The 120,661-nt window shown below is 32.5% G+C and overlaps 7 protein-coding genes and 1 non-coding gene across 19 annotated transcripts; 3 read left to right on the forward strand and 5 right to left on the reverse strand.

The window, feature by feature from the left end:
- The first annotated feature begins 332 nt into the window (after nucleotides 1-332).
- LOC130441996 (arrestin domain-containing protein 3-like) lies at nucleotides 333-8,879 on the forward strand. The gene is made up of 10 exons (XM_056775942.1): nucleotides 333-426; nucleotides 663-794; nucleotides 848-918; nucleotides 2,386-2,495; nucleotides 3,003-3,171; nucleotides 3,586-3,839; nucleotides 3,895-4,018; nucleotides 5,006-5,120; nucleotides 6,084-6,174; nucleotides 6,260-8,879. The coding sequence occupies exons 2-10, from the start codon at nucleotides 683-685 to the stop codon at nucleotides 6,315-6,317; spliced, it is 1,104 nt and encodes a 367-aa protein (XP_056631920.1). The 5' UTR covers nucleotides 333-426; nucleotides 663-682; the 3' UTR covers nucleotides 6,318-8,879.
- On the reverse strand, nucleotides 2,761-2,832 carry Trnat-ugu (transfer RNA threonine (anticodon UGU)). Its single transcript has one exon. It is a non-coding gene; the product is annotated as a tRNA-Thr (tRNA).
- Nucleotides 8,880-8,987: 108 nt separating the features above from the next.
- On the forward strand, nucleotides 8,988-17,935 carry LOC130441973 (TRAF-type zinc finger domain-containing protein 1-like). Of its 3 annotated transcripts, XM_056775914.1 has the most exons (6): nucleotides 8,994-9,344; nucleotides 9,416-9,726; nucleotides 10,724-11,400; nucleotides 11,454-11,660; nucleotides 13,335-13,442; nucleotides 17,525-17,935. In XM_056775914.1, the coding sequence occupies exons 2-6, from the start codon at nucleotides 9,689-9,691 to the stop codon at nucleotides 17,821-17,823; spliced, it is 1,329 nt and encodes a 442-aa protein (XP_056631892.1). In that variant the 5' UTR covers nucleotides 8,994-9,344; nucleotides 9,416-9,688; the 3' UTR covers nucleotides 17,824-17,935. The 3 variants fall into 3 exon arrangements, with proteins under 3 accessions (XP_056631909.1, XP_056631892.1, XP_056631901.1); XM_056775931.1 differs by lacking the exons at nucleotides 13,335-13,442; nucleotides 17,525-17,935 and adding an exon at nucleotides 13,949-14,199 and having other exon boundaries at nucleotides 8,988-9,344; XM_056775923.1 differs by lacking the exon at nucleotides 13,335-13,442 and having other exon boundaries at nucleotides 8,995-9,344.
- A 63-nt stretch (nucleotides 17,936-17,998) lies between these two features.
- LOC130442006 (tudor domain-containing protein 6-like) lies at nucleotides 17,999-20,595 on the reverse strand. The gene is made up of 3 exons (XM_056775954.1): nucleotides 19,866-20,595; nucleotides 19,483-19,758; nucleotides 17,999-18,136 (listed from the first exon to the last, which is right to left on the reverse strand). Exons 1-2 carry the CDS (start codon nucleotides 20,484-20,486, stop codon nucleotides 19,504-19,506), a joined length of 876 nt encoding a protein of 291 aa, XP_056631932.1. The 5' UTR covers nucleotides 20,487-20,595; the 3' UTR covers nucleotides 17,999-18,136; nucleotides 19,483-19,503.
- A 449-nt stretch (nucleotides 20,596-21,044) lies between these two features.
- On the forward strand, nucleotides 21,045-22,384 carry LOC130440830 (ATP synthase subunit C lysine N-methyltransferase). The gene is made up of 4 exons (XM_056774190.1): nucleotides 21,045-21,227; nucleotides 21,279-21,458; nucleotides 21,506-21,687; nucleotides 22,016-22,384. The coding sequence occupies exons 1-4, from the start codon at nucleotides 21,143-21,145 to the stop codon at nucleotides 22,190-22,192; spliced, it is 624 nt and encodes a 207-aa protein (XP_056630168.1). The 5' UTR covers nucleotides 21,045-21,142; the 3' UTR covers nucleotides 22,193-22,384.
- Nucleotides 22,385-24,753: 2,369 nt separating this feature from the next.
- On the reverse strand, nucleotides 24,754-111,293 carry LOC130440776 (mitogen-activated protein kinase-binding protein 1). 10 transcript variants are annotated; one of them, XM_056774130.1, is made up of 26 exons: nucleotides 111,066-111,293; nucleotides 91,974-92,226; nucleotides 61,989-62,201; nucleotides 50,874-50,962; nucleotides 47,442-47,557; nucleotides 45,854-45,987; nucleotides 45,530-45,742; nucleotides 45,249-45,431; nucleotides 45,027-45,187; nucleotides 44,098-44,233; nucleotides 43,831-44,022; nucleotides 42,610-42,778; nucleotides 42,263-42,542; nucleotides 39,986-40,196; nucleotides 39,592-39,932; nucleotides 39,327-39,505; nucleotides 37,614-37,875; nucleotides 37,408-37,549; nucleotides 36,971-37,115; nucleotides 35,907-36,067; nucleotides 34,716-34,800; nucleotides 30,300-30,401; nucleotides 28,614-28,835; nucleotides 28,278-28,430; nucleotides 28,088-28,168; nucleotides 24,754-26,411 (listed from the first exon to the last, which is right to left on the reverse strand). In XM_056774130.1, the coding sequence occupies exons 3-26, from the start codon at nucleotides 62,043-62,045 to the stop codon at nucleotides 26,056-26,058; spliced, it is 4,170 nt and encodes a 1,389-aa protein (XP_056630108.1). In that variant the 5' UTR covers nucleotides 62,046-62,201; nucleotides 91,974-92,226; nucleotides 111,066-111,293; the 3' UTR covers nucleotides 24,754-26,055. The 10 variants fall into 10 exon arrangements, with proteins under 10 accessions (XP_056630108.1, XP_056630083.1, XP_056630091.1 ...); XM_056774105.1 differs by lacking the exon at nucleotides 61,989-62,201 and having other exon boundaries at nucleotides 111,066-111,292; XM_056774113.1 differs by lacking the exons at nucleotides 91,974-92,226; nucleotides 111,066-111,293 and adding an exon at nucleotides 87,216-87,426.
- Nucleotides 111,294-111,986: 693 nt separating this feature from the next.
- Nucleotides 111,987-114,643, reverse strand: LOC130445144 (uncharacterized). Its single transcript, XM_056780670.1, has 4 exons — nucleotides 114,455-114,643; nucleotides 112,914-112,994; nucleotides 112,339-112,589; nucleotides 111,987-112,217 (listed from the first exon to the last, which is right to left on the reverse strand). The coding sequence occupies exons 1-4, from the start codon at nucleotides 114,498-114,500 to the stop codon at nucleotides 112,005-112,007; spliced, it is 591 nt and encodes a 196-aa protein (XP_056636648.1). The 5' UTR covers nucleotides 114,501-114,643; the 3' UTR covers nucleotides 111,987-112,004.
- A 2,030-nt stretch (nucleotides 114,644-116,673) lies between these two features.
- Nucleotides 116,674-118,117, reverse strand: LOC130451779 (uncharacterized). Its single transcript, XM_056791026.1, has 4 exons — nucleotides 118,042-118,117; nucleotides 117,674-117,760; nucleotides 116,763-116,974; nucleotides 116,674-116,682 (listed from the first exon to the last, which is right to left on the reverse strand). The coding sequence occupies exons 1-4, from the start codon at nucleotides 118,088-118,090 to the stop codon at nucleotides 116,674-116,676; spliced, it is 357 nt and encodes a 118-aa protein (XP_056647004.1). The 5' UTR covers nucleotides 118,091-118,117.
- Between the last annotated feature and the right edge of the window lie 2,544 nt (nucleotides 118,118-120,661).

Below are 120,661 nucleotides of genomic sequence, written 5' to 3' on the forward strand. Positions count from 1 at the left end.
TCGAGGAGTCAACGAAGCGATCAGATCACACCGAGATCTCAGCGAAGCTTACGCCGTTTCCAGAGATGCAGCTCGCGCGACGTAGTTTAATCTTTTGTTGTATGTTGTTTTGTATATTTAGTAATTTTAAATTATCGGATTTTGTTTATTGTACTACCTCTTCGCTATCCTCGATACTAAGACTTATGTTATGATCATAAATATTTCTTTTCACGATCCCACACCCTGTACATCCTTCAACTAAAGCTGCGTATCCGATATCGGCGTGCGTCTGTTCCTTCAATATTGATCCGTAAAACAGCTGAGAGAATCAGTTTTAATTCCAGATCTTCCCTAAACGTGACAATTCTATTTTCTACCAAATGTTCAAATTTTACTGGCACAGTTTATATCGATAATTTTCTATCTACACCAGATTTATATAATGTAAGTATTTCAGGTAAAACCTGGTGGTTTTTTCAAGTTCTAATATATTGTGAATAATCAAGTTCGATTTTATAAAGATGCCTTTTAAATAACCTCACAAAAATAAATCTAGGTGCGTTAAATCGGGCAATCTTGCATGCTATTCAATAAACCTTCTTCTTCCAATGGATTTTAGATGACATATATAACAAAATAAAACTCATTTTTCCCTGTATTGTCTAAGTGTAGTATTTTAGATTCTCTGTTAACAACAATCATGGATTATATCAGAGAATTCGACATACAACTCGAACGTGAATATTATTACGCCGGAGAGACAGTTAAAGGTCACGTGGTGTTGGATACAGTGGAAAATTTCAAATTGAGAAGTAAGTTTGAATGGAATGTATTAGAAAATGTCACATGTCGATTGTATTTCAAGGTATTAGAGTCATTTTGAGAGGAAAGGCACACGCCGAATGGAAAGTTTTACTTTCTGGAGATAGAAGAACGGTAAGTACATGAAAACTTCTTTTTCGTTTTAAATTTAAATATCCCAATAATTAATTTTTTGTTTTTTAAATAAATACACGCAAACAACCAACTCAAAACTAAAACTCGTCGAAGAAACTTTTTGTATTATTCGAATACTCACATGACGTCATAGGTTTAATAAAAACATTGAGTAGATGTCTGGTTGATGATTACGAGGTTATCGTTGCCGGCAACGTAACGTGTGCTCTTATAATACAGTTTATTGAAAAATATTTGACAGGTTTCATACGAGATTTTTCCTGTATTTTGACGCAAAATAAAATTTTTAGAAGGTTTAAGAAAAGTTGAAATATCAAAAAAAGAATTTTTGTCAAGATATTCTAATAAAATGAGACTCTCCGGCATTAATTTGTAAGTTGACACTTTGAAAAGCTGTTAACATCAAGTGTTATTTAAATATTAAGACATTTATTCTGGAAATTGTTGAATTTTAGAAAATTATTACGATATATCGAGATTTTTCAGCATAATTTTGACAGTTGACAGGTTTCATACGAGATTTTTTTTGTATTTTGACGCAAAATGAAATTTTTAGAAGGTTTAAGAAAAGTTGAAATACCAAAAAAAGAATTTTTGTCAAGATATTCTAATAAAATGAGACTTTCCGGCATTAATTTGTAAGTTGACACTTTAAAAAGCTGTTAACATCAAGTGTTATTTAAACATTAAGATATTTATTCTGGAAATTGATGAATTTTAGAAAATTATTACGATAAAACGAGATTTTTAACCATAAATTTGATAGATAGGTTACAAAAAAAATTGTGAGTTTTCTTACGAGAATTTCTTGATGTTCACGATGTTATAGTTGCCGGAAAAGTAGCGTGTTATAAGGTGTGCATAAACTTGTTTTAGGTTAGGTCACATAATCACGTCAAAACTTTACCATAAAATATTAAAATATTTTATACATATGACGTCACGCAATATGGAGGCCTTACTGAAATGTTTAAACTACCTATAAAATTCTTGAATTTTCAATAATTTTTCTATCTATAAATATTGATCAAGGAATTAAAAAAAATTATAATAAAAGTTGTATATAAACTATCCAAAACTATTTCTCACTAAATCGTGCCACGTGATAAAAATCATTGTATATGTTACCGTTTTTCGTGATAATTTTGAAATTACGAGTGGGACAATTGTCCCACAATTGTCACTGTAATCAAATAATCAAAAAGTAAATAAGAATAGAATAGTCAAGAATGAACATTGGACTCGCAAAATTGTAAGGTGCTCCGCGATCCCAAATGGGGCAGTTTCTCACGTTTTGCAAGTTTTGTTCCTCAATTTTTTTAGTTTACGTTGCTCCACCCTATATATTAAGCTAATTTTCCTCTAATGATTGTGTGGTTTATGTATGCAAATTTTTGATTATGTAATAATATTAATTTTCGATCACACCTTGTATATTTATTTCAGGTAAAAGATGATCAAATATTTGTCGATGAAAGGCAAATAATATGGGGGGAAAATAATTTAGAATCGACGATACCAATTCTTCCTAGAGGGGTACATAAATTTCCATTTAAGTGAGTAAAATATTTTAAAGCAAAAAAAGTTCACAATTTCATCCAATTATTTCACACGTTTCTATGTATTTATTCGATAACGAAGATAAAAATTCATAATAAAACTCGAAACTAATTAACGTTACATTGTATTTAAAATTTCTCTTATTTCATATTGGAAGTTAAAACAACTTTTTCTGCCAGAAAAATCCAAACAACCCTCGTAATACATCAACATATTAATTAATTGACTGTTTTAGAATGAAAAAAAAAATTTCAGTACCGCTGCCTCCTGTGAGGATTGAACTCACGACCCCTGGTTTACAAGACCAGTGCTCTGCCACTGAGCTAAAGAGGCGATGTTAAAAATCTTGTGAAAACCTAACAAATACACCACAGTAAAAATTAAACTAAATTAAAAATTGTATAAAATAAACTATACAGGGTGATACTAAAAAGTTTCAAAATTTCTCGATTGATTTTTTTTCAAATCCACGCCCTATTTAGCATAATTTTCTTGTATTTTAGATTTTCCTTACCAGAATCAAATTTACCCTGTTCATTCGAAAGCAAATCGTGTTACATTCGATATTTTTTTAAAGTAACAATCGATATTCCGTACGCGAGTCCACCGCAAGGCATTAAATATTTCACGGTAATTGGACCACACATAGATTGTATGGAAGAACAATATCTGGTAAGTAGAATATACTGCGTGTTTAAAAAAAAAACGTTATCTTAGTACTGGAACACTATATTTTGATAAACAAAAAAATCACATCTCAATAAATCTGGTAATTGGGGAGGCTACTAAATCGTACCATGCGATAAAAATAATTGTATATATCACTATTTTTTGAAATTACAAGTGAGACAAATATTTATTTCTCTTGTATTTCAAAATTAATCATAAAATTAACGCCCCGCATTTCTGAGCAATTCTTGACGTATCCCTTATCGTTCTCATTTTGATACTGATCGATTTCGATTATAATAAATAGTGTAAAGCGAAAATCCAGTGGAATAGTTAAGTTTATCGTGAAGTATTAATGAAATTTACACTGTAAAATTGGTTATAGTGTTCAGATAACATATAATTGGTATTTTTTAGAAACCTATAGTATTGGAAAACCGTAAATCTATGTGTTGTTGGTGCTGTAAAAAAGGTACCATCAGTTTGAGGTGCGTATTAGCACGATCCGCTTACGTATGCAAGGAAAGCATAAAGCTCAAAGTGACAATCGACAATCAAGGTGAAGAAGAAGTAAAACTTAGAGTTAAATTGGAACAAGTCTGTGAATTTTTTATAGACAGGGGTGTTTTGGGTGTAAGCAAAGATATTAAACATCTAATATTCGAATACGGGTAAATGGTGTTAAATTTGGCAACAAAATATATAGTTAAGTTGATTAATTTTTAGCGGATGCCACGTAAAACCGCACACACGAAATAAATGGGACAGCTCAAATTGTTTAGTGATACCACCGTTGCCTACTACTCTAGTACATATTTGTCGATTAGTCCAAATTTACTATTTGTTAACAGTAAGTATTTATGAGGTTCTATATACAAATTAATTTATAAAATCTAAGGTTAAAAACACAATTTGTGCCAAAATAATTATGAAAATTACGATATTTACTAGAATATTACGCTATTTTATCGATTTGGCAACATAGCATTGTTACTACGCCTCGTGGTGACTTTATAACGCGCTTGGATTACAAAATCATTATCGATCTATTGTGATTGTTGATTGCTATCATTTTAAATTCAGCAATGCCATTTTGAATTAAAAGCAATCAAAGTTAACTTTGTCGTAAACCTCTATTAGATGAGTTTTGTCTATGGTGTAGATGAGTTAATTATTTTTCATTCTTTTTTATTACAAGCATTCATGTTAACTTTGTCTATGGTTTGAATAAGTGAATGGATCACAGAATCATTATTTTGTGTTCTATGATTCGTGATTGTTGATTGCTTTCGTTGTTAAGTTCGGCGCAGGTTACAAACAATCAATATTATTATCGTAAATCTCTATTCCATAATATTTGTCTATGATTTGAAGTATTAATTTCGAATCTCGATTGTTATTCTTTTATTAAAATGAAATTGCAGTTTTAGTTCATTTTTATTATAACCTAATGCCGGTTACGCAGAAATGTATATTTGCACTCGCAACCAACTTCATGACGTATCAACATGTAGCCGATTAATGTTTCATTCAACACTAGCTGCATAGCTACTTTGAAAAAACTCATATGAGATTATATAACAAACATTTTGATTTAAACAACTGAAATTAAACATAAAAGCAAAAGTTTGTTAAATCGACGAGAAAAAACTTGAAAAAATCTCACTTTGGCAACGTAGCATAATAACTTTCGGTCATGCGTCGTGTTACGTGACGTCACGTTGCGAAGTTTAAATGTCCTGTATCTAAACTTCGTCAATAGTATGTACATAATTATGGATTTTTTCACAATTGTTGTAATAACCTCATTTTTATTTAATTTTAAAATTATTTTCAGGTTTACTTGGACACTGACAAAGAATTCGATATTTTACAAGTCAGTTGCCCTATCACAATAGGTACAGTCCCGTTCAGAATTCCGAATACAAATAAAAAACCGACCATCAAATATGGTAAGTTCTTTCTTTCTACTTCAATTTTTTATGTTTTTATATCATCACTTCGATATAAGCTTCTATATTTAATATTTTAATTATATATCTATCTGTAATTGCTTTATTCACAGCACACTTTTTATACTACACCAACACTCATAGAACCGAATCAAGTTATCGTCTTCAGATATTATGGGAAAAAAGTTTATTTTCAGTCTCTAAAGAGAATAACTTGGTTCTCGAAACGCGCGTCAGACAGCTTTATTATCAAATTTTGGTAATTAATATTTATCGCGTAATTAATTATTTTGGACTAGTTTTATGTGAAGAACAAATTCAACTTGAAATTTCCGTAAATTGGATAAGTCGTTGAAATATTCGTACAACAACCATTTTGTATTCCTGCTTAATAACAATTGTAATATTTTTTATACGACACAAAGGAAAATAGGACGTCGAATTATTATAAATATTTGAAAAAAGACTTTACTTTACATTATGATTATAAATATTTGAAATATATAAACATACCTTTTATTATAAACTACGATCACAGGCACAAACACTGCAACAACTTGAAATCATTGATGCTCTAATTCTGACATTTTGTCAAACCGACCGACCAATCGAAATCGAAGCATTAAAAAAATACTTATCACTTATTACTTGAAATTTACTAAAAAAACAATCAAATTATTTACGTGATTTATTAGTGTGGTTAATTCAATTTAATAATTTTTATGGATATCTTAGTCGAAAATATTGGATCTATTTTTTGTCGCGAAGTATTGATCATTGAAAATCGATATAAAGGGTATGACTATTGATTTTATTGGCTGAATTCGTTGACAGTTCTATAACTCTATAATAGTATTATGGAAGGTACCCTCCATAAATAGTATATAATGCAATTGTGTGTGGTAATTACGTGAATTAGTGTACTTAGACAGTTAGTGCAGTTTGTTTCTCAATGTGTTTCAGAACATGCTTGTCCAGTAGTGGAAGGTGGAATGTACTTAGCTCCGGAATTTCTTTTAGGACAAGTTTACGATGGAAATGAACATCATTTAAAGTAAGTTTTTACGTATGCATATAAACAATTATTATAAAGAAATAATTGGAACATATTGAATTTTATTGTCATAATTTGTTTACAGGGATCCCTTGATTCTCTATAAACCCTTATACGTGACAGTTGACAAGTCTGACAATTAATTAGTTCGGAATGTTGGGTGAATGCAATAACTATTAATGTGTATTTTTTAAATTTTTAAAAAAGCAAAAATAATTACCTTTACAGGGTATTACCTCAATTTATTTTTATCGCCATTAAGACTGAAAAATGACAAATTTGTAGATGATTTTTCCAAATTCTTCTAATGCGTAGTTAAGAACGGGTTTTTTTGTTTTTTATTAAATTTATGAAGCCATTTTTAAATTCATAAAAGTACAAAATCATTCGAGTGAAAATTACGATTAATGCAAAAGTTTTATCAATATTTATTTCAGTTTGAGGTATAAATATAATTTTTATACTTCACAATTCACGAAAAAATTCATTACTTAATACCAAAACTTTCCAAACAATTCTAAATACCGAAATTAAATCAACAGACGCAAAATAACCTGCATCTTGACTTTTTTATATTAAGAAAATATTTAATAATATTAATTAATTTAATTAAAAATATTTAATAATGTAAAATTTTTAACAGTGTAGAATGAGGTAAGTACCTTTGGCCTAATACAGGTAACAATGTGTTAGAAACCCAGACAAAAGATACTACGTCATATTTTATCAATATGAAGTTTTTATCAATTGATTATTCTTTCACTCGCAAATGATTTAAACGAGTAAAATCAACAGATGACATCAGTGACGTATCATAAAATGTTTTATAACCAATCAAAAATATAGAATATTAAAAAATGTAATATATATGCATTGATTGTTTATTGAATAGTTCAAATTGGAAAAAAATTGATATAAAAATATTTTCTTAACAATAAACATAGTTTATGGAAATAGGCAACGTACAACGTTACTAATATTGCCATTTTTTCAAGGCAAATTATTGATACTTTTGTAATTTTTATCTTTATCAAGATGACTGTAACAGCTGTCAAAATTATAATGACAGTTATTATTTAAGCTCAACGATTAAAGTTTCTATCACATTGTGGCTCTTGGTCATCTCAAATTAAACGTGTTTTACAACCTTATTATAATATCTAGTGCCAAAACAAATTTTATCTATACATATTCAAAACAATTTAATCAATTTTCATAATATTACACTTACATTTTAATCTTAATAGCGTGAAATAGACATAAATGCACAAATACGGTGTACATTTCAAAATATATAAATCTTCCAAGACCAATGTTAGTCATAAGTTGTGTTCTTCCGCAATTAAAGTGGAGAAATTTAGTTTGAATCAAATATTTCGAAAGATAAGACATTGCTATGTCCTGATGAGACCCAAAGAGATCAAAACCAGTCGACGAATATTAATATAGATACAATGTATGTTGGAATTTTATTTCGAAATCGTTATTTTCGACACAAACCGAAGTGATTGATGTTTAGAAATTTTTTATATATATTATGTCAATTGTTAAATAAGGGAGAAAAGCTCAATAAAAGTAGGAAATAGCTAAAACCATTGCCACAAGAATTTAATATCGTGAATTGAGGGAAAGTCTAGAACAGTGATTATCAGTTTTTTAATTATTGTTCATTTAATTCTCTATGTGGGTAAATATTTTATACAAATCTACTATACGTATGATCAAAAAATATCAAAATAATGTTGGAGCAGTAAACAAATGATGATATTTACTAGAATCTTCCATTTTTTATCGATTTGGCAACATAGCATGATCATAATGTATGGCGTATGGAGCACAGAATCATTATTTCGTGTTCTATGGTTTGTGTTTCCATTATTACTTTAAGTTAGCTATACTGGATTTCCAAACAACTGTATATTTAGTAGTCTAATACAGTGAACATATATTAATGATTTCATTTTATATTGGAAGTACAATAAATATCAAAATAATGATGAAATAATACGTTATTTACTGGAAGTTTGCCATTTTTTATCGATTTGGCAGCATAGCATTGTATTTTATTGCGTATGGATCACAGAATCAATATATTGTGCTCTATGGTTTGTAGTTGTTGATTGCTTTCATATTAAATCACAGAAAACTGGATTACAAGCAATGAAGGTTGATTTTGTCAAAACCTGTATTCTATTAATTTTGTCTATGGTTTAAATTAGTGATGTTCGTATTTATTTTACATCTGTTCCCGGCTTTTCCTAGTTAGAAGAAGAAATAACTTTTCATATGAGTTTTAAAAAAAATTAATTAATATATAGAGTAATTATTATACAAAATTACGATACATGGCAACCCCGCTAGTTTGGAAAAATTCATATTTTTTGCAAATTATTATATATAATAAATACCTCATTATAAACAACCAAATATAAAAGCAAAAATTTGCTAAATCAACGGCAATAAGTTCAGAAAAAAAACATTGTGCTTGTCCTAACCCAAAAATTTAAATGCATACTTTGAAAATATAGAATGTGTTTTCATAATTGATAGTTCTATAGAAACGACTTAGTTATTTGTTAATAATATTCATTTATAATTGTTTTGTAATTTGGGTGTTGTTAAATCTCAATATAAAAAAAAATATTTAAATTGGATGTATAGAAAATGAATGTTTTAAAATGTTTATGAGAGTAGCCTAAATCGGTAATATATATATTTATATTGTTAATTGTTGTACAATTTTAAAAAATAAATGTTTTAAACTTAAATAAAAGTTAGAATTTTTAAACGTACCCGCCACTGTTTCAAGTGAAATGTCAATCACAATAAATGATAATCGGTTTGTTCCAACCTGCTAATTTAGTCCGTTCTTGGAATCGTTTACAGATATTTTCTACGCAATATCCAGCTATGCACAGTTCTCGTAATAGTAATTGCTATAAACGGAACATAAATTGTAGCGCCAATGAATTCAATATTCACATGAAAATTTACCTTTAACCTCACTTTTCTAATGAATAGATGAGTTGTTTAATATTTGTGATATTCATTGTATGGATATTATATTTTGGGGGTTCCCACAAACTATCTGTCATGTTTAGTATGTTATCACATTTTTAATATATACAAGTGAGGTTTATTATCAAGAGTAACATATTTGTATATTACACGTAAGTGATTTAGATGTATCTAAAAATAGCGTAGTTGAAACTTCACAATAGCTAATCAGAATTTGTTTCAGAGTTTTAATTCGAAGTATAGTGCACGTAAAAGTAGCCAGATTATTGATAAGTCAACAGTTTGGTCAAAAATAACTTTGATATCTTTAGACTCTCAGTCATATTCACGGACGATGTTCTAAAAATAAGTTTTTAACTTTTTGTTTCGCAGATTTGTTAAATGTTCAGTGCATTCACATCAAAAAAATCAAATTGTGCGCTCTAGATAGTTTTTTACTACGTAATTATTCCTTTGTGCTTTTATTAGTGAAATTAGTTAATTAGTGCAAAGAAACATGGACAATAACATCGAACATGAAATCTGTAATAATTGGTAAGTATATCTTTTAGAATATTTCATATCATACTTGAAAATTAGTTATTAGCAGTTTTCTTTTCTTAATTTAAATGTACCATTTCGTTTTACTTGGGTTTAAAATAAGTTAACCTAACTTTATTGAGTTCGTGAGATCTTTTGATGATTTTTCTAATTACTTTACAGTGGATGTGAGATCCTTATTGTTGATGTGGTGTGAAAACTGTTTTTCTTGAGTATCAATTTATACATTTTTAACGTTTTTTTTTTTAGATATTTCTATATTTTTATCGAAAATTTAATACGTAAAATTGTCTATTCTCTGTGATAAATGTGTGTTTGAATGTTAGCCCACTCATGTTTTCACTGCTTCTAAAAATAGTTGCTGAATAATCCACTAGACATTGTCAGGTTTAAATTTCAAACCAAAAATTGAAAAAAAAAGTTCTCATACAAATTGAGGATTGAGGTTGAAATGTTGAAGAAACAATTTTGATAACCTCCATTCGTTGATTAGAAAATAGGCAAAAAGTGTATCATAAAACGCAATTTTTCCAACTCAACAAGTAACTTTGTTTAACAGTTTTATTATTGATAATAATACATATTTATTTCTATTTGAACTAATATCGAAACATTATTATTTGACTTCTCATATATGTTATTTATAGAGGGTGTCCAGAAACTTGATACCAAATTCAAATCTCTAAACTTTTGAAATATATTTATACATAAAATTTAAATTCTATATTGAATTATCATAAAATTTTGATTACGTGGATCCACGTGCTATATTTCTAGTCTATTTATTACGTACAAAATCCAGAAGCGGCTTGAGCCCAATGGTTAACAATCTATAATTCATTAACAACAACCATTTTTAAAATATGAGCTTATGTAAAGGGGCGTCTTCTATTCATACACACTGTTTTTATAAAAATGTTAATTGAAGGTTTTATTAGATATTCTAATCCGTATTTTAATCATTTTTATATAATTCTGTGTTGATTTTCAGTAAAAAAGAAATACCTCAACCTAATTATGTCATGCATACTATGCACTGTGCTAGGAACATAACTTTATGTAAAACCTGCAAAGAACCAATACCGAAATCACAATTTTCATCTCACGAAAAATCATGCAGACCAGTTGAACCCAAACCTTTACCACCGCCTTTAACAACTTTCGAAAAAAGTTCCTATTATCAAACTAGGAAAACTATCGAAGACAAAAAAGTTGATGCAAGAAAAGAACGTTACCTTCAACGTATGGAAAAGTTGGTGGATACTGGATATACATTAAAAAACAATTCAAGTAGCTATAATAGTAGAGAAGTTCCTAGCTATAGTAGGGATTCGAAATATTCAACTAGAATGAACAATACCAACGAATCAAGAGAAAACGGATTAACAAGCAAAAGTAAAACTGAAGTTAAAAAGAAAGAAAAAGTAGAAGAAAATGCAACCGCACAACCTCCAGTACCATCTCTAGTTAAAAGATCAGAACCATCCAAATCATCTGGGATGTTAGCATGTAAATATTGCGACTTAGATCTGCCCAAACTGGAATTAGAAGAACACGAAAATTATTGTGGATCTAGGACGGATAAATGCTTGGAATGCGGAGAATTAGTCATGTTCAAGGATAAACAAGCCCATATGGATTCTAATCACGGGCATTTGAAGAAAAAAGGTGAGTTTCACTTTTTTTTTGTATGATCTACAACATTTTAATTATTTTTTTAGGTAAAAGGAACGTCGGTTGGGATTCGTCTACTCAACGTGACGAAGCATCATCCGATACCCGATCAAGAAGAAATGGAAATGTTAGAACTTTTGGTGAATTCGACTACGATCCAATGCCATATTTACCTGCTGCTTATCAATCACCAGGCAGCGGTGCTAGGAAAAAGGAAGGGGACAGCTATAAAGAGATATCTAGAAGGCTGGATTGTGAGTTATTTTTTTTTCATTTATCAGAATTTTCAACACTAAATGAATTATTTGATAATGGTAGTCAGAAATAAGCCTTTTTGACAATAATTGATGGTACGTGACATGCAGAGAAAGCAGCAGACTTTAATAAGAAGAAGACCGGATTTAGACAAGACAAAAAGGACACACAGACTAGATAAGAAGAGACAACACAGAAACAAGCAAAAACAAAATGGAAAGGAAGCTGAGACAAGACATAGGAGACACACAGACAGGACCCAGAGATATGGATAAATGAAGAGAGACAGACAGAAACTGAAATAAGACGTAGGAGACAGACAGAGAGGACACAGAAACAAGCAGAAATTAGACAGAAAGGAAGCTGAAACAATACATAGAAGGCAGGAGAAATCAAACCCAGATAGAGAGACAGATAGATACTAGACAATGAGAGGACTGAAACAAAACAGAAAGAACATGGGGATGTAAACAAAGAGAACATAGAGATAGAGAGGACACAGAGGTAGATAAACAGAGAGAAACGTAGAGACAAGATATGGGAGGCAGGCAGAGAGGACACAGAGAGAAACAATACAGATGAAGATAGATAAAAAGAGACAGGCAGAGACTAAATAGTGAGGAGACTAAAACAAGACAGAGAGGAGATGGGAACGAACCAAAGAGGACACAGAGATAGATAAACAACACAGGGGCAGACATAGATAGATAAACAGAGGGAGACAGAGAGGACACAGGAATGAGGCAGAGAGAAAGAGACAGCACAGAAATTATACAGAAAGGAAGCCGAGACAAGACAGGAGACAGACAAAGTTAGCAGAGAAGAGACAACGCAGAAACAGAGAGAGAGGCAGATTGAAACTAGACAGGGGTAATACAGAATCAGATATAGACAGAAGGAAAACTGAGACAAGACATAGAAAACAAACAGAGAGGACACAGAGAAGACATAGAGAAACAACGCAAAAAGAGAAAGAGAGAGAGTGACAAGGCGGACACAGACATAGATTAGATACAGACAAAGACAACACAGGGACTATACTGAAAGAGGGAGACAGTCCGAAAATAGATAGAGAGTAAATTGGAGACAGACAGAGCAGAAAAGGCACAGAGACATAGGGTAACAACACAAAGATAGATAGATACAACACAGTCATAAATTAGACATAGAAGATAAATACGTGGAGAAATAAAACAGATAGAGACAATCAGAAGCTAGATAGAAAATACACAGAGACAGGGAGAGACAATACTGAAATAAAGAGAGGAATCGAGAGAGAAGACAGAAAGAGAGAGAGACCAAACATATATGTAGCACAGTGATAAGACAGAAAGAGAGACAAGACAAATATAACATTGACATAGAGAGAGACAAGATAAATATAACATTGACATAGAGAGAGACAAGATGAATATAACAGAGAGAGAGACAAAATAAATATAACAGTGACAGAGATACAAGACAAATATAACAGTGACAGAGAGAGAGAGACAAGATAAATATAACACAGTGACAGATAGAGATAAGACAGGGAGAAGATATAGATTTGAGGGAGAGGGGGAGGACATAATCAGAAAGAGGGATAAAATTACCTACATGATTTTTATTAGTGATGCCATTTTGTGCATATTAAAATGACTTATTTTTTTGGTTAATTTATGTTTCCTTCTTAGGCAAAACGGAATACATTAGAAATATTCTTCACGATTCAGCTGCTATAACGGTACCTTTAAGGAGAAGCGGAACCGCCCCTAGAAATTATTTCTATCACGATTTGAAAGGTCTCGGTTTTTCAATTGCATGAAATTTTTTTGTTTTGCAATAATGATAATTAAAACGACGCTTAATTGCATTAAATAGGCAATAAACAAGTTGCTACAGTTTGTGTTGCAGATGTTTACAATTTGCTCATTAATAAATTTTGCTATTTTTTTAAAAATTGCTACTAATGATCTTTGGGTGGATATATCATGTCGCTGTTCCATGAAAGCCATTATCATAATCAATAAATTTCTTCCAAGCTCACTATACTCCCCAGATCTGGTTCCTGGTGACTTCTGGCTGTTTTTAGACTTCAAAAAATGATATAAGGAGAAAAATATTGAACAAATGAGAAAGTCGTTGCTGAAACTGAAGCAAATTTTGAGACAAGACTAAAATCCTTTCAAAAAATCACATAAAAATTGTGTAAAACTGTTGATTCACTATCAAAGGAAACTATTTTCATTGATAAAACGGAATTTGGCTTAGACAATTTTATTTTTTGTTTATTAGACCCGTTTTTTAGTGTCATCATGTCACAATTCGACCAACGCCATTATCATATTCAATATATTGCTTCCCCGCCCACTATATAGTCGAGATCTGGTCCTCAGTGATTTCTGGCTTTTTGTGAATGAGAAAGCCGTTGCTGAAAAGGAAGCAATATTGGGATAAGATTAAATTTTTTTTTAAACATCACAAAAAATCGTGTAAAAGTGTTGAATCACTGTTAAAGGAAACTATTTTGACAAATAAAACGAAATTTGGCTTAAAAAACTTGTTTATTAGAACCGGAATTTATTGATGGATGTGTTGTTAAAATAGAATTAAAATAGAAAATAGAATAGAATAAAAAGGATACTCTAAAACAACTAAACTCATTAAGTTTTCATGGAAAAGAGAAACGTGCGTAGTTTTGATAAATACACAGGTAGAAATTTCAATATTAATACAATAACACTGATAGTGAACGCTTGCCAACAACAGTTTATTTTCTAGCTAATAAGAATATTCGCTCATGTACTTACATAGACACTTTGTATATATTTCAATCTGACGTCGTAGAATACTCCAAAAAATATGTTTTCAAATATTTTGAATATTTTATTCCCACTCTACTAATATTGAATTTTTAACATAAATTCCGAGGTTATGTGAAAAAAGTGTAAATACGTAAACTGCAGATCTTTATATTATCTACAATTTCGTAATTTGTCTCTTTTCCATAGGACTTTTAGTATTCCCTCAAATCAAGGTAAACCTTTTTTACCCCTAAAAACTCATCCCTTTCCTTTCCCGACCTCAAATCCCCCGTAAATTATTTTTCCTTTCTTTTTTTATATTCTCTTCCTTATCCAATCGGTTTCATCATCCTTTTTATCAGTTATAAAGGCTTTAGCCCTAGTGCTTAATGGAATCGAAACAGTGTATTCCAATATGAACTTTGAAAATTTTACTGCCTACACCCTATTTTGTGGCGTTTTATCTTCAACTGGCCTCTGTACTCTCAAATGGCTTCTAATTATTTCAGAATCTTTCCATTTATATAATCATTTATTTTAGTATGATAACACAACTAAATAGGTTAGGTTTTTCTTCTTCCTCCCCCGAGCCTTTACCTATTTGTTTATACAAGCTTTGTTCGCTGCACTGATCCCGAATATGTTTTCATCACATTTATGTGCAGATGAAATTGAAAATTTAAATTTTGTGTTCTGATAACTATTTCCGAACGTGTTCTGAATAAATGTCTCTTCATACCTGGGTAAAAAATTTTTGAATGTGAAACTAAATAAATCGTTCGAGGAATAATGTATGTTCAAAGCACATTTTGAACAAATCATGTACCCTGGAAACGTTCAGAAGATATCTAGAATTTATTCGGAATGTGTTCGAATTAAGTACCGCGAACAAAGTATAATTTTTTATTTGGAATTAGTGTCAATGGCCTTGTTTTAATTATGAAAAAATAAACAAAATAACTAATAAGGTATAAGCTTTCTGAAAATATGAATATTTTGTAGTTTATTGAAAATAACAACGACGAACGAAAAATTATTCTTTTGTGATTATAACAATGAAATTACGTCCATCGTCGATCCAAATTTGTTAACAAAGACCAAATTTAAGCCGTTTCTTTGACCTTATTAAAATTTAACAATCGAAAATCTAATAAAAGTTTGTCAGACGCAAAAATCATAAAAATATTCTACTAGACATTTATTTGGATTCGATCCAAATTTGAAATATACCTACAGTACTTTCAACTCATGACACAAATAATTATATTTACGTACAATTTAGTTACTACAAGCATTTAAACCAGTGCTTCTCAATTTTTTTCATTCAATATACCTAGTGCCACAGCAAAAGAATATGATTAATAATAAAAAAAGACAAATTATCATGAAAAACAATACATTTATATGCGTTTAACCAATTTCGTGGGAGAAAAAACACGTTTCTTCATTTCAATGAAGCATTTATACTGTGAAAATCTGATTATAAACACATTTTTCCTTTACTTTGTATCACATTAGATAAAAAAACTTGCTGGCAATTCTATTGGAACATGTAAATATTCTCGTAATTTACGAGACATCCTGTATATTAACACTTGCACTAAATTCGATTGTTTCGCAGTCCATAATTTTTTTGTATCAAGCCACGTATGAAGAACGTCAAAACCTGTCCAAAATACTTGATTCCGATGATTAGAAGAATCAAATTCAAATTTTATATAAATTTGCTATTTTTCAGTGCGTAAATTTTATATACATAAAATTTCACTTCTGTTATTTAAATTTTTTATGTTACTTATGAGATAATGCGTATCACTGGTGAAATCAACTTCCGCAAACTTTCATTTCTAGATCGCAATTTATTCATTTATATTTTTGGAATTTAAATGTGTCATTTAATTATATGTATCTTGTACTAAAACCTTCCTGTGCGAAGTAACATTTATACAAAATGGATATAGTATTCAAGAGTAGTAGATTTTAGTGGTTCCCAATAAAATATCTAATCTTATTTAAGCTAAATACTGATGAATTGCCTGTTTGAGTCTTTATTTTGTAGTTTGAAATCAAATATATAATCACTAATTGTACTGTTACGAGGTTAGATAGATTATTCTTCTTTTCTCTATAAATTGGCCTTTGTAGTAGATTATAATCATATAGTTGATATATCAAGCTTATGATAAAACATCTAATAAGAAGTAAAGGAAAGAAGAATAAACAGAAGTTTCGTGCCCATGATGGCTGTCGTTTCCGTTTTACCATAGGCGTGCTATATAAAAATTATTTTGTAGCGAATAATATAAATCCAGAATACAGAGAAAAATTCAAGGTGTAAATATAGTAAATTTAATGGTTTACTTAAACTATATCTATTTTTACAAATAGAATCGAATGTCTAAAAAATTTCAAGAACGCTCTATAAAAAAGAATATTATGACCAAGCATCAAATATTTTATTTTGAAATTGATTGATAATGTTTCTTACTATCCACTAATAACATTAAATTTATTGTATCTACAAGACAATTTTTTTTCAATTCTCTTTATTTTTATTATTCGCTATAACATAATTTTTATATAGTACGCATATGGTAAAGAGGATAATGCCATCCGCCATGATGGACTGATTACTCCTTCCTTCACTTTTGGTTCAATTTAGGCAATCTACCGCAAAATGACGACCGTGGGGTAAACAATCGACTTTCTTGTATGTACTCATGTTAGCTTTTCTTGTTTTTTCCAGTGGTTCGGTTGTTTTGTATTGTTTTTTTTTAATTGTGCTAAGAGGACTCCATAGATACTTTTGGGTCTGTTCAGTGGAAGTAATACTGATGAAACTGAGTATTTTTGCAAAATTTAGAATACTAAAATTTTTTTGGAAATTAATTTCCACTGGTGCGTTCAAATTAATCAAACATGAGTGAGTATTTTTTCAAAGTACAAAGTTAAATTTAAAGCTCTTGGTAGAGTTAAACCGATTTCAATTTACGCGGCTGCGAATTAATAATAATTTTATAACGGCATATGTTTTCGATATTTTTTTCAGTTATTTATATTATTACATACGATTTATTCAGGTCCTATCGGTCCGCCAACGCCACCTCCTGTATACAGACGTCGTAATCCGCCCACGGAATTAGTTATACCTTGCGAATTTTGTAACGTGCCAATTCCGCACGAAGATTTAATTCAACACGAAACCGGATGTCGTCCAGATTTAGCTAGATTGAATACGAGACGAAGAAGATCATCAGAAGATGATTATTACGTTGAACCTAGACAGAATTCTGTCGACGATGAGGAATTGCCTTGTGAGTTTTGCGGAGACATGATCCCGGCGTCTCGCTTATACTCCCATCAAATTCAATGCAATTAAATTTTTTTTTTCACAATTAAACATTTTGTGCTAAATCGTGTGGAATATAGAGTAGGATTACATTTATTATGGTTTATATGAAATTTACAGCTCAATAAAATTATTTAATTAATGTGATTTTTTCATTTGCAGCATTTGAACCCCTTTTATACGCAAGAAAACTGCAAAAATTAATAATCAATTAATATATTCATCATAATTTTGTCCAATGGTAATAAATAAAACCAAAAAATATAATAAATTTGTAAAAATTACAAAAAATAATGTTTGCAATATAATTTCGGTCACTGGGGTATACATTGTTGCGCTGTGTCTACAAAAACGGAAAAATACATTAAAAAATGAAAATAAATGGTTAATAATAAATTACCCAACCCTTACTATTTAAAAATATAATTATAATTGGGGTTAAACAAAATTTGTCTTAGTTTTACTGACATCAATGATTTTTCAGTTTTGCAAATTACCTCTACTTCTAGGACAAACTAAATATGACAACACTGGAGTAATTTACTATATCTATCTGTGGAATTTCACCCCGAGGAAAATGACTGACTGGCATAGAAAAAGATAGCAAGATATGAACGCAATTGGGTGAATGATATCAGAAAAACAGCGTGAAGAAACTATGGTAATACCGGAAACATGAAACCGTTGAAGTTTACATGTATAATAGGATGGTAAATAGCCGAGTAAGAACAAGAAATGATGATTTCAGCTGGAAAAATGTTAATTAAGACACACAAAAACACCCCAAGGAAAGTAAACTGAAAGGATCGAAGTATTTAAACTATAAAATATCACTTTGAGATTTTTTCAATCCAGGGTATTAAAACCAAAAGAAATTCAGTATTTTCACTATAAAATGTCACTTTAAGATACAATTTCAACTTGAGGGAAGAAAACCAAAAGGAATTCAATATTTTCACTAAAAATTATCACTTTGGGACACAATTTCGCCTTGAGAGAAGAAAACCAAAAAGAACTTAGTATTTTCACTAAAAATTGTCACTTTAGGACACAAAATCAACCGAAGTGAAAAAAAATCAGTATTTTAACTACAGAATGTCATCCTGAGAGAAGAAAACTAAATTAAACTCAGTATTTCACTATAAATTGTCACTTTGAGACATAATTTCACTATGAAAGTTGACAAAGTGGTAAAAAAACTTGAATGAAGTACAACAGGCGATGGGCCCAAAAAGAAAAAGATGCAGCTGAAGAAGTGGTCAGTTCAGACAACTGTAATAGTGAAATGAAGCTCCAGTGGTGTTTAGATAGAAGCAAGTGAATATTCAACTGGTGTGGTCTTCAGATCACCTAGTTAGTAGAGACTACCAAATAACTTAATGTTTGCTAACAAAACCAGTGAAGAGGGAGACTAAGGCTAATATGGAGAGACGGGATCTTTGAAGATGCTACAAAGATCGGTGCAACAAACTGAAGACCGAAAAGGATGGCGTTAGAAGCTAGAGACAGTTGAGGCCTCCTGTAAGGCTGTAGTGCTAGTGATGATGATGAAATTCATTACAAAAGAGGAGGGAAGTGTCAAGTTGTCAAAGTGATAGAAATACTTCAAAATTTCAAATATAATTTATGTTCATTCTCGAGTTATTAATAAATAGCTGAATTCTCTAGAGTTCTTTATGAAAAACTTACCAATATTTATTTAAATTTATATTAATCCCTAAGCTCAACTCCATTGAAATTGTAATAAGGTTTAAATAATATGGAACTCGTTATACACTGTTTTAGCGATTCATTAATGAATACAGTGGACGGCATATTCCCATTTTCAAGTGCCTCAAAAGATGGGAATAAATAAGGATACCTAACTTTGGAAACTAGCCTACTTTTATTATGTTTCTTAGATTTTCTTGATGTAGTTAGTTTCGCTAATTTTTCACTAATCAGAACCTGACCAATATCGACTATCTATAAATTAAGAAATAATAATTTTTGATAAACAAAAGACATAAATAAATCTAATCTAAATATGGCATTATAGGGAATAAATACTATAAAACTTGATCATTTATTACCTTATTAAACTGCGTTACATCCATTACTCTAATAAAAACCGTTCTAAGCACTGGATCAATCTCTGTCAGAACACATAACAGTATTTTTCCTTGAGTCATCTCTTTAAAAGTATCGGCAGATTTATTGGTCCAAGTATCAGTTTTGAATGGCTCGAGACCATGTAGTCGAGCTCTTATAGCATACCGAGGTATGCTATACATTTTTTCGCAGAGAAAATACAAATTATCAATTGTTACGACATTAGTAAACCCAAAATCAAATAAAAAAACTACTACTTGTTTCTCTTTTTTATTAAATAAAGGTATATCAACTATGATTCCCCTGTAGAACGCACCATCTGTAAAAGCTGCACAATAACGTTTTATTTTAATAGATGCAGGTCGCATTCGATATTCCTCTTTTTTTGTTTCGTAGTAACTATTCATGTATTTGAAAAATAAGCTTAATTCGTTTTCGAAATGAACTATCCAAAATTTTGAAGGATCGTAAATATTGCCGACACGAATTCTGTAAGTTTCGCCTAATTTCCATTTAATCTTGTCGTATGAATAAGGTATTTCATATTCACTTTGATTCAGATGATTTGAAGAAAAATTCTTATTTTCTCCCATTACTACCATTTTTAATAGTTATTAATCTTTGAATCGTTAATAAACATCTTTAAAATAAAAAACTGACAAAAAAATTAAAAATAAATATTAGCATTGGTTCTTCTTCTTTTTGATTTCCTTACACCCACGTATCCCGGTATATTGCAAGGACCCTTCCACAGAGAATTCTCTTGGGTCTATTATTGTTACCAACCAATTTAGAATACATAGTTTTCGGATTTAAAATAAAACGAATTTTTGAAATTTTCAAAGTTTCCATTTTGACAATTTCAAAATGAGTAACCTCATCATTCAATATTTACGATTCATCGTAATTTTTATTGATAAAATAACCTCGTAGTTTATTGCAATTTTCAGAACACTGATAATATATTTTAACATTTCCTGTTATAACATCTAATCTAAAAAGCTGAAAAATGCTTAGTTTGGATGCTCCAGTAATTTAAGCGCTTCAGTAGTGATTATACTACGTGGTCTCATTTAATGCTCGAGCGTCAACATGAAATTACACCTTTATGTTGATTATAAATCTTCGCTATATTTTTAATTTGTCTATGGTTGACAGATGTATAGGTTTTTTCCCATCACAACAGTGAAGAAGAAGAAGATGTATAGGTTATAAGGAAGTCATAACTAATCTTACCATTACGGTAAAGTAATTATTAATGAATCAATTCATAGAAACTACTAATAATACAAATCCACAAAGAAAAATATCTTCAATAGGTAAAGCGCTCGTCGGAATTACAGGTAAAAAATTATATACTATGTTATAATTGTTATATTTATAATTAATTCTAGGAGGTATCGCTATTGGTTTAACTATAATATGTGCCCCATTTATTAGCCCCGCACTAAGAAAGTATTGTCTACCTTATATACCCGCCACAAATGAACAAATTGCCAATATTTTATCTGCTTTGAAAGGAAGGAGTGGAACACTTTTAGATTTAGGATCAGGTGATGGACGAATAGTTTTAGGTATGTATTCTGTATTTAATAATGTGTAAATAACGTAGTATTTTCAGAAACTGCTAAACATAATTTCATATCACATGGGGTGGAACTTAATCCATGGTTATTATTATTTTCTAAAATCAATGCAATTCGGGAAGGCAAATCTAATGAGGTTAAATTTTATAGAAAAGATTTGTGGAAATACGATCTCTCACTTTATGATAATGTAGTAATTTTTGGAGTGGAACATATGGTAAGTTTTAATATTTCTATACAAAATTGTCGATAAATGTTGAAATTTCAGTGTTAGCTTCCATGATTAGTTGTTCCTAGCATTTTTAAGCTCTTCATAACTTCTGAGATATCAAAGAAATATGTTACAAGGGGTGAATTTGTTACAAAGAAAACTTTTAACTGCTAAAAGGGTGATTAGTTCAGCATGCCCATTGTTTTGTTCCTAATAACTTTTTCCCTTTTCCTTATATAACAATTTAGTTTGGGGATAGAAATTTCTAGAAAGTTATGGCAAACATAAGTGCTTATTTTGAGTAATCTTATACTAAATGTCACTGTATTTTTAGATGAATGATTTAGAGAAGAAATTTCTTCGAGAATGTAAATTAGATTGTAATATAGTAGCATGCAGGTTTCCTTTACCTAATGTCAAACCCATAAAGACTGTTGGACATGGGATAGACACTGTGTGGGTTTATAATTTGACAAAATTGAATTTAAATGTTGATCGACTGTCTCATTGAAAACAATAAAGTATTATTGAACCCTCCATGAGTTTATAATTGAAGTATTGTGTTTTTTCAATAAATGTTCTTAAAATTTTGTGCATGTTCAAAAAAAAATGGAAAATGTACAATACAGTTTGTAAATTTTGATTTATAGGAGTTTATTAATATTTTTTTTTGGAAAAGTTGAGTATTATAAAATTATCTAAACCTTTAGTTGGTTTTATTGGGACTCCTATGTATTTTTTGAGTTTTTTTAGCAATTTACTTGAAAAATGTGTTGGATAATTAATAATTCAAATCATAAACTTCCCTTTTCTCTGGTAAATTCAAACTTTTGCAAGAGTTGTGAGGTCTTGTAAAATGTAAATATTTAACAAACTTGATGATTTTCCAGTAAAATTCAATCCAAACGGGTAGTTTTCTAGTGATTTTCCACCATTTGTAATTTTTAAATGAAATTTATACAAATAAGGCAGCTTGGTAGTGATTTTCCCACATTTGACTAAAAAAAATTTTCAGTACAATCTATTTTTACTAGATCTAATCAACTATACCATGTTTACATACACTTGAAGCCAGACTATGTAAATAAGTCACTATTAAATGGAAGAGTCGTGGGGTGATGTAAAATGTGAATATCTAACAAACTTTCTGATTTCCAAATGAAATTTAAACTATAGAGGCAGTTTTTCCCACTTTTGTAAAAAAATTGTCAGTTCAAACTATTTTCACTTGATGTCACCAAATATACCATTTTTTTCAGACCAGATTATTCAAACAAAGTTAAAAAGTGGTAAGTAGGTAAACTTTTCCTAAAAAAAAGTTTTTCAAGATTTCCAGCTTATGACAGTTCAGTTAATTCAAATTAGACATTGCTAGCTATATAATCTTCACTTATTCGGGTCAAGGGGGTCTATAAAGTGGAATAGAGAGAATTTTTTTTCTAATAATGCTTTATTATGAAATTACAATTAATTAATACAGTCTGATGGTTACAAATAATTATTTAGTGTGTACATTATGAGCTTACAATAAAAATTGACAAATTCCTTATGCACTATTAAAAAAAAGAGTTAAAAATTACAACACATTAAATATAAACTTTACATATAAAACAATTTTCACAATTAAAGAAATTAACCATTGTACACTATATGCAATTATGGTAAATATACAGAAAAATATTGGTATGTACTTGGATAAGGAAGCACAACATAACAATTCCATTTTCATAAATTCCAATTTTATTTCACTAAATTTCTTACTAATATCTAGTTTGGCGCTACAAGTGATTTTTGGCTCTTCTGACATTCTACAGCCATACAGTGGTAAATGGAATGGTTTAGATAAACGTTAAGAGGAAATGAACAATTTCTTAAAGACTGTTTCGAAACAAAAAAAGAAATACTGGAATTGGAGAAGAAACATTCTGAGATATCACATGAATTTAAACAACATCTCAAACACATTTTTTCCCTAAGTTATATACCATAGTAGTTGGTGCTGTAGTTCAAAATATCGGTCTTCAAGAAATAGTTTCATTTGCAATAATTTTTTGTTAGAGTCAAATACGAAAATGGGAAGCCCTTAATAGTTTTCTCAATATTAAAATCCTTGTATATCTTTTCTCGAGCAGAAAGTAAAACAGGATTTAAAATAAATTCGTCTGAACTTCTATCTGCTTCCAAGTAATTCAACGGAATTTGAATCGAGGAGCTTTCGTGGAAGTTAACCCTATTTTTATATTGAATTCAGTTAACCAAAGACATATTTTTGAACATTTTGATATTTAATTTGAATTTCTTGATAAATAGATTTGTCCACCAAAAAAACATTACAAATTCGTATACAAAAAATTGCTAATTAAAAATTATTTCATTCACACAATTTAAAAAAATTGGATTTCATGTCACTAAATGTTCAGTGTTTGCTAAGAGTTTTAATAAGAATGCAGAAAAACTTTGAAAACGATACAATCAGCAACAAATCAATTCAAACAATATAGCAAAAAGATTAGGAATAAACTGATTGGAAAAGAAACCTCAAAAGTATGACAGAGTAAAGAATTGGGAAGTATATGTTGGAAGAAGTAAAAAAGGATACAAAATAAATGAAAGAATACACATGAGATTGAATAAAAAAGAAAATAATGAGATTCTACAATGTGAAGGTGGAGATGATAAGTAGAATTAGTCTGAATGAAAATGAATGTGGATACATCGAAAGGGAAATAAAAAAAAATGGAAACAAGTTGGTACATAATAACAAAACTGGATATAGCTAAATAGAAGGTAGACAACCGAAGTTAAGGTGGAAAGAACAAGTAAAGAAAATTGAAGTAAAAAATTGGAAAATACAAAAAAAAGAAGGAAATACAAAAAAAGAGCAATCTAAAGGATACTGGATTCCACTAAAGATAAAGTATACAAGTGAAGGTGAAAAAAAGAGTGAAATTAGACCTAAGGAAAATTAAACAGTTAATATGAAAAGAACAAGTAAAATAAACCTTTAAGATATTGAATGAAAAACTGAAAAATCCCAATAAAAAATAGATAAAAAATTGAGAAAAGCTGGTGTATGGAACCTATAAGATTAAAATTAAATACAACTAAATAGGAGATAGAAAGGATAATGAAGGTTAAGAGGAAGGAACAAGTAGAATCGGACTGCAAGAAAAAAGAAGTGAAAAGTGGAAAATAGAGAGAAAGAATGAAGAAAAGTTGGTGTTTCAAACCAGATATGAAGATTTGATAACGCTAAATAGAAGATAGAAAAAACAACCGAAATTATAATGGAAGGAATCAGTAGAAATAGACTTCAATAAATGAATGTGGAAATTGGAAACTTCTAATAGAAAATAGAGAAAAAAATGAAGAAAAGTTGAGGTATAACACTAGAAAAAGAAGATTTGATACAGCTAAATAGAAGATAGAAGGGAAAATCTAAGTTAAGAGGGAAAGAACAAGTGAAAACTGAGAATGTCTAATAAAAAAAAAAGATTGAACATAAGTCGATAATGAATGTCAAAACTGAAAAATACCTAATGGAAAAAAGGTAAAAAAATTGAAAAAAGCTGATACGTACAACAAGTTCCTTTATCATTTCTATCTTCTATAGTTATATCTGCATGGAAGATAGAAGAGATAATGGAAGTTAGTGTGGAAAGAACAAGTAGAATCAGAGCTCTCGAAGATAAAAACTGGAAACGCTAAATGTATAAATATAAAAAATATGGAGAAACTATGATATAAAGACTAATAAAGGAAATACCGCTACATAGAAAATAGATGGAAGTTGCTACGAAAGCAAAAATCATCCACTACAACAAACTGTTTATCAAATTTAAATGAATGGCTTCAATTTTCTCAGGAAACGTACAAAAATAAGGAAAAGCAGTAGTAGTAAATAATGGAAAAAAAAATTCAAAAATTCGAGTGGTTTCTTCAATTTGCAACTTGTAGGAACCAAATTCTTCAAAGCAAATCATCCAAATGGATTCGTGCTAATTTGATTGAAAGAAAAAACTGCATCTTTCTAAAAATCTCAACAATGCATCATTAAAATTGATCTCGATCTGAAGTATTTTGAAATTTAAAGTTTAAGTTTAAATGAAATGTTTTTAGTGAAATTTTCACCATAAATATCTATATTTAACGATGTAAAATAAACTACTAGACAAATAGTTAATGAAATAATGAAAAACAAAATATTCAAAAAGAATATCAAATTGAATATTTTTTGTTTAATTTAAATGGAGTAACGATGATATTCTAAAAGAGGTTAGGTTAAAAAAATTAATTAAAAACGATATACACACATACATACAGGATAATAATCACAGGTTAACACGATAATTCAAAGTTAACGCTCAACGGATGTCACATATTCGCACTGTGCATCTTCTGTTGAACCATATCCAACAAAATATCGGAATATTGTTCCATTATATTGATGACGTTCGGTCCGCTGGGGCCTTTAGACACTAAATCGTTGAGTTTTTTCACCGTATCGGTTTGATTAACGTCGGTGTTGCCGTTATTTTGTTTCAGTTCTTTGAGAATGCAATCGTGGAGGATTTTGTGGGTGCGAATCATCGACATTTTCACTTTATCGATTCTATCTAATTGAGATTCGTGACCGACGTCGGTTTCGTTAAGGCGGTCGTAAAGTTTGACTACTTTTTCCGCTGTTGAAGTTAGTTGATCGATCAGGTCATCGCAAACTTGATTGGAAACTGAAAATTTAGATGGTAATAGTTTTTTCAAGTTTTTAAAGTAATATAAAATATTTTTTTACGACAGATTAAAAAATTCAATTCAATAGCAGCTTTAAAAATATCTAATTACATATTTGCGCAAATCTGAATTTTTATAATAATTGAGTCAGTCTAAAATTGGAGTAAGTCCTGCCCTGTTATTTGTTTACATCTCAAGCGCGGTTTCTATAAAATGCCACTTGACAGCAATGTAAACAAACTGCAGAATCGAACTGGCTCATATTGTTCTATAGAAGGATGAGTGTTATTTTATATTGGAACGTGGGGGAGGGGTAATTTTTTGAAATAAAATTATTGCGTACTAATGGCCAAGTGATTTGAGCCAAATATTATGAGAAAATCCATGATGAGACAAATAGGACTTCTACAAATTAAAAAAAAAATATGCACAACTGCAAAAAACGATTATTATTTTTAAATGAACAACAATACTTTACTGGTCTTTATGAAAAAGAAAAAATACGAGAGACATGAGTAAAAAAACTGTCCCATAATATAGTGCTTTTAAATACAACTTTGGATTTATTTAAATTTAAATATTATGGAACGTACGGGTCAGCCCGACCCTATTGTTTGTTTACATTTCCAAGACACAACGCCACTTGACAGATTCGCTTAAAAATGTAAACAAACCGCAGCGCCGAACTGCCTCCGATGTTCTTATACAAGAATTAGTTCTCTTTTTAAAAAATTCTTTTTTTCATTCGAAAGTTGTCAGGAAATGAATAGATTTTGAAATAACGTTGCTGTATACCAAAAATCAAGTTTTTTTCTTCCTAATATTATGAAAATTTTTTATTTTATGTTAAAAAACTGAACATGGCAAATTAAACACTTGTATAAATCGGAAGAAAAAAATAGATCAAGACACAAATATAGTTTTTAATTTTGTGTAAAACCAATGTATTATTATAACAGAGAGAGGGGGAGAGATTCGTTGGATATATTTTGGGTGGGATGAGAAAAACTTTTTTATGGTGAGAAAGATTGTGGGGCTGGGGTTGTGATTGTGCTGCTACATACAGGTTGAAAAAGAGATAAAACGAACGACCAAGCTGGATTTGAAGAAAGAAGAAAAAAGAGAAAAACTCCAGTCAAAATATATCTTGTAATTTTTTAAAATTGTTTAATATCTAATAGGAAACAGTTGCGGCTTCATTATGTCCTATCGTCGGCCATATAAATATTTTGGAACGTACAAGTCAGTCCGACCCTGTTGTTTGTTTACATTTCAAGACACTTGCCAGATTCGCTTAAAAATGTAAACAAACCGCAGTGCCGAACTGTCTCAAATGATACCAAAGGTATGAATTAGTTTTTTTTTTTTAAATAAACAAAGATTATTTTTTTCTAACTTAAATTATTGTAGGATGTGAATACATTTGATTTGTTTATTGCTGTATACTAATGACCAAATGATGTTGGCCCAACATTATAAGAACATTTATTTAGGTTAAGTTACATGAATTGCTACTTTGGCTGAAAAAATGACAAAACATCTAAAAAGGTAATGTGAATAAGCGACAGGACCGGACTTCTAACGACAATGAATTAATTTTTTTTGTATTTTAAATACCAGATGATTTAAATTAAAATTATTGTACATGGCATGCATCGGAATGATTAAAACTTACTTTCAACCGATGAATAACTTTCGTTCGATTCGAAATCGTCGTTCGTTACTAGATCATCGAAATGAATCGTGTGCCTCGCAGCTACAAAATAAACAAGCGCCGGTTACAATAACAAAAAGCTAAATTACGAAAGCACTTAGTGATTTTCAAGCATGATAAATGAATGTTGGCCAGTCGTATCTTAACTTACCCCTATGTTTGTCTTTGTTGTTCAAATGGCGTCTAGGTGTTATTGAAGGGGAACCGTTTTCGAATGATTGCCTGTTTCTAGGAGGGGCAGTAGGGGTTGTTTCTTCGTCCGAAGTTGATATGTTATCCGCAGTACCAAGGGTGTTAATATTACCTATAGGAATAAAATATAATGTACCGTACAAGTTTTTCCATATACTGGCCAACAAATTGAGTGATTTTAGATATAAAATTATCACTAATGTCAATTTAATTTCGTATTGTATGAATGGAAAGCTAAGCCCCCAATTACTCTAATCGGTTCAAGTTACTAATCGGTTAAATCAAATCTACTTACTTGCCGAATAAGAATGTTTCTTTCGATTTTGCAACGATTTGTTATTAATTTTGTTGTGGGAACTAATCGTCGGTCTCATAAGTCTGGAAACAGTTTTTTCTTCTGGATCTGAATCGGATTGATTCAGAACCGAACTGGATCGACTACGTTGGATTAAATTGTTCTTTACGTATCTTGAATTATTCCTGGATACGTTGTTACTGGCGGTTTTCTTTCCTGAAACTATACGGGATTTGTATTTTCATTAGAGGATATTTGTTAATTTCATGTCAAGAAAAACTTGCGAAAAATCTTTCTAACTTCACTTAACTATAATTATACAATTGAATTATTTGATAGTTGAAAAATATTCTATTTGAGGGTGGAAAAATGGGAAAAACCACCTTGAAAATCAGTTTTTTTTAATATCTTAGAACATCTCAAACCAAAAATACATTTATGCTTCTGAATGTTCTAGATTTTAGGTCTCTTCTGTTTTAAAATTAGTTTCTTTTATAATTTTTTAGAGACCGATACAAATTTAACTTTTCGACTTCTTTTATTAAAATATTTTGATAAAGAATAAGACTTTATAGTTTTGACAGATCGAAGGAATTTTTTTGGGATAAATCAGCGCCAAAATAAGGTTTGTCAGCAAATAAAAATTATGGCGACAATTTTTTGAAATGCGCCTACCATTTTTTGCATCAGTACAATGCACTTCTCACGGCAAAATACATGGATTAGGCTGTGGATTGCTTTCTCATCCACCCTATTCTCCAGATTTATCTTCGAGTGATTGTTTTTTGTTTTTAAACGTGAAGAAATGGCTCCGGCATTGATATTTGACTACAAGGATGACACAAGGACATCGTCAAATCTGATTTTTTTTGGAAGGGATAAAAAATAAAGAAACGGTGGATAAAGTGTGTTACCCTCAATGACGTAAGTTTTTTTCATCTAAAAACTTTACTTTTAGTCAAAAAGATGCTTTTTCTATCAGTATAAATCAAAGGTGCAGTTCCCATGACAAAAATCCTTAGAATATGCTATAGATTACTTTCAAATCCACCTTTTTCTCCGGATTTAGCCCAGAGTTACTAATTCTTGTTTCCAAATATGAAGAAACGGCTCGGCGGGAATAGAATCGATTCTACGATGAAATAATGATACTTACAAACCTAATTTTTTGAAAACGATAAAAAAATTGGAGAAAAGTTGAAATTAAATTATTTTTTTTCCATCTAAAAACATAAAGAGTCGTGGGTGTATTGACCCACCCTCATATATTTCCTATAATTGAAAAAAAGTCTTTTCGCAGTTTAATACATTTAAAAAGCAGACAGCAAAGTGAAGATTAAAGTGAACCGAAGAAAAATATGTTAAGAGTGGTTAAATAAAAGAATAAATGAAAGTTAGTGATAATTAACAAGACAAGAAATTAAAAAGCAAGCGATGTATAGATTGTCTTTTCCGACATGATTATTTTTTTTAAATAAGTTTAGTGTGTTAATTTTACTATTTATTAAATAAATCGTGCTACTACAATGTAATAGGGGTGGGTTTTTAAATAAATATCGATGTTTCTTTGCTGGAAAGTCACCGAAGAATGATCCGAATATTATTTGTGGTATTCACCATTCGGTTGGTAATATTTCCATTTCCGAAAAGACAATGAATACATTTTCCGATAGAAGCTCTACTTACCTTGTTCAATTTTTCTTTTTGGCACAGAAGATTGCAAACTTAAATCGCTTAAGCTGCATGATCTACGCAAACTGCTATCTGGGGAACTTTCGTCCAAATAGACTGAAACAACATGCAGAAAAAAATAATAATAAAAAGTGCAAGTACTAAGCTACAATTTTTTCCGGACGGTTAAAGAATAAATAATGATTGTAGCTCGTACAGGTAAACGAAGACGGGTACGACAACTCAGCCTTCCAGATTGAAATCTGAACCCACTGGTAGATGCAAATTATTATTAAACTATTTTTTAAAGAAAATTTTGAGAAAAAAATCATTCCGATACCAAAATTGATATATTTATTAAACTTGGGAAGCATAACCCCATGGATAATGTTTTAATTAGAATCAAAATTCTTCTATAGGTCAAGTTTTGGGTACTTTCTCTTCTTTTTACATAAATATACTTCTTTTGATTTTGTAGATAATGTGAAGAAAAAAACATTTTTGAACATAAATTTTTCTTCAAACTTTAGTCATCGTTAACTTCCATTTGGAGTATCTGGTCAATTATTAGCTCGAAACCATTTTGTGGCATAGGAAGACATTTCAACATCGAACAGTATCAAAAGAAAGAATCTGATGATGCTTTTCTGAGTTGGACCACTCTGAAAATGGTTTAGGTCTCAACAGAAACAAGCTAAATCTCCCAACTGTCCAAAAAGGGTTTTTGACTGAACAACATAACCTCCCCACTGAGTTTGGAGCTGAACAAAAAACTCTCCGCTGTCAAAAAGGGTTTTTACCTAAACAAAAACTTCCCTACTGTCCAAAAAAAGTTTGGAGCTGAACAAAAATATCTCCGTTGTCAAAAAAGGGGTTTGGAGCTGAACGAAATCCTATCCGTTGTTAAAAAGGTGTTTAGAGCTGAACAAAACCTCCCCACTACCCAAAATGGGTTCGTAGCTAAACATAAACTTTCCTATTGTCCAAAATGGCTTTTTAGTTAAACAAAAATTTCTCTACTGTCCAAAAAAGGTTTGGAGATGAACAAAAACCAATTTACTTTCTCAAAAAGGGTTAAGAGCTTAACACAAACCTACCCGCTGTCCAAGAAGGGTTTAGAGCTAAACAAAGAACTTCCCAACTGTCAAAAAAGTGTTCATAGCTGATCAAAATTCTCTCCGCTGTCCAAAAAGGGTTTTTAGATAAACAAAAATTTCCCTACTCTCCAAAAAAGGTTTTGGGCTGAACAAAAAACCTTTTTAATATCTAAAAAGGATTATGAGCTCAACGAAAACCTACTCACTACCTAAAAAGGGTTTAGAGTTGAACAAAGAATTTCCCGACTATCCAAAAAGAGCTTGAACCTGAACAAAAACCTTTTTATTACGTAATAAGGGTTAGGAACCTAATAAAAAACTCCCAACCGTCCAAAAAATATTTAGAGTTAAACAAAAACTTTCCCAGTTGTCAAAAAAGAGCTTGGAGCTGAACAAAAAACCTTTTTACTACCTAATAAGGGTTAGAAACTTATTAAAAAACTCATCACTGCTCAAAAGGGTTTAGAGCTGAACAAAATACCTCACTACCGTTCAAACAGCATTTAGAATTGAACAAAAACCTTCCCACTGGCTTCCTGAAGCAGTGATGTGATTAGATCAAGCAGAAACTAACTAGGAAAAGTTAAGGAACTTGTAAGAGCGAAGATCTAACCTCCTCCAAAACTAAAATAGAAACTCGAGTTCATTAAGTTTCCGGAAATGGAGGGGAAGAAAGAAAGAAAAAAATCCATTTTATACGTTTTTCTTTGGAACCTTGAGGTTAGGTGAAAAAATCAACTGCAGTCTCTCTCATTTTCACCTCGTATTTTTAATTTGAGTATATTATGAGGTTTTTTACAAATGTGAGATAATTTCTTTCTATATCCCCTATCTAAAAAAATTCATTGTGGTAGGAATTGACAAGCGCGGTAGGAACTGTTATACATAAACTTTCGAGCCAGTCCTATTCTCGTTCATACGATTAAATCACGAAGTTTCGCGATATTGTAGCTCAGTATACAACGCATGCTAAAATAATATCATGCAAAAAAATTGCAAATAAAATTAGACGACAGTAAAGTCCTTTTTAGGAAGCCATTATAAGGGTTCTTTTCGCAATACATTCCATGCTGACATTTACGTTAATCACCTTCGGTTTGTTGTTCGACGCCTTCCGTTTTGACAACTTCCTTACCGCCGACACAGTTCAACCTCCTCTCGACAAAACTCGGTAGACTCAAATTTCTTCTCCTAAATCGAATCGGGGTGGTTTGCAATTTCGTAAGATCGTTGTAATAACTCTGCATAGATTCATACATACTTGAAAGCGTTCTAACTTTTCCCGAACTCATATTCTTTTTAAAAACATCTACTAGCGCGTTGATTTTGTGTATCTTTTTTTGTATGGCGTTTAATATTTTGATGTTTTCTATGGCGAAGGCTATCTTGTCTTTGCGACAAGTCGGATTCGATTTTTTCAGAACGTTTTCCAATTGCAACGCCGTATTTTTTGACATCACGTTATTTTTCGACCAAACGTTCATTTCTAAACTATCGTATGGTTTATCTTCGGTGTTTAAATTCACTTCTAAAGAATCGTAATCGATTTTTGTTTTCGAAAAAGTTTTTTTATCCAAACTATCGAATAATTCGTTTAATATATTCGTGTTGTTGCCGGTTTCGAGTTCCCTGTCTATTATTTTTTCTTTAAAATTGAATTCTATGGTGTTTTCGTCGGTTACTATATCTTGATTTGTGAGGTTATTCAATATTTTGTTACATTTAACGGCGTTGGTGTAAAAATCTTCTTTTCTTATATACTCGTAGCTGGTTTTGGTTTTTTTTATTTTCGAACTGTGTCTTCTTATCGCTTTGGGGGGTTTATGACAAACTTTTTCGCTAGTTAATAAACTTTTGGTGAATAAATGTCTATCGAGACTTGTAGTTTCTTGTATTTGTTTATTGGTATTTTTACCGAAATTAATTTTCGATAAAGCGAATGTACTGTTAGTGTCTTTAGATCCAGTTTCGAAAATTTCGGTATTAAATTCGGGTTTATTATTAAGAACGTTACAAAATTTCGATTTGTATTGATTATTTTTACTCGCCAAACTCGGTATATACATTTCAGTACTTTTTTTCGATTTTACCGGTTGATTTTCTTTGGAACTTTTCGTTTCAATAAAAAAACTAATCGGTTTTTTTTGTTCGAATTTAAGAAGTTTTTTTTGAAATTCCTCACTACCCCTTATAGCTTTTTTATTAACTATTTCTTGAGGGGTAGCGAAATCCGTTTGAGTCTGACACGTTTTTGTAGATTTAATTATTTTTGAACTACCGACGTCACCGATGAAATCAATTTCGAACATATTTTTTGGTAAACTTTGGGAATGAGGTAGAGATTTTTTTTGGGATTCGAATAATATTTCTAGTGGCGCAGATTTACATTCAGATTCGTTTGATAATACGCTTTCTAAACTTGTGCAATAACTTTTCGATTTACCAGTATAATAATCGTATTCCAACATATTTTCATCGGAAAGGATACTGTCTTGAGAATTTTTTATATTTTGATTCAAATAGAAACTTTCGCTTTTCGGTATTTCTTCGAAATAATCATCTTGTTTGTAAATTTCGTTACTCGATACACATCTTCTAGGCGGTATTAATTTTTTATCTTTTTTATTACCCACAGTTGTAAAACAGTAATCTTCTAATGAATCAGAGCTAAAATTACCGTCGTCTTCTTCTTTCTTAATTACTTCTTTTGGTTTTTCTATTTGGCTATCGAATTTTTCTTCAATCTGTTCGTATTTTTTACTAAAATCTTCACTAAATTTTTCAATGTCGCTACAAATTTGTTTAAAACCTTCTTCTGTTTTCTGTTTATCGAAATCTATGAAATAACTAAAAGATTTTCTAGTAGTTGTGGTAGATTCTTTCTTTTGGTCTACGTAATCAGAAAATTGTCGTTCTTCGCTTACCGGACTAACCGGTAAACTCTTATGTAGTTTATATTTAACCAAAGTTTTATCTAATTGTAATTTCCTAGGACGGATTAGATCGTTTAAAGTTTTTTCTGGACTTTTGGTGACATTACTGAGCCTAGCGCCTACTATACTGTCTTTGGTGTTGTAATCTAAGTACCTGTGACTCAAATTCAACATACAAGAAAGCTGTGAAGTGTTTTTCGCTATATCTTTCATAAAACAACCGCACAGTTGTAAATCTGACGGTACTGAACCGCTCTGCTCATAATCTGCGTGTGTGCTATTAGTTAAGTTAGTAATCGATATACTGCCTTTATTAGAATGATGATACTGGTTAGCATCTGAATCGCGCAAGCAATTGTTATGATCTGACGGGTCTAATGTAGGATCATATGGTATGTTACCTTGTTTTTTCGACCACCTGTCCCGTTCCGGAATATGGGAAAGGTCGTGGATGGATTGACTGTACTTCAGAGGACTATGGCCAACCTAAAAATAAAAATTAACCTCAAATAACCACCAATTAAGCTAAATAAAAACATGATCTGTAATAATAATATTTTTATCATCTATACTAAGACACATAAAAACCAGCACACCCAATATCTAAGCACCGGGACAACCTTATCTACTTCAAAATCTTCAACCAAGTGGAGAAAAAGTTTTGGATTTACTTCATACCATTCTCAGTTTGTCCTACTACTCACTCCTATTCGCTTGGTACAAAGAATTGCTGAACTATGATATAAAAATATTGTTTGAATATATATTAAGGTGAAGAAGTTTGTACACTCAACTGAAGAATGAATTTAGGTTAGCAGAAGCAACCTGACTATAGTACATTATATATAAGAGATAGTGGAGTCGGTATCCATCAGAAGATTTATATCCAAGAGGTGATGGAATCACCTTTGATATCCATCAGAAGCAAATTGACCACCGTGCATTATATCAAAGAGGTGGTGGAGTCGATATCCATCAAAAACAACATGACCATTGTGAATTATAGCCAAAAGGTCGTGGAGTCACTATCGATTTCCATCAGAAGCCCCATTAACGCTGCGGAGTATATCAAAGAGGTGATGCAATCGATATCCATCAGAAGCAACATGACCATTGTGGATTATATCCAAAAGGTGGTGGAAACACCATTGATTTCCATCAGAAGCACCATTATCGCCATGGATTATATCAAAGAGGTAGTGGAAGCTATTGAACACATTATCCAACCCAGTTTTCCTACACGATAATGCTACATGTAGCTAGAATCATATTGGGTCATTTTGAAGATGATCCAGTAGATTAATCGTCTTTGTTTCCATAGATCTACGAATATTTCTACCGCAGAACACGTTTGAGATATTATATGATGTTTATTCCATTTACCTGATCTTCTAAGAGCTCTTACTATTACTTTCCCAACTCTAGGAGACATTTACATCAAAAAAGTGTGAAATAAATTTATCAATACTGAGTGTTCTGGTGTTTCTATGTCATTTAGTATATTTACAACAGATAAATTGGGGCGAGATGTTTCAGAAAAATCTCAGGGGTGAAGTTTGCATATATAATTTGAGGAAAAACTATTAACTTACACTTTCTAATTTTTTTCTAGTTTCCGCTACTCTTTTACTGAGTTCTTGTCTCTTCCTTATAGCATCTGGATCGTTTTTCGTTTGTTTAACAGCGTTTATGGCCTCTAAATTCCTTTCGCTCGATTTTGTTAAAAATTTTGAAGAAATTGAAGTTTTGTTGGCTAAAAAGGGTATCGACGCATTATACATTTGAGGATATTTGTAAAAATAGACGACATTGATCATCATTATGTACTACAAAACTTTTATTCGAAAGGATTCGACCCAACCAAAATATAAACTAGAGACTATTTTTGGGATTCTGTTGGTTGGTTTACAACATTTTAAATGGATTACCAACATAATAATCATATCAGTCAACTAAATGAGGTGACAACTCTTAAATGGCAAAGAAAATCCAAAGTAAAACTTCAATTGCTACCTCTAATATTCTATTCGCCAGAAATAGCGACTGGTAAATCATGTAAAACTTATTATTTGGTGATACATTTGAACTACTTATAACATTATGGGAATATAAGTACTGAATGTGTCATTATTAACTGAAAATATTCATTTTAATAACTTGTGTTTCGTATTTTCAAACTATTTGACATATTGCTGTCAAAAAAGAATGTAGATATTCTACAGGATGTTGAAAAAAGGTTTCTCTCACCAATCATAGATGCACGAAGAGGAAAGTGACTCTGGTACAGGAAATAGGAATGATACATTCTTTAGTGGTACATTTGAACTACTTAGAAAATTATGAGAAAATAAAAAGTAAATCCTTCATTAATAACAGAAAATATTCACTTTCGCTACTTGTACTCCATAGCCGACAATCAGTGGCGTACTAAAAGGATAAGTGATTGTGGTGTGAAAGATTTAGGAAAGATACATTTAGTACCGGTACATTTGAACTACTGCCTCACACCTAATGTTACGACATGCATATGTCAAATAGAGAGTAATGGATACAAATCGTTTAAATTTTTAATTAAACATTCTACTATTTATAACATATCAGTTCTGAATTGAAATTGGTGAATGGTTATACGTTCCAGTACTATTACCATACTTACAAGGTGTTTGTACATCATTATCCATCCCGGACATACTTTCAAACGTCGATTGTAGATACCTTTCTCTACTGACGAGTTGATCCAATGATTCCGAACTTAAAGAAAATAGAGACATAGGATTCCTTTCTCCGCTTGGAGTTGATGCCTAAAAAAAATGGTTATAACATCATTATGGCGATGTTTTTGCCCTATTGCTGTTAGTTTGACCGAAAAAGTGACAAAACATGTAGTAAAAGTATTAATGTCGAATCAATTAAGGACGATTATAGATCCATTTGAGTCCTTCTAATGACTCCATAGGAATTGAAAAGTGTTTTTATTACTTATTATTAGTCCTAGTAGATATTTTGCCACTTTTTTTACTAAGGATAATAAAATGAGTAGCAGCAGGAGCACCGATTGGAAATATCATTAAACATATGAATTGGAAGATTTACCTCATCATCGTCATCGTCTGAATCATTACTACCATAAGTTGGAGATGTAGCCTGCTGAATTAAAATCTGCGGTGCTTTCTTTTTCCTTTGAGATTTTCTCAATTCATCCGCATCTATATTTGTTATTGTAAACTCACTACCGCTAAAAATCAAATCGTTTACATAATAATCACATTTTTCTTTTTTAATTAAAAACAGTTTCTCACCTTTGGGATCCCGATTGCGTGGGATAATAAATCGGTCGATGCCTATATTCCATATCGGAATCGATATCGGCATCGTGTGCAGTACATTCGACATCACCTATGGCGCTATCGTCAGTCATTATACCTCTCCTAGTACTAATTTCAGTTCGAGCTGTCAATTTTGACACGGACGTTACTTCTCTACGCAATTCGGAATATTTCACTTCGGTGCCGCTATCTAATGAACTATCTTTCGAGCCTCCATCGGAATCGAATCGACGATCTAAAATTTCAACGTTAAGAAAGGAGGTAAAAGAGTTTTTTGTAATTTGAGTTTTTATAATGGAAACTACAGATGGGATTTTATGTTAAATTTTAATAGGGGATATTTTAAAATTTAGTTGTCTATATCTTCCTGTTGTACCGGAAATGGATCCCAACTTGGTTTAGATTGCTTTATATGTGTCTAAAGAGTTCAGGTTTTCTGTTATTTCAATTTTTGAAAAATTTTGACTGATATAGCTATAAAAGAAGAGGCCAAAAACATCCAGAAAGAATGTATAAAGTTTTCTAAATATTAAAAAAAAACTATTTGTCTATTTCGAATATTTTATCTTTTTTTTTTTCAATGAGAAGTGAAAAATAGGAGCAGTTTGTACTTATAACACTTATTTCAGGTAATTTTTGACCCAATTCTTTCTTTTACAATTTTTTTATTGTGAACATCTGTTTATGTTGAAATTCTCAAAATAATCTTGATAAGATTCTAAAAATCCCTTAATTCCCTTTAAAAAATCACCTTTTGGTATACCATAGACCGATCACACTCATAATGGTACATCCTCTATGTATAACAATATATTTTTTGCTTCCAACTGGATATAAAGTTGCTGTATTTTAAAAAAAATCATAGATTGTAAAAATCCACGTAGTTCCATTAAAAAACCCACTTTTGGTATACCGTAGACTAAACACACTCATAATGGTGGTATGTACACACAGGGTGTACATACATGCTTTCAACTGGATATAAAGTTGCTGTATTTTAAAGAAAATCATTATAGATTTTAAAAATCCTCGTTATTCCATTTAAAAAGCCACTTTTGGTATACCGTAGACCAATTACACTCATAATGGTACACCCAGTATGTATAACAATATATTTTTGCTTTCAACTGGATATAAAGTTGCTGTATTTAAAAAAACATCATTATAGATTTAAAAATCCACGTAGTTCCATTAAAGAACACACTTTTGGTTTACTGTAAACCAATCACACTCATAATGGTACATCCTGTATGTATTACAATATATTTTTTGCTTTTAAGTGAATACAAAAACGTTGTATTTTAAAAAAAATTGGACATTATAGAAAAATAACCAAGAAATTCCTTTATATTATTTTATTTCGATACTTGAAGCAAAAAACAGGTTAAAACCATGCATAAGTTTATGGCCTATTATTGAGATGATAATCAAAATTGGCGTACATCAACAAATTATCTAATATATCCAAGGTTGTAATGGCATATTAAGAGGTACCAAAACGACCAAAAAAATTAAATCTCTGCTATACCTGGTACGCCAAATATATCAAAGGATAAAAAATTGCTGATTTTGGTTATTCAACAACTTTATTTCCATTAAAGTCTTTACTGGACCGAAAATGCAACCCCAACAGTCTATTAACCGAAGTTCCTTAACCTATATTCCATATAAATTTCATTTTCTTACCTATCGGTGGGAATGGATACGGTTGATGTGAATAAAACGACTTAACGCCCATCGCATTTTCCGCTCTTTCAGCCCATCTACCTTTCGGAACCACCACCCCTTTACTCAGACTAGAAGGTTGACTATTATCTTCAGTTAATTGTTTTTTGGCCCACTGTGGAAGCTGACCGATACTAAACCTGAAATAAATTAAACCGGTCAATACAAGACTACATACCATACTAGTAATGTACCGGAAAGGGTATCGCAACATATTTTTCCTTACCTATAGTTGGTATCGACGGTATTAATACCATCGTAAAAATCGAACGTGCTACCATCGCTGAAAACTTCCTGTTCCAATTGTTTACCCTGTCTGATGGCTTGTTGACTTAATCTGGCGTGCATGGTGACCACCATATCGTGGGGTACTCTCCATACGAATATACAACCGTCTCCGCTTGCCGAAATTAAACGACGACAATCGTTGGTGAACCGAAGTCCTGTCGCTAATTCGGAATGTCCGCACATAGTCGCCATACATTCCCCCGAATAATAATCGTAGACAGAAAGAGATTTATCGGTACAAGATGTAGCTAAATATATACCGGATCTGTCCAAGACGACCTACCATTGAAAAAAAAATGTTAACGACAAACAATTATCCTTGAAAATTTTACCTTAATGAGAGTTCCATCGTCGCCCGTACTTCCCTTAAAACTTTTCGTGTGTTTTCCATTATTTACGCTATAAATTCTAACATTTCGATCTTGGCAAGCTGTTAAAACGTGTTTTTGACCGGTGTCTACTTCCATATCGTATAGAGTAGTCTTACCAGTAGCGTTATGAGCTCTGGTGAATTGCGGTTTTCCACCTAATTCACCCAATGATCTGGAATGATTAAAATGTAAAAAAATGTCATAAAACCAGAGATGAATCAGTACTATGGCACATTTTTCTATTAAAAAAAGAAAATTTATTAAATTAAAATATTACTAAAATCAGTTTTGTTTCCTTTCCTTTGTGCACTGCTTCTATAGTCATCTGATTTTCTTTGGAATATGTCTCAAAAATAATCTCAACACTTCAGTATATTCAATAGCTACATAAATATATAGGCAAAGGTCTAATTAAAGCGAAAAGAAGAATAAACATCGAACCTAACCTAGTTTCAGCTAACAGGTTTATGAGTCAACGTCATTAAACAAAAAATAGCATAGATCAAAATAAATGAGATTTTTGTGGAAATAAAATATTTAAATATATCAGGTATTTGTGGTGGAAGGAACTATAGCTAACACCATGAATTGTAGTTCTTTTTCAGCAATTTTTCGTGAAAAATTTATTTCGCTTAATAAATAAAACCAGGGGACATGATACGAGGCCCCAAAATTAAATAGAAGCTGTAGTACAACGACTTTATGAACAAACTGAAGTACAAATCTGTACTACTTGCAAAATTATAGCCCCAGATGGCATACTATACCAAACGTATTTAAAAATTGGTCAAATATATGAGCCAAAACGAATAAAGGTTAAAATAAATGAGATTTTTGTGGAAATAAAATATTTATATAGAACAGGTATCTATGGTGGAACGAACTATAGCTAACACTATGAATTGTAGTCCCTTTTCAGAATTTTTTCATGCAAAATGTATTTCGCTTGATAAATAAAACTTGGGGACAGGATAAGGGCCCCAAAATTGAAAAGAAATCGTAGTACAACTACTTTATGAAGACATTTAAGTATAAATCTGTGCTATAGGAATGATACATCATGTAATATATATTGTGATGGTACATTTGAACTACTTAGAAAATTATGAGAAAATAAAAAGTAGATGCTTCATTAATGAAATCCTGGAGACAGGATACATTGCCCCAAAATTGAAAGGAAGCTGTAGTACGACCACTTTCTAAAAACACTGCAGTGCAAATTTGTGCTATCTGCAAAATTATAGTCTTGGAGGGAAAACAGATCAAAATCTATGGGATTTTTTTGAAAATAAAATCTGAATAAGCCAGGTATTTGTGCTTAAACAAATTATAGACAAAAGTATAAATTGTGCGTTACCTACACTTGACAGAAGACTAGGAATTGATATAGTAACGTTTTTAAATGTTTCAATTTGAAAAATAAGAAGTTAAAAAGGGCTAAATAAAAAAATCTATCATCCATAGCTTGCTAATTGTAAACCAAATAATTTAAGTGCAATTAATTTTGATAATTAAAAAGTGCAATCAACTGTATGGGTTTAAACAGCCAAATTCAACCAAAGTTAGATGCACATCGAAGCAAATGGTTTTTTGGCATTACCGATCAAGTCAATTTCTAAATCGAACAAAGATTTTAGTTTTTCAGAATACAATCATTTTTTATTATGACAATGCAAGGTCAAAAATTGCATTTTTAACTTATCAGAAAGTCTATCCTCCGTTTAGGTCTGATTTAACACCATCTGATTTCTTTTTTTTTACAGAATCAAAAGCTGTATAAAGAATAATTTTCACTACCAGATGAAGCTTTTTGTATTAAAAAGAGATATTTTAAAGCTACTTCAATCGAAGTGTAAAAAGTGTTTGGAAAATTGTTTTAAACAATGAAAACTATTTTCGATCATAAATACTTGTTTTTTTGTTGTCATTGGTAGGCCAAAAATATAAAAAGCAACACATTATTTGAAGTAAAGGGCATTAAAGTTGGTTTATTAAATTATATTAAAGTTTTGTAATTCTGGTAGCAGAGAAGACATAAATTACAACAAGAAAAAATATTTATCACAAAAAAAATCTGAAAAAAGAAACATTTTTTTAGTACTGCATGACTGTGGAAAACACTTTTTCCTGAAGAAATAATAAGGGGCGTAGATACATAGAAAAAGACTACACCACCAAGATCATTATTCAAAGTATCATCTCCAAAGACATACTGCGAAAAGAAAAATTGGACGGTACCTAAATATGAGACTTTTATCTGCTCCGCATGACACCATCTGTGTATTTCCTCCGTGATTCAAAAATCGTACAGCTGTTATAGAAGAAGAATGATCGTCCAAAGTTTGAATGAATTCGTAACCTTCTTGCATATCGAAGACGTGTATCAAACGATCCCGACTGGCGCTAGCCATTAAATTGAGATTAGTACCCGAATATTCTAAGCACAAAACTTCGGCGTCATGAGCTTCGATTTTGCAGATTTCCCTTAACGATGCAATATCATGGATACGGATATTTCCTGGAAATATAAAAAAATTATATACAAAGGACTCTTTTTGAGGATTAAATATTAAAAATATATTTACCGGCTCGGTCTCCGGATGCTAAATGTTTACCATCAGGGCTGATTCTTATACATCTGACCCCATTTCGACCATCATATGATGTATTTTCTTGTTTTTCCGTTGTGCCCGATATATCTAAGTCTTTAATGAAGGATAAGTCTCTATCTACGTATATAACTTTGAGTAACTCCTGAAAATTTATATGAAAACCGTTGGAATTGGAAAAAAATGTAAAAGATCGATCGAAAGGCATGCGAAAAGGTTATAGTGGCCTTAGACCTTCACACGTCTATTTATTTTGAAACCACCCCATTTTCAAAAGTATAATTGATAATAATAAAAAAATTTAAAGGACAAAATGGAATAAATTCAGATTAAAATAAATGTTTAGTTGATTTTTACTTTAGAAGAGACATTTCTACCCCTAAAAGGAATGTTAATGATGTTTACAGACATAAAAACACCCCGTTACCTTATTTTGTACCATAAAACAATTCAAAATGAAGAAAAATGTGAGAAACTAGATCAAGAGACCTAAAAAATAATTATAGTGGCCATAAACCTTCACATAACAATGTAAAGCTCATATATTTTGGAACCACCACATTTTTAAAAGTGTAATTGACAATAATAGACAAATTTAAGAGAAAAAATGGAATTAACTCAGATTAAAATAAATAATTGGTTGATTTTTATTTTAGAGGAGACATTTATACCCCTAAATTGAATATTAATGGTATTTATACACAGAAAAACACTCTGATACCTTATTTTGTATCGTAAAACAGTTCAAGTATAAAAAACTAGATCGAGAGACCTAAAAAATGTTTATAGTGGCCATAGACCTTCACATAACAATGTAAAGCTCATATATTTTGAAACAACCTCATTTTTGAAAGTGTAATTAACAATAATAAACAAATTTAGAGTTGAAAATGGAATTAACTCCGATTAAAATAGATGTTTGGTTGATATTTATTTTGGAGGACACATTTCTACCCCTAAAAGGAATGTTAATGGTGGTTATACACAGAAACACACTCCGATACCTTATTTTGTACCATAGAACAATTCAAAATGAAGAAAAGTATAAAAAATTAGATAAAGATACCAACGAAAAGGTTATGGTAGCCTTAGACCACACACTAACTTAGAGCCCATATATTCCGAAATTACCCCAATTATATAAGCGTAATTGACAATAATAAACAAACTTGCGGAAGAAAATGAAAATTTACTCACATTACTATAAATATTTGGTTGATATATTCCTTTGGAATTGTTTTCATTTATTTTATCAAGAATCCACACCCGTATTGTATCATCTGAGCTGCAAGTTAAGAAACTACCAGGAGGTAGTTGACTATTCGGTGGGGCCATTTCCACACCCCATATGCAAGCCGAATGGTAAAGGAAAGAAAACGATTTTCCCACCTAAAACATATATTCAATTAGTCGAAATTCACATTAATAATATCCTGTTGTATACAAGCGCAATCAAAAATTTACCCTTTGAATATTGAACACATCCCAAACGTATACAGAGTGATCATTATAAACCGAAGTTAATTTGTTATTTGTTTCGTCGAACGTTATGGCTATTGTATCTGGATATTTGGCATCTTGAGGGGGGGTCGCCATATGTCTATAAAAGTTAAATTTTTATTAACAAAAATAGTTAACAAAATTGGCAACAATGTCATATACACCATGAAAAGATATATACCCCAATAACTCCATTATATTAAAATATATCAAAAAAAGTTTTCTAACAAAGTTTTAGAGAGAAAAAACTTCATATTTCGAAATTTTTTAATATACAGGGTGTTTCATAAGGTCGCAATATATTAAAGTTATTTTTTCTAATAGAACATCCAATACTTTAACTTTAATTACTATTTAGATTCTCTATAACTCTTAAGATTACAAAATATATTATTTATCTTTGGAATTGATCAACTGATATATAACATATACGAGGTGTAATAGAAATATGACGTTAATTGTAATAAAACATATCAAACCATGCTTTTTATTATTTTGATAGGCTCACCAGTACAATCTGTCAATCAAGTGTTTTATGAAAGTGTCCTTGAAAGGTTAATGTGAAAGTAAACGTCATAAATAAACCGATGCTTCAATATTCCAGTATTTGACATTGAAATGTATTTCTTTCATTCCCTAAGCCCTATATTCAACCGATAAGAGTCCTTATGACATATCCTTATCCAAAAATTGAAATATCCTTCGAAATGATGTAATTTTGGAATATTCAAGACACTGTAACCAACTATTTGAGAAGAATATCAGTTGAAGACTTCCAGTAGTGCTAGTAAGTGGTATACAGTTTCCGGACGGGACTATTTTGAATGGGGTAACATTATTTGGGAAAAATAAAAATATAAAAAAATTAAAAATCGATTATAACATGTACTTACTGTATACTAGTCCCTAGACTAACGTCAACACCTAGATAGTGATTCCTAGGAAGTGTCGTAACGAATCTAAGAGTAGCCGGATCGAAACACCTAATTATACCTTCTGCACAGCCCACGAAAATATATTTTTCACCTAGAGTTATACAATTGGCACTCGCAGTCTAAAACATGAAGTATCGATTGTTTTTTTTTTTGCAGAAAATTGACCGGATTTTTCCTTACCCTTAATTCTACCCATTTATCTAAAAGTCTTCTGTTGTTGAATTCGCAAAGAAGTCCCGATCTAGTAATAACGTAAGTACTATCCGCGCTGTCGCCTCTACCACAAGCAACGTCACAAAAATAATTATTCCTCTGGTCACCCAATATGGCCGATCTACCCATCAACGGAACCGTGTCCTTGTACTAGAAATTTTCAACGATATGGAAACAAGAAGAATTCTGGTGGCGATAAGGGAGGACAAACAACTAGATGGAAAAGGAATGATATAAACTGGACTTACCTTGGCGTTTCCGTATTCCAGATACCAAAATTTCACGTGCCTATTACCGACAGTAACAAAATAACTACCGTTTTCAGCGAATGCGATGGCTTTCACTTTCGTGCTCACTTTATTACTAGCCACTTTTATATTGTTTTTCCAATCCCATACGTTTACTATCATGTCATGTTGGGTACCTATACTAACAACGTATTTACCTGTAGGTGAAAATGCCTACAAAGAAAAGAAATATGCAAAAAAAGTCATTCAAACTATACAGCACTGTTAAACTTGGGATTATTACTGCAGAGAAAAATCCAAAAAGGTTTTGTTTGAACTACTTACCACACAGTTGATACCAAATTTGTGGACAACAGATTCGGCTACTTGTTGGGGCTGGGGAGCTAGACCTGGTTGACCCGATTGTGGATCTGATTGAAGATCCCATACCCTTACGGCCGGTTGGTGTCCACATTCCCCTAAAAAAAGTACCGAGTCATTACCTAGAAGATATTTTGTACAAGACTCTACATCTCATTGTTCTCATTCCAAAATACGTAGACTCCTTCCAAAGGAAGCTATTTTTCGGGGCTTCCTATGTCCCACTCCCCATGGTGTTGGCGCCATAATACTTCTTCAAAGTACTTAAACCTTTTAATGAAATGAGCAGGTCATTCGCAGAGTAAATGCTCCACTTTTTTCAAGGATAGCTCGCTGAATCTGTGGTTGTCGTCCTCTACCTTACCTATCATCTTAAGATGGTAATTGGCAAGGTAGTGACCTGTCAGAAGACAGACCACCAATTTAATGTCGTTTCTGCTAATCACGAGAAATTCCCCAGACTTTTGTTCAAGACTCTTGTTCGACCTTCGCAATATGTAGACTTCTTCCAAAGGATGCTATTCGCAGGACATTTGCAAAGTAGACGCTCTGCCTTTTTCCTGAATTGCTTGCAGAATCTGTAATTGTCGTCCTCTACCATGCTCACCATCTTGAGATGGTAATTGACAGGGCACTGACCTGTCAGAAAACCGACCACCAGTTTAATATCGTTTCTGCTAATCACGAGAAATTCCTCAGACTTTTGTTCAAGACTCTTGTTCTACTTCCAAAATACGTAGACTCCTTCCTAAGGTGTTAGTGCTACAGCATTCTTTCAAAATACTTAAGCCTTTTAATGGGCAGGACATGGATGCTCTGCTCTTTCCACGATTTCTCAGACTTCTTAACTAACATGGTTATGAATCTTTTGGATTATCTTTAGCGAAGAGTGTTTTTCCAATTGTTTGTTATTGATGTGGCATCTCACGAAGCCATAATAGGACTCTGGACCTAAGTAAGGTGTCGTTGATCTTTTCTTTGCAAGGTTGTTTTCAATGTTGGTTATCTGAGAGGATGTAAATGTGCTTTCTAGATAAATTTCTATCCAAACACTCCTGACAAACATTTATTAATTACTAGAAAATTGTGAATGATTTTCCTAGTGGAACGGAAAGTTTGCATTTTAGCCCAATCCAACTCCTTGCGCTAGCTTCTCAAACCATTTGTATACCAGAGAGATACATTTCGAGATCTTTATTGATCCATGGTTGGAGGTCATTTGATTCGTTGGTTTGTCACTTTCTAGCTTTACCAATTTTTACTTTTTCACTATAAGTTGAAGGGGAGGCAGGTTTAGTAGCGCCTTTAAGACTGTAGAGGGGTAGTGATAGATCAGCTTTTGAATCCTGTTCATTCTCTGCTTGTTTGTTCACCAAATGAGACCAGACCTTGTCTAGATGATTGACATTTGCTTCATAATATGAAAGAGGCATTTGTGTATTAGTGTATTATTTAATGAATGGATTATGGGGTGGGAAAAAAACTTTTGGCCGGTAGTGTACATTTAGGGACAATTGTAATGGGGCGAAACAAGTGGAAAAAATAATTTTACCTGTAACAATATATCGACCACATGCTGAAAACGATAGTGAAGTAATAGTTTTTCGACATGTATTTATTATATGACTTTGTTGTTCTGTCCGGGTATTGAAAAGAACTACTGTGCACCTGAAATAATAATAATAAAAAAATAGATTATTCTTCTTCTTTTTTCGACATTAGAAAGAAGTTAGCTGCAATTTTTATTGTTTTTCTTTAGTGAAAGAATTGTCAAAATCAGCTGATGCCCAATTAAATATGACAGCTGTGGGATAAATGTTTTTACAGTAAGCTGACTTGCAGACTGACTAAATAAACTGCAAAAATACTCAGTTCCTACTGTATTAGTTTCACTAGAAACATATATAAAAATGATCTACAGAGTCCATTTAACAATAAAATCGATTGTTCATGTTTCAAAATCTTCTTGATTTTAGGTCTCTTCAAAATTAGTTTTTTTAATAATTTTTGAAAGATAGATTAAATTTACGTTTCGACTTGTCTTAAAGTCAAAATATAATATTGACATTGACAATTTTGAAACAGATGAGACCTAAAATTAAGAAGATTTAGAAACATAAACATATCAAAAGGTCTAAGAAATTTGAAATTTAAAATCGATTGTTTACCACACGGGCGCCATTTTGACGTAGATTAGTTATTCGAGGAACAGAACGAGCATAGTGCGATTTGTGTCGTGTGATTATACGTTCTACGAAAAAAACTTAACCGAAAATAATTGAAATCAGCTGTCACAACAGTAATTAGTGATATAGGGAATATCCAACGCCGCTTTTAGATAAACGAACATTACGGATATTTAAATACCAGGTTTTAAAATGTTTCCGGATTCATTCGAAAATGATAATTAAAATTGTTTCCACTAAATCTTGAGACAACCTCTTCATAGTCTATTCTTTTCGTCTCTTCATTTTCAAAAAGTAATGCCACTGCTTTTTACATTTTTCGAATTTAAATTTCGTAAATAAAAAAATAACATACAACACATAACAGCTGTCCAAAAAATTGATAAATCAAACGTCAAAACAAATCGGAAAACTCTTAGTCATAGTAAGTTTTTTATTTTTATATTTAATCCGAAGATTTAAGCGAAAAAAATCGCATTTTTCGGAAATTTTCGTCACTTGTTGAACAAAATTTATCGCGTAATCGTTTTACGGCCTCCGGGCGTTATAAAATGTGACCTAGTTCTGCGAATTCGGTTCTGGATTAAACGAAGCAAGGAATGGGACAGGAAATTCGTAGACTACGACTCATATTCATCAATTACGGTACATTTCCTACAGGTAAATGGAAATTGGAAAGTTGATGGTTAATTTGGAAGCATCATTACTAGTAAAACCTTCTATACAACACATTCGACATTACAATAAATTTTTTAAATTGTACAATATAAAGACGAGGTGTGGTTATTAAATAACGTAACCGGTGATAAAAAAAAAAACATTTTATTTTGATACTATATACATCCATCCAAGCGAATAGTTCGAAACAGTGCAGTAAATCTTTTTCTGTAAGTTCCTCTAGGACGTGCATTCTTTTAAAGCAGATTTGATTCGATTATTGAAATAATCTTCAATATCTTCTCGGCCATCTTAAACACGCTTAAACCAATGAAAAACTAGTCGACAACCCCTTATATATACAAACAAAGGAAACGGCTACACCGGTTTGTCTACAGACACGGTAGACATCGCATTCCAAAGAGTAGGCTTAAGACTAAACAGCTGACAGTCGTTTAGCGCATGCGTACTTTCTTTCGTTAAGTAACTTCCATACGTCCGTAAGTTCAAATACTAAGCTGAGCCACGTGACAGGGAGGAGGAGGTGAAAGCAAAACTAGTAGTTCTTTCAGATGAAATTTCAGAGAATCACTTTAAATAATGGAAAATGTACAATATTGTGAAACAAAACCACGTAAAATCGGTCAGGGGTGGAGGGATCATGAATAGACTACATGCGGGGAGGGACGGGTCTCGAAAGGACTATAATATGGCCACGTGGTTTATGGTCGCCCCCTTATTTAATAACTGCACCTCGTATACTACAAATCAAAAGAGAAAACTGAAAAGGACAGAACCGAAAAGAGAATAGAAAATAATAGAGGGTATAGAGTATTCATCCTTGTAATTAAATTCATATTTGATTGATGCACCGAAAGCGGATAAGGGGTTGAATTGAGAGTAAAAAAATTGGGGCACGTCGATAATTTCGTTGCAAAGGATCTGCAACATACTTCATAGATAAGTACGATTTTTTGAAAGGATATAAGTGTAAGGATTATTTAGAAAATACTTTTATATTTAATAAAAACTAAAAATATGGAATTAGATTTAATCTGTACTAATTCCAACATCGAATCCACTATTAAAAAGATTTCTGCATGATTTTTTTTGTGGGTTCTAAATCTTATTCGTGGCCTTTGATTAACTTGATTCGGCTCATCTGAATCCACTGCTGGACTAATTCTCTCATAAAAGAATCCTTCTTTATTCTTCTTCTTCCAGTGCCTGCTTCATTCTAATGAAGGTTGGCAATCATCCTTTGGAATTCCTCACGATATTCAGTCATGCGTATTAGATTTACGGCATCACGTACATGGAACCAATCTCGAAGGTTTTTCAACCATGAAAATCTTTTTCTACCCAGGCCGCGCCTTCCTTTTATTTCCTTTCCATGATCAGCTGTAACAAGGCATATTTTTGATTTCTAAAAATGTGGCCAAAGTAGGAAAGTTTTCCTTCTCTTTACAATGGTTAATTCATTGTTCATTCGTCTTAGCACTTCGTCGTTGGTCACCCGATCCGTCCATGGTAGTTTCTTCTCTATTGCATTCTCTTAATATCGTTGCAACATCTCGTTGGTGGGCTTCCTCTAATACGCCGAGCGTCTTGACCAAGCCTTCAGTTCAAAATCTTTTTCACCCAGAGTCCACCCGAAAAAAGGTAATAGATCAAATTCGTTGAAGCTTTCAATAAATTACTTCTCTTTAGAACATCAGCCAAAAGTAAACAATGAACGCCTCTTGGTACTTCAAGACGCAGTGGATCTACCAAAAGAAAATAGCAGGAGATGATATTCCTGACAGGAGTATCGCAAAAATTTTCGAATCGATAACTGATGGAGAATCAGCATCAACGTGGAGAAGATTCTTCAAAAATAATGACGATTATCTAGTGGAAAAGTGAAAGAAAACAGAAGGAAACATGGTAGTTTTCATTGGAAGACAGTTTAAGCTGGAACCACCTCTTCAAACGTACCCCTGTAGAACATCAGCCAAAAATAAACAATGAACGCCTCTTGGTACTTCAAGACGCAGTGGATTTACCAAAGGAAGAATAAGATGGAATGCTTTTCGGAATCGGCAGGATTGCACTCGTTGTGGGGGGTTACTAACTTGGTGGAAAAGTTTCATTATACTTACCCGGCTGGATATGCTATCAACCCATTATTATCACATGTTAAGGCTGCATTACTGGAAACAGTCACTCCTAATACCCTTTCTAATTTTATCTGAAACAAAAAGATTCGTGAGGAAAAAAAGTTGTATTATGAAATGCTTTTGGTAGTCCGCAAGGAGTTGGATAACAGACGAAAATTCTTGTGTCTACAGACGGTCGAGTGACAACTGATCAACTATCAACTGCGAGGTTTATAAGATTGTTCTGATTGAAAATCTGAAAGAAGATGTTGTAAGTTGAAAGAACATTTTAGAACTGACAAAATTTCTACCAAAGACAATGAAGTAATAAAGAAACTGATCCAGAATTTCTGCCAAAGGTGGCGAGTCTTGGTTCTATGGTTATAACAACAACGGAAGACGCCATCGTCAAAAAATGCCGTAAAGTCAAACATTAGATTAACTGATTAGATTTTTTGATGCCAAGGGCGTAATTCATGTATTCAAGATCAAAGCCTCAATCAATCTTTTAAATTGGAAGTGTTGAGAAGCTTGTGCTACAGTGTTCGTCAAAAAATATCTGTTGTGCGGTTCTCCCATTAAGATAACGCACCTGTACAAACAGCAATTCCCGGTTTGACTAAAAATGGCGTGAGTACGCTGCCCCGTGCACTTTTCTCGCCCGACTTGACTCCACGTGACCTTTTCTTTTCTCCTCACATGAAAAGAGACAACATAATTTTGGTAAACATCAGTCAACGATACTTTCTAATCGATCGTAGATTTTTTATCATCATTAGAGTTTGCACGACACTGGTGATCGAATAAATCGCACCATTACGTCCCACGGGCATTATCTATACTCTTAATAAATGTATTCCGTAACCTACACGTAATGCAAATAAAAAAAATATGATATCATATTCATTTATACATAATATCAATTACAAAATATCCCGAATAGAATACGATCTTAAACGGTTACATAATACGGAATTTACCGCTTATTTATTATTTCAAATTGTTATAATTTGTTGAAATTTCATAGATCGGTACACGCTTCTTCGGATTCATACATTACACATATTAAATGGATACTGAAATGAACTAATTAACGACTCAACGTATACTTTCTATTATTATTCATTTTCCGGGTAAACGTGAGACAGGAAATGGCAATAGCAAAGAAAGTATCTATTGTACTCAGTTTTATACTCGAACTACGTCACATACGTGAGTGCGCGAGTGGTGACTGTCCCTCATCTCGACTCTGTATCGGTTTTTCGGGCACGAGTCAAAAGACCTCTTCACAGCGGCGCATCATCATCAATTACTTATTTATTATTAAGAACTCTAACCTTATTAAGCTATCGTTACTATAAATTATCTCTGTTTAGTATTTCTGTCAGTTTAATAGATTCAACTTCAACCCCATTAAGGTATCTTCTTCAATAATTTATTATTTAATTATTATTAACCATACCATAAATATATTTATCTAATTTCATAATTATTATTGTATAAGATGAGAACTAATATATAAAGAAGCTTCGTTCATTAATTTTATATTCGTCTAGTACGCAAGTCAGATTGGTGCAACTAATTGTAACTTTAAATTATTAAATCCTGAGTTTGCTAAATAAATTGTTTTTAAAAAAGCAAGTTGGTGAATTGAGTTATTTAATTATAGTATGAATCGAGAGTGTGGATGGCTAGCGTCCCCTCGCCAAGACTCGAGTTGAGAGCCGCTAAAAAGCGCGCCTCGCGAGAGTTTGCAACGTCAGAGCGAGACGGAAGCTCGATCAGATCGCTATATGAGTGATGTTTTCATTTTTGTTCGTTTAGGATTTGAAAACTCGAAAAAAAAAGCTTCAATAATGAAATAATTAATTCATTAAATTGTGAAAACGATCTGACCAGTTGGGATGTTACCGGTAGGAAGAAATGGAACCAAAATTAGATCAGCTTACCTTCAAATAGTGATAGAGAGGTGCAATGTCCTACCATTAGGAAGGTAGGCTCTTTTTGGAAACCGAGCTGGTGGTCTTACTAGCGCATTAAACTGTGGGAAAGAGAGATGAAGATGATTGTAACTAACTAACTAAAACTCCATATACTGGAAAAAATCTAAGGATTGGACCTAGTCAAAGAGCCTGGCTAGAAACCAAAGGAATAGTTAATTTTTGAAGGCCTCTATGAGATAGACCGATTCTAGTGACAAATGAATTACCTAAACAATTAGTACCAGCAAAGCCTCCTCATTTTTAGTAATAATGATATGTATGATGATCTAATGATGCAAAAGGTAACGTAAAGTCGCATGATGCAATATAGGGATGGATAGGGAACTGGAACGAGTGCCATCAGACTATCCTGTCACTGTTTGGCCTGCAGGTGCATATTACCGATGTTGTGGTTTACGAATAAACATTACCATCGATGGATATCTTCGCTTTTTTTTAGTTCCCGTCCATTTGCGGATCTCGGGGTCATATCCAATGACTACTTGATTGATTCAGCTTCAGTCAGCACAACAAATCTTTGCAGGTCACTTTTATAATTTATTTTTGTTGATAGATGGACACTTTTCATACAATCTTAAGATTATAGGGGTAATTTCTGTTTCAGGAAGCAGCATAACATCAATTGTTTTTTTATTTTTTTAAAACATTGATTTCCGTTGTGGTTTAAAGTCGATTTCTGGTATCATAATAAATTTTCTCATGGGCATCAACACATCTCGTTTTAGTAAATAAATAACACGAATGTATAAGGCAACGTCGGGTGTAAATGTGACATTTTTTTTTGTAATTTATGATAGAAAAACTATGCGCTTTATTCGGAATACAACCTTTATTTAGATTTATTTGCGTGTTTATTCCAAGTTTGTTCTTTCCTTGATCATAATTATAATATAACAAAGTAAAATTGAAATTAGTCAGCGACGTCATCGGTAGATAAAACAAGCGTCACGGCTTAGCAATTAAATTAACACAAAAATCACTACTACCTATACCAATACCGGCATATAGATCAAAGTTGACATATTTGTATGTACTTAAATTCCATACTTAATTCCTATCTAATCAACACTTCGAGTCGATTTAATCTATTACGAAGTTTTGAGATATGACAACACTGATGTCAATATGTCAAATATGACATTTACATCATAAAGTTTGATATTTTTAATGGTGAACGAACCCACAACGTGTTATCATACGATTTGACTTACTTAAAAAAATTTTCGTCAAATGATTTTCTATGTTTCGCTGGTTTTCCGAATTCAATCTCGTAGTTGCACTTCGTTACAGAATGAACTTCGTGAAAATCGTCCAAAATCAGCAGGGCCAGAAAATATCGATGCTGTGTGTAAACTGATATTGGAATATCGTGACATACAGTGAGATTGAGGCATAATTGGGCATTAGTTCCACTCAATATTACATGAACGTGTAGTTGTCAAAAAAATTTGTTCACGTCGGATACCGCATAATTTGACAATCGTTCAAAAATGGTTGTGTTTATTGGTACACAGAGAGATCTATATTTTTCCAAAGTTGTTGTGTTTTCTTATTTGGGCTGAAGAAAGCGAAGCTCACGCACTACACACTCCGCCATTGTTGTTGGCGTCAGTCGGCGTTGTGCTACAGCCACGTAAACATATCCGCCATTACTGATGATTCCATCAAGCGTGAATTGCGAAGTGTGATTCGTTTTCTACAGGCTGAAGGTCATCGGAGAATGAGTCGGGTATATGGGGAAAACTTCATGAGTGATGGTGTGGTACGTGAATGGTGCCCATAGGTTTAAAAATGGCCGTAATAAAGTGCATGATTAAGGGGGTCAAGGACGCAAATCTTTCGGTTCAGATGACCTGGTTCAAAGAGTTGACAGAATGGTTAAAGCAAACCGCAGATTCACCATTACAGCTTTGTCTACGAAATTTTCAGAAGTTTCAAGGTCTGCTTTCTTTGAAGGGGATATTAAAAAGCTTGTCCACAGATATGACAAATGTAAGCGTACTAATTAATAATACCTTTTATTTATAGCCTATCGGAGGTTGAAAAAAAAACGGCCCTCGGTAAATATTTGTTATTATTTGTCTATTAAAAAACTTATGTAGCAACCCTCGTATACTGTAAAGGATTATCAATACTATTGTCATTTTTAGTGACAATGACTAATACCAGTAATTAAAACCATTCGAAACTAACTTCAACTTTTAGTCAAAGAAAACACATATACAGGATGAGATACAATAACCCCCAAATTGGTTAACGAGTAAACGTATTTCTGAAAAGAAATATACGCCGATGAGATGCAATAAGACCAAAATTGGTTTTCAAGTTGTTCCAACCATCTCCATATATTTTCAATCTCCTTAAAAATTTCAAAAGAGCCTGATGCTCCTCAATCCTGACATTAAGAGACCTCCTAGCCTGTCCAACATACGTCGCTCTGTAAGTCTAGTACAATCCGAAGCAGCATCGTTGTTTCTTCGAATACTGTATCTATACTATATTAAGACTGAAACCTGCTCCTCCATAAGGAATTGACACCGGTAACGACAACCACAAAGCTACTCAGAATACCCAGAGACAAAAAACCAAACATGCAGAGCCTCCTATCAAAAAAGGAACTCTTATGTCTCTCCTGTTAATGTTAAGATTGTGGAATATTCAGAAATGTCTATTTGTGTGAATTCCTCAGTATTTGTGACATAACTACTTTTGGAATCGAGGAGAAATTCATTCTGTCTCGAGGCAGCGAAGCGAACGGATCTCGAATGCCGAGATCTCAGCGAAGCTACGCCGTTTCCAGAGATTTAGCTCGCGCGTCGTAATTTAATCTTATATAGTAAGGTTAAGTTATCGAACTTTGTTTAGTTATATTCAACAACTATTATTCGTTTTAGAATTGGTAAATTTCTTGTAAGAGTAATCAATTCTTTTATTTATAGTAATCAAATTTATCTGAAATTATATCGGACATTCTAAATATTCAACGGACAGAACTATTTCAGTTGAATGATTTTGATCATTAATGAAGAAAGGAAAGTTTGTATTTTATCAAAGAAATGATCATTTATATTAAATGTACTCAATTTCTAGTTGTCAATTAATTCCTAATGAGTTAAACGTTTCTACAATTTTATATCTTTTTCGAACACAAAAATAGCTGTTAAGTTTTTTTTTAAAACCACAGTTTTTGGTATACATTTGATCCGAAGTGGCTAGAAAATCAACATTTTTACGTATGCTCATCCAAATATTTAGTGCCGCCCTCAAAATAGGCTTGTTTTCGAGCTAATATGAGCATACCGACTCATATAGGTTTATTAGGGTGTAATTGATAACCTAATTCATGGATTTTTACAATGGAAAGGCACACGTGTGCACTCATGCATTCTCCTGGTGCAAAAGAACTTCATCAACCTGGGCGATTGGTCACGAAGAAACCATAGTAAAACCATTTTTAACCCCATTTTAGTTAAATTTCGAGTCAAATTTTGACATTAGGATGACAGATAACCAGTTACATGAGCGGTGTTGCTCTTCAAGTCAGAAAATCCAAAAAAATTGTGACAATCGGCCAAAAATCGATCAAATCGTAACAATTTATCGGCTCATTATGTTTATAAACATTACTTGAGCTGTTAGACCACCCGTAGACCTTGAAAAAACAAGTCTTTATCGTAAAAAAGCTACACAGTCGTCATTTTAAAATAAGTTGCTTCAAAAAAATTATTTTGAGCAGTCACGGATATGTACAATAAAATCACGGCTCTGTTATCTCAATTTATCCTGTAGTATTTCTGAAAATGTTAATATATATCATAAGTCGAACAATTTTGATCGAAAAGATTCAAGAATCCAACAAATAATGAAACAAACTCGTCCAATGATGTAGACCGCGTCCCAATACGCAAGCGAAGCTAAAGTTTGGTGAATGCGTCGTTCATTCGTTTAATGTGTAAGTGTTAGCCAATAGTTTAGTGTGTAAGTGTTAGCCAATAGTTTAGTGTGTAAGTGTTAGTCAATAATTTGGGGTGTAAGTGTTAGCGAACAGTTTAGTGTGTAAGTGTTAGCGAATAGTTTAGTGTGTTAGTGAATGGAGAAGTGTGTTGATAAATAACGTAAGATAAATATAAATTCACTCCACCGTTTTGTGATTTGAATAAATTAAAACATAACAATAGTTACATTAATTTGTTTTAAATGAAAAAAAAAGTAACAAAATAGACGGAACGGAATGCAATTTAGATGCCTATCTACAATTTGTTAAAAGATCAGTGAGTGTGGAGAAAGTTCGATTCTATAATTATTAATACCTACAATTATCCAGACAACATTTGGTATCCCCGTAACTGTTTCTATTTATTTTAATAGGTATTTTTATGAATAACATTATGTCGAGCAATTTGTTCTTGTGAATTTATTTATACAGGTGTCGTGTAATTACCAAAATAATGTTTTTCGTGGGGGGATTTAGAGGTTAGGAACGCTGTATCTCTTTAATCGACGTTCAGCCGTGACAGAGATGATATTTTCACGCTATACGTTGATATTCGATTTAATTAAATATTTTCAGAGTAAATTTTTCTTTCAAATAATATCAAGTTTATGAAAATCGGCTAAGCAGAACCGGACTTACAGACAATTTATTATAACAACGTTCCCACTCTCTCCTAACTCTTATTTGAAGGTGTAGACTGAATTTTTAAATATTTTGCTTTTTTTCAATTATCATTTTCAAATATTTCGAAAATAATTTCCACTTGTTTTTCGGTGCCACTTTTGTTTCAATTTTTTTCTCTGAAGCTGAAATATAATCGTCGACGACTGTTCTTAGTTGCCCATCATTTTTAACAAATTTAGTCGATATATTTGGGAAAGCCCGGCCCTGTGTATTGAATATTTATTGTAATAAACGTCTCCCAGAAAAAAAGGATCATTTGTTAACACCTGTGAGATGCCTATGTACCTACCATAAGAACTATTAATAGACTAGTTGACTATTATTTTTCATTTTGTGTTTATAAAAATTTATTGTTTTACGCAATGGTTTAAAGTCTCGTTAATATCAATTTAGCAATAATATTTATACAATAACAAATAAAAAAAAAGTTACGGAGGCGATTATATCAAAATTGAATTGTATAATTGAATTACAGTGTGTTCTTTCGCCATAAATAATGACTTCGTCAGCGAGTTAAAAATATAGTTGAAATTACGAGGTCTGGTTATTAAATAACGAGACTGAGCGCCTAGAGGGCGCCCTAGACGGGCACGTCCCAAAACACGTTTCAAACGAACGCATCAATCTCAAATGTCTCGTTAAATTGAAAAAAAAAAACTCCGACTGAGTGCTGTAAATTTTTGCAAGAGGTCTCTGGGGACAATTCTCTATCTTGTGCGCGTGTTTTCGATTGGTGTAAGCGATTTGTGAGGGCCGAGAGAGCACTGAAGATGACCAGCGCCCAGGCCGCCCTGTGACTGTTTTAACTCCGGAAACAGTGACCAAAATCAACCAATTTGGGCGTGCAGATCGTCGAATGAGCATCCGGATGATTGCCGAAGTTCTAAAAGCCGATAAAGAAACGGTTAGAAAAATTTTACACGAGTAATTACACATGACGAAGTTGGTGCCAAGAAAACTGACTCCTGACCAAAAGCTTTTGCGTCAACGGATCTGCTCAGATTTCCTTGAAAAGTTAGAAAGCGATCTGCTTTGAAATGGACCCGATGGAAGGGGTAAAGCAAAAAACGGCAGAGCTCCTAAAGGCACTCACCAAAGAAGACTTCTAGCACTTCTTCGATCAATGGAAAAAACGTATGGAAAGTCGTAACCGGTCTCGTTATTTAATAGCCAGACCTCGTATTTTATCTATCATCTGTATTTGTCTGTTATTAGAAAAGATTATAAATAACTGCCCGCCATAAACTGGTATTTGTTGTTTATTTATGTGCATATAAATCATTTTACTTTAGATTAAACCTATACTACATAGGTGACGCTTTACGAGGGTTGTCTGACAAGTTTGCGACCTCAACATAAAGATGTAAATTTCTTTAATTTCTTATTTCTTTTGATATGTTTATGTTTCTATATCGGTTTTTCGTCAAAATAAAATAAATACCGCAACTGTCATTTGTCTTTAAAAAATAAAAGGAAACTAATTTTAAATCAGAAAAGACCTAAAATCAAGACGATTCAGAAACATTAAGATTTACATAAATATGCGCGTAGAATAAATCATTTTACTTTAGGTTAAACCTGTACTACATAGGTGACGCTATACGAGGATTGTCTGACAAGTTTCTAACCTTTAGCGTTGAGAGATTCTCATTCAAATTTCAACCATTTTGGACGCTTAGTTTTTGTTTGAGAATCGTATAAGTGAGTTGTTGTGAAGATTTTTATACGCTCACGAAAATTTAAAAGAGGAGTTAGACACTGTGTTCTGGGATTCTCCTCCATCAATTACGATCGTAAAATGTGGCCCCCGGTGTCTTTTCCTCCTTTCCCAACCAAGTTTCACTTGTGTTAGAGAAATTTTTATGAGGCAGGAGCTTCTGATGACGAGGTAGAAGTCGCATGTGCAAGATCCAAGATTCAATCGCCAATACAAATATTTTAGCGAGCTTTTAGTTTTTCAAATTTGATAATTTTGGACACCAGTTTTGTACAGACTTTTCACATGTTATTATTTTTCATGTAAAATTTGCCGTTTACATCCTTTTTCAATTTCTATAGATTCAGCAATCCTACGAATTCTTAGCCGACGGTCAGATCGAACAAGATGACTGACTTTTTCGATATTTTCACTCCTTTTTAACGTGGAAGGGCGAACCGAACGTGAATCATCCTCAACATCTTCTCGCCCATCTCGAAAACTATCAAAACACTCAAAAACACGTAAAAACAAGAAACGTTCATTGCAATACACTTGTTTCTATAAATTATAAGTTTCAATTGCAGTTTTACCAAGTTTAATATGAAATTTCACAACAAAACTGCTCTATTTTACAAAAAAACAAGGTAACGGCTACGTCGGTTTGTCTACAGACAATTTTAAATAACTGACAGTCGATAACCTTTGGCGCATGCGTACTTTTTCTGTAGCAGCGCTAGTCAGGTTACTTAATTGATTTTTTATTGATTGAAATTAATTTTCTGCTAGAGTACCAAAGGTTTTTGAGAAAACTTTGCTCTGTCGGAATATTTTCTCACTTGAAATGTTCATTTTGACAGAATTATTAATAGAATTCGACAAAGGTAATACGATTGACCTTTTTGTTATAGATTGGTAGCCTATGCAAGCGGACCTTTGTTTGGATCTTTAGTTCTGCAAGAGTACCCAAAGTTTTTGAGAAAACTTTGCTCTGTCGGAATATTTTCTCACTTGAAATGTCCATTTTGACAGAATTATCAATAGAATTCGACAAAGGTAATACGATTGACCTTTTTGTTATAGATTGGTAGCCTATGCAAGCGGACCTTTGTTTGGATGTTTAGTTCTGCAAGAGTACCCAAAGTTTTTGAGAAAACTTTGCTTTGTCGGAATATTTTCTCACTTGAAATGTCCATTTTGACAGAATTATCAATAGAATTCGACAAAGGTAATACGATTGACCTTTTTGTTATAGATTGGTAGCCTATGCAAGCGGACCTTTGTTTGGATCTTTAGTTCTGCTAGAGTACCCAAAGTTTTTGAGAAAACTTTGCTTTGTCGGAATATTTTCTCACTTGAAATGTCCATTTTGACAGAATTATCAATAGAATTCGACAAAGGTAATACGATTGACCTTTTTGTTATAGATTGGTAGCCTATGCAAGCGGACCTTTGTTTGGATGTTTAGTTCTGCAAGAGTACCCAAAGTTTTTGAGAAAACTTTGCTTTGTCGGAATATTTTCTCACTTGAAATGTCCATTTTGACAGAATTATCAATAGAATTCGACAAAGGTAATACGATTGAGGTTTTTTTTAAAGATTAGTAGCCTATGCAAGCGGACCTTTGTTTGGATCTTCAGTTCTGCTAGAATACACAAAGTTTTTGAGAAAACTTTGCTCTGTCGGAATATTTTCTCACTTGAAATGTTCATTTTGACAGAATTATTAATAGAATTCGACAAAGGTAATACGATTGACCTTTTTGTTATAGATTGGTAGCCTATGCAAGCGGACCTTTGTTTGGATCTTTAGTTCTGCAAGAGTACCCAAAGTTTTTGAGAAAACTTTGCTCTGTCGGAATATTTTCTCACTTGAAATGTCCATTTTGACAGAATTATCAATAGAATTCGACAAAGGTAATACGATTGACCTTTTTGTTATAGATTGGTAGCCTATGCAAGCGGACCTTTGTTTGGATGTTTAGTTCTGCAAGAGTACCCAAAGTTTTTGAGAAAACTTTGCTTTGTCGGAATATTTTCTCACTTGAAATGTCCATTTTGACAGAATTATCAATAGAATTCGACAAAGGTAATACGATTGAGGTTTTTTTTAAAGATTAGTAGCCTATGCAAGCGGACCTTTGTTTGGATCTTCAGTTCTGCTAGAATACACAAAGTTTTTGAGAAAACTTTGCTCTGTCGGAATATTTTCTCATTTAAAATGTCTATTTTCACAGGATTATCAATATAATTCGACAAAGGTAATACGATTTTCTTTAAAGAATGGTAGCCTATGAAAAATTTGAATTTCTGTTGATGATATTTCAAAATTATTCCCTCTAATTTATAGTATTTTTATTTGTGAAAAATTTTGTTTTGCGCGTAATAATCAACTAAAGTTTGATAAACTGAAATTCAATTAGTCAGTTGATAAAATATAAGAAAAATATACGAGGTGTGACTATTAAGTAACGAGACAACGGATTGTCGTGAAATTTCACATGAAACTTGTAAAAGCTGCAATTGAAACTTATAATTTATTGCAACAAGTGTAAAACAATGAAGATTTATCCGGTTCACGTGTTTTTGAATAATTTTGTCAATTTGGCCGAGAAGACGTTAAAGATAATTCCCGTACCACGTCAAAAGCGGACGGAAATATAAATTTGTTAGAATGTAATTGTTTTTAGTAAATGATGATTGTATTATTCATTTTTTAGTATTTTCGTTTTTTGTTTTTACCTGATACGTGCAGAGCACTTCTTTTTCTATAATCGGAGATGAATTTCTCGGCATCATATTACCAACGAAAGCCGCGTCGCATATCTTTACGAATTAAACAAGACTTAAACACCTTTCACTATATTTTCTATCTCTAGTAATTCAATAAGCGTATCTGTATTTTTTTGAAATATGAAATGTATCGTTTTCCTGAAGGAGCAGGTTACCAAATACCTATAACAAAATTAAAAATACATGAAAACAGAGTGGACTGAAAGCAAATCAGCAATTACTACATCTAATTTCATGAAATTGCTTCAATTTCATTTAATCATTCTCTTTTTATTACTGAAAACAGATGGATAACGTGAAATAGAAGGTGATGACTTGTCATTTGCATGGAATATTGAAATATCTTATCGACCTTGTCCTCGCGTAAGTTCAACTTAGTTCATATTGGCTATTTATGACTTTCGCGGTTAATACCTCTCAAAATGATGTGAATATGATCCAAAAAAATCTCGTATTATTATTTTCTTTGAAAAGGTTGCCAACAAAACCAGAAAGAGTGAAGTCATTTCTTCGTTAAGATGCTCATTTAAGTGAAAATGGACTTTGTTCGAGTAGTTAAAATTTCCCAAGCAACCTCAAAGCATTTATACCCTTGCGCGTAGACAAAATTTTGATCCTCTCAACACAGACTTTTCTCTTCGCTTCTTCTACTCCGTAGTGGACTAGAAACAGAGATCAAGCGCAGATCTCCCGTGAAAAGAACCATAGTAACAACAGCAGTCCCGACCCTCCCCTTACGAAAGTTTGTACCTTACCCCGGGGTAATAAAGTGATAGCTGACATATATGACAGATTTAAACCCATCTGCATTCATGTCGTCGTGATTTCGTCAAGGTTGTTTTAGGTACAAAATTAATAAACAGAAGATAGAAAATAATTGGAGAGAAATTTGAATGAATGAAAAACAGAAAGTAGTTCAAATGTACCGACTCTTTAGAATACAGACACACAGTAAACTCCAACTATCATATTTGTTTTTGCGACCATCTACAGTTCACATTACTGCTGGGCCCCATTCTTAATTGGGTGCCACCCTGTAAGGAAACAGAAAAAGTTGTATCCAAACAGTGTTCGAATTTAATCGGTATCGAAAGTTCCTTACGAATAAATAGAAGATCGAAAATAATTGGAGAGATATTAGAATGAATGAAAAACAGAAAGTAGTTCAGATGTACCGACTCTTTAGAATACAGACACACAGTAAACTCCAATTATCAGATTTGTTCTTGCCACCATCTACAGTTCACATTACTGCTGGGCCCCATTCTTAATTGGGTGCCACCCTGTAAGGAAACAGAAAAAGTTGTATCCAAACAGTGTTCGAATTTAATCGGTATCGAAAGTTCCCTACGAATAAATAGAAGATCGAAAATAATTGGAGAGATATTTGAATGAATGAAAAACAGAAAGTAGTTCAAATGTACCGACTCTTTAGAATACAGACACACAGTAAACTCCAACTATCATATTTGTTTTTGCGACCATCTACAGTTCACATTACTGCTGGGCCCCATTCTTAATTGGGTGCCACCCTGTAAGGAAACAGAAAAAGTTGTATCCAAACAGTGTTCGAATTTAATCGGTATCGAAAGTTCCTTACGAATAAATAGAAGATCGAAAATAATTGGAGAGATATTAGAATGAATGAAAAACAGAAAGTAGTTCAGATGTACCGACTCTTTAGAATACAGACACACAGTAAACTCCAATTATCAGATTTGTTCTTGCCACCATCTACAGCTCACATTAGTGCTGGGCCCCATTCTTAATTGGGTGCCACCCTGTAAGGAAACAGAAAAAGTTGTATCCAAACAGTGTTCGAATCTAATCGGTATCGAAAGTTCCCTACGAATAAATAGAAGATCGAAAATAATTGGAGAGATATTTGAATGAATGAAAAACAGAAAGTAGTTCAAATGTACCGACTCTTTAGAATACAGACACACAGTAAACTCCAATTATCAGATTTGTTCTTGCCACCATTTACAGCTCACATTAGTGCTGAATCCATTCTTAATTGGGTGCCATCCCGTAAGGAAATCGAAGAAGCTGTATAAAGAAATTCACTTTGCCTATGTTTCAAACTATTTCACACTTCACTGAGTGCCGTATCGGAATTATTTGAAACATTATTTGAAAAAAATGAGATGTATTCCAGTTATTGGAATTACGTTATTCACCTTAAAATTTTTATTTTGATCGTGATTTATTTCTAGATACGATCCTGTACCAAAACGTGTATGAAACCTAATACATCTTTTAACCTTGTGCTTGTTATTTTTATGCAAATACGATATTATTGAAAACATGTGAAAAGTATTGAACGGTATCTAGTTTTTTTTCTTTGTAATCAATTAAGAAGGTGTAAAACCTACGTTTGTTCTCAGACGACATTGTAAACGATATGTAAATATTAGTTTGATTAGTCAACATATCTTTTTGTATCTATTCGTATCTGCGACGTTTAAATCTCAGATATTAGTGAAGGGACGTTAGGAAACTCCTAATTACTTTTTTTTTCTCTAACCAATTCCACTAAAGCTTGAAGCGGGTTGTTGACCAAGAGCTAAGATATGTCCCAGCTAAGCTTAGATAACTAAACTAAACCAACTTTAATACATTAATTTTGGCCATTGTAATAATGGATTTGTGAGCTGGTGCATTATCTTGATGAAACAACACTATCTTCTTATCCAAATACGGCCGTTTTTGCTTGATTTCCTCACCCAAACGTTACAATAAGTTCACATAAAACTCGACGTTGAAAGTTTTTCTTTTTTCAAGATAGTCAACGAAAATTATTCCACGCGCATGATCTTCCCTGCAGATGAAACTACCTTTGCCTTCTTTGAAGCCGGTTCTCCCTTTTCAGTTCATTACTTTGATTGTTTTTTTATTTCTGTGAAACATTGTTTTTGTTCCATTCGGCACGCAAAGTTTTCTCATGTCCAAATTTTCGGTTAATATGTGATGTACAGCACTTTTTGAAATGCCTAGTATGTCTGCCAGCTCGTCCACTTTCAGTCGACGATCATCCAGTACCGCTTTGTGGACTTTTTTGAACATTTCTCATACAATGGTCGTTTCAAGCAACTAGCATCATCTCTAGGTGAAGGTAGGTATTTCTGGGACCATCCTCGTATGTGGAGTTCAAAAGATGTAACAAATTGACGATTTCAATACTAAACAGAGAAAACACAAAAAAAGAAAGACAAAAACCAAAATTTTGGGTAATTGAACACATTCAACGTAGACAAGAACATGTCCAGTTATATTACCGTGTTTCAAGATCACAGTTTCATTAGCTGCCATCATTGATCGCTTTGAATATTACTGAATAATAGATGAGGTAAAGTTTAGAATATTCTACTTCAACGAATTTCCTTTTTCAAGCAGAATGTACCTAAAATCTGCCGTTTCTTCTGTTCTTTTTGAAATGTTTCGTATTTTCTTTAACTATCTCTGCAGTTGCTGAAATTTTTGAACCATTTCCTCTGTTCTTTATGAAATGTTTCGTATTTTCTTTAACTGTCTCTGCAGTTACCGGAATTTTTGAACCATTTCCTCTGTTCTTTATGAAATGTTTCGTATTTTCTTTAACTGTCTCTGCAGTTACCGGAATTTTTGAACCATTTTCTCTATTCTTCATGAAATGTTTCGTATTTTCTTTAACTATCTCTGCAGTTGCTGAAATTTTTGAACCATTTCCTCTGTTCTTTATGAAATGTTTCGTATTTTCTTTAACTGTCTCTGCAGTTACCGGAATTTTTGAACCATTTTCTCTATTCTTCATGAAATGTTTCGTATTTTCTTTAACTATCTCTGCAGTTACCCGAATTTTTGAACCATTTCCTCTATTCTTCATGATATGTTTCGTATTTTCTTTAACTGTCTCTGCAGTTACCGGAATTTTTGAACCATTTTCTCTATTCTTCATGAAATGTTTCGTATTTTCTTTAACTATCTCTGCAGTTACCCGAATTTTTGAACCATTTCCTCTATTCTTCATGATATGTTTCGTATTGTCTTTAACTGTCTTTTCAGTTGCTGAAATTTTTGAACCATTGCCTCTGTTCTTTATGAAATGTTTCGTATTTTCTTTAACTATCTCTGCAGTTGCTGAAATTTTTGAACCATTTCCTCTGTTTTTTATGAAATGTTTCGTATTTTCTTTAACTGTCTCTGCAGTTACCGGAATTTTTGAACCATTTTCTCTATTCTTCATGAAATGTTTCGTATTTTCTTTAACTATCTCTGCAGTTGCTGAAATTTTTGAACCATTTCCTCTGTTCTTTATGAAATGTTTCGTATTTTCTTTAACTGTCTCTGCAGTTACCGGAATTTTTGAACCATTTTCTCTATTCTTCATGAAATGTTTCGTATTTTCTTTAACTATCTCTGCAGTTACCCGAATTTTTGAACCATTTCCTCTATTCTTCATGATATGTTTCGTATTGTCTTTAACTGTCTTTTCAGTTGCTGAAATTTTTGAACCATTTCCTCTATTCTTCATGATATGTTTCGTATTTTCTTTAACTGTCTCTGCAGTTACCGGAATTTTTGAACCATTTTCTCTATTCTTCATGAAATGTTTCGTATTTTCTTTAACTATCTCTGCAGTTGCTGAAATTTTTGAACCATTTCCTCTGTTCTTTATGAAATGTTTCGTATTTTCTTTAACTGTCTCTGCAGTTACCGGAATTTTTGAACCATTTTCTCTATTCTTCATGAAATGTTTCGTATTTTCTTTAACTATCTCTGCAGTTACCCGAATTTTTGAACCATTTCCTCTATTCTTCATGATATGTTTCGTATTTTCTTTAACTGTCTCTGCAGTTGCTAGAATTTTTGAAGATTTTGCACACAGAGCCTAGAACATTTCGCGATTTGTATTGAATCGATAGTGGCGAATATATTGAAATGGAGCTGGGAATCTGAAAGAACTCGGACATGTAATCTTACCCCTTCAGGCTTCAGTCGACTTTACGTCTTTTAAGTCTTGAAAAATAATAAAACGTCTTTCGGAATCACAGAATATCTTGAGCAATCAGTGGTGCTTACGTCTTCTGAGCAACTAACTGACTCTCGCGCGCTTTTCGTCGAATTCTTTTATTATATGACCTCTTACAATGGGTTTGTCGAAAAGTTTAGCACAAAAACTACTTGGGTACTTAGTTATTACCGCTCGGTTATATCTGTGACGCACTCTAAACTTCTCACTTTAATGGCTCATGTTAATAAAAGGTTAGATTTTACATCGACATACGAGGGCAGTAGCAAAAGTAAAATTCCCATCGAGCTACCGTCTCGAAAAAAGGTGCTAGGCTAAATCCGACAACAACGACCTTTGTTCAGTATCGCATGGAAGTTCTCGATGAAAAACGGACCGGAAGACCGCCGGTTTCGTATACGATCGTCTAACAGAAGGTCAGTGATCGTAAGCTTGCAGGATGGATTCCTGAAGCTTCCAAAAGTGAGTGGTTGTTAGGTCTCCCGGATGCTGACAGACGGTCACAAGGAACAACGCCTTGACTGTGTTTTTTTATTCGATAAAGTGAGGGGTAGGTAAAAAGAAGTTTTTAGACTTTATACTGAAACGAAACACAACCAAAACAACGCAGTTCGCAGAAAAGGTTATGATGAGAGTAGTTTGTGATCGGAAGAAGGTGGTAAAGGCTTCAAGAGCGACGATGATGTTCGAGCAGAAGTTTCCTCAACGGGTAGAATTTATAACAGGAAATCGGGATCAGTGAAGCAGGAAGAAGAAAAGCTTTTGTTGTCTCTCAATATTGGACATAATAAAGAAGTTTCCAAAGTGGTTTTTGAGTATAAATAATTGCATGTTACCTTGTTTTCATCGGCGAAAGAAATCTTTGATGTCATAGCTATTTCTGTGTCGAACACTTAACACTTTCCATTGGTGTTTATAAACGTATTAAGGAATACAATTAGGTAATAAAAAAATTCACGTTTCATTTATTTATCGGACGGAATACTTCTCAAGTGTAATCTATCAAGATAATATGAAGCGATAAGTTATAATAAAATTTATATATCGTAAAAATTGTATTTTTTTTTAATTTAATTACAAAAGATACATAGTGGTCTAACATATTAATTGTTTACGACAAATCAGACAAAAAAATATTATTCTAATAACAAATAGTTGATGAACAATCGATGAACTGATTTTTCGTAAAGAAGTTGGGTTTAAAATTTGAAATAAATTCCCAGAACTCGACATCGAACCCAAAAAAAGTTACAAATGGTGAAATTTTAAATTTTGTAAGTTACTACAAAACAGAATACTCGATACACCAATCAAAGAGAACAGGAAGACCACGACGAAGCTAAAGAAACGCCATAAATGAGGAAATGCGGAAGAGATACGCATTGATCGATTAGATCAAAACCAAACAAGTGATCTGGTATAGTACAAAGAGAAAAATACCTAAATAGGTCATAAAGTGGACACCACAAGGGAAAAGAACAAAAAGAAGACTACGAAGAAGCTAGAAAAAGGTCATAGATGAAAAATGCAGGAGAGATACGCATTAATCGATGACATAAGAACCAAATAACTAATCTGGTATAGTACGAAGAGAAAAAATACCTAAACAGGTCATAAAGTGGATACCACAAGGGAAAAGAATAAAAAAAGACCACGAAGAAGCTAGAAAAATGTCATACATGAGAAAATGCAGGAGAGACACACATTAATCGATGACATAAGAACCAAACATCTAATCTGGTATAGTACGAAGAGAAAAAAATACCTAAACAGATCAGAAAGTGGATACCACAAGGGAAAAGAACAAAAAGAAGACCACGAAGAAGCTAGAAAAAGGTCATGGATGAAAAATGCAAGAGAGACACGCATTAATCGATGAGATAAGAACCAAACAACTAATCTGGTATAGTACGAAGAGAAAAAAATACCTAAACAGGTCATAAAGTGGATACCACAAGGGAAAATAACAAAAAGAAGACCACGAAGAAGCTAGAAAAAGGTCATAGATGAAAAATGCAAGAGAGACACGCATTAATCGATGAGATAAGAACCAAACAACTAATCTGGTATCGTACGAAGAGAAAAAAATACCTAAACAGGTCATAAAGTGGACACCTCAAGGGAAAAGCACAAAAAGAAGACCACGAAGAAGCTAGAAAAAGGTCATACATGAGGAAATGCAGGAGAGACACACATTAATCGATGACATAAGAACCGAACATCTAATCTGGTATAGTACGAAGAGAAAAAAATACCTAAACAGATCATAAAGTGGACACTACAAGGGAAAATAACAAAAAGAAGACCACGAAGAAGCTAGAAAAAGGTCATAGATAAAAAATGCAAGAGAGACACGCATTAATCGATGAGATAAGAACCAAACAACTAATCTGGTATACTACGAAGAGAAAAACATACCTAAACAGATCAGAAAGTGGATACCACAAGGGAAAAGAACAAAAAGAAGACCACGAAGAAGCTAGAAAAAGGTCATGGATGAAAAATGCAAGAGAGACACGCATTAATCGATGAGATAAGAACCAAACAACTAATCTGGTATAGTACGAAGAGAAAAAAATACCTAAACAGGTCATAAAGTGGACACCACAAGGGAAAAGAACAAAAAGAAGACCACGAAGAAGCTAGAAAAAGGTCATAGATGAAAAATGCAAGAGAGACACGCATTAATCGATGAGATAAGAACCAAACAACTAATCTGGTATAGTACGAAGAGAAAAAAATACCTAAACAGGTCATAAAGTGGATACCACAAGGGAAAATAACAAAAAGAAGACCACGAAGAAGCTAGAAAAAGGTCATAGATGAAAAATGCAAGAGAGACACGCATTAATCGATGAGATAAGAACCAAACAACTAATCTGGTATAGTACGAAGAGAAAAAAATACCTAAACAGATCAGAAAGTGGATACCACAAGGGAAAAGAACAAAAAGAAGACCACGAAGAAGCTAGAAAAAGGTCATAGATGAGGAAATGCAGGAGAGACGCGAGAAATATAAATATTTTTTTGCCAAAATTTCTGTATTTTCTTTGTTGGGTCAAGTACTTGAAGGCTGTTTACAAGATATCTCGGAACATAAAACGTTTTTATGTTAACTTTTTTAATTTAAAAACTTATTTAAACTTTTCTACATTAACTTTTATTGAAAGTGATTAACTATTTTTAATAGAGCTGATAATAATAACTGTATAGTGGAAATTGAACATTTACATCCACAGTATAAATGTTTCTTTATCACGTTTCTTAACAAACTAAATGAACTAGATTTTTGTTTTTTGTAATGTGGCACATGTGAATGGAATATTATTATCTTTAATACCTACAACGAAAACAATTCAGTGAAAAGTGATTGTGGTGAATAATTACCATAATGACAAACACACTTTGTTGAAAAAATTTCATCGCCTTTTAATACTAGAATAGTACGCTTAATAATATGGGCTAATAGGTCACTATAGTACATTTTTATGAACTAGAGAGTGATAAAATGATTAAGCATTCGTAATTTTCACAAGTCTAAACCCTTTTTTATATTATAAAAGACCAAAACTCGCACTAAGACAATGGTCGTCTGTTTTTTTGGCAAGAAATGTTCGAAAAAATACTATTTGGATACTCGTACACAAAACACCTTATGGTATCAGATCGTTGTATGTTTATTTCACAAAATAAAATTAGGAAAGTCGTAGTGAATGACGAAAATTTGCAAAAAAGTGACTTTCCAACGAACTCTTAGTTGAGAAGGTTTTCAAACCATCAAAAACATATTGTTCAGTAGCAAAATACGCGACTGACACTTTATATGACTGAAACGACTTCACGTCTAGTTTTTGAACAGGAAACACTAAGAGGAAGTTGTAACAATTGAATGTTCGAGTTGAAACAAGCAATTTTTTATATTAAAATATAACATCAATCAATAAGTCGAGTGACTGACACACAGGTGGAGCTGCCTTTGTCAAATCCATAAGACGTTTATGAAGTAGCAACTTTTAAAAGACTGTGGGTGAAATTTCATGACATTTAGATTAGTCAGAAAAAAGTGAAAGCCATTTAAGTGAGGCTACTTTTATTTTCAAAACAATCTTGGTGGAAAAAATACTGTACAAGTTCAGCAATGGCTTTAAAAATGTTATCCGGACTTTGCTCCATCTAAAAGAACCATTTGTCGTTGATTTGCTGAATTTAAACGTGAGGGGCAGTGTGTTTACAATTATGCATGAACATTTGACCATGAGAAAGCTTTTTTTAAAGTGGGTGCCGCGTTTACTCGTAGTTGATCAAAAACAACAACGTGCTGATGATTCAGAGCAGCGTTTGGTAATAAATCAGATGTTTTGCGTCGATATGTGACAATGATTGAAACATGGATCCATAACTTCATTCCGGAACCAAAACGATCATCATCTGAGCCGGTGAACCACGTCCGAAGCGTCCAAAGGCACAACAGTCAGCTGGGAAGGTTATGGCTTCAGTATTTTGGAATGCGCATCCTCTAACGGGAGAAACAATCAAAGAGAATACTACATAGAGTTGTTGGATCGTTTGAATGCAAAAATCAAGGAAAAACGGCCTCATATGACAAAGAAAAAACCATTATTTCACCAAGATAATGCAGCGATTCATAAGTCGATGGCAACGATGGTTGAATTGAACGAATTACGTTTCCTCATTCAACGTATAGTCCAGATCTGGCCTTCAGTTATTCACTGATCTCAAAAAAATGCTCGCCGGTAAGTAATTCTGCTCAAATGTACGTTTCGGAGGTTTGTTTTCATCATAGATTTTTCGACTTTGGTGCTACAACTCTGAATGAGTCTTATGATGTGGCATTAAACCATTTTTCCAGGTTCCTAAGCCGCTGGATCTGTTTCCTAGAATTTTTCCCTAAATTAGGATCTCATATTTTGAACCCCGAACGATGTGACCAAGATAGTTTTCTTATTTCTACTATATGAAGGATTTCTTCGTCCTTTTCAATTATTTTCAAAACACCTACATTGATCACACGACATTCCATGATATTCTAAGCATTCTATGATTGGCCCACATATATTCTAGTCTTAGCTAGACAATACGTCTTAAGGGTGCAATCTTCGACACCAAATAAAAAACCTAAGAGCTCATAGCACTTGGCGACATTATTCAACGTGTTCTATAGATCTTGCATGTTCTAGTCTGCATAGAATAGATTGTTCAGTGGAATGATTTCCACTACATTCGTCAGTTTGATTCAGATGTAATATGGTTTGGTAGACATATCACTTGAATTCATTCAACTCCCTCAAACAGCATAAAAGCCGCTTGATGAAAAATTAAGATAATTATCTCAAACATTTTTTGTTCTATTTACAATTAACCTCGTACATATTCAATTATTTTAATAGATACCATTTTGATAGATTTGATAAAATAGTGGGCGAGCCATTTCTTAATATTAAACCTGTTCGTGTTGAACAACGAAATTTTCTTTCGACTTAATAAAATATTACTTAATAACAATTTACGTTTCAGAGCAGTGTTGCCTTTTCTACTAATCGGTACGACAGCAATTTAAATATGAAAAGAAATAAATAGAAAAACTAGCGCAAGTTATTTCTCTCAATATACAAGGTCGATAATTTGCATTTATAGCATACCGGATTATATTTTGATTGAAAATTCTCGGCAACAGTGATGTCATATATTTTTTCAATTTCCACGTATTATACAGAGTATTTTCTATCGTAAATCCAAGCAAGGTTATCCCTCTTCTAAACATGTTAATTAAGTTATGAGATATGGCAACACTGATGTGAATATGTCAAATCTGACATTGCCATCATGAATTTTGACAGTTGACACTTGACAGCAGGTGAGTTTACTCAGAACGTGTTGTCATTTTGTAAGTATGAAAAGAAATAAATAGAAAAACTAGCTCAAGTTATTTCTCTCAATATACAAGGTCGATAATTTGCATTTATAGCATACCGGATTATATTTTGATTGAAAATTCTCGGCAACAGTGATGTCATATATTTTTTCAATTTCCACGTATTATACAGAGTATTTTCTATCGTAAATCCAAGCAAGGTTATCCCTCTTCTAAACATGTTAATTAAGTTATGAGATATGGCAACACTGATGTGAATACGTCAAATCTGACATTGCCATCATGAATTTTGACAGTTGACACTTGACAGCAGGTGAGTTTACTCAGAACGTGTTGTCATTTTGTAAGTATGAAAAGAAATAAATAGAAAAACTAGCTCAAGTTATTTCTCTCAATATACAAGGTCGATAATTTGCATTTATAGCATACCGGATTATATTTCGATTGAAATTTCTCGGCAACAGTGATGTCATATATTTTTTCAATTTCCACGTATTATACAGAGTATTTTCTATCGTAAATCCAAGCAAGGTTATCCCTCTTCTAAACATGTTAATTAAGTTATGAGATATGGCAACACTGATGTGAATATGTCAAATCTGACATTGCCATCATGAATTTTGACAGTTGACACTTGACAGCAGGTGAGTTTACTCAGAACGTGTTGTCATTTTGTAAGTATGAAAAGAAATAAATAGAAAAACTAGCTCAAGTTATTTCTCTCAATATACAAGGTCGATAATTTGCATTTATAGCATACCGGATTATATTTCGATTGAAATTTCTCGGCAACAGTGATGTCATATATTTTTTCAATTTCCACGTATTATACAGAGTATTTTCTATCGTAAATCCAAGCAAGGTTATCCCTCTTCTAAACATGTTAATTAAGTTATGAGATATGGCAACACTGATGTGAATATGTCAAATCTGACATTGCCATCATGAATTTTGACAGTTGACACTTGACAGCAGGTGAGTTTACTCAGAACGTGTTGTCATTTTGTAAGTATGAAAAGAAATAAATAGAAAAACTAGCTCAAGTTATTTCTCTCAATATACAAGGTCGATAATTTGCATTTATAGCATACCGGATTATATTTCGATTGAAATTTCTCGGCAACAGTGATGTCATATATTTTTTCAATTTCCACGTATTATACAGAGTATTTTCTATCGTAAATCCAAACAAGGTTATCCCTCTTCTAAACATGTTAATTAAGTTATGAGATATGGCAACACTGATGTGAATATGTCAAATCTGACATTGCCATCATGAATTTTGACAGTTGACACTTGACAGCAGGTGAGTTTACTCAGAACGTGTTGTCATTTTGTAAGTATGAAAAGAAATAAATAGAAAAACTAGCTCAAGTTATTTCTCTCAATATACAAGGTCGATAATTTGCATTTATAGCATACCGGATTATATTTCGATTGAAATTTCTCGGCAACAGTGATGTCATATATTTTTTCAATTTCCACGTATTATACAGAGTATTTTCTATCGTAAATCCAAACAAGGTTATCCCTCTTCTAAACATGTTAATTAAGTTATGAGATATGGCAACACTGATGTGAATATGTCAAATCTGACATTGCCATCATGAATTTTGACAGTTGACACTTGACAGCAGGTGAGTTTACTCAGAACGTGTTGTCATTTTGTAAGTATGAAAAGAAATAAATAGAAAAACTAGCTCAAGTTATTTCTCTCAATATACAAGGTCGATAATTTGCATTTATAGCATACCGGATTATATTTCGATTGAAATTTCTCGGCAACAGTGATGTCATATATTTTTTCAATTTCCACGTATTATACAGAGTATTTTCTATCGTAAATCCAAGCAAGGTTATCCCTCTTCTAAACATGTTAATTAAGTTATGAGATATGGCAACACTGATGTGAATATGTCAAATCTGACATTGCCATCATGAATTTTGACAGTTGACACTTGACAGCAGGTGAGTTTACTCAGAACGTGTTGTCATTTTGTAAGTATGAAAAGAAATAAATAGAAAAACTAGCTCAAGTTATTTCTCTCAATATACAAGGTCGATAATTTGCATTTATAGCATACCGGATTATATTTCGATTGAAATTTCTCGGCAACAGTGATGTCATATATTTTTTCAATTTCCACGTATTATACAGAGTATTTTCTATCGTAAATCCAAACAAGGTTATCCCTCTTCTAAACATGTTAATTAAGTTATGAGATATGGCAACACTGATGTGAATATGTCAAATCTGACATTGCCATCATGAATTTTGACAGTTGACACTTGACAGCAGGTGAGTTTACTCAGAACGTGTTGTCATTTTGTAAGTATGAAAAGAAATAAATAGAAAAACTAGCTCAAGTTATTTCTCTCAATATACAAGGTCGATAATTTGCATTTATAGCATACCGGATTATATTTTGATTGAAAATTCTCGGCAACAGTGATGTCATATATTTTTTCAATTTCCACGTATTATACAGAGTATTTTCTATCGTAAATCCAAGCAAGGTTATCCCTCTTCTAAACATGTTAATTAAGTTATGAGATATGGCAACACTGATGTGAATATGTCAAATCTGACATTGCCATCATGAATTTTGACAGTTGACACTTGACAGCAGGTGAGTTTACTCAGAACGTGTTGTCATTTTGTAAGTATGAAAAGAAATAAATAGAAAAACTAGCTCAAGTTATTTCTCTCAATATACAAGGTCGATAATTTGCATTTATAGCATACCGGATTATATTTTGATTGAAAATTCTCGGCAACAGTGATGTCATATATTTTTTCAATTTCCACGTATTATACAGAGTATTTTCTATCGTAAATCCAAGCAAGGTTATCCCTCTTCTAAACATGTTAATTAAGTTATGAGATATGGCAACACTGATGTGAATATGTCAAATCTGACATTGCCATCATGAATTTTGACAGTTTTAATGGTGAGCGTACTCAAAACATGTTAACGTTTTTGTCAATAAATTTAATTACATCGTAAACCTTTTCGTGCAATGATTTTCTACGACTACTAAGTCATAACATCGGACTGTTGGGTCATCCACCATATAGTCCTAGTTTAGCACCCAATGATTTCTTGTTATTATTATTAAAACAATCAATTTCTTATTGTTATATTAGAAACATTGTTTTGGAAACCAAAAATTCCGGTTGTAAATATAATGAAACTTCCCACGATCTGTTTCGATATTTCACGTAACCTATAAATTATCGGTAGAAATTATTGAATACTGGCCACTGATGAGAAATGATGGTTACGTTTCGTATTTATAATAATTTACGAGAGTTATCTGAACAGTTTTCTACATGAACCTCGTTTTTAAGAAGTAAGAAGTTTACGCAAAATTTTGGTCAGTTGAATTCAATCCTAGCCTGTGGTTGAGACTTCGGGACGACCGAAACCTGCGATATCATCGAAAAAGTTCATCAAATGGTACTGGAAAATCACCGTACTACGTCTAATATAATGGATGAATGAGTAATAGCCATCATGATTCACTGAATCAAAACGAGTCAACAAGACACCTTTGATATCGCAAATTAACATGGACATGACTTTATAGGTCGAAAAAACGATTTCCTTGTGAGGAACATTTTCGTATAAAGTCGTAGTCGTAGTTTTCTTTTATAGTGAAATATCTACGGGGAAATCGGAAAAATTCATAAAAACAACTCATATACAACTAAAAGTGAATGAAAATTAACAGAATATTGAAAACCACAATGAAACCAATGACATTTCACTTTCAACCCCTGAAGAAGAAAAGCATTTGACAGATGACACACATCTGTGACAGATATGGTCATAGTATATATGATAAAAGACCTACAACCATAGACATAGCAATTCTAGACTGCTGAAAATATATAATTTCTATAATGAAAAGTTGTGCTAATTTTAGAATGAAACATCCTCTGGTCTTGACAGTAACTTTCTTTGTATATCATTCTAATATTGGAACACGAATTTTATTGAAAGTGCAGTCTGGTATTACTTTGTCTATGCCCACAACATAGCTCGTGACATATGACAAGTGACAGTTGATATTTAAGGTAACTAACACCCCTCACCACTTATGAAGTAATTTCCGACTTCTTAGTATTGTCAATTCACTATTTTACGTTGTCTTATAGATATGCGATTACTACATTTAGATGTAGCATACAAAACATTGTTTTCATTGTTTTTTTTTCAATGGAAGTTGAAGTGGAGTAAAAAAAAACACAAAATTTCAAAAAACCAAAAAAAAAAACAAATTAAACCCATCAAAAATAAAAAAAAACAAACGAGAAGAACCGTTTGCTTACAAGGTATAATTTCGTTTTCATTGGGCCAAACACAACCCAACGAAACTAGCACAACCCCAGTCCTGCAGAGGATATATTCCTTCATCAGGGTCTCCTCAATAAAACCACCTTTCTTACAAAAATACTTCTTATCCTACCTAACTTTAACGAACGAATTTCTCTCTCTTTTTTTATCTCTTCCTTGGTTCAGTTTCTAAAATATACACATCACATTAAAACGACTTATCGAAACAAATATCAAGGTGAAGGTCCTCCGAAGATTCTCCTTCGGGGCAGGAAAGTGAAATGTTCGCTTAAAAAAACGTGATTTTAAAAATTAATCAAACACACTGAACAATGGATTTTTTTGTCTTATCATAGCCTCTAGAAATAAGTACTTTCGATTCATTACAAGCCTGCGATTTTTAATTGTAAAATAAAGTCTACGTACATTTTCAAACCCTATACAACTAAACTTTTCTAGAGAAAATAGGAAATCACAAAGAAATAGATTTGGAGATATAAGAGACCATCTATCGGAATTTTTCAAAAAACATCGACTTCCATATCTAAAGATTGCATAAGATTTTCGAAAAGACACAATTAAATATTAACGTGTAACAAATTGAAATGTACTTTACTTTGGTTAAGCCTTAAACTTTTCTGCCATTCTACCTTTCACTCCCTCTTCCACAGCAGTTGCCATTTTTTCCTTCCACAGCAGTTGCCATTCTTTCTTTCCACAGCAGTTGCCATTCTTTCTTTCCGTAGCATTTTTTATTCTTTCCTTCCACAGCAGTTTCCATTCTTTCCTTCCACAACAGTTTCCATTGTTTCCTTCCGCAGCAGCTTCCATTGTTTCCTTCCATGGCAGTTTCCATTCTTTCCTGTCATGTGTTTTTTGTTTCTTTTCCTGTTATCTTATTCCTCAATTTTCGCCTGCTATTTTTTTTGTAAGTCCTAACGTGGCCGAACCATTTTAATTGGTTCTTCTTCGATTTTGTTTTGAATGGGTTTCAAGTTAAAATTTTCTATTATATTGTTGTCTTATCTTGTTTTATTCCTTGATTTTCCAAGAAATATCTATTTCTATTTATTTTGGGCTAAAAACTGTGTCTTAATCACCTCGAATAATCTTTCAGCAGCTCCAATTCTCTCGTTAATCTCTAGTTCCAATCTTCCATCTTGTATTAGTGTCATACCAAGGTATTTGAAGCTTTTGATACATATTTGATTTTTCATCTTCTGCCATTATTATTATAATCGAATTGAAATACAAATAATTACGGAATTTTCATATCTGACTATTAAATAGGTTCGGTTTCCAAGTATACCCCGAGGATGATCGATTTAATACAGAGCAATTCGATTTGTAGGCGTTCCAGAGTTGACCAGAAACAGTTTTTGTTTTACCGATACTACCACGGCAGATGTTCTGTTTAGCAGTATTTTCAAATACTACTCGACAGGCAGACGTGATGCCTACAAACGCCTAGAACACCAATTTATCAATATAAGTGCACTGATTTCATGTGCACACGGTCCGGTATAAACTTCGCAAGTCGCTCTAAACTGTCAGCGATGAGGGAGGTTGATAATTTATCAATCAAATGTAGATACCCAGATAGCGTTTTTTGATTTGTTTACAAATAATTTAATAAAAAGGATGCGACAAGGGAATAAAATAAAAAAAATTACTTATCTTCCAAATGATTCTTTTTATATATGGGCAATAAAATAGAAGAGGAAACCAAGGTCAATTTAAAAATTATATCAACAATGATTTTATACCTGAAAAATATTTTTCGTAGATTTTCAGAAAAGTGGAAAAACTTATTGTACAGTTGTTGAAGTTGAACTTTATTCTTATTAGTTTTAATTCCTTTAGCCATTTACAGCTTTTAATTATGCTCAAATTTGTTTTTATTAAAAGTGTTTTTGTATATTTTTAAAATATACGACGAATTTCAATATCACATATGAGGTCTGGGTATTAAAAAACGAGACTGGTTAGGAAAAAGGGTTTTATTACAAAAATTATTCTACATTCGAATGCTCCCCTTCAATATACTTCCATTCCCTCGCAACACACCTTTTTTCCATTGATCAAAGCAGTGTTGGAAGTCTTCTTTGGTTAGTGCCTTTCAAATCTTTTTCTAACCTTTTTCGGCGTTTACAGCCTCGGCAATCATCCGGATAGTGATTCGACGATCTGCACGCATAATTTGGTTGATTTTGGTCACTGTTTCCGGAGTTAAAACAGTCACAGGGCGGCCTGGGCGCTGGTCATCTTCAGTGCTCTCTCGGCCCTCACAAATCGCTTACACCAATCGAAAACATGCGCAGGAGATAGAGAATTGTCCCAGAGGCCTCTTGCAACAATTTATTGCATTCAATCGGAGCTCTTTTCTCAATTTAAGACATTTGAGATTGATACGTTCGTTTCAAATCGCTAATGCACATATACTATAATAGTTTTTCACCCCATCCATCTAGGGCGCCCTCTAGGCGCGCACTCTCGTTATTCAATAGCCAGTCCTCGTATAATCAAAGGTTTTTGAATACCTTCACTCCTAATTTATCTTTTCTTTGTTTATTTTACTAATAATAACGTAAATTTTTATAGAAAGTATTTCCTTTGAATGTGAGCATGCAGTTAATGAAAGTACCTACTTCAATGAAACTTTCACACATATTATCTGACACTCCCTAGCTCGGAGATTTGTGTAAAAAAAAACGATTCTCACAATTTATTTCAAAGAATCTATTTTGTAATAACTATTGAACTATGCAGGAAAGAAACAAATCGTAATAATTACTGAATTCCTTAAATTGGTACTGAAAAATAAATAACTTAACCTAAAAGTTTCGTCGCAGTTAATCTAGTCGAAAAAAACAACTTCGAGATTGAAAGTTATTGATCTAACCTAACTTTTAATACAAAAACTGTAGTTTGATTACTTCATAGATTTATGGAAATTGGATTAATATTAATAACGAAATCCGATAACTAAGAATACGGTCCCAGAAGTACCTGGTCTGACCTAGAGATGGCGATAGTTGTTTGAAATCTTCTATTAAGAATAAATACATTTTAACAATCATTTACTTTGATCTATCATTATAATTATATTATAGAAAACAATATATTAATATTTTTTTTTTAATGTTAATCTTACATAACGTATTAAGACACTCCATTTTGAGTCAAGAACGTAATAATAACCCCACACGTACATCTGTCAGATGTTAACCTCAAATCGGGCACAATCATCCGGCTATATACCGCGACGGTTATTGAACTGTATCATACAGTTTTTCATTACATATTTCTGACGATTCAAGTCTGTGATATAGGTGTATAACCTATAATTCGATTAAATATGAATATTTAATGCCTTTTTGTATATTTCTTATATCTGTAGGTTATACGATGTTACGACCTTGAGAATATTCATGTCGTCTACATCATTATTCATAATAAAAACAATGAAAACGTGTAGGCTATGCTCAGATAATTTAATAAGTATGTCCCACCTGTTTAACACCCAGCCTATTTGAAATAAACATGGAGGACTGTTTTATTATTACCACCGTATTAACTGTCCTTGCAAGGATGAATTTTCTTTATATTCAGTAATAATTAAGTGTCTCGAGAATAAATTATGTTTATAGTCTTTTTTTATGTACGGGAGATAAATAAAACCCAATTTTTGACCTCTTTTTTGACAATAAGTTGTACAGAACATAGAAAAGGTTTGGACTGGTCAAAACCTTGATAATAGCTTGATGATTCATAAACTTGCCGTTTGCTGTTGCCGTTCGCGGATGACGTTTGCCGTTCGTTACAAATTCTACATCCTATTCATAAACTTGACGTTAACCCAAAAATCCGGTACGTATGGACGATATTAGGAAAAACAACGAAAAGAGAACAAGCCAAAAAACAACCATAAACAAACAAACAGGAAAACAAATAACCCCAACATCACGCTCTAACGTCATACGTCAAAATCACGTGACAAACGGAAGCGGATGTGATTGACTCTTATAAAACCAACAACAGATGGCGACGTCAAACGGCAACTAGGAATGGTATTACGCATTTCAATGTTTTTAATTTTGTAACAGCAAACGGCAACGGCGAACGGAAGTCATGTTTATGAATAGGCCTTAAGAGTCATCGAACAGTGGTAAAAATTTTATTTTACACTATTTTTTGTTTGTAATCTGGTATTAATGGACGATATTAGGAAAAACAACTAAGCAAAACAAGCAAAGTCAAAAAACAACAATAAACAAACAAACGAGAAAACAAATAACCTCAACATAACGATCTAACGTCATACGTCAAAAACACGTGAGAGAATTGCTGATAGCCTTGAGCGTAAAGGGCTTGAGGGTTGAAAATGAAGTCGCTAACGTGACATGAAAACTGTCAGTAGCTCACACATTTCACACTAAGCGGTTCGAGAAGATTAAATGCTTCATCATTTTATTACTCTGATATTCATTAACATAGACTATAACTTCAAAGTAAATAAATGATAATTTGACAGCTGTCACGTGAGGATGACATATAGCAGAAGTATAAATAACTTTTAATTTATATTTATTTTTATATGACATAAGGGTACAGAAAATAAGGGCAATTTTACAGAAAAAAATGGATACTAAAACTTAAGGCGGATGGGAAAAACTCAGTCAGTCAGTGGCTGATAAGGAACGAAAGCAATTCGAATGATTTTCCTAGGAGATTGTGGACAAAATGGCCGAAGTTGTTAATTTTGATTTCCGCGAATTGTTCGGTATCTACCCCAACTTCTATTTATTCTATACTTCATTACGAATGCTTTATTATTTTAATACTCTTACATACATAAAAAATAGACGATAGATGTTGTCTTTTTGCAGCGAAAGTAAATACGATGAATTTTAGTGAAGAACCATGAGGTTCAATACGATTACGTTACTTTTTAGATCACTAAAACATTTTCTGGCCATCCTGTATATAGTTAATTTTATTTACGTTCAAATGAATATCTTGAAACGTAAAAAATGGAGATCTTAAGATGGTTCACCTTGAGATGCCCACATAAATTGCTGAAATATTTTTTAGCTTGTGGGTTATGTTAGAAGTTTCTTATATCAATTTCAATAAATTGATTTAATCTACGAGGATGGTCCAAGAAGTAACTGGCCCAACAAAAAAAACACAGAAATGCCTACTAAGTCTTCTGAGATCGCGCAATTTCATTCGATGATCATTCAGTACCATTTTGTGGGTTTTCTTCATAATTTCTGGAGTCGTCATCTCATTGAGTGACATCACTTTTTCCATTAAAAATAGTGGAGTGTTCCACTTCGACCATTCGGCTTGTACATATATACGAGGGTTGTCTGACAAATACCGGACTTCGACTTTACGATGATATAAGTTACGTCGGAAATTTTTTAGACAAACCTCGTATATTGATATTGGTAAATTTCTTATAAGTTGTTTTGTTTATAAACACTATCAATCGTTTGAAACCAGTTCTATAATCCCTATAAAAATATGCATCTTTAGAATCAATATGTTAATTCAGCTTTACGAATAAAAATAGTCGGACGGAGACAGATCGGGGCTATATGATGAATGTTGCGAAGTCACATTCTTTTACAGTAGTCTTGGAAAGCGAAGCACTTTGGACTGGAGCATCGCAAGGGCGGATCCAGGGTATTGAAAAGGGGGTTCATTAGTATTAGGACGAGTCCTCCCCCAAAGAAATGGCATTTCAAGCCTTTCACCCTCAAAATATAAGTTAATTACGTTGTTCTAAATATGACATGGAAATAGCAACACAGACGTTGCAATTTGTTGTATTTTTAAGCGCCGATTAGTTAGAACAATTTCTTCCACTAATTTACTGTCTGAGTGATCGTTCGATCGTGGATCGAAGCAACGTCATCTTAGGTCAAAATAGGTGATAATTTCGGAAAAACGACATACCCAGTATATTACCACGTAAAAATTTGTATTTTGGCATCTTAGAACTATACTCAAAATTCACATATAATTGGATGGTCGCAAGTTTCAAGGTTATGGGTCGAAGGACACAAAAATCGATTTTTTGCAAATATCTCGTTTTCCAAGGGTTTTACGCTATTTATTTTATTATCAATGTTGTAGACAATTCAATTACAAAATTTTACGTGGTAATATACTAGGTATGTCGATTTTCAGAGGTTAACCTACTATAATAATGACTGGACTACAAGTAACGATGCGTGCGAAAGCATTTACTACGAGGATGTATTGATATCTAGTTAGCCTAGACCAGTTCCATGCATAAACAAAATATTGCGTTACCATAGCGACGAACAATAACTTATTAGAAGTGTAAGTGTAAAGTCAAAAAAGTAAACCAGAGTTACGCGATATATTAAAAGAAAAAAGATGTCCACCGAAATTGTGAAAATCGAAAAATTGGAATATTTAAAAGGGTTAAGAGGTAAGCAGATTTACAAACATATGCTTAATACCCTTGATGATCAATGTCCTTCGTATGCGATCTTGAAAAATTGGACAGCAAGCTTCAAAAGAGGTAAATTTTCCATTGAAGATGATGACTGATCGGGAAGGCTAGTTTCTGTGTCGGTCCCCGAAAATATCGATGCAGTTCATGACATGATTTTATCAGACCGTCGAATTGGGCTAAAATGAATATCTGAAGCACTGAATATTTCATACGAACGAGTTCATCATATAGTTCACGTCAATTTGGACATGAGAAAAATTGCTGCAAAATGGATCCCAAAATGTTTGATTGTTGACCAAAAGTGTGTAAGGGTAGAAGCATCGCGTTCGATCTGTGCTCGATTTAAAAACGATGTAGATTCCTTAAGCCGAATTGTTACTATGGATGAGACTTGGGTACATTTCTACGATCCAGAGACAAAGCAACTATCGATGGAATGGCGACATTCTGGTTCTCCAAGACCTAAGAAGTTTCGTGTCCAAAATCTGCTGGAAAAGTTCCTGCTTCAGTCTTTTGGTAGAACAATAACTGGAGATTACTATTCCACATTACTACGGGAAAAAATTAAAGAGAAAAGACGCGGAAAGCTATCCAAAGGTGTTTTGCTTTTGCAGGATACTCCCCTGCACACAAATCTCATACCAAAAATTCGTGTTTTGGGGTTTGAATTACTAGAACACCCCACTTATTCAGCAGATTTGGCTCCGTCCGACTATCATCTCTTTCCTCAACTAAAACAAAGTTTAAAAGGTCGTAAATTTTTTTGGACGGTCCAGAGACGTTGCAAGTTCGCTGTAATAAATGTATCCAATTAAGAGGAGAATATGTTGAGTAATAAAATATTTTGACATTGAAATTTTGTTCGGTTCTATATTAGGCTAAGCTAAGAGTTTTTCAATATATCCTCGTATATGAGACCAAAACTCGAAATTTCTCTATAAAATTGCATTGAATTGAAGCGTACTTCTTGTTTAAATAAGGTTCATTAATCTCGTAGGTAAAAGTGACCACTTGATAACCATATAAAGACAAGTAAGAGTCTATCGGGTCTTTCTCCGACGCAGCAAACATCAATAACATAATAAGGGAAACGGAAATTATAAGTTTACTTACATGGTAGTAATTATTTTTAATACACCATATACACGTGTTAATTTGAAACAGTACCACAGTTTATATTTGAAGAATATTTAAAAATATATCCAAATCAAGTCACACTTTAAAGAGGGATAGTTTAATACCGTGAAAAATCTTATGAAAACTCCGAAAGGTGAGTAATCTGATTGGTGAGAGCTCGCATTGTCGTGGTGGAAATTAATTCCTCTTCAACGATTGGTTTTTCGAACACTTCTGGCAAACAAACGCTTTTGTACCATTCAGAATTGACCATTTAAGTTGCTCTACGAGGATCTATTGAAAAATGTTAGCCTACTATAGAACCAATCAAAATTTCAATGTCAAAATATTTTTAGTACTCAACATATTCTCCTCTTAATTGGATACATTTATTACTGCGAACCTGCAACATCTCTAGATCTTTAAAAAAAAATTTCTTCTTGCTCTGCAAACCAGATCTCCACAGCTTTTATTATCTCCTCGTCGGAAGAAAATTTACGACCTTTTAAACTTTTTTTTCAGTTGAGGCAAGAGATGATAGTCGGACGGAGCCAAATCTGGTGAATGAGGGGGGTGTTCTAGTAATTCAAACCCCAAAACACGAATTTTTGGTATGAGATTTGTGTGCAGGGGAGTATCCTGCAAAAACAAAACACCTTTGGGTAGCTTTCCGCGTCTTTTCTCTTCAATTTTTTCTCCTAGTAATGTCGAATAGTAATTTCCAGTTATTGTTCTACTCTTATCCAACATATCAATCAAGATTTCTCTATGATAATCCCAAAAAACTGAAGCAAGAACTTTTCCAGCAGATTTTTGGACACGAAACTTCTTAAGTCTTGGAGAACCATTCCATCGATTGTTGCTTTGTTTCTGGATAGTAGAAATGTATCCAAGTCTCATCCATAGTAACAATTCGGTTTAAGAAGTCTACATCGTTTTCAAATCGATCAGATCGAACGCGATGCTTCTACACCTACAAGCTTTTGGTCAACATTCAAACATTTGGGGATCCATTTTGCGGCAATTTTTCTCATGTCCAAATTGACGTGAACTATATGATGAACTCGTTCGTATGAAATATTCAGTGCTTCAGATATCCGTTTTAGCCCAATTCGACGGACTGATAAAATCATGTCATGAGCTGCATCGATATTTTCGGGGACTGACACAGAAACTGGCCTTCCCGTTCGGACATCATCTTCAATGGAAAATTTACCTCTTTTGAAGCTTGCTGTCCAATTTTCCACCATAGCATACGAAGGACATTGATTCTCAAGAGTATTAAGCATATCTTCGTAAATCTGCTTACCTCTTAACCCTTCTAAATACATGTACTTGATGATGGCTCGATACTCCAATTTTTCGGGGCTTATTTAGAATAAATTCTTAGAGCCAAAGACTTTTTCCTGGTGTTAATCATCACGTACAGTTAGAAATTATTTAAACGAGATTTTTCTCAATAGGTGAAGACGTGGAACGTTCGAATGGCCGGCTAGACCCCCCGATTTGACTCCTCTCGATTACTTCTTATGGAGTTATTTAGAATTTAAGGTATATTTTTATAGACCAGACAATATCGTTGATTTAAAAGTTAGGAAAACGGAAGAATTTAAAAAAATTACCCCTGAGGTCATACAAAATGTTGTACGAGACTTCCAAAATCGTTTCGGTTATTGTCAAGAAGTAAATGGTGATCATTTTGAGGTAATTGTATAGTTTAACCCTCACAGCTTCGATGACCTTGAAAATTTAATATGTTGAACAGTTTTTTAGGTTTGAAAATTGAAATTTTGATACCTTGCAATTATTCAATGTTTATTGATAGGGTCGAGGCGTGGGGTGGGGTTATTTTATTTTAGGTTAGGTTAGGTTTTTCGTATTTAGAAATATCGGCAATGTATCCTCTAGAAATTGATGATTTATTGAATAATTAGAAAAAGTAATGGCTAAACATTTTTTTATTATATCTGAACCTTACTCTTCAATAATTAATTCATGTTCATTAAAATATTGTTCGGGGTGAAACGGGGGGCGTGTGTGTTAAAAATTTGAAACCAAATTTGGTTTAAATATTTAACAAAAACATCATCATCTTCATTCTAGGTAAAGTAATCAATTTAAGAATAAACATCGACCTGTTTCAGTTTTTTTTTTCACGTAGCACACAATAACATAATAAATTGAATTAATTCCATACAATTGGTTGAATATTAGCAATGGGGACATACGAATTTTCAATTTCAACATATTACCATGATGAATTTAAAAGAATTTTACATTTATTTCAAATATACATTATAAGAATTATGTAAATACAGACCTGCTGCATATTCATGCTACAAAACGAAAACAGTCACTCTAATCACGAACGAAACAACTTCTAAACATTATCCATCATGAACAATAATAAACACAAATTACATAAATTTTGTAATACTAAACAATATTTGTTGTACGGAAATATTAACTATATAAACAAACGCGGACAATCGCCGTCCGCAAGGTGTTAGATATCAAAAACAACTGACGTTTCACAGTCCGAAAGTACGTCACGAGAACCGAAGAGTGACTATGAACGTGGGGGGCAAGCTACGAACTCAAAACTCAACTACATCTCGCGGTTTTTCATTTTCGCCTATTTTGTTCATTATGTATTTGTTTATTTGTATACGTTAAAGGTCATATTAACGAACCTAACCTCCATAAATTACATATTAGATGTTTACGATGTACGAGATATTAAAATTGAAAAAATTTTGTAAAATGGATTTTTTTCTACTACCGTACGTTAAGTACCTATACATACACTCTCGAGTGCGTAAAACTTCACGCATTACTACGTAAAGTACGTAAAGAAACATACTTTAAACAGTAGTGCATTATTAAGGTCTCAGGTTCAAGTCGCGCTGATGCCATTTATTATTTCTCTACTCATGTAGTAATAATTATTTTTAGGTAACATCTATACACGCCAAAGAGAAGCGTTTGTAAATTTCGTCTGTTGTTAGTTTTAATTAAATTTTGGTTTTGATAAAATTTTCGCTAGTAGAAAAAATATTGTATGCAGTTCGTGTGGAAAGGCCTTTTTTCGCTTATGCGACGATATTTACATTTATAGAAAAAAGTCTAGTTTACACACTTGTTACAAAATTAATTATTTTTTAAAGCCCCACTAATTAAAGCCATTAAACCACATTTAACCAAAATAAATGAACGTAGTTCAAAAATTTCAGGTTTATTTCTAATGGTGTCGCACGCTATATGAATATCATTCTTGATATCAACAGAAATCACAAGGATTTAGCTCTGGACAATGAGGAGGCCAACGTTGGGGCCCTCCCCGACCAATCTGATGCCTAGCAGTCCGAGTGAAGTGAAACAAGTTCAGGGAGATCATTTTCGAGAAAACTGGTATGAGAAATTCAATTTGATGGCTGAGGGAGATATTATGGTTCAATTAAGTTACCCCCGACAATACCAATCCATACGTTTACTGAAAATGCTGCTCCATAATCTCGTAGGGACTCCCGTCTGTCCATATATCAAAATTTATGATAGATAATCTTGAAAAATGTGCCTCGAAAAATTGAGGATTTCATTTTCAAAATTCAACTCGTGGAGAAAAATTTTCTAAGTAAAAGAGCTTGAAAAAAAAAAACTTAATTTCAGTCACCACATTTTAAGGGTTTTATCCCGGAAAGGGGTGGACTGAGGAAATTTTGTTATAGGAAAGACCCATCTTAATTTCATGCTAGCAATCACCTTCTGATTTTTGTCGCATAAATTACGAAACACCCAGTACGTAAAGTGCATACGTATATAATTTATCATATTTTATATTGTCCGTGGCGTATGGACATGGCTTCCTTTCTGTCTACGTAAAAACTGTTTATTAGTATTCAACTACCAGCTATGGTAAAAGGAAAAAGACAAGTCTGAATAATTTATTATTATAGATATGTATGATCAAATTGATATCGGTCTAAATGAACAATAGGTCATTGTTTCAACGGCTGCATGTCGGGTAGACAGAAATAGAAAAAGGTAGTAAGAAACTACAAATATAGTCCAAGAAAATGACTGATAACCTCAACAGTTTCATATTGTTTACCAAATTTAGTATTTTCAATTCAAAGGACATGCTTTAAACAGTAGTGCATTATTAAGGTCTCTGTAATGTAGTTGCTAAAGCACGAAGCTCACATGCGAGAGGTCCCAGGTTCAAGTCGCGCTGATGCTATTTTTTGGGCATTATTTTGAAGCCCTATAACTTCTCAAAGGTGCAACTTGCATCAGAATTAGAAGATTGAAATTTTGCAAATGATTTGATCCGGAGATAAAGCAATAAAACGAATTGTAATCAGGAATTTATGCAAAACGAGGTTAGGATTAGCCCTTTGGCTTGGAGAGGAGAATAAAGAAGGAAGGATGGTTCGAAGGGGGGTCTAAAAAGAAACGGGAGGGAAGAAATCTAGTACGACCAAGCAATGGGTGAAACATGGATTCACCACGGAATCAAAACCATCATCATCTGAGTGGACTGCAGCCGGTGAACCATATCCTAGGCGTTCAAAGGCACAACTAAGAGAAGGGGAAGATTATGGCTTCAGTAATTTGAAAATATTGTTCATCAACTATCTCCAAAAGCGAGAGACAATCAATATCTGATACTAGATGAATTATTGGATCGTTTGAATGCAAAAATCATGGAAAAACGACCTCAAATGTCAAAGAGGAAACCACATGCCCAAGTCGCTGGCAATTATGATTAAATTGAACGAATTGCCTCCTCATCCAACAAATAGTTCAGATTTTTCTCCAAGTGACTAATGCCTATTCACTGATCTCGAAAAAATTCTCGTCGGTAAGAAATTCAGCTCAAATTGAGAAGCAATTACTAAAACTGAAGCCTATTTTGGAGGAAAAGACAAATCCCTCTACAAGCACGGACTCGAGAAGTTAGAGACGCGTTGAAATGATTGTATTGCTCGTGAAGATTATATAGAATCGATTTTTGTAAAAAAAAATGTGTTTTTCTTAGTCACACGACTTATTGGTTGATGTTATCAGAAATAATGAGATAAGACTATGAATAAACCACAAGAAAAAGTTGAAAAACGAGATTAATACTTTAAAGAATTGTTGAATGCTCTAGAAAGAATATGGAAGGGGGAAATAGAAAATATCGTGGAGGAACCAAAAGATAAAGAAATCTTGAAACAGATAGAAAATTTGAAATAAAACGGGGATCCAGCAGATCCAAAAGAAATTATTAGAGGCCCCGGAGATGGAATAACCTTTAAGGATGGAAATAAAGTTAAATGTGTGAACGAGTACCAAGAAATGATAGTGGAAAAATATCAAGGAGGTTCAAAGTAAAATGGAGGAATAATTGATCAGATCCTTACCCTTAAGACGATAATGAGTAAAAGCTATGAGTGAAATCTAGGCCTACATGTTATATTTATAGGTTTTAAGCAAGCTTATGACAATAGGTACAAATAATTTGTGTTTCATCTAAAGACTGATCTTTTTGTTCCGTTTCTGACTCATTTTTGAGCCAAAACAAATTTGTATCATCAACATTCAAGATACTAAATTCGTCATGAATCTCATCTACGTACTCGATGTTAAAAAAGGTATTATCTTTTGAGATACCTTGTATATTCTAGTATCACTAATCAGATTCATATTGATGTACTAATAAAAATTGAAAACATTAATTTTTGATTAATGTTTCTTTAGCAATTTTTCTCTATGTAAGTTTCGAAGTTTTCTTAGAATAAATTCATGTTTCAAAATGACGGCTAGAAATTGCAAAAACGCATCATACATTTTTTACGGTCACATAAATTTCCCAGAAGTTAAACGTTGGACGTTTATATCCTGATATTTTATTTAAGCGCCAGCGCCGGGTTCAAAAAATAAATTTAGTTTAAACTACGTAAATATATAAGATCGTGCGAAATTAATAATTTAGGTAAATAAAACAATTTACCAGAAATGAATTACTGTATACGAAGATCAATCTGTATATATTGAAGAGTTAGAAATGGCAACACTGCATTTTTAGAGTCAGTAGTAACCACCGATGTCAGCAGCGTCGCGTGTTTTAACCATTTTCTCGTATTCATGATTCTTTGATCTGTTTTCTTAATATGGAGATGTTTGTCCTATGTAAACTGCGGCAGCGCCGGGTCGAAATAATGTATTTACTTCGTATTTTTTCAAACTACGTAAATATAAAAATTGATATTTATCAAGTTAAAGAAAAAGATCACCCGTAGTTAATACTATACTAGAATTCGATCGCTGTATAAGAAGGTCACTCTGTATATATTGATAGTTAGAAAAGACAACACTGCGTTGTTGAAGAAAGTTGTAAATTCCGATTTCAGTTGCGTCGCGTGTTTTAACCATTTTCTCGTATTCATGATTCCTTTATCTGTTTTCTTAATATTGAGATGTTTGTCCTATGGAAACTGTTAATAGTCAATCAGAAATAGATTGCTGAATACGAGCGTCACTCTGTATATATTGAAGAATTATAAACGGAAACACTGAATTTTTTGAGTAGTAACTTCCGTTTTCAGTTGAATCGCGTGTTCTATCCATTTTTTTTTTTCGTATTTATGATTTCTTAATCGGTTTTCTTAATATTGAGATGAATGTCCTATGTAAACTGCGGCAGTTCTGAGTCGACATAGTAAATTTACGTCGAATTTTTCAAATTACGTAAATATCACAATTAATCTCTGTTAAATTAGAAAATAATATTGCTAGAAATTATTAGTTGGAGTAAAACAGTCTCAACAGAAATTGATTGTTGTAAATGAAGGTCAATCTGTGTAAATTGAAGGGTTCGAAATAGCAACACTCAATTTTTAAAGTAAGTAGTAACGTTATATCGCGTGTTTTATCAATTTTTTCGTTTTGATGATTCCTTGATCTTATTTCTCAATTATAAGATGTTTGTCCTATGTAAAATTGAGTATCAAAGTACTTGAATCACGTAAATTATGCGAATTAAATATTTACGTAAAAAATAATATCATTTGTAAGTGAAAAACGTACTCACCCTATCAGTTATTCTTTCTTCTATCTTTCCTCTTTTCAATTTTCTTGCTCTAATGACTTTACCGCCATCGAATTTATCCATAATTCACTTTCCGAAGTAGTTTAGAAATTTCGATATCACGAATTTACACGAAAAATCGCGGCCTTTTTTTTTCTTTACATTTTAGTAACGGAAAATATTGCTTTTATCACTACAACGTTTTCAACGACGCGATTGGCACTTTCATTGTTTTTAGTTTTCGTTTGTATTATATCTGAAACAAAAATTATAGAAGTTATAAAAGTGGCACACTTACCAAAAACCGATAACGATATACTAATTTAATAAATTCGTGCTAATATTCTTGCCAGGATGAACAGGATGTCACGAAATCTGTCTACTCGATTTTTAACAATTTTTAACGTTTAGAAAAATATAAAATTTTGCACGGTTATCAAGAATAAACGTCAATATACTAATTTAACAAATTCGTGCTAATATTCTTGCCAGGATGAACAGGATGTCACGAAATCTGTCTACTCGATTTTTAACAATTTTTAACGTTTAGAAAAATATAAAATTTTGCACGGTTATCAAGAATAAACGTCAATATACTAATTTAACAAATTCGTGCTAATATTCTTGCCAGGATGAACAGGATGTCACGAAATCTGTCTACTCGATTTTTAACAATTTTTAACGTTTAGAAAAATATAAAATTTTGCACGGTTATCAAGAATAAACGTCAATATACTAATTTAACAAATTCGTGCTAATATTCTTGCCAGGATGAACAGGATGTCACGAAATCTGTCTACTCGATTTTTAACAATTTTTAACGTTTAGAAAAATATAAAATTTTGCACGGTTATCAAGAATAAACGTCAATATACTAATTTAACAAATTCGTGCTAATATTCTTGCCAGGATGAACAGGATGTCACGAAATCTGTCTACTCGATTTTTAACAATTTTTAACGTTTAGAAAAATATAAAATTTTGCACGGTTATCAAGAATAAACGTCAATATACTAATTTAACAAATTCGTGCTAATATTCTTGCCAGGATGAACAGGATGTCACGAAATCTGTCTACTCGATTTTTAACAATTTTTAACGTTTAGAAAAATATAAAATTTTGCACGGTTATCAAGAATAAACGTCAATATACTAATTTAACAAATTCGTGCTAATATTCTTGCCAGGATGAACAGGATGTCACGAAATCTGTCTACTCGATTTTTAACAATTTTTAACGTTTAGAAAAATATAAAATTTTGCACGGTTATCAAGAATAAACGTCAATATACTAATTTAACAAATTCGTGCTAATATTCTTGCCAGGATGAACAGGATGTCACGAAATCTGTCTACTCGATTTTTAACAATTTTTAACGTTTAGAAAAATATAAAATTTTGCACGGTTATCAAGAATAAACGTCAATATACTAATTTAACAAATTCGTGCTAATATTCTTGCCAGGATGAACAGGATGTCACGAAATCTGTCTACTCGATTTTTAACAATTTTTAACGTTTAGAAAAATATAAAATTTTGCACGGTTATCAAGAATAAACGTCAATATACTAATTTAACAAATTCGTGCTAATATTCTTGCCAGGATGAACAGGATGTAACGAAATCTGTCTACTCGATTTTTAACAATTTTTAACGTTTAGAAAAATATAAAATTTTGCACGGTTATCAAGAATAAACGTCAATATACTAATTTAACAAATTCGTGCTAATATTCTTGCCAGGATGAACAGGATGTCACGAAATCTGTCTACTCGATTTTTAACAATTTTTAACGTTTAGAAAAATATAAAATTTTGCACGGTTATCAAGAATAAACGTCAATATACTAATTTAACAAATTCGTGCTAATATTCTTGCCAGGATGAACAGGATGTCACGAAATCTGTCTACTCGATTTTTAACAATTTTTAACGTTTAGAAAAATATAAAATTTTGCACGGTTATCAAGAATAAACGTCAATATACTAATTTAACAAATTCGTGCTAATATTCTTGCCAGGATGAACAGGATGTCACGAAATCTGTCTACTCGATTTTTAACAATTTTTAACGTTTAGAAAAATATAAAATTTTGCACGGTTATCAAGAATAAACGTCAATATACTAATTTAACAAATTCGTGCTAATATTCTTGCCAGGATGAACAGGATGTCACGAAATCTGTCTACTCGATTTTTAACAATTTTTAACGTTTAGAAAAATATAAAATTTTGCACGGTTATCAAGAATAAACGTCAATATACTAATTTAACAAATTCGTGCTAATATTCTTGCCAGGATGAACAGGATGTCACGAAATCTGTCTACTCGATTTTTAACAATTTTTAACGTTTAGAAAAATATAAAATTTTGCACGGTTATCAAGAATAAACGTCAATATACTAATTTAACAAATTCGTGCTAATATTCTTGCCAGGATGAACAGGATGTCACGAAATCTGTCTACTCGATTTTTAACAATTTTTAACGTTTAGAAAAATATAAAATTTTGCACGGTTATCAAGAATAAACGTCAATATACTAATTTAACAAATTCGTGCTAATATTCTTGCCAGGATGAACAGGATGTCACGAAATCTGTCTACTCGATTTTTAACAATTTTTAACGTTTAGAAAAATATAAAATTTTGCACGGTTATCAAGAATAAACGTCAATATACTAATTTAACAAATTCGTGCTAATATTCTTGCCAGGATGAACAGGATGTCACGAAATCTGTCTACTCGATTTTTAACAATTTTTAACGTTTAGAAAAATATAAAATTTTGCACGGTTATCAAGAATAAACGTCAATATACTAATTTAACAAATTCGTGCTAATATTCTTGCCAGGATGAACAGGATGTAACGAAATCTGTCTACTCGATTTTTAACAATTTTTAACGTTTAGAAAAATATAAAATTTTGCACGGTTATCAAGAATAAACGTCAATATACTAATTTAACAAATTCGTGCTAATATTCTTGCCAGGATGAACAGGATGTCACGAAATCTGTCTACTCGATTTTTAACAATTTTTAACGTTTAGAAAAATATAAAATTTTGCACGGTTATCAAGAATAAACGTCAATATACTAATTTAACAAATTCGTGCTAATATTCTTGCCAGGATGAACAGGATGTCACGAAATCTGTCTACTCGATTTTTAACAATTTTTAACGTTTAGAAAAATATAAAATTTTGCACGGTTATCAAGAATAAACGTCAATATACTAATTTAACAAATTCGTGCTAATATTCTTGCCAGGATGAACAGGATGTCACGAAATCTGTCTACTCGATTTTTAACAATTTTTAACGTTTAGAAAAATATAAAATTTTGCACGGTTATCAAGAATAAACGTCAATATACTAATTTAACAAATTCGTGCTAATATTCTTGCCAGGATGAACAGGATGTCACGAAATCTGTCTACTCGATTTTTAACAATTTTTAACGTTTAGAAAAATATAAAATTTTGCACGGTTATCAAGAATAAACGTCAATATACTAATTTAACAAATTCGTGCTAATATTCTTGCCAGGATGAACAGGATGTCACGAAATCTGTCTACTCGATTTTTAACAATTTTTAACGTTTAGAAAAATATAAAATTTTGCACGGTTATCAAGAATAAACGTCAATATACTAATTTAACAAATTCGTGCTAATATTCTTGCCAGGATGAACAGGATGTCACGAAATCTGTCTACTCGATTTTTAACAATTTTTAACGTTTAGAAAAATATAAAATTTTGCACGGTTATCAAGAATAAACGTCAATATACTAATTTAACAAATTCGTGCTAATATTCTTGCCAGGATGAACAGGATGTCACGAAATCTGTCTACTCGATTTTTAACAATTTTTAACGTTTAGAAAAATATAAAATTTTGCACGGTTATCAAGAATAAACGTCAATATACTAATTTAACAAATTCGTGCTAATATTCTTGCCAGGATGAACAGGATGTCACGAAATCTGTCTACTCGATTTTTAACAATTTTTAACGTTTAGAAAAATATAAAATTTTGCACGGTTATCTAGAATAAACGTCAATATACTAATTTAACAAATTCGTGCTAATATTCTTGCCAGGATGAACAGGATGTCACGAAATCTGTCTACTCGATTTAATTCGAATTAGTCTGCTTCTTAGGATAACCAGGACGTAACGAAATCTGTCGATTTTACCCACTTTAAAACGGTAATATGAATATAAAAATAACGCACCTATCAAAATTCGATAACAAAATAGTGATTTAATAAGTTTGTCTCATTGTCCTTATCAGGTACATCAGGTTAACAGTTTCCGTTCGGAAATGCAGCCTGATAAACGAAATCTACTATATTAGAGGCATAATGTTTAATAAATATCCACTGCCGGAAGATGGCGGTGAATTATTAGAAACATACAGAGACCAATTTTATTAAAAGAAGACAAAAATTGATCAAATCTCTTATAGTATTCATATTTCCATAGAAACTGACTTTCGAAGTAACTTTATGACCTCACAGTAGTACCAAAACTCTTATCCCTCGATCGCCATATTGAAAAAAGGGGTGGAATTGTATTTATGCTATATTCCACGATCTATTGGTCGAAGAACGAATTTTTACAGACATTTTTTGTTGTAAATTAAATTCTCTACAAGTATTTCTATAAATTTTAATGATAAAATTAATAACAACAAAGTAATTAACAAAAATATACGCCATAACTTTTCTTTCTTGGAGAATCTACCTATTTATATTGTTTTTCTGTGACTATTTCCAGGAAATCGAATATTCTAGAAAGTGATATAGTGTATAAAACGAGTTATAGCAGCAGTTGAGTTAGTAAACACATAAAATAAATTACGTGAGCGTTTGCAAATTAACCCCAGCGCTTTGTGATAAAAAAGTACTTAAATAAATAATACAGCTGTTTTAAAGATGTCGGTTGAGAGACAAAGGTTGCAATTTAAGTTCACACTAATCCCCCTTAAAAATTTTAAAAGCAACGAAATCGAAATATCAGCAAAGTACTTTACATTTTATACATACTGTATATATTTTTCTTTCGATTGTAGCGCTTAGAAATTCACTTCTATTCACTAGAGACACACACGCATCTGTTGTTAATTAAAAATTGAATTTTCATTATAAATAAACAAAGACGAATGATTTAGAACAATCTCGTAGATGCCGCGTATTCAATCTAAATACTCACTGAAGAATATCGAAGAGGAGATCACGAACAGCATCGAGAATCGAAATATTTTCACGCTACGCTGTCACCGATTCAATCACATTGTTCTGATTTTTTTTTTGTTCTCGTTGGAACGAATTTTATTTTAATTTTCAGTTAAACTGTTCATTAACAGTAATTTTATGCTCAATTTGGTGCTGATTCGAAGATTATATGCCCTAACATATCACGTAATCGACCCATCATGGTAATAATTCAAACCTTGCTCTAATTATTAGATGTACGGGATGTTACGATAGCGCGCTGTATTTCAAAAACAAATCGTACAAGTATAACATCATTACTAGAACAAGGCGAGATTAGGGGTAAAAAATTCGTTTTGGCGAATAAAAACACAATTTCGATATCACAAAGTCAACATAGACAACAGATACTGACAGACGTTAACATATATTGACAGACCACAACAGATATCTACATAAATCCGCAGACTGAAACAGATATTCACAAAGTCAACGAAGATATCAACAGATATTGACAGACTACAACAGATCTCTACATAAATCCGCAGACAGAAACAGATATTCACAAAGTCAACGAAGATATCAACAGATATCTACATAAATCCGCAGATAGAAACAGATATTCACAAAGTCAACGAAGATATCAACAGATATTAACAGATATCTACATAAATCAGCAGACAGAAACAGATATTCACAAAGTCAACGAAGATATCAACAGATATTAACAGATATCTACATAAATCCGCAGACTGAAACAGATATTCACAAAGTCAACGAAGACATCAACAAATATTGACAGGCATCAACAGATATCTACAAAAATCCGTAGACTGAAACAGATATTCACAAAGTCAACGAAGACATCAACAGATATTGACAGACATCAACAGATATCTACAAAAATCCGCAGGCTGCAACAGACATTGACAAGTCAACATAGATATTGACAGACATTAAACAGATATCAATAAGTGACCACAGACACGCACGGAAGTCCATAGACCTGTAGCAGAGACTTACAAATACCGATATACGAGGTTTGTCCGGAAAATACGTATAGAAGATGAATAATAACTTTATTTTACCATTTGCAGGTGCCGTTGGGTTGTACTGCTGCTATATCCAATCCCATCAACGCTCAGTTCGATTCAGAGCGAAAATCGTGCCGAAGAGGGGACTTTCTCCATCTAGTCATCACCGGAGAAGAGTCCTGGTTTTACAAATGCGATGTGGAACTCAAATCTCAAAGCAAGAATAGAAGCTAGCGGGAAAACCGAGATTAAAAAAGGCTGCAATCAATGTTGATTGTTTTCTTTGATTCTAAGAACACTTTTACAGGGAATTTGTTCCCCCTAAGCGTAAGCTTGAATTATTACGATGAAGTTTTGAGACATCTCAGAACAATGCGCGTTGAGCGTACGTTTTTCGCACGAATCTATCACCGTGATAGACCATCCGCCTGATTCACCCGATTTACCTCCTTGTTTCCGAAATGCAAATACTTGGGAGATGTGCATATGGAATTCATTTACAAATAGAAGTTCATTTTATGTCAGGGTGAGTCCTTTGAAGGACTCCATATTGAAATACATGTAAATGTAATCGTATTGTTATTGATTTCAGTTATTAAGTCGAAAATTCTAGAAAGAAATTATACTGAACACTAAATTAAACGCGTTTCGGTAACCAAGTTCATCACTTTCGGTATACATATACGATGGATAGTTTCTGAGATACGGAGAGTTAACTTAATCAGACGCCCGACACAGGATATAAACAAAAAGTAAATAAATTATTAATAATTTTGAAAATACAATTGAAAAGTGTACGCCCATGTTTACACATTTTATTTATAAACTGCAGCCAGATATCGAGACAGTATCGATAGTTGAAATAACTTTAAATGTCACTTAAATAGCTGGTTAAATAAAAAGCATCTCAGCGAATGTGAAAGGAACGAAAATAAAAAAGAATACCGACGGCATTAACGATGACTAACCTTAACGGGACACTTTTATCCAAGTAATTGCACTATATAATTGTATTTAGACAGACAATGGGCATCCGAAACCACCGCGTCATGTAGGTAATAAACATATTACGTAATCTGGGAGAAATTATTTTGTAGCAGTTGAGTTTATCAACATTTTTAAGTTCGTTGTACTGTACAGTATGATTAGATAAAATTCCGTTTTGTATTATACACGATATCTCGAAATTAACGCACGTTGTTACCAATGGATATGTCGCCTTATTGGTATCCTAAGTTGAGAAATAACTGAGACGTCGTCTTATTGGATTCTGAAGGTTAAAAGACAAGAGAAACGTCGTTTTCTAGGAGTAGAAAGTTGAGTAGCAAAAGAAACAACGTCTTATTGGAGTTGCATAGCAAAGAGACGTCCTCTTCTTGAAGTCTAAAGGTTGAATAAAAAGAGAAACGTCGTTTTTTTGAAGTCCAATTTGAGTAGCGACGGAGACGTCGTCTTCTTGGAGTTTAAAGGTTAAACAGCAATAGAGACATCGTCTTTTAGGAGTCTCAAGGTTAAATAGAGACTACGTTTTCTTGGAGAACGAAGTTACGTAGCAAGAGAGACGTCATCTTCTTGAATTGCAAAGTTGAATAGCCATATACGTCGTCTTCTTGGAATCCAACGTTTAAAACTAAAAGAGACGTAGTCTTCTTGGAGTTTAAATGTTAAACAGCAATAGAGACGTCGTCTTTTAGGAGTCTCAAGGTTAAACAGCAATAAAGACGTCGTCTTTTAGGAGTCTCAAGGTTAAATAGAGACTACGTTTTCTTGGAGAACGAAGTTACGTAGCAAGAGAGACGTCATCTTCTTGAATTGCAAAGTTGAATAGCCATATACGTCGTCTTCTTGGAGTCCAACGTTGAAAACTAAAAGAGACGTAGTCTTCTTGGAGTTTAAATGTTAAACAGCAATAGAGACGTCGTCTTTTAGGAGTCTCAAGGTTAAACAGCAATAAAGACGTCGTCTTTTAGGAGTCTCAGGGTTAGATAGCAAGAGAGACGTCGTCTCCTTGGATTCCAAAGTTGAATAGCAATATACGTCGTCTTCTTGGAATCCAAGTTTAAAACTAAAAGAGACGTCGTCTTCTTGGAGTTTAAATGTTAAACAGCAATAGAGACGTCGTCTTTTAGGAGCCTCAAGGTTAAATAGCAAGAGAGACGACGTTTTCCTGGAGTACAAAATAGCGTAACAACAAAAACGTCGTGTTCTTGGTGTTTAGAGGTGAAGTAACAACAAAGACGACGTTTTCTTGGAGTACGAAGTTGCGTAGCAAGAGATACGTCGTCTTCTTGAATTCCAAAGTACAATAATAAAAGAGTCATCGTCTTCTTGGAGTTTAAATGTTTAAACAGCAATAGAGACGTCGTCTTTTAGGAGTCTCAAGGTTAAATAGAGACGACGTTTTCTTAGAGAACAAAGTTGCGTAGCAAGAGAGACGTCATCTTCTTGAATTGCAAAGTTGAATAGCCATATACGTCATCTTCTTGGAGTCCAACGTTGAAAACTAAAAGAGACGTCGTCTTCTTGGAGTTTAAATGTTAAACAGCAATAGAGACGTCGTCTTTTAGGAGTCTCAAGGTTAAACAGCAATAGAGACGTCGTCTTTTAGGAGTCTCAAGGTTAAACAGCAATAGAGACGTCGTCTTTTAGGAGTCTCAAGGTTAGATAGCAAGAGAGACGTCGTCTTCTTGGATTCCAAAGTTTAATAGCAATATACGTCGTCTTCTTGGAGTCCAACGTTGAAAACTAAAAGAGACGTCGTCTTCTTGGAGTTTAAATGTTAAACAGCAATAGAGACGTCGTCTTTTAGGAGTCTCAAGGTTAAACAGCAATAGAGACGTCGTCTTTTAGGAGTCTCAAGGTTAGATAGCAAGAGAGACGTCGTCTTCTTGGATTCCAAAGTTGAATAGCAATATACGTCGTCTTCTTGGAATCCAACGTTTAAAACTAAAAGAGACGTCGTCTTCTTGGAGTTTAAATGTTAAACAGCAATAGAGACGTCGTCTTTTAGGAGTCTCAAGGTTAAACAGCAATAGAGACGTCGTCTTTTAGGAGTCTCAAGTTAGATAGCAAGAGAGACGTCGTCTTCTTGGATTCCAAAGTTTAATAGCAATATACGTCGTCTTCTTGGAGTCCAACGTTGAAAACTAAAAGAGACGTCGTCTTCTTGGAGTTTAAATGTTAAACAGCAATAGAGACGTCGTCTTTTAGGAGTCTCAAGGTTAAACAGCAATAGAGACGTCGTCTTTTAGGAGTCTCAAGGTTAGATAGCAAGAGAGACGTCGTCTTCTTGGATTCCAAAGTTTAATAGCAATATACGTCGTCTTCTTGGAGTCCAACGTTGAAAACTAAAAGAGACGTCGTCTTCTTGGAGTTTAAATGTTAAACAGCAATAGAGACGTCGTCTTTTAGGAGTCTCAAGGTTAAACAGCAATAGAGACGTCGTCTTTTAGGAGTCTCAAGGTTAGATAGCAAGAGAGACGTCGTCTTCTTGGATTCCAAAGTTGAATAGCAATATACGTCGTCTTCTTGGAATCCAACGTTTAAAACTAAAAGAGACGTCGTCTTCTTGGAGTTTAAATGTTAAACAGCAATAGAGACGTCGTCTTTTAGGAGTCTCAAGGTTAAACAGCAATAGAGACGTCGTCTTTTAGGAGTCTCAAGGTTAGATAGCAAGAGAGACGTCGTCTTCTTGGATTCCAAAGTTGAATAGCAATATACGTCGTCTTCTTGGAATCCAACGTTTAAAACTAAAAGAGACGTAGTCTTCTTGGAGTTTAAATGTTAAACAGCAATAGAGACGTCGTCTTTTAGGAGTCTCAAGGTTAAACAGCAATAGAGACGTCGTCTTTTAGGAGTCTTAAGGTTAAACAGCGATAGAGACGTCGTCTTTTAGGAGTCTCAAGGTTAAACAGCAATAGAGACGTCGTCTCCTTGGATTCCAAAGTTGAATAGCAATATACGTCGTCTTCTTGGAATCCAACGTTTAAAACTAAAAGAGACGTAGTCTTCTTGGAGTTTAAATGTTAAACAGCAATAGAGACGTCGTCTTTTAGGAGTCTCAAGGTTAAACAGCAATAGAGACGTTGTCTTTTAGGAGTCTCAAGGTTAGATAGCAAGAGAGACGTCGTCTTCTTGGAATCAAACGTTTAAAACTAAAAGAGACGTAGTCTTCTTGGAGTTTAAATGTTAAACAGCAATAGAGACGTCGTCTTTTAGGAGTCTCAAGGTTAAACAGCAATAAAGACGTCGTCTTTTAGGAGTCTCAAGGTTAGATAGCAAGAGAGACGTCGTCTCCTTGGATTCCAAAGTTGAATAGCAATATACGTCGTCTTCTTGGAATCCAACGTTTAAAACTAAAAGAGACGTAGTCTTCTTGGAGTTTAAATGTTAAACAGCAATAGAGACGTCGTCTTTTAGGAGTCTCAAGGTTAATCAGCAATAGAGACGTTGTCTTTTAGGAGTCTCAAGGTTAGATAGCAAGAGAGACGTCGTCTTCTTGGAATCCAACGTTTAAAACTAAAAGAGACGTAGTCTTCTTGGAGTTTAAATGTTAAACAGCAATAGAGACGTCGTCTTTTAGGAGTCTCAAGGTTAAACAGCAATAGAGACGTTGTCTTTTAGGAGTCTCAAGGTTAGATAGCAAGAGAGACGTCGTCTTCTTGGAATCCAACGTTTAAAACTAAAAGAGACGTAGTCTTCTTGGAGTTTAAATGTTAAACAGCAATAGAGACGTCGTCTTTTAGGAGTCTCAAGGTTAAACAGCAATAGAGACGTTGTCTTTTAGGAGTCTCAAGGTTAGATAGCAAGAGAGACGTCGTCTTCTTGGAATCAAACGTTTAAAACTAAAAGAGACGTAGTCTTCTTGGAGTTTAAATGTTAAACAGCAATAGAGACGTCGTCTTTTAGGAGTCTCAAGGTTAAACAGCAATAAAGACGTCGTCTTTTAGGAGTCTCAAGGTTAGATAGCAAGAGAGACGTCGTCTCCTTGGATTCCAAAGTTGAATAGCAATATACGTCGTCTTCTTGGAATCCAACGTTTAAAACTAAAAGAGACGTAGTCTTCTTGGAGTTTAAATGTTAAACAGCAATAGAGACGTCGTCTTTTAGGAGTCTCAAGGTTAAACAGCAATAGAGACGTTGTCTTTTAGGAGTCTCAAGGTTAGATAGCAAGAGAGACGTCGTCTTCTTGGATTCCAAAGTTGAATAGCAATATACGTCGTCTTCTTGGAATCCAACGTTTAAAACTAAAAGAGACGTAGTCTTCTTGGAGTTTAAATGTTAAACAGCAATAGAGACGTTGTCTTTTAGGAGTCTCAAGGTTAGATAGCAAGAGAGACGTCGTCTTCTTGGATTCCAAAGTTGAATAGCAATATACGTCGTCTTCTTGGAATCCAACGTTTAAAACTAAAAGAGACGTAGTCTTCTTGGAGTTTAAATGTTAAACAGCAATAGAGACGTCGTCTTTTAGGAGTCTTAAGGTTAAACAGCAATAGAGACGTCGTCTTTTAGGAGTCTCAAGGTTAGATAGCAAGAGAGACGTCGTCTCCTTGGATTCCAAAGTTGAATAGCAATATACGTCGTCTTCTTGGAATCCAACGTTTAAAACTAAAAGAGACGTAGTCTTCTTGGAGTTTAAATGTTAAACAGCAATAGAGACGTCGTCTTTTAGGAGTCTCAAGGTTAAACAGCAATAAAGACGTCGTCTTTTAGGAGTCTCAAGGTTAGATAGCAAGAGAGACGTCGTCTCCTTGGATTCCAAAGTTGAATAGCAATATACGTCGTTTTCTTGGAATCCAACGTTTAAAACTAAAAGAGACGTAGTCTTCTTGGAGTTTAAATGTTAAACAGCAATAGAGACGTCGTCTTTTAGGAGTCTCAAGGTTAAACAGCAATAGAGACGTCGTCTTTTAGGAGTCTCAAGGTTAGATAGCAAGAGAGACGTCGTCTCCTTGGATTCCAAAGTTGAATAGCAATATACGTCGTTTTCTGGAATCCAACGTTTAAAACTAAAAGAGACGTAGTCTTCTTGGAGTTTAAATGTTAAACAGCAATAGAGACGTCGTCTTTTAGGAGTCTCAAGGTTAAACAGCAATAGAGACGTCGTCTTTTAGGAGTCTCAAGGTTAGATAGCAAGAGAGACGTCGTCTCCTTGGATTCCAAAGTTGAATAGCAATATACGTCGTTTTCTTGGAATCCAACGTTTAAAACTAAAAGAGACGTAGTCTTCTTGGAGTTTAAATGTTAAACAGCAATAGAGACGTCGTCTTTTAGGAGTCTCAAGGTTAAACAGCAATAGAGACGTCGTCTTTTAGGAGTCCCAAGGTTAGATAGCAAGAGAGACGTCGTCTCCTTGGATTCCAAAGTTGAATAGCAATATACGTCGTTTTCTTGGAATCCAACGTTTAAAACTAAAAGAGACGTAGTCTTCTTGGAGTTTAAATGTTAAACAGCAATAGAGACGTCGTCTTTTAGGAGTCTCAAGGTTAAACAGCAATAGAGACGTCGTCTTTTAGGAGTCTCAAGGTTAAACAGCAATAGAGACGTCGTCTTTTAGGAGTCTCAAGGTTAAACAGCAATAGAGACGTTGTCTTTTAGGAGTCTCAAGGTTAGATAGCAAGAGAGACGTCGTCTTCTTGGATTCCAAAGTTGAATAGCAATATACGTCGTCTTCTTGGAGTCCAACGTTGAAAACTAAAAGAGACGTCGTCTTCTTGGAGTTTAAATGTTAAACAGCAATAGAGACGTCGTCTTTTAGGAGTCTCAAGGTTAAACAGCAATAGAGACGTCGTCTTTTAGGAGTCTCAAGGTTAAACAGCAATAGAGACGTCGTCTTTTAGGAGTCTCAAGGTTAGATAGCAAGAGAGACGTCGTCTTCTTGGATTCCAAAGTTGAATAGCAATATACGTCGTCTTCTTGGAATCCAACGTTTAAAACTAAAAGAGACGTAGTCTTCTTGGAGTTTAAATGTTAAACAGCAATAGAGACGTCGTCTTTTAGGAGTCTTAAGGTTAAACAGCAATAGAGACGTCGTCTTTTAGGAGTCTCAAGGTTAGATAGCAAGAGAGACGTCGTCTCCTTGGATTCCAAAGTTGAATAGCAATATACGTCGTCTTCTTGGAATCCAACGTTTAAAACTAAAAGAGACGTAGTCTTCTTGGAGTTTAAATGTTAAACAGCAATAGAGACGTCGTCTTTTAGGAGTCTTAAGGTTAAACAGCAATAGAGACGTCGTCTTTTAGGAGTCTCAAGGTTAGATAGCAAGAGAGACGTCGTCTCCTTGGATTCCAAAGTTGAATAGCAATATACGTCGTTTTCTTGGAATCCAACGTTTAAAACTAAAAGAGACGTAGTCTTCTTGGAGTTTAAATGTTAAACAGCAATAGAGACGTCGTCTTTTAGGAGTCTCAAGGTTAAACAGCAATAGAGACGTTGTCTTTTAGGAGTCTCAAGGTTAGATAGCAAGAGAGACGTCGTCTTCTTGGATTCCAAAGTTGAATAGCAATATACGTCGTCTTCTTGGAGTCCAACGTTGAAAACTAAAAGAGACGTCGTCTTCTTGGAGTTTAAATGTTAAACAGCAATAGAGACGTCGTCTTTTAGGAGTCTCAAGGTTAAACAGCAATAGAGACGTCGTCTTTTAGGAGTCTCAAGGTTAAACAGCAATAGAGACGTCGTCTTTTAGGAGTCTCAAGGTTAGATAGCAAGAGAGACGTCGTCTTCTTGGATTCCAAAGTTGAATAGCAATATACGTCGTCTTCTTGGAATCCAACGTTTAAAACTAAAAGAGACGTAGTCTTCTTGGAGTTTAAATGTTAAACAGCAATAGAGACGTCGTCTTTTAGGAGTCTTAAGGTTAAACAGCAATAGAGACGTCGTCTTTTAGGAGTCTCAAGGTTAGATAGCAAGAGAGACGTCGTCTCCTTGGATTCCAAAGTTGAATAGCAATATACGTCGTCTTCTTGGAATCCAACGTTTAAAACTAAAAGAGACGTAGTCTTCTTGGAGTTTAAATGTTAAACAGCAATAGAGACGTCGTCTTTTAGGAGTCTCAAGGTTAAACAGCAATAAAGACGTCGTCTTTTAGGAGTCTTAAGGTTAAACAGCAATAGAGACGTCGTCTTTTAGGAGTCTTAAGGTTAAACAGCAATAGAGACGTTGTCTTTTAGGAGTCTCAAGGTTAGATAGCAAGAGAGACATCGTCTTCTTGGATTCCAAAGTTGAATAGCAATATACGTCGTCTTCTTGGAATCCAACGTTTAAAACTAAAAGAGACGTAGTCTTCTTGGAGTTTAAATGTTAAACAGCAATAGAGACGTCATCTTTTAGGAGTCTCAAGATTAAATAGCAAGAGAGACGACGTTTTTTTGGAGTACGAAGTTACGTAGCAACAAAGACGTCGTGTTCTTGGTGTTTAAAGGTAAAGTAACAACAGAGACGTCGTTTTCTTGCAGTCTAAAGTTGAATAGCAAGACAAACGACATTATCAGAGTCCAAAGTTGAGTAGCAAGAGATACGTGGTGCTTTTTTTCAAATTTGTAAAATCGAGTTAAATAGATTCAAAATATTATTATAGAATAACAAAGAAAAAAATAGAATATGTCGTTTATATAAGAATTAAAATTAAGCCGGTTCTTAAGCGAAAGTGTTCAAAGCTGTCATATGTCACCTGCGGCATAAAACAGCTACTTGTGTCATCTTTCATGTATTCTAAGCTGTAATTTTGTCACAAGTCATCTTGTGGGGTAAAAGTTACCTTTTTTCTTCAAAAATATTTAGGAAAATCGTTAAAAAGTCATTTGGAATCGCCCCATTTACATATAAATATAACGACCTCATCAATATTGCAATTTAAATCTTATTAAATTAAATTTATTTCGAATTTTATTTTAAATTAAATATTTAAAATCTACGGAAAAATTTTAGAACAACAAAATTATTTCTAGAAAAAGATTTTTCAGTACTATTCATTCCATAACGTCGCAGATTCAGCCATTACAAATAATATGGATGAAAGGAGCCCTAATTAGACCCTTAAAGGTTCCCCGTACCAAGCGTCGAAATGATTTTGCTTTCTCATTTTCTATCATTCCAAAAGGACTAAGTTATATCCAATTTTGGTTGTAAGAAAGTATTTATTTACTTTTTTACATATAAAATTAAACTGTAGACGCATTTCTTGCGATTTTTGTGACGTTCGATGAACACACCCTATATCCACAAACATAAATCACACATTAAGTTCAATTAATTGGTTTGATCTGGTTCCTGTTGTTAACAGTCTGAAAGGGCAGATGGTATCACAGATTCAACACCAATCAAATTATAAAACTAAATTAGATAAATGAGTTTAGAAGGGCGTGTAAAACAGATACGGAATAACCAAAAACACATAGAATACGAGGGTTTCTACTTAAGTTTCCATGAAGACAAATAAAAACAAATATTTTTAATTGTATGCGGATTTGTTGTTTTTCAAAATCAATTTCAATTCAAGATCAATTTATTTTTTTCATCCTGTAGCGAGGTGCGACAACGATTCAATTTGGAAAACCACGACACAGTCGCTCGAGATGTTGCTTTATCACCAACAGCCGAATCGAGTTAATGTCAATGTCAGATTTGACATATTCACATCGGTGTCGCCATATCTAAAAACTTCAGTACAACCCTCGTATCCAATAAGTATTGAATTACGATGACGTTTTTCGTCATGACCTTGTATATTTTTATGGTGATACGTTGACGACGAATTAGATAAAAAAAAATAAATATATTCTTATCGTCTCCTTGTAGCAGTTAATTTTATCAATACATAATGACCTAATCGTGAGATTATTAATTTTTGTAACAACTTTGAACTGAGTTACGTGATTAATGAGATTAACGACATGCAACAAAAAGTGAATTCCTATAAGAGAACGAGTATGTTCAAATTCAATATAATTTTGTTTCTAATTCAGTGAAATTTTTAAATTACGCGCAAGTTTACGCCTTCGGAAACCCAAAACACTGTTCCGAAAAAATGATACTTGTACAAAAAGAACACAAATCATTCCACGGGATGGAGAATTAATATTTTTGTAAATTTTCATCGGTTTTTTTTTCGTTATTTTTCCGCGTGAAAAATATGTTCAATTGAATCTCAATTTTTGTCTGTATTTACTTAATAACGAAAACAGTTTTCTTTATATAAATTTAAATCTCAATTGATAAATGAAATTTTCAAAATTTCCCCTTTGGGAATGCCTGCATATTCGTCAGCTTTTCATACAAATGTAATTTCATATAAAAATACTCGAGGTAAAACTTTTCTTAAACACCCTGTAGACGTTTTCAAATTGACACCATGTATAAACAATCAGTATAAGTTGGCATGTTTCTATATTTGGTACGAACTTAGAAATGCGGTAGCAAATGATACTGTAACTAGTAAATTAACGCAAAAAATCGAGAAAGCCGTTTATATCCAAATATAGAACTAAATTTTTTGTAGAAATTTCATATCTTGGCCTTGACTACTTGCCTCTGCCTAGCCCTTTTCATTCCACATAGGTTATTCGCTAGATATGATTTATGTAAGTAGCTAATTATGGTTAGCAAACCTTTTCAACTGGGTTGGACTATAATAATAACGATTCGAATTAATCCACGAAAATTCTGCATTGAATCAAGTCAGTGTAGGCCTTGCCCGAATTGTTTAAGCGAAAAAACTGAATTTCTAATATTTTTTTATCTACTGGCTACAAAATTCGTGAACACAATTAATTCCTCGCCAATGGAAGTATCCATATTAAATAATGATACTTTTTATATAGGACAAACATCACAATCCTTGGAAAATAGATTAAAAGTCATCAATACGTTAAAAAACAACAATAACTAACCGTATAATAACAAAAACATTATTTTAATCGTTAAAACAGAATCCAGTATGAATAATTCTAAAATATTTGCTCACCCCATATCAAAAAAAATATTTCTATACTATGGCAGCATCAATATTGAAAAGATGCCAACATTTTCATGGTCAAATCGTCGTATATGAAATTTTTCGTTGTAATTGTGATGCTATTTATATAGGACAAACATCAAAATAATTGAAAAATAGATTAAAAAGTCATTAATACGATAAAAAATTGGCACTTGGGAATTTAGTCGCTATGAAACGATTTGGGGCTACAAAATCCACTTCGTGCAAATATTTAAGCCTCAGGATGTTGGTGAGAGGTTTGACTGCGTAAACTAATCAATTTAACGCATTCCAACGTTTACCAACATCATGATTTCGAGAAATGGCAGCTACTGGAGTGTAGCCAATCTAAAACAGCAGAAAACCCTGCATTCGCCTGAAATGACCGTATGGGTTGCGTTGTGAGCACTTTTTTGAAAGGGAACACACTGTTACAGTGAATTCAAAAGTTTTGTGCCAGATGTATGAACTGCAAAACCAAAGAAAATCGTTCCAGCATGAAGAAGTAACTTCACACACGTCCAATAGATCTCTGCGACGAAATCGTGATATTTTTCTGACAAATTGATCTCCAGAAGAGGTGACATAAATCTCGATTTAACACCTATGGACTTTTTCCTGTGGGGTTAGGCCAAATCTAAAGTTTACGCTAATATAGCGACTTCCCTGGCACGATTAAAAGAAAATATCCGTCACGAAATGGTAGTTATCACTTAAACTGGTGTTGAGAAATATATTCCTCTCTTAGTATAGGTCCTTCAGTGTAGTACTAATAATATACACTTCAAACATTTAGTATTCGAATTGCATTACCCTGTATAATAGAAATAAATCTAACGTTAGACTGCCTGACACAATGGTTGTCTAGTTTACGTATTGTTCTCAAGAAATAGACACAGATTTCTCTGTTGTCTTTTCTGAAGGTCATTTCCGTCATTATTACCATATTAATGCATAAATAACTCACAAAGGAACATACATTATACAAAGAGATTCCAAGAAAATATGATTATTGGTATCAAGTGGTATGATTTATTGATAAAACTGTTTTACTATAGATTCCTCATTAACAAATACAATAAATTTTGCTTTTTAAATAAATCATCCTGTATGTTATATCATGTTGAGATTTCTATGTATGTAGTATTACATAATTTCAATAAACCCTGTATATTTTTTATCAATAATTTACGTGTATCTTCTTTGCAATTTACTTATATCTCATACTTAATTTACAATAAATTGCTTTCATTTGACATCATAATTTAAACAAAATATAAAAATTTTCTATCATCATTTTGGATTATACAAAAACTTGCTTTATACAAATTATTTCTGATAATAAATAATAACGAAACATATACAGCATGACAGGCAAAAAAATGAATATTTTGAAAAACATATATCGTATATATGATAAGAAAATAAGTTTTTATAGTTTACTTAGAACATAAAGTCTCCCCTAGATTAAAACACATATTAACATGCAAGTTAAAGGTAGGGCTCGAGGGGTTAGAGCCCTTTAATTAAGTAATTTATTGATTTTTGTATAAAGGTAAACAAACATGTTTTATTTTCATATGTTGATCTATTCAAAAAAAATCTTCCATTTCCTCCTGTTATAATTACTTTTTTATTATTCAAATTAAAACCTTTTTGTATTCTATTTGAACAAAAAAACGTGATAATGTATTATTCATCATCAACAGTTATAAAATTTAAAACAGTAACAAACAATAAAGTGATAAATCATTTGTATCCTAACCTAATAACATTGATTTTTCAATGTTTAACCTCACTAATTGGATTGGCGTGAAGGTAAAATTTGTGAATTAAAAAAAAGAAAATTATCTTTATTTACACTTACCATTTGATGGTTTATATTTTATCTGTGGTTAAAACCTCAAAAAGTCTTATTAAAATACTACAATCACATCAACACTACACAACACAAAAACAGAGATATCGCCATATTGGATATTTAACTGATCTGTCTATTTAACGCGGCGTTGTCAGACTTAATAAACTGGGATTAATCTAATTTTATAAATTATAAGACGAAAATAAAGGTGATTTATAAATATTTTTCTTATATCAAATTAATGTTGATACTAAATTTAAATTGTAAATACGTTTACATAACATTATAATTTATTTGATTTGACAAAGTAATAAAAAGCTTTATCAATGTATGATTTTAAAAAATACTAATTGTAGTTAATATATAGAAATATTGGAAAATTTGATAATTTTCTTCTAATACTTAATAATTTGTTGTTATACATTTTAAGAAAAAGCTCTTATGGAGTCAATTCTTCAAACCCGATTGATTTTTAACGATATGACAACATTGTTCAAAATGTAACAATAGGCGGCAGAAATACAATGAAAACAATAAGAGTTCAATTTCTCAATGGTATTTTTTAATAAATACAAACAGGTAAGTCAAAATTTATATTGAGCAGGTAGATAACTTTTTCTAAAGACTGTTTTCTTTTTTATTTTTCAAAATGCTTATAGTTGAAATTACTGTTGCCAGACGCGACAATATTCGGCGTTAGTCGAACGCGATTAGAAGCTAACGATATAAGAATCAAACAGGACCGGCTTTCGTAAATTCATAATATATTGATTGATAAAAAATTCAAAGTTTTAATAATTAGGGAATATTTTACTTTGAATAAAATTAACATGTATATATGTATTATATATTTCTAATAATTTAATATAAACATTATAACATAGTGAAATTAAATTATTTATCCATTTTAATAATTTTTAATCCATCTTCATTTGACGTGTTTTTTCATTTTTGCGTTGAATGTTTGTTTTGCATTTCTGTTGCATTGTTCCTTAGTTTATCGTCCTCATCTTCTGGAATAACAGATTTCGCATCAATTTCCCCAATACCTAAACCAGGTTTTACTCCAACAGAGACGTAATCAGATGTTTTTTCGGCCGATGCACTCCAACGTTTCAGCCAATCAGCAGCTTCGGAACCAGTGATGTTATCAATAGACTGAAAAATTATTATTAAAAAATGTTTTTCGCCTAAGGATTATATAAATGACAGACTTGATTGAATCTAATTATTATTATTATGCTTGGAAAGTAATTTGTCAGTGGTTAAAATGAATTACCTTATTCTCTTCATTCTTCACGGGTATTGAAGCTTCTTCGTTTTGAATTTGAGCTTTCAACCTCTTCAATTCATTGTTTTGGGCATACAAGGTGTCAGCCAAAGTTTCTAAAGTGTTCCTTTTGTTGGTATTTTCCTTAGGGTTTTGATTTTGAATTGGTTGAGTGTAAGTCTGCGGTCCTAATTCTACCAGTACTTGAAAATCGGCTCTGTTACCTAGTTTGAATCCCCAACCTATCCTAGAATCGGTACCTACATTGAAACAATTCTTATAGTACTTGTAGGATCTATTTTTTAACATAAAAACTTAATTAGAATAAGATATTCGAGATTATGCATAAAAAGAAATAGTTTCTTGATTGCAATTTGAGAATATATCAAAAACGTTGTAAAGAAAAACACGCAATTTTCAATGCTATTTTGACCAAAATATCTCATAAATAAGTAAATTTGATGAAAAGTTTTGTATTCTTAATTGATATATATATAAAAAAATTCACAAAAAGATCCGTCTTGTATCTACTATAAAACTACGAAGATCGAAAATAGCTCCAAATAAAAACAAAATATAGTTACCTTTTTTTACAGTTGGAATATTTGAGTAAACAACTGATAGTAAAGATGGTATCTCATCTGGGACAATCAAAGTGTCGCAACCTAGAAGAAATTATCGGATTTAAGATAATCAGTTTTTAATAACACGATAATAATCCAATAAATCACTTGTAAATCGAAATAAATTTTGAAAAACATTTATAAGAATTTATGAAAAAATATATCACACTGACACCTACTGGAGTATTCAGTAACATATTACGCAGTTACGCCATCTCTTGCGATTGATTAGAATTCTTAAAAGAAATTATGTTTGATAATTTATTGTATTGTATTGTATTATCCATTAGATATAATATTCTTATTTTATGACACTTAGGAGAATATTAATTGCTACTTCAATTCATTATATTGCACATAAAATTGAAATTATATATGATACTATATCTCCATCTCGTATGATTGATTAGAACTAATAAATAAAATGTAGTAATCTCAATCAATTGAATGTAATAACGGCTCTATATGATTTCAAGTCATAGTAATAATAAATACTTAATTAAAATTTACTTTAATTTGATTCAATCAATGGGATCTTCTTTGTTTATGATTAAAACTATATAAAGCTCAGTTGCGTCATCTCTTAAGATAGGTCAGTACTAATATATACGATGTAGTAATCTACTTTTCAATTAACAAAGTACACCAACGGTATTAAATGATTTTAAATAAAAAAAATAGCAATGGTTTCGTTAAAATTTACTTCATTCATTTTACAATCGATAGAACTCAAATTGATCCTCGTTGTTTACAATTAAAATTGAAAAAAAACATTTGCGTCATCTATTAAAATAAGCTAGAACTAATGAGTTTTTCTCAAATAATCGAGTGCACTAAAAGATTTAAACAATTTTGATCCACATAAATAACGATGGTATGCTCAAAATTCACTTTATTTAAAATCCAATCAACAGGAATCGAATTGATTCTCGTTATTCACAATAAAAATTAAAGAAAACGCAGTTTCGTTATCTATTAAGATTAAGGTTATAACTAATAAATAAAATGTATTCAAATGTAAAAACGGTTTTAAATGATTTAAAGTCACATAAATAATAATGGCTTCGTCAATTTCACTTTATTTAAGCTAATATTAATGGGGATCTAATTTATTCTCGTTATTTACTATGAAAATTAAAGAAAATGCAATTGCGCTATCTATTAAGGTAAGCTAGAACTAAGTATAAAAATCATATGTAGAAATCTAGTCGAATGAAGAGTCTGTAGTGTATGATTTGTTTTATTACCATATTTGGTTTGTAGGTGGAATTATAGATAGCGCCTCAATTTCATCTCTCAACAGCTATAAATTGAAATCTAATAGCTTCTAGATGATTTGAATAGAATTTTATGTACATAGTATTGAATTAAATATAATTTGATGAATAGAGAGCGATGTTTTTATTCAAGTTGATACAAAATATTCAATTTATTATTTGTAATACTTTTATAGTGACATATTCTGAACAATATTTATTTATTTAACTATTGAATTACATTACCTAATAGACAACATAGTAACACACTTGAAAACACTGTCACTTTCATATTCCGCAGTCTCGCTAAAAGTGAAACAAAAAATATGTTCGTTGGTGTGTCAATTACCGATTTCACTTTCGAATGAAAAAAAAATTATCTATTTATACGCAATTTCTTCGACTATAAACATAGTTTAGATATTTTTTTGTTCATTTCGGTGTCCTAGCACTTTTTAAACTGAACTTTAAATTTCAAGAAAAACCAAATCGCGCGTACGAGGCAGCTGCAATATATCAACTTTCCCTTATACCTTAGTCAATGCGAGTATGTATTGATACATTCATTTACAGGTCCGTATTAAAATAATTTCAAAAATAACGTAATCGGAAATTGAACTACACCAAATGAATAATTGAAAAAAATGAATAACCGTGGAAAATCCGAGAAAAGGACAACAATACAAATATATACGTGCCCTTTCTGATTACGCTAACCTAGTGAATGATTGAAGGACTCAGGAGGTCCAAGTAAAAAAAAATGAAAGTACTTTGTTACTGCACCACGTATTATTTCCCATTTGAAAAGTACCAGCAATACACATTACCCGCCATTACTGTTCCATTTCACAGCACGTTTTATTTCCTGTCTGACAAATACTAGTGTTGCACCTTACCCGCCGTTTTTGCTCTAGTTTCGACAGCCCTGGTTTGCGATTGCGCTGTAACCATGTTTTTTTGTGTCTGACAAACCCTACAATTGCATATTCGCAATACATTTCTTACATTAGCTTCTTGGATTATTATACAATTCAAATACTGTCTGCTTTTCCGAAAGATAAAAATGAACCTGTGTTAATATATAAATAACAAGGTATAAATTTTATGCCCCTCGTATATACAAAGAACTTCGAACATCAATTAACCCTGTTCGTCAATGTGATACTAGTTTTATGATATTCAATAACACTAAATATTTAAAGTGAAAATGTGTAAATTTACATTTGTGTGTCTCCGCTTCTGGTTTCTAATGTGATTTCGTAAGATCGTGAAGTTGTCAAGGTTTATGTTGCACAATTACTTGAATAAACATATATACTTAATTATATTTTCCTTTTATATATTTGTCATGATGAATTCGCGTTCATGAGATCATAATTTATGTTTGTAATCATATTTGACATGGATATTACTTTTCGTTCATTATTATTTCAGTATTTACTTCACAATCATTATCAATCATCAACTAAACAACTTTACGTTCTTCGTAAACGATACTGCAAAAGAGGTTAGATCTATTAGATAGGCAATACACAATACTACTACGTATAGCACTATTAAATTGGTTGATTAATGAATATATCATTACCTTATACCAAAAAGGGGTTCCACTACTAATAAAATTGTTGATTGAGAAACATTGTCAACTATTTTGAATTTCATAGTGCCTTTATTTTTATTTTTTCGCTCAAACTATAAATTCAATCATCAATAATGGCGAAACTAGAGAGATTTAATATTTGATTCCCTAGACACCATTAGCTAGGCAATACATAATACTACTGCGTAAAATGTGATTCAGTACTATTAAAATAGTTGATGAATAAACATTGTGAACTATTTCCAATTCCAAAGTGCCCTTATCCAATTTTTTTACGTCCAAACTATCAATTCAATTGTCATTCATGGTGAAACTACGAGGAATACACTTTTAATTGATTCCCAATATAGCATGTATAACAATATATGTATAGCATTATATTCAATTAATAAATAGCTCAAATGATGAAAGAATAAATAAAAATTTGAAAAAAGTACATTAGGAGCTGAAACTTATTAAATAATATCTTTTTACTTTTATTTTCTATAAATAAAACAGGTGGTGACATCTATACAAACTACGTTAAATCTTATATGTAGCTACGATCATAAAACTGTATTATAAACTAATTTAGTATATCTATTGTCTCACAGATGGCGGTACAACATACATTTTCATTTTAATAAAACGAATTTATTTTCCAAAGAATCTAATTTATTTAGTTTAATGTGGTATAAACATAGTAAATTATAAACATTATTCATTAATTTCCATCGACTTAAAATTTTTTTGAGGGATTTTCATCAATTACTGAATTTTTTTCTCTTTTCTTTGTTCCTTTTCTCCATCTTTGTACTAATTCTGAAACTGTTTGTACACTATTGACGTTTGTCCCCTAGAAAAATAGAAATTTATCAAATATTCACTAGAATATCTAAAAATAGAGGCAGTTTAACATATGTTTTAACTCTTAAAATTTCGTATATAATGTATTCTTCGAGATATTTGATTTACCTTTCCACTTTCCTGATATCCCGATAGAGTTTTCTTTCTAGTATTATATCCAATATTATTTGTTATACTTCTCTTAAAGCTGTTACTACTCCCAGATGCCTTGTTTTCTTGATAAATAGGTTGAGTATAAGTTTGAGGACCTAGCTCAACCATTACTTGAAAATCAGCATATCTACCTAGTCGAAATCCCCAACCAAATCGAGAATCAGTTCCTGATAAAAGATATAACATGAAATATACAGTGTGCGGTTAAATTATGGATGTTTGTCGTGTAATAAATCGTTTTGAAGGTCTTGCCAGTGTATCTAAATAACTAATTAATGCTTAAACAAGAAAAATAGAAAGTAATTTGGAGGTCATTATATAAAAGAAGTGGAAAAGTAGACTGAAATAAGTCAGGTAGCGAAGTTTGAGTTGGACCCGCACCATCGAGAGGTCGTGTTGGTTATTCTAAATATAAGAACAAGAATGGCTGAACCGATTTGGCTCAAAATTGGTAAGAAGGTATATTAGAACCAGGAGAAGGGCATAGAAAAGTATTTATCCCGTTTCCGTGAAACGTACATTACCGTGGACTACAACGTGAAAAGATATGCATCCACCAGGAGCTTTGGCGATAGAAAACGTTTAACAAAGCTCGGTGATAGTTTGGGGATGTTTTGGAGGAAGGGTGAGGGAATATTTGATAAAAATTTAAAGGATTTTGGTGAAATAAAGCTAAAAAAAATATGAAAAAATAATATAGTACGTTTTTTTACAGAGAAAGCCAAAATTGTGCACCGAAATAATTAAAACAAAAGTGGGTTACATAGATGACTCAAAATCGATCGTATTGCTTTTATTTTTTATGTATCAGGCAAACTATAGGGTGGGCCAAAACTTTTGATCGGTATTTTATTTAATAAACTTACCTGCATGTACAGTTGGAACTTGGGAATAGATGGGTGGACCCAATGACATTATCTCTTCGGGTATAATGAGAAAAGCAGAATTAATTTCTAAAACAAATATATAAAAAAAAAATAAAACACTTTTTGCTTTCATTTCGTTTTATTACAAATGTTTTCACAGCTGTGAACAATTCAGAAATTTGGAAAAAAAAAGAGAAAATTTAATTATAATTATAATTTCGAGCTAAATTGTGTTTATTTTAAGTTGATTTTTCACCTGCTATAAAATCTAATTTCTAATTTGAAGTAGTCTGAAATGGAGATAATTTAGTAACGAAAACATATAAAAGAAATAAGAAACTGAACAGATAGTTTCGTAGCATATTTACCAAAAGTACAAAAACAGATCCAAATACTTAAAAACGATATTTTTAACATTTTTCACACTTTCCCAAAGAACCAAACACCTGTCACTTCTTCCAGTCCTAATTATTTACTATACATTAGAAAGTAATTTGGACGTTGTGACAATTTCAGTTGATCAGAGACGGACTTAACTACGAGGTTGGAAAATACGTATAAAAGTTGAACTATAATTTTATTTTTACAATTATTCAGGTATCTCCTTCAAAGTACTATTCCTGAGACAAGATGCACTTCTGTTAACGCCGTTTACTCTGTTGATAACATTGTTGAAAGTTTTCAGTTGTGATGCTGTTCAGTTGCTATATCGTTTTATCCTTGATAACTTCCACGTCTCCCAAGTTCCGTCTCCGAAGCACTAGTCTGAACAAAAAGAAATCACAAGGGGCTAAATCGGGTGTATAAGGCGAGTGGTCTATCATGGTGATTAAGTTTCGACCAAAAATTCACGCACAATTTTCCTTACAACGATATTTAAACATAAAATGCTGACTACGGTCCTGTGTAAAAACAAATAATGTCACACATTAAAAGAAAACCGATTTAACTAATAGCTTCTCTAATTTAATGGTCCGTTTAGGAAGTTTTGACTATATTTAACAGTGATGCCACGTATTTCATTATAAATTCATATACAGTATGAGACAAATGGAAATTATCAAATTTAAAACAACTTTTTGAGTTCAAAAATTAAGATCTTCCAGCATGAATTTATAATTTTTATAGTTTTTACATTGTACAATTTAGATGTAATATTAATTTTCATTATTCTGCATTCTCTAAAAACATACTCTATATCAATTTTTGATTTCTGTTTTTCGGTAACGAGACAAATCAATAGCTAATTTGTACAATAATGAAAGTCGCTATTAAAATATTTAGGTCATCTTTAGTTTATTTTCTTTCCTCATAGTCGTTTACCTTAGACACTATATGGCACATAAAACACAAGATGGCTGATGACAGATGACTTACACAATAAAGTTATAGAATATAAGAAACACGAGATGGCTGGTGATGATACACAAAATGGGTTCATGGAACAAATGACACATGTTGGCAATAGATGACATATGACAAATGGTTTTTGACTATTTTAAACAGTGATGCCACGTATTTCATTATAAACGTATAAAAATAGTGAAACAAATGGAAATTCCCAAGTTGCTTTAAACTTTTTGAGTTCAAAAATTAAGATCTTCCAGCATGAATTTATATTAATTTAATTAAAATATATCATTCTTTACTTCTAAGTTTTTACATTGTACAATTTAGATGTAATTTCAATTTTTAATTATTCTGTACAAGATCAAATTTTCTGAAAATTTATTTTATATCAATTTTTATAAAAGACGCTATTAAAAATATTTAGGTCATCTTTAGTTTATTTTCTTTGCCATCTTCTTCTCAGTGGTTTACATTAGACACTATATGGCACATAAAACACAAGATGGCTGATGACAGATGACTTACACAATAAAGTTATAGAATATAAGAAACACGAGATGGCTGATGATGATACACAAAATGGGTTCATGGAACAAATGACAAATGACACATGTTGGCAATAGATGACATATGACAAATGGTTTTTGACTATTTTAAACAGTGATGCCACGTATTTCATTATAAACGTATAAAAATAATTAAACAAATGGAAATTCCCAAGTTGTTTTAAACTTTTTCATTTCAAAAATTGAGATCTTCCAAAATCAATTGATATAAATTTAAGTGAAATTTATCATATTTTACATTGTACAATTTAGATGTAATTTCAATTTTTAATTATTCTGTAAAGGATCAAATTCTCTGGAAACATATTTTATATCAATTTTTATAAAAGACGCTATTAAAAATATTTAGGTCATCTTTAGTTTATTTTCTTTGCCATCTTCTTCTCAGTCGTTCACATTAGACACTATATGGCACATAAAACACAAGATGGCTGATGACAGATGACTTACACAATAAAGTTATAGAATATAAGAAACACGAGATGGCTGGTGATGATACACAAAATGGGTTCATGGAACAAATGACAAATGACACATGTTGGCAATAGATGACATATGACAAATGGTTTTGACTATTATAAACAGTGTTGTTACATATTTCATTATGAATGTATACTCTTAATGAAACAAATAACAGGAATAAACTAATATAATTGATAAATTTGGAAGAAATTTTTACTTTTTGTCTAGGGTCAAATTCTAAAATAGTGAACAGTGCACTTGCTGCCCACCTTCTAAGCGTTTAGATGACTCACGATGTTGGATATTAGAATATGTGATACATAAGATGATAAATGTCGTATAAAATATAGGATACACAAAATGGCCGGTGTCAGATGACATAGAACAGATGATATACGTTACTGACCACGTTGTTGACATATGACAGATGGAGGACATCTTAGACTGTAATGTAATTTTTCTTGCAAAAATACGAAATTATGAATATTTGAAGATTAACTTTTTTCAATTACAACTTATTTAACGTATTTAAAAATTAGAAAAACGTTTAATAATAGCAGGTCAAATAACTAGTTCAATTGTTAGAGGAGAGATAAAATCGTTTATGTGG

This window comes from Diorhabda sublineata, chromosome 1 (assembly GCF_026230105.1).
Source record: "Diorhabda sublineata isolate icDioSubl1.1 chromosome 1, icDioSubl1.1, whole genome shotgun sequence".
NCBI lineage: Eukaryota > Metazoa > Arthropoda > Insecta > Coleoptera > Chrysomelidae > Diorhabda > Diorhabda sublineata.

Bases quoted from the DNA above. Each gene is read 5' to 3' on its own strand.
- LOC130440776 (XM_056774105.1), bottom strand. From the start codon at position 92,054: ATGGATAAATTCGATGGCGGTAAAGTCATTAGAGCAAGAAAATTGAAA. The intron at 34,801-35,906 runs GTAAGTTAATAG...TTTTATTTTTAG, and splicing joins CTAGAAAAAAATTAGAAAGT to GTTGGCCATAGTCCTCTGAA. The intron at 28,431-28,613 runs GTAAGTAGATTT...TTATTCCTATAG, and splicing joins GAAACATTCTTATTCGGCAA to GTAATATTAACACCCTTGGT.
- LOC130441973 (XM_056775914.1), top strand. From the start codon at position 9,689: ATGGACAATAACATCGAACATGAAATCTGTAATAATTG. The intron at 9,727-10,723 runs GTAAGTATATCT...GTTGATTTTCAG, and splicing joins CATGAAATCTGTAATAATTG to TAAAAAAGAAATACCTCAAC. The intron at 11,401-11,453 runs GTGAGTTTCACT...TTATTTTTTTAG, and splicing joins CGGGCATTTGAAGAAAAAAG to GTAAAAGGAACGTCGGTTGG.
- LOC130441996 (XM_056775942.1), top strand. From the start codon at position 683: ATGGATTATATCAGAGAATTCGACATACAACTCGAACGTGAATATTAT. The intron at 3,172-3,585 runs GTAAGTAGAATA...GGTATTTTTTAG, and splicing joins GTATGGAAGAACAATATCTG to AAACCTATAGTATTGGAAAA. The intron at 4,019-5,005 runs GTAAGTATTTAT...AATTATTTTCAG, and splicing joins AAATTTACTATTTGTTAACA to GTTTACTTGGACACTGACAA.
- LOC130440830 (XM_056774190.1), top strand. From the start codon at position 21,143: ATGAATCAATTCATAGAAACTACTAATAATACAAATCCACAAAGAAAA. The intron at 21,459-21,505 runs GTATGTATTCTG...TAGTATTTTCAG, and splicing joins TGATGGACGAATAGTTTTAG to AAACTGCTAAACATAATTTC. The intron at 21,688-22,015 runs GTAAGTTTTAAT...CTGTATTTTTAG, and splicing joins TTTTTGGAGTGGAACATATG to ATGAATGATTTAGAGAAGAA.
- LOC130442006 (XM_056775954.1), bottom strand. From the start codon at position 20,486: ATGGTAGTAATGGGAGAAAATAAGAATTTTTCTTCAAATCATCTGAAT. The intron at 19,759-19,865 runs GTAATAAATGAT...CTTAATTTATAG, and splicing joins ATGTAACGCAGTTTAATAAG to ATAGTCGATATTGGTCAGGT.
- LOC130445144 (XM_056780670.1), bottom strand. From the start codon at position 114,500: ATGAAAGTGACAGTGTTTTCAAGTGTGTTACTATGTTGTCTATTAG. The intron at 112,590-112,913 runs GTAACTATATTT...GTTTCAATGTAG, and splicing joins TATTCCAACTGTAAAAAAAG to GTACCGATTCTAGGATAGGT. The intron at 112,218-112,338 runs GTAATTCATTTT...ATAATTTTTCAG, and splicing joins TGAAGAATGAAGAGAATAAG to TCTATTGATAACATCACTGG.
- LOC130451779 (XM_056791026.1), bottom strand. From the start codon at position 118,090: ATGTTAAAAATATCGTTTTTAAGTATTTGGATCTGTTTTTGTACTTTT. The intron at 117,761-118,041 runs GTAAATATGCTA...TATTTGTTTTAG, and splicing joins GATCTGTTTTTGTACTTTTG to AAATTAATTCTGCTTTTCTC. The intron at 116,975-117,673 runs GTAAGTTTATTA...ATCTTTTATCAG, and splicing joins AGTTCCAACTGTACATGCAG to GAACTGATTCTCGATTTGGT.